This window comes from Tursiops truncatus, chromosome 2 (assembly GCF_011762595.2).
Source record: "Tursiops truncatus isolate mTurTru1 chromosome 2, mTurTru1.mat.Y, whole genome shotgun sequence".
Taxonomy (NCBI): domain Eukaryota; kingdom Metazoa; phylum Chordata; class Mammalia; order Artiodactyla; family Delphinidae; genus Tursiops; species Tursiops truncatus.
Window position 1 is genome coordinate 77,840,931 of NC_047035.1, and position 144,179 is coordinate 77,985,109.

A 144,179-nucleotide genomic window follows, 5' to 3' on the forward strand; every position below is an offset into this window, starting at 1 on the left:
TGAAAGTCTGCCTGCCGATGCAGGGGACACGGGTTCGTGCCCCGGTCCGGGAGGATCCCACATGCTGCATAGCGGCTGGGCCCGTGAGCCATGGCCGCTGAGCCTGCGCGTCCGGAGCCTGTGCTCCGCAACCGGAGAGGCCACAACAGTGAGAGGCCCGCGTACCGCAAAAAAAAGAAAAAAAAAAAAGATGTTGCCCACGGACCAGCATCACCAGCATCACCTATGTACTTATAAGAAATGCAAAATCTAAGGCCCTTCCTGGAACTACCGCATCAGAGCGTGCATGTTTAACAATACCCCCATGTGAATCCTATTACATTAATGATTGAGGACCACTGTCCTCTTTGTTCTCCACAATGCTTGTTCTAAATTTTTCTCAGAATACTTCAACTTATTCGTGATTTCCCCTATGGATGACGGCATCAGTCAGGGACCAACCAGGAAAACAGAAAACACTCTAAAGATTTCAAACAGAAATAATTCAATGTAGAAAATGGCTTAGACAGGTGATAGAAAGGCCAGGAAGCCAAACAGGAGTTGGTGAAATAACCCAGAAATGAACAATATGACAGAAGCCATGGCCTCCTTAGGCTGCAGGGACCAGTGGAAGAGGTGACATGACTGGGGCCCAGGGGCCAGGCTTACCTGGCAGGAGATGGAGCCTCAGAGAAGATGCAGCTACCGGGAGCAAAAATGAATTACCTTGTTTTCTCCCATTTTCTCACCTTCTACTCCGCCCTCAGGGACCTCACATTAAACCCAGCCAGAAGTCAGCTGACAAGGCAGCCTGTGAAACAGGGGAGGGCAGAAAAGGCATTGGATGGCGAACAGGCCTAACCCAGGCACAATGACCTCCCCTTCTCCTGCTTCACTTCTACTTCCTTCCTCTTGACCTCAAAGCATGTCTTTAGCCATTTTCCTTCCTTCTGTCCAATCTTGGAGAAAGAGATGTCCTTTGTCCTTCTTCTAAGAGGACTGGAACTGGTATAAAATGTAATTAAAATGCCTACAAAACACAGAATCCATAAAGGAGACCCTCCCAGCTCTATACGTCTCTAGGACGTGAGGGAACTCTCTCTTAAAATCAGGTGATAATGATGCTTCTGAAATGACACTACGGGTTGTGGAGAAATTGCCTGGTGAAGCCCTCTAGGAAACATGCCTCCTGCCGTAAAACAGGGGCCAATACCTTTCTTGATTTGTATAAGTAATAACAGACTCACATGCTAACTAAATATGGACAAGCTATTTCTATTAGACAAGTCACTGACATTTGGATTTAATATGCAGTTATTAAAATTAAAATCAAGAATGATCTTTCTTCCCTGAGTCCTTTCTCACTGCTGTCTCCCTCTTACAGACAACGAAATTGAGGCCAATGATATCAAAGCCTGAAACCATCACCTCTTTTACAGTGAGGAGGTATAAAGAGCACGAGAATAATCTCACCAGTGAACCGATTCCTGCCAGCCTTTCACTGATTTTTCTGACTCGGGAGGACTCGGCTGAAAGAAAATTGCCTGCCTCTTCAGAAGCATGCAGGAGAGCACGTCTGCATCTGCCGTTCCGAGCTTTGAAAGCAGCATGGAGCTGACTGACCTACTCAGAGCTCATGGATTGGATGCTTTGCTGCCTGAGGACCTGGCTGGTGTCAGTGTGAGTCCCCGGTGTGCCCCCCGCCAGAGCCCAGCCCTGTGCCTGGCACATGGTAGAAACAATGTTTGCTGAATAAAAATTCAGAGTCAGCAGACCTTAGTCCCCGAATACTGACTGTGCCATTTTCAGCTTTTCTTGGAAGCTGAGTCTCAGTCCCACCATCTGTAAAATGGGGATAATAATACCCCCCGCCATTTACTTCACCGTATTATTGTTAAGATCAGATAAGATCATATCTGTGAGTTTGTTCTAGTAAGCAGAGAGTTTTTAGAATGCTCTAAGTGAAAAAGAAATGCACATACTCACGCTTGCAGACACATTTATTAAGATGCGGCCAAGTGAAATGTGTCAGCCCCTCCTGGGTACAATCTTCTTTATTGGTGTGTAATAATGCCCAAGGGCTGGATTAACTACATAATCAAAATCAAATGCCAGCCTTTTACAGACTTGGCCAAAACAGTGCCACCCGAAACACCATTTTAAACTGTAAGAAATCGGAGGACATTTCATTCATTTGCTTTTTATTGTTATTGACACATACGTTTTAATTTTAACGCTCATTGCAGCTCCACATTTAAAGGAAAAAAGCTCTTATCCTAATTTAGCAGAAAGCAGAGCTATCAGTGTGAAGGACAATAGGATATCAAAATACAGCTGCTTTTCATCCATACTTGTCTAAATTAGAAACATGCTGCCATTCACAGGGGCTCTGACAACGAGTGCACATAAGCAACACCAAGGAGGTCTGACGGGTCAGGTCGTGTGGGTTTCCACTCAACATCTTCGCTTTACTCTGGGTCCTTATCCTCACCTGAAAAATGAGGGACTGACTTCTTTGCCACAACATTGTCCAGTCTCTGTCCTTGCAGATATGGATTGACACTCTGAAAAAAAATACACGGAGTCATATGTGGACATTGGATACAGACATCGCACAGAAGAAGTGAACAAGAATTGTTTCTGGCCTATTGGGTTAACAAGGTAACAGTGGTGCCTACTACCTACCAGATAATTACTCCGGTGCACTAATCAATACCTCAGTGGCCAGAGAAACATTGACTGACAGAGGTGTCTCTGTCTTTCACACAACTATTTCACACAGCTAAGTAACACATACAATTGGGTTCCATCCCCTGTTTTGGCATAAAGATTTGAAGTGAACCAGCTAAGAAACCCTCACTATTAACTTAGATACAAAGCCTCACATGAAACAGAATTATTATCCTATGGCCTTATTTTAGGGGAGAGAGAATGTGAACTGCATTAAATCATTTTACAAGAAGAATGTTCTAAAGACGATGACAGAGCAGGGCCAGATGGGAATCAGTATCTGCAGAGTGGTCACAGATCACCTGTTGCTGTGACTGATTCTTTCAAAGCAGTATTCTACTTAAAGAGGACGCATCAGGGGCTCTAGCAATCATTTTCACCTTCCCTCAGTCAAATTCAAAACACGAAGAAAAGAAGGAAGTTACACAGAGAGCTCCTTTAGTTTTGACTCAAGACTCCACCACCTGAAATCCTTTTCAGCTGTTGGTATTCTGAATCAGTCAAGGTTTTTCCATTCCTTCTCTAATCCGTATCTATGTTTTGAGGTTTGGATTTGAACTAGTAACTGGAGCTTTACAACACAGTATTTAGCAAGCAGAAAAAATTCAGAAGTTTTGGAAGATATTTGTTTATTGAAGTTGCCTGCCAATAACTGAACAAAAACATAAGAAAGAAGCTGTAGTTACAAATAATCAGCAATCCCATCACACCTCTAGTCCCCATGGATGCACGGAGGCATTTTGCAGGGGGTCTCTCTTGCCCACGGGACATTGTCTGCCATAACTCTCGAAGGGTGAGCAGACATTCTCCAAAAGACAAGGCCTGGAATCGGAGTTTAGTATTTAATGAATGTCCTTCCACATTCTGACAGGTAAAAGCATGAATGATGAAAGGTCCCACACATTGTGCAAAAATGCATCACCAACAAGCTGAGAATTACAAAGTATGCAATGTCCTCATATATCTGAAAAGTGATATGTCACCAAATAACAGTACTTTGCTGGGAAGCATCTTTAAAATATTTTAAATAACTAAAATACCTTTTTATATCAGGAATTGTCAACTGGAATGGCCTGGCCTATCCCAGGGAATCGTATCAGAATCTCTGGCTAGGTGGAGCATGTGTGAACTGAAAAAGTGTATTCAGGATTATAAATATTTTGATTGTTTTTTCGTAAAAATATATTTTACTAAAAATTCTAATATATTTTAAAAGGATATGAGATATTCATGTTATCAAATATGGGAATAAAGGGTTGATAAACTCTTTAAATAATAGTAGATCTCAAATATCAACAAGATACATCTTAAGAGTTAGTTTGCAAAGTCATTTAAAAGGTGAATTGACCTTTTACTCTTGAAGCAACTAGGAATTCAACCAGATTTGAGCAAGTATAGAAATTTGCATAAAACCACCTGAGGCTCTGTTGTAACTCTGGGGAGAATCCCTCCTGGCAAGGGACTGTCATGGCAGCAAGTCCTTTGGCCCAGACCCGGAACATGCCAAATGATAGAGGTCAGGGGAAAGTGAAGTAATGAGGAAGTAACAGGAGCAATCACTTGAGCTTTTTTTTTTTTTAATTTAAACTACAGTAGTATTTTTTAAAAAATATTTATATATTTATTTATTTATTTGGCTGCACTGGGTCTTCGTTGCAGCACACGGGGCTTGAACTTTCTTGATAAATATCTATGAGTATTGAATCTTACACGTAAGAGTAATAATAATGACAAGGCACTTAGATATTTACCTTCTCCCTTGGGTGAGAGACTGTCTAGGTTACACAGAGAACATTATTGCCACTTCACAACCGCAAAACCATTAGGATGGGATCCCTGCTTCTAGTGACCTCTGGAAACCACAGCAGATGCTGAGCTCAGTTGGAGAAAGCCTTGATTTTTCACAAAAGCCCATAATTTCTTTATATTGATTCGCACACTTGAGGGAGTCGTTTCAAGTCTTCAATCAAGGTGGGAACACCACCTGAGGCCTGATGACAGGGGAGGCAAGTTCTGTTTCTGCACCAGACCTGAAAGGCCCCTGGTTAACGGCATGAGCATGGACCTTTGTATCAATAGACGCCTGAGAGTAGGAAGAACTTGATACCTCTGGGTCAAAGTGATCGTTATTTTCATAAACTCTAAGCCTTTCCTATGTGGAGGAAGTTGAAGCCAAAGTAAAATCCTTTATAACATGTGTTCTAGCCAGAGTCCTGAGGTTTGGTAGTCACTGGTCTCATGGAAAAATGACCTAAGTCATGACCCACAGTCATTAACTGAGTCAGGGCAGAAGGAATAGTGAGCGAGGAAGGAGAGGCGATTAAAGCTTCATGCTAAGTTACTCATTTTGGTACGGTCATTGGTCTGATTTGGAAATATCCTTGCTGTGCCATGGGGAGACGCTCAAGCCATCTTACTGGTAAATTATGGGTATCCTGAGCTCTTGGAATAGAATTTCTTGATGTTCTCTCAAGACCGCATTATACCTTTCGGATCCTTCCTGCCATCATCTGCCACTAGAAACTGTAATCACCCAAGAAAAACCCCGAATAACACTGTTAACTCTCTGAAGATCTGCTTACAAGCAAAACTTTGCTTCTCAAATAGCCAGCTGGCCACGGGTCTTCTGTATTTTGTCAGGCAGCACAGGGGCTTGGAACTTTCTGTTTCAGGGACCTGAGGAATTAATGTTGAGTCCAGAAAATCCACCCCTCTTAAAGCATTCTCTGCCTGGATCCGGCAAAACTATTCAGAATGGCCACAGTTACCACTGTCCAGAGTCCCAAATTTTGCCAGGATCCAGGCACTTGCTATTCTACATAAACAGTCAGTAGCCTTGGGTATACAGTTTGGTTTGTATATTTGAACTAAAACGGTTACTCCCTGGTAGCACTTTGCTATGTAATAAGCAGGACTTTAACTTTTTCCTCCATCTGATCCAAAACAAATGGCAGGTGGTTTTGTCTAGTAAGGCACCAACCACCGACCACTTGTTCAGTCTCCACACCATAAAATGCATCGTAAACCCAAAGCAAATTGACATCAGCTTTACAAGAGGCATCACTGTAGTGGGTAAACGCACAGCACCTTGGGCAGCCCAGAGACGGTTAATAACTAAGCCTGCAGTAAATTCACCAGTCAGCGAACAAATATAATGGATCTGGTGAATTTTTACATCAATCTGGCTAGAGCAAGGGAAAAAAGTATGTAGAAGGAATGAGGTTTGTTCATCTCATTTTCTGCCCCTACATTCCTTCAAAATTACTGCCTGGAGCAGGCAGTTCAACACTTCCTGGCTCCTGTCTCGAGTTTTTATATAATTGATGCAGAGGTGTGAGCAGTTTCCCCCAGTGGCCTACAGACCCTTTGAGGAAAGGCATACCCTCCTGTACTCCCCGCGTCCCTATACCCATGGTAGGGATGCAATTGACATTTTGTGAGTGCAATGGAGCTAGTAGAATTGCCACAAAACTTAGCATGCCACTAAAAATCACATGCTAAAGCTTGGGGAAGACATCGCAGAAACCAAGGGCAGACTTTTTAGGCATGGCCCTTGTCACTTGGGACCACTGTTCAGCACGTGAAAGGATTCTGCTACTTTCCAACCACTGAGGCTAACGGCCTGTCAACTGCCCCCGCTCAGAAAGCTCCAGGCATCCCCACAGCCCGCCAGCCAGCCAGGCATTACCCTCCGCTTGCGTCTCTGTCCTCCTTTCATCTTCTCATAAAGGAGCTTCTTGTTCTAGAGTGGGGAGAAAAGAAAACACAAATGCAGAAGTATGGATCACATTTGGTCAATGTCTATTTTACACCTGGTGTGTCCCCCTGGATATTTGCATACACATAGTTTGGAAACGAAGCCAGATGAAAGGAATGTCGTGGCAGAAAGATAGACCACAGGAGAAAAGCCAGTGGTTGTACAGTTTTTAATAAAGTGCTCTGCAATGCCCCGAGGCACACCAGTGTCATCAACAGTCACATAAACAAGAAAATACGACATTCTAACACACAAGGGGCACTGGAGACCCATCTCCTCACTTTGAACAGGCTTTGTTTAAAACAAACAATTTTATCTTATTTTACTTTGGTATCTAACTCCCTTTTTATGAGCTGTACACATAAATCGTTCTCTAGAGTAGGGTCTGACTATTAGTAACATCCTCTGTGTAAGCAAACGAGACACCTGACTTCTGTGACCCTTCCTCTTGTGGCTTGAGTCAGTGCCCCCAGTCAAGGCAATCGGAAAACCATTCGGTCTATAACATTTTTAATAGAGTGAACCTTTTAAAAACTGCCAAAAAACTTCTTGGCAGAAGGAAAGTTGTGTTGGGGCTGGGCGGTGGGGACAGGCTCCGTTACCACAGTTTGTGTAAGTGTTGCCTCATATTACCAGATTTCAAACACGTAGTGGACTTACATGAGCTCTAGAATATCAGATGCATGCTGAATAGATTTCCATTCTGTTGGGATTACAAGAGACAGAACACTTAACCTGAGGGAGAACGGGAGAAGGGGAATTGGGGGCTTCCTTAGGTGGTTGTTTTATTTGATTTTTTAATCAGAAGGGAGATAATGTATAAAAGAGGTGATTCGTCTTACTCTAAATAAAATACCCTGACATTGATTGGAAAAAAAAAAAAAGGAGACGACAGAGTTCTGGTAAGGAACAAGTTTCTACAATCCTAGTATCTCCTGAGCTGTCTGGATATCAAATTTTTTTTCATGATAGATTTGCAAATGAAAATGACAAATGCCAAGAATGAGCTTCATAGTTTTCATGTTCATTAAAATCTACTCCACCCACAATTTACAATGTGCATCTCTTGCCCAACCTCAGCTATGCACGGAGGCCCTGCCAGGGCGTCAAGGAGCCTCCACAGCCCCAAAGGCCGGCCCTGGCCGCAGCCTCCATCTCATGCTCATTTGGAGAACTGATCAGTTTAATCTCAGAAGGGAGAAAAGACGGACTTGCAGATCATTTACTCGAGGAATGAGGATATTGCTGTGAAGCTCATTCCCATTGTCTGGACTTGCCTTTCTGTGGATGAAACAATTCCTGATGCAAGAGAATGTCCTGGGAGTTCGTGCTAAAGCTGGGGAAGCGGGTTGGGAGACAGGGGGCCAGGAAAGAGGCTTCTTCATGTGTAGCACCGGGATCAGCTGCCTGAGCGGGAGGGAGGGCACCGGGGCCCACGAGCTGGTACCATGGGGTGGGACAGACAATCAGCCATGGCAGAGGTCCACTGTGCCGCCAGCAGGGTTAAAGACAGCAGCATTTTAGTTACTCCCCTTTAGAAGGTCGTGGGACAGGTTATACTCATAAGAGCCTTCATTCAAAAAGAAATGCAAAGGTATGTCAAGTCTTCCTCTCAAAGATGGTCCCTGTGATTCCCTAAGAGCACAGGTTAGGATTAGCAGGATGCTTTCCAACCCCCGCCTGACAGTGGCCTTGGCATTCCCTATTAGCCCCACTATCATATGGATTTAAAGGCAGGGACTGGCAGGTGGGTGAAAGAAGTATACAAGAACGAATGAGAAGAAACCAGCCCCTCTCCTGACACCCATTCCCTATAGGTGGGGTGGGGAGGGGGGGAGCAGTGAGCCTGTTTTCCAGGTGAGTAGCAGGTTTGAGTTCATGGAGAGAGCTTTCGATGGTGTCATCAAGATTTTGGACAACTGCCCAGATCTTGGCTTCAAATTCCATTCCTAAATGGAACCAGAGAGGCTTCTTAGAGAAATGTCTGATTCTAGGGCTAGGGCAGGGAAAGTACAAGGATAAATGAAGTTGGGATATCTAATTGGGCCAGAAAGTACTCAAAAAAGTGATGAGACATAGTGAAAGGAACGGAAAGCCAGCCTGCAGAGACTCCCACAGGCTAAATCTAGGACAGTTTGCACAGCAAAATAAATAATAATAGGAAACAATGAATCTATACTGATAATAAATTTTAAAACAAATAAATAAATGGGGGAGCAGGGAAAAAATCTTGCTTAGAAGAGAATGCCAACCAAGAAATGCCGAAAGAATAGTAGAGTTTAAAAAAAATCACCATTTACAACTACCATAGTCATCATTGATTCTGGTGAGCATCATCAATGGATTCTAAAATTGTTAGTTGAAAGTTTAATGGGTACAGAATATTTATACAGTCTTGAAGTAAATCCCCATAGATCAATGATTAATTTCGAAGGGAAAGATACTGATTTTACACTGGAGAAACTTGACAGACACCACGTTGCCCAAGTCACCACCAATTCTGGGACAAACTGGCTTCATGGGCCTCCCGAGGGAAACACTAAGAACACATCAGAAAGGCATAACTCATGTCTAATGACACGGAAGCATGAGAGAAAGCCAAACTGAAGAGCAGGCGACTCTTCAGACACATTGAGGGCATGAAAGATAAAGAAAGGCAGAGGGTCCTGTGTTTCATTTCTCCCATGGCTCAGGTTCATGGCTCTGTCCAACTGCATCCGATTAAAGACCCGAGCTGCTGATGAAAAGATGTGGAAAGCACTTGGAAAGGAGGAACATTTGCTTTCGAGACAACTTTTGCCTAAGTGAGTAACACTCAGCAATGAATGTGTGGAGGGGGAGATGGCTGACATCTATGGTAGCCAGCCTTTGATATGGCCGCTCAATGCTGTGGATACACACGTCGTCTGAAAGACAACCAGTCCTAGATAGGACTCGACAGGACTGCTGTACAGGACACACTATGAATGATGAGCCAAGAAAAGATAAGGAATGTATCCAGTTTTTACAGAACTCTCAGAGTTGAATGGTCTGGTTCAAATCCCAGCTCTGCCAATCACCAGCTGTTTGGTATTGGGCAGGCTATTCAAACTCCCTAAGCCTGTATTTTCTCATCTATAAAATGAGCATGATAGGGAAGGGCAGACTGAATGAAATAATTCATGTAAAGTATTTAGCATAGTGTCTGCCTCACAGTATGGTGCTCAACAAATAGGACTATTTACTATCTTAGTATAAAATACAATGACTATTATCATCATCTTTGTATTTCCATCACCTAACACAGGGCCTGGAAGGCATATGATGTGCATTTAATAAATGTATCCTGATGTATTAACAAAGAGAGAGGAATGCAGGAAATTAGACAGACACTGATATTTATAATAATGTGAATCACTGCTCAAAACCCAGCTGAGCTCCAGCTAATATCAAAGACAGGGAAACATTACTAGCAAGTAAGGAATCAGGGTCTTGTGTGCAGGTCTCTTGTGAAAGATAATTCCTTTGTTAACTTAAAGGGTAGTGGAGCTTAAGACAAGCTTGAGACCATCATTCTTTATAAACACTAAGGAAAGCTTCGGGACCCCAGCTTGCAAAAGCAAGACATACTCAATTCACACTTCCATGCGAAGATCAAGCAAATCATGTTTGACTGCTGGGTGGTAATGAGAAAATAAATGAAGGAAACTTAAGTTTAAACAGACACATAATTACAGATGAGAAAGGTGTGTAAACATTGTTCCTGGTCATTGATCTATAATAGTCCTAACTTCTAGTCTTTAGCTCTGATGTAGACAAAGAATGGGAGTGACTGAGAGAAAACAAATCAGTATTTAGAGAAGGAAGCAAGAAAAGAATGAGCGATGGTGGCTGGCCTTGAACTGGAGTGCTGGGAGTGAGTGGAACGTGATGAGGGAAATCTGTAAAGGTTTTCAAGAAGAGATGAGGAAAGTTGGCAACAGAGAAGTTTCCATCTCTCCCACTTCCTCAGTTGGGCTCTCTGCCCTCACTCAGACTGTTCTCCATTTCCCCCTTGCATCTTTTCCCTCATTTCCGGCCTATCAGTCATGCGAGGTAGACACGTCACCCTAGAATTCAGTGCTGCCCTTTTTTAGTGTCTTTGACGTCCTCAATTGTTATCATACAATTGACCACGTGAGTCCTCAGTCCTGGGTCTTCCTCTACCCTTCTCTTCCATTTTCCCCCAGTAATTTAACCTGGTATATTCATGGTATAGCTGGATCAGGAAGCGGAACAGTGCTAAGTTGGGTTCATTTTATTTGCATGCAATTCATCACAAGATGGTAAGCTCATCGAAGACCACTACCATGTTGATGACTACTGTATATCAAGCACCTAGCACAGTGCCTGGAACAAAGCAGGCTCCATCCTGGCCCTTGCTTCAGTTTGGCAATACTTCTGCTCATCTCTTATGGATTGCTTCCCAGTGCTCTGCTGTGGTCTTCTACTTTTTCCTACCCTGTCTCTGCTTCCTTCTTTCTCTGCTACCTCCCCCTCTTCTTCCTTTCTTTTTTTATTTTTAATTCCCTCAGAGGAAAAGTTCATACCTTCCATTTCTTATAAACCTGATATAGCTCTTTTTTCCTCCTCATGCCATGTATATGCCATATACCAATTCTAGTCAGTTCCCTGGCCCCCTTTGAAATGTCGTGGATTCTCATTGTGTTGGTGAGATTCACTTAAATTCTCTATGTTCACAGCCTTCATAACTAGAATTACCTTTTCTACTTTTTTCCTGCCTTTAGTCTCTTCTCTATATACTTCATCATTCTCTATGCCACCCTAATAACTTTTATAGAAGAATTTCATGATTTCAGTCTCCTATTCAAGAACCTATAGATGATTGCCTATGTAATTCAACATATTTAAACACTGCTAGTAAGCTTCAGGATGGCTCTACAAATTCTCCCTAACAGAACTGCTTATGAAAAAGAAGAGAAATAGAATAATGCATAATGGAAAAAGCAAAATTAACTTAGAGTGTATTGTTGCTTTGTTGTTTTAAGACAGGAAACATGTGCATGTTGACAGGAGAGGGAATCAAACTGCTTGGATGATGGAAAAATGAAAGTGGTTATTAATGAGGAAGGACCTCTCTCTCTGAAATAATGTAAAAGAAAGTGAGAGAGTTTAGTCCTGAGATCACAGTATTCCTAGTAAAGTAGGCAGCAAGCCGGCTGCCAGTAATGAGCTGAGAAGAGACCTATAATTTCAGAGGGGCTTAGGCAATTAGTAGTATCTCCTCATTCCTCATTCACTCACTCCTTCCACAGACGTAATGACCACCTATGTATATGTGAACTAACACTTCTTAGTATTTTTCCACTTTGCTCACGTGGCTTCAGCATTTGATTACATCATCCAAGCCACAGGAAGATAGATCTCTCTCCACTCAATTGTGATCTTGTTCAATTCATTGTTCCAGCTTGTTAGGATCTTCTTGAATCCCAACTCTGTCATTCAGTGCTCTCCCTTCCAACTTCGTGTCTTTCTGAAGAATCTGATAAGTTCATGTTCTATAGTTTTTGTTACAAACATTTATAAAAATGTGGAGTGGGATAGCGCTAAGACACACAGGATACCATGTGAAATCGCTCTCCCTCTTGACACGGACTCTTTAAGAAACTCCCTTCTGATAATGTTCTCCTGCCTAGGTTGTATCCCTCCACTTCTTCAAACAGGAGATCATGAAAGAGCTGATCAAACACTTTGCTGAAGTCCAATTGCACCATGCTCACTTCATTTCCCTCATCAAGCTGGCAAGTAAATGAATAATGCTGGCAAGTAGAAGAATACAATTAGATTGACAAACCTTGTTTTTTAGCAAACCTACTCCAAATGGTCATGATTTCTCTTCTAAGTGCTTATAAACAATTTCCTTAACTGACAGTTACAGATTCTTGCCTGGTATTGACAGCAAGTTCACTGCTACACATTTTGGAATTTATCTTCTCTTTCCATAGAGCAGGATTACACATCTGTTTCTCAGCTTCTGGCATGGTCTTCCCTTATTTCTGCAGAGATCACCTCCCTCAGTCTAGAGATAAAACTTGCAAATTTTCTTAGTATCCTTTTTCTTTAAAACAAAAATATCATATACTTCCTATAAGAGCTGCAGGAAACACTGATGAGACTTTAGGACATGTTGTGACACAGGCTATGGAGTAGACCAGAGTAGAAGCCTCTGGGACTACAGCCGATGAGACTGGTTCAGGTCCCTGACTCTTTGGATGGATTGGTGTATTGAGCCCTAGACAGTGAGTGTGGTTTGGAATTAAAGTCCCTCTCGACCAGAGATTTCTGGAAAAAATCAGCTTCTAAGCAATTTTCCTTCTCTCTCCCCACTCATGTTGCTCATCTCTACCATCAGTACCTTCAGAGTACCAGAGTATAAGACCTATTAGCAATTAAGATTGGACTTACCCACTTGCCCAAGCCTGGATAGTCATGTTCTGGATCAAAAAGGTGCTGGTGTAACTGGAATTCTCGACTGAACTCTGCTGTGTCAGGGGTGTTTTCTAGACATCCATCATCTACTGCAAACAACAAAAGGTTTTTGAGGAACAGCCACGACATCTATTGTTATTCTAAGAGTTAATTTATTAAAAACAACTAGGCACCCAAAGGTCAGAATCTATTCACATCAGTCACTCTAAGTCACTTTCCTTCTGGGATTTGCTCATCCCAGACTCCCACGCCTCTCCTACCCATGGCAGAGACTGGTCGGCTGCTCCCCAAACCCACTTCCTATTCCCTGTTGGCACATGGCTAATTTCCCAGCCTTGCTATGCAATCAGGTGGAGTCATATGCCTGGGTTTGGGCCAATGGAATGTGGGCAGAAGTGATGTACTCCACCTCCAGGCCTGGCCCATAGAAACCTTCTATATGACCCCCTCTCCTCCTCTCCCCAACCCCCCGCCTTCTGTCGGTCTGCTTGCTACGTGTTGCCGACCAGGGTAACTGTAGATGTCAAGTGCAAAGATGAAAGATGGCAGTCTGCGTTGCTGAACCATCCACCCCTACCACACCCTCACCCACCTTTGGCAGGACTTCACACAAACGAGAAATAAACTTCTATTGTGTTAAGCCACTATTATTTTTTATCTGTCATAACGGCAAGTATTTCCTTCACTGGTATACTTCCATTCCACATGACTCACTCTGTTTTCTCTTGGGTGGGCTCTTTAGAAATGATTCTGGCTTCTTGGCAAAAGTCCATTATATAAGAACAATAATTTTTAGACAGTACTTGATGTTGTGTGTTGTAGTGGTAACAGGGTAAGCTTGGAGTCAGAAAGCTAGACCCAAGCTCAGGGTTCAAATCCTAACTCATGAGTGATAGATGGGTTTAGTTTCTTGGGAAAGTTAACTTAGTCTAAGTCCATTTATTCATCTATGAGATGGGAATAATCAAATCCTTACCTGATAGGGTAGCTATGAGGAAGAGAGATGATCATATATAGAGCATCTGGCACATAATAGGTTTCCTCCATGTTTTAGTTCCCTCCTCACCATCTTTCTTTAAATGACAGTTCATATTATCAATGCTCTTTGAAATAAAGCATGTCTTCCATTCAAACCCAAGAAAGGTTGTCTCTCTTGGCTGCTGCTTTTACCTAAGCCCTATCATTAATAGACACAATACTCTGAAAATAAGCCATTTTTTTTTCTGTCTCTAATGTGTTTTAGACAACAGCTTTAAAAAGGGGGGCTGGGGGGCTTCCCTGGTGGCGCAGTGGTTGAGAGTCCACCTGTCGATGCGGGGGACGCGGGTTCGTGCCCTGGTCCGGGAAGATCCCACATGCCGCGGAGCGGCTGGGCCCGTGAGCCATGGCCGCTGAGCCTGTGCGTCCAGAGCCTGTGCTCCGCAGCGGGAGAGGCCTCAACAGTGAGAGGCCCGCGTACCGCAAAAAAAAAAAAAAGGGGGGGGCGCTGGGGAGGGATGTGAATTTTGTGCAGGACTAGAATGAAAGAGACTTCCTTTCAAAGGGATAAGGAGGCATCAAAGTCAGTACTAAAGGGGGTCTAATACAATCAGTCAGGTAGTCTGGTCTCTTGAGACTGCTCTGACACCTTCCAGCAGCTTTAAGCATCCAGTCTCTCAGCCCTTAACAGCATGAAGCTCCTGAGGAAGGCAGTAGCATTTGGAACAAATCCCTAGTGTGGCTCTGACGTGGCTCCCCCCTTCTCACTGAACTATTTATCTAACTTCATCTAGAGCAATTAACATGGAGGAAAGGGATAGCAAAGCAAGAGAGGTCAGGCAGTCTGCATATGGCAGCGTGTGTTAGCTTAATGAAAAGACAGGGAAGGAAATGGCAGGTAATCTCAGACAAGAAAGGTCCTGGGAGCTGGGTCCTTTTATCCAACTCTATCAAATCGCCCTGACTGCTCCATCTCGGAGCTCCTAAGTGCTCCTAATTATTGCTTGATCACATAGATCTATATATTGCTTTTCTTTCAGGATAAGCTAGGACTACACTGAATTTTTTTTTAAGGCACTGACTATGTCTTCATTTTACAGATGAAGAAACTGAGGTCCAGGGAAGTAAACTGACATACTATGATTAAGACAAAAACTCAGACCTCTTGGCTCAACCTCTGGTTCTCTTTCCATTCTCCAACAACAGTTCTCAAAACTTTGGTATGCTCCAGAATCACATGAAAGGCAGGTTAGAATATGAATTTCTGGGTCCTATCCCCGGAGCTTTTGATCTAATATGTCTGGAGTAGGGCCTGAAAATCTGCATTTCCAGTAAGTTTCAGGTAATGCTGATATTGCTGGGACTATATATTAAGAACCACTGTATCATATGATATGGAATCAATTTAACCAAATCCCCATGGAGCCTGAACTGGCCTTTCTTCCTTCCCATCCAAAGTCCCACAAGCAAGTAAAAGGTGGCTGATTCAGATTTTCCTGTGGTCCTGGGTCAGCGTCCCTGCACTAGCTTGGCCACATCCAAATACTCTGGTTGTTCCATCCCAGGATGAAGCCTCTGTCCCGCATGGAAAACAGAGATCTCGCCCTAAATGAAAAGAGGAATATCTTTCAGAGAGAGCCTGTATTGTGTTTTAGAAAAGCTGAGGGGCCAATACTGACAGAATTTTCAGAGCAAGACATCATGACATGGTGGTTGCATGCACAGTCCTGAATCAGGTAGATCCGGGTTTGAGCCTTGGCTCAACTACTTGCTACATGGATAACCTTGGTGAAGTTACTTTCTAAGTTTCCTTATATGTAAAGTAGGGATAATAAATACTACCTAGTATTATTATTAGGTTGTGGGGGAAAGACCACTCTGTTGCTGGAAGCGAGTACAAGCCCAAGGAAAGAGATTCATTTCTTACTAGCGGCAAAGTTATTTATAATCAGGATGACATTTAATGAGTTCTTACTCTGTGCTGGGTGCTGTACCAAGTGTTTAACATGGATAATTTCATATAATTCCCCAATAACCCCCATTTTGCAGATAAGGAAACTGAGGTGCAAGTGGTTCACTAACTTGTTCGAGGTCACATATCTTGACCTTGGGTTTGAATTCCAGTAGTCGTCAGTCTAGAGCCACTACTCTGAACCACCAAGGTAAGCCGCTCAAAGCCCAGCATAAGTGTAGCACACTCACCATTCATTCTCTTTGGAATTGGGTGGTAGGAAAGTGGGAGCGATACATGAGGAGCAAGGAAAGTTTCAACCTTCTCCCTTAACCAACTTCTTGCCTTCCAGGGCCCCCCCTCTCTCATGCCGCCTCCCAGCCCCCAAAGAAATATTTCAGGATAGATGTTCACTGGTTACAACATAGTTGAGATATCGATTGTCAAGAGAAGGTAAGGAAAACAAATGAGCATGGATCATCCACATACTGAAAAATTCCAAAGACACTAAAAGTGGGCAGCGATTGTATCGTAGAAGAGGCAAAAAAAGAGAAAATCCCTCTCCCTTTTTATTAAAATTGGAGCCAGTGCAGAAAAGAGCATCAACTCCCAAAGAGGGAGAGAGACAGAAGATAAAGCCTTGGCTAGGGGAGTCCTCTGTGGGTGTATCGGAACACCAGAACTCACCAAGAGTTCTAGAATCAACTTCCCTTTCCAACCCACATACAGATACACAGGGGCTCATCGGAATAGAAATACTATTTCTCTGAACGTGTGCAGCCAATGTTAGAATTTTAAATTTCCTCCCAAAGGCTCTACCTTTCATGAGAACCCAAGGGCATGCCCACTACCTGTTTTTCCAACTGGACAGGGATTTGGAGGGTCTGGGTAGCCCTGATCTTCACTGAAGTCCTTGGGAATGTTGTCACCGGTCAACTCTGCCACAATGTTTGGGATGTTGCCAAAGGGACCCAAGTGCTGAAGACCTTCATGAGCTCCACCTGCCAGGGAATCAGAAGTAGTTCATGTCAGTGCAATGACATTCATTTCAACTAATATTTATCGGGCATACCATACAGACAAAGCACTGTGCCCTAGGCTGTGGAGAGAAAAAAGGAAATCCAACAGTTCCTACCCTCTAGGGGGTTAAAATTTTAGTTGTGGAAACAGACACATACTGCACATATATCATTTCCACACAGGGCACACTGTATATGTGCTATAATAGACAAGTTAAAATATAGCATTGGGAGCAGAGTAAAGGGAGTGTTTCATCTGGCTGATAGGACGGGGAGGGCTTCTTGAACGAGTTGGAGCTTGAGTGGCACTGACACAGATGGGCTGGGGTTTGGAAGCTGGGCATGGAGCTCAGGGAAGAGAAGAGGATGCGACTGGCATCCAGGTAAAAGAACAGGATGAATGACAACCAATGACCACAAAAAAGGGAGATGAAGGAAAAGGTCTTTGTCCTCCTGCCATTCTAGATCAACCACTTAAAACTGGGTGCATTTGCTTCAATTTTCTTCTCTGCACATCTTTTTATATCTAAGTGTTTATTGGTTTTCCACTTACTATTAAAGCATGTGGCTGCATGGTCTCTATGCCCTCGATTATAAATGAATATGTAGTCTTCTATCCAGTGGCTCTACTCTACCACAACATTTTAATCATTCCCACTTTGTGGGATGTTTAGTGTTTCCCAATTTACTCTTGGGCATTTAATTTTTTCTATATTTTGGATTCGTTTTCCTCAGGAGAGACTCCCAGAAGTCAAATTACTGGGTCAAAGGCTATAAATACTTTATGGCTCTTTATATTGCCAAACTGTTTTCCAAAAAGGAGGTATCAATTAATAAAATATCATCAACAAAATCTGAGAATACCATTTTTATAACATCTTAACCAGCATTGGGTTCTACAAAAATAAATTTTTATGTTGTCTTTGCTAATTTAAAATCTTTTAGAAAAATTACTGCTTTATTTTGAATGTCTTTGATTACTAGCTCAAATATTTTTCCATGTGTTTATTTACTAGCTTTAATTTCTTTTCTGTGAGTTGTCTGTTTATGCTCTTGGAATTTTAGTGTTTCTCTTATCAATTTGCATGAACATTTTACATAATAAAGATATCAGGCCTTTGGCCATTACATTTCCTGCAAACACTTCCCCATGTTGTCTGACTGAATTCTGGTTATTAAATTTGTAATATCGATAGTTTGCTAACATAAGTTTTTAATATTTATTCACTCAGACTTGTTGTTATCCTTTGTGACTTCTCCTCACCTTCTAAACTTACAAAACCATTGCCACTTCAAAAGTACTATCAACATTTAGATATTTCTTTCAGTTTTTCTATTTTTAAAATTAACTCTTTGGTACAGCCACTATGAAAACAGGGTGGAGGTTCCTCAAAAAATGAAAAATAGAACTATCATATGATCCAACAATTCCACTCCTGGGTATTTATCCAAAGAAACTGAAAACACTAATTCAAAAATATATATGCAGCTCAATATTCATTGCAGCTTTATTTACAACAGCCAAGATATGAAAGCAACCTAAGTGTCCATCAACAGATGAATGGATAAAGAAGATATATATATCTTTATGTATATATATATACATATATATACATAAAGAATATATCTATCTATCTATATCTATCTATCTATCTATTGAGAGAGTCAGTGGAATATTACTCAACCATAAAAAAGAACGAAATCTTGCCACTTATGACAACATGGATGGACCTGGGGGTATTAAGTTAAGTGAAATACTGTATGTTTTCACTTATATATGGCATCTAAAAAACAAAACAAATGAACAAATATAACAAAACAGAAACAGATTTGCAGATACAGAGAACAAACTAGTAGTTGCCAGAAAGGAATGGGGGTGGCAGGGGGTTGGGTGAAATAAATGAAGGGGATTAAGAGGCACAAGCTTGAGGTTATAAAATAAAAAAGTCACAGCGATGTAACAGGCAGCATAGGGAATATACTCAATGATATTATAATAAATTTGTACATTGCATAATCTATAAAAATATTGAACCACTGGGACTCCCCTGGAGGTCCAGTGGTAAAGAATCTCCCTTCCAATGCAGGGGATGCGGTTTCGATCCCTAGTCGGGGAACTAAGATCCCATATGCCTCAGGGCAACTAAGCCCATGTGCAAACAACAGAACCCATGTGTTCTGGAGCCCATGCCACAACTAGAGAGAAACTCAAGCAGACTGCATGCTGTAATGAAAAAGATCATACATGCCTCAACAAAATTTCCGTGTGCCGCAACTAAGACCCAACGCAGCCAAAAAAAAAAAAGGAAAATAAATAAATATTTTTAAAAAACATCGAATCACTACGCTGTGCACCTGGAACTAATATAATATTGCAAGTCAACTATACTTCAAAAAAAAGAAAAGAAAGAATTAACTCTGTAATCTATACGCTATGTGTTTTAGTGCATGTAAAATAATTAACCATTTTCCCATTTGTTAAGTGATTCTGTTCTTCCCCACATATTTCATTCCTTCAGCAAATATTTAGGTGCCCCATAGATGCCAAAACCTGCTCTGAATACCAAGGCACAGCAGTGAATAAGAGCAACTTATGTTGTGTAACTTGCTTTACTTAAATATAATGCATATCAACTTCCGGACTCTCCTCTTGTAGCCTTAATATCCTATAAGGTTCAGGAACCTTACTTTTCCAACCCTAGAGCAGCCATTTCAGGAATGAATTCCTATTTATTAACCATATTGTGACACAGCTTCCTTGATGCACAATCACCCTGTACATAGACCTATACACAAAGGGCCAAATCAAAAGGTTCTTGTTTGATGTGCATGAAATTAGAACAAAATCAGGCTAAGGTAACCATACTTCCACCTTCATGAGAAGAATGGTCTTGCCAATAGTTTATATTACCTAAGTCTAGCTGGGTGAGGCTCTATTTTCCCCTGGATGAGCTGAGCCAAGGTGTGCCCTCTGACACTTGCTTTATATTTTTCTCTTTTTTGGTTGAACTAGCTCCCCTTTGGATCAACACAGTTTTTCTTTGGAAATATTAATATATTCAGTAGGATCATGGCTAGCTCTTAGTGTCCTGGGAATCATATGGTCTCTTTGAAGTGACATTGCATCTTTTTGTCTTAATTTATTATGTTTGATTAACATTTATTCTTTTTTGTTTGTTTCTTCGTTTTTTTGACCTCACAGCGTGGCACGTGGGATCTTAGCTCCCCAACCAGGTATCAAACCTGCGTCCCCTGCAGTGGAAGTGCGGAGTCTTAACCACTGGATCATCGAGGAAGTCCAGATTAACATTTATTCTTAAAAGGATAATTGTATCTCCTTTAATTCCAAATTCCTCTATCTTCCAAATATAGACACTGTAAAGTAACTGGGTTGTTTTGTGAGCAAGCCTGCAAAATTTCTACATTTAAAGAAAAAGATATTATTTTTATAAATTTTCCTTGTGAGTATTTAAGATGTATTTTTATATAATCCATAAACATCTAAATACAGCCAAGGGCTTCCCTGGTGGCGCAGTAGTTAAGAATCTGCCTGCCAATGCAGGGTACATGGGTTCAAGCCCTGGTCTGGGAAGATCCCACATGCCACGGAGCAACTAAATCCATGCGCCACAACTACTGAGCCTGCGAGCCACAACTACTGAAGCTCACGCACCTAGAGCCTTGCTCTGCAAGAGAGAAGCCACCGCAATGAGAAGCCTGCGCACCGCAACAAAGAGTAGCCCTCACTAGCTGCAACTACAGAAAGCCTGCGCACAGCAACGAAGACCCAACACAGCCAAAAATAAATATATAAAGTAAATATGTTAAAAAATATATAGCCAATTATTCAACATTCTTAATCATATTCTTTTATATCCTTATTCATATTTTATCTCTTTATCATAATCTGATGGCTATGTGTTAAAATCTATTACTACCAATAAGTGTCTGTCAGTATCTTTTATTTCTCACCATTTTTACTTTAGCATTTTGATGCTATGCTAATTGGCATGTCCAAGAGTATAAATTCTTCATTTTAATTGTGTTATTAATTGGCAAAGTAAAAAATTAATGGACAAATCATATCTTTTTTTAAAACATCTTTATTGGAGTATAATTGGTATACAATGGTGTGTTAGTTTCTGCTTTATAACAAAGTGAATCAGCTCTACATATATCTCCATATCCCCTCCCTCTTGGGTCTCCCTCCCACCCTCCCTATCCTACCCCTCTAGGTGGTCACAAAGCACCGAGCTGATCTCCCTGTGCTATGTGGCTGCTTCCCACTAGCTATCTATTTTACATTTGGTAGTGTATATATGTCCCTGCCACTCTCTCACTTCATCCCAGCTTACCCTCCCCCCTCCCTGTGTCCTCGAGTCCATTCTCTGCATCCGTGTCTTTATTCCTGTCCTGCCCCTAGGTTCTTCATAACCATTTAATTATTTATATTTATATTCCATATATATGTGTTAGCATACGGTATTTGTTTTTCTCTTTCTGACTTACTTCACTCTGTATGACAGTCTCTAGGTCCATCCCCCTCACTACAAATAACTCAATTTCATTTCTTTTTATGGCTGAGTACAATTCCAATGTATATATTTGCCACATCTTCTTTATCCATTCATCTGTCGATGGACACTTAGGTTTCTTCCATGTCCTGGCTATTGTAAATAGAGCTACAATGAACATTGTGGTATATGACTCTTCTTGAATTATGGTTTTCTCAGGGTTTATGCCCAGTAGTGGGATTTATGGGTTGTATGGTAGTTCTATTTTTAGTTTCTTAAGGAACCTCCATACTGTTCTCCATAGTGGCTGTATTAATTTACATTCCCACCAACAGTGCAAGAGGGTTCCCTTTTCTCCACACCCTCTCCAGCATTTATTGTTTGTAGATTTTTTGATGACGGCCATTCTGACTGGTGTGAGGTGATACCTCATTGTAGTTTTGATTTGCATTTCTCTAATGACTAGTGATGTTGAGCATCCTTTCATGTGTTTGTTGGCAATCTGTATATCTTCTTTGGAGAAGTGTCTATTTAGGTCTTCTGCCCATTTCTGGATTGGGTTGTTTGCTTTTTTGTTGTTGAGCTGCATGAGCTGCTTGTAAATTTTAGAGATTAATCCTTTGTCAGTTGCTTCATTTGCAAATAATTTCTCCCATTCTGAGGGTTGTCTTTTGGTCTTGTTTATGGTTTCCTTTGCTGTGCAAAAGCTTTTAAGTTTCATTAGGTCCCATTTGTTTATTTTTGTTTTTATTTCCATTTCTCTAGGAGGTGGGTCAAAAAGGATCTTGCTGTGATTTATGTCATAGTGTTCTGCCTATGTTTTGCTCTAAGAATTTTATAGTGTGTGGCCTTACATTTAGGTCTTTAATCCATTTTGAGTTTATTTTTGTGTATGGTGTTAGGGAGTGTTCTAATTTCATTCTTTTACATGTAGCTGTCCAGTTTTCCCAGCACCACTTACTGAAGAGGCTGTCTTTTCTGCATTTATATTCTTGTCTCCTTTATCAAAACTAAGGTGACCATATGTGCGTGGGTTTACCTCTGGGCTTTCTATCCTGTTCCATTGATCTATATTTCTGTTTTTGTGCCAGTACCATACTGTCCTGATTACTGTAGCTTTGTAGTATAGTCTGAAGTCTGGGAGCCTGATTCCTCCAGCTCTGTGACAAATCATATCTTGATACATATTTCTTCTATTAGCTTTGCCACTCTCATTCTGTTGTTTTGTCTGGTGAATCTTTGATCATTCTTTTATTTTTAACCTTTCTTTATCTCTCTGATGACTTTTCCAATTCACACTGAGGTGCCTGCCTTCAGAGACATTCTAGAAATTCACATTTATTAACTCACATTAACCCAAGACCTGCAAAACGTTAGAGAGACAGATCAGTACACTTGGTATTGATATATTCGAAGTTCTGTACAATCTTGGCATTAGAGCCACCACTGTGCTTGCTATAGGGCATGCCTTCTGGTGTGTCAATACATGTCTCAACTTTTGAAAGCACCCTAGCCTTAAGTGCCAGGAAATATCCAACTTGGCTTCAGAAAGAGTGCATGTCTTAATGCTCCATTAGTAATTAATGAAAGAAGCAAACACAGTTTCCTTTATGGAAGACCTGCCAAGGCTCTGTTTACCTCTGTGTACCAGTGCCATTAGAATGAATGGTACTCTTGTTAGGAAGCAACAGATGTTTAGCACCAGGCAGATACATTATAACACAGGCTCTTTTAAAACTATATTTAATGACATCAAATCAAGAAATACTGAGGAACTATGGGAGATAGATGGAAGTAAAAAAAAAATGCTATCCTTTGCTCTCCAAGAGCTTGAATTTTATAGACAAGTAACCACATATAGAAAATAATTAGAAAAAGATATAATTGAGTATACAATCAAATGCTAGTTATCTGGTTCAGTATAATGTTTAGATTATGCTGATCTATTGCACCTGAAACCAAGTCAACCAAACTGTTAGGATGCCATGGATGCTATTTCGTCCATTTGTCTCATACTCAACCAAACATATTTTTAAATCATTATTCAGTCAGCTTAAAAAAATATGTACTGAGTACATACTACACATCAAGACGTGGACTAGAGGGTCAGTGATGAACCAGGTAAATATGGGCCCTGCTCTCACAGAGCTTACAGTCTGTAAGAGATACATAATGAAACACATATTTAATGATACAGATGAACTTATTTACAGAACAGAAATAGACTCACAGACATAGAAAACAAACTTATAGTTACCAAAGGGGAAAGGGTTAAAAGGGGGAGGGATAAATTAGGAGTTTGGGATTAACATATACACACTAATATATATAAAATAGGCTACTCTATAGCACAGGAAACTATACTCGATATTTCGTAATAACCTATAATGGAAAAGAATCTGAAAAAGAATGTAGCTGAAAGAATATATCTGAAAAGAATCTGAAAAAGAATATATATATATTATATATATATAGGTGCATAACTGAGTCACTTTGCTATACACTTGAAATTAACACAACATTGTAAATTAACTATAACTCAATAAAAAAAGAAGCGCAGATTTAAGATGCAGAGTTGTGATGCACTTATAGTGTAACTGGGATACAGTGAGATGTCACAGGTGTGTAGAGAAGAAACATCTAACCCAGATCTAAGATGTGGAGGATTGCCTGCAAGAAGAACGTGCCAATGATTATGTGCAGTGCTGTAGAAGACACAAACATAAAAGACACGATTCCTGCTCTCTACTTGGTTCTTCATTCTAGTTGGTTGTTTAACACCAACACAATAAGCCAGTGGTACGTGATAAGATACATTCCCTGATATAATTCATTATGGCATAGACTATAAATGATGTAGACATTCAGGAAATAGGGAACCTTCCAGGAAAACTTCCATGGAAGAGGTGACACTTAAGTTGAATCATGAAAGACAGGATCCATCCTTACAGGTGGCAACGAAAAAACCACACGCGAGGGCACAGAGGTAGGTGTGAGCATGGGATATTTGAGCACCAGCGATGAGCACTGCTGGGGAAGGGAGAAGCTGGATGGGAGAGGAGAAGGCCAATGCCAAGCCGAAAAGTATGAATTGATATAACAAATAGCAACCAAAGCTTTCTGGGCAGGAGAGTGATATAATAATTGGATGTTGTATAGAACATTAATTTATCAACAGTTTAAAGCTCCCTTTCCTACTTCGGGGTGCACATCAGTATCACTTGTGGAGTTTTTCAAAATTCCAATGCCCTCTACTCCAGATCCACTGCACCCTGAAGACCACTGTACATAGGTAAATTGGAAGGAAGTTAAGAAGACCTAATAAAAGGCTATTGCTAACAACTCAGGGGAGAAGCGATAAGGATTGGGGTTGGGGTGGCCACAGCATGAGTAGAAATAAGAGAAATTTCAAACAGTGCACAAGGGAGAGATGAGTCAAGAGTCCATGAGGTTTCCAAAGTCTAGAGCCCCCTTGATTTGGGAAAATAATGCCATTGGCAAAGACAGGATCTTTCATTACAGCTTTTAAATTATTTCAGGCAATTAATTATTTCTATCCTGTGATGATACTTTGTTTGTTTCCGTCACACCCACATGTTTCTAGAATAGACAGAAAATATTTAATTCTTGCCAAATAAGTTATAAGCCCTTTTGCTTATATAAACCTTGCTTTATACAATAAAACTGGGACCACCCAGCTGTTTATTTTCAAATTCTAGATATCAAATCATTGGTAGGTTTTCTCTGCATTGTTGTGGCAATAAAATGCCAGTCAGTTGTGATGTTCAGAGGCAAGGGAGAGCAGGGAAGGGGAAGAAGGGAAAGGGACCTGGGTTGGTCTGACCTAGGCCAAGGCCCTTAAATCTCCTTCTTGGCCTGCACTGGAGCCCTCCATAAAAATCTGCCAAGGCTGTTTCCACATCTTGGGGAATTTCTCCAACATCTCTCAGCTCTTTCCCGCACTCCCATCCCTGCTTTGTGATGGGATACTCCCTCCTCTGCGTGTCCTTTTAGTTTGGCAATTCTAATGGGTGGTTGATCTTGTTGGTTTCAGACAGCTATCTGATCAGCCTCAGCTCCATGCTTTGCCACCTGTAGCCTTGGCTGGTCTCAACATGGCAGCTCCCAGCAAGACTCCAGAGGACCACCAGCCGGGAGCCAGCACTACCAATAATCACTTATCCAGAAAAAGGCACTCACTCTTCTAGTTAATTAAAAACTCCATTCAGTTTCAAATCCATTTTCCTGCCTTAGTGATTCTGAAGATCAGTTGTCATTATCTAGTAAATGAAAATATGAAAACTGAATACTACTTACTGACCCCTAAAATTTTACCCGGCTCTGGACAGTCATGGGTTTTTTTTTGTTATAACAGTTGAATTTTTTAGCTGTTTAGTTATGCAGTAAATCTTCTGTATCGCACCTTATCTTGATGTCATCTAACTCTCCTAAATGAGTGCATAAAAAACAAAATCTGAATAAGAACCTGCTGTATAAAAAAATAAATAAAATTCAAAACAAAAACAATAAAATCTGAGCGAACTGGGGTTTCCAATTATAGTAACGTCTCACTTATCTCTTTACTGGAGAATGTGGTTTTCCACATAGTATCCAGATAACTGAAACATCCCCATTAACATGAATATTCATGTATTTAACCACTTTAAGGGAAAATTTTCACCATGAATTTTAGGTAAATACTCTACACAGCAGCTTTGAAATATGGCTTTACCTCTTCTTGATAACTTGGGCCTAGTATTGGGAATATCCGTGACTGTGTAGTTTTGTAGCAGTGTGTTCTCAGAGCATTAAAATACATACAGCAATACAACTGTATTAAGCGGTCCCAGCTGCTAGGGCTTTTAAAGTTCTTTGTCTCCTCCCTCTTTGTAAGCTATTAATCCCAGTCATCCCCAGTGCTTTTCATAATAAAGCTCAGTGCATAAATAAATAAACGGAGTGGGTCAAGGCCCTGTAAGTCCTGTCTTCAAATTTGCTTCACCACACACATATGCATCACACGAGGATCTCGTCAAAATGCAGAGTCTGATCAAAAGATGGGGTGGACCTGCCTCTGCATTTCTTACGAGCCCCCAGGTGATGCCGATGCTATTGCTCCATTAACCACACCTTCAGCCGCGAGGGCTCGAAAACCAGAGAGCCAGACTTATTCGAATTATATGCAAAATAAGAGTCAGCACTGAGAGAGACCTTGGAGTGACCACTTTGGTTCATGGAGTTTGTGACATTCAGCACGGCTGCTGAGAGGCTTTTTAAAAGTCACTTGAGGTTTCAGATAAGGGAGCTCTAGCTACAGCTGAAGTCCCTTTATTTAAGGTTGTATTTTAATTATAGAGGCACTCGCACACATTTCACAAGAAAAGGAGCCCACTGCACCCTTTCCCATTCTAATTAATTCTGTGGGCACTGGAAGTAAAGACCTGCTCATGAAGCACGAAGGTTATGTTCTCAGGGAATAAGCGACGTCCTCCGCGGAGCCCATTGCTTCGCGCCACGATGCAAGAGCCCGGGGCTGAGGGGGCTAGTTTTGGTAGAAGTCAAGGTTGGTCAGAAAAGAAAAAAATGAACAGGGGCTGCACCACTCCCCCGCCTTTTTGTAACGCTCTGATTTCAACACTTTCAAAGTACTTTCATCTCCTTATTAAAACCATTTTCGTGAGGTCAGTGGGACGAGAGTTACTACTCGTAACTGTGAGAAAGGGAGTCCTAGGAGATCGTTACTTGCCTAAAGCCGCTCAGCGAGTCAGTGCTTTTGGGAGCCTGGGATCCCAGCGCTGTTTCCAGGCACCAGGAGAGCCCTCCCAGGGCCTCCTGCCGTCCATCATCCACAGATCAGCTCGTGCTCCCGAGCAATAGTTGGTAGCACGGCCTATCCGCATGAAAGGGGCCTCTCTCGTATTTTCTAGCTCACTCCGAGGCTCCAGAGTGTCAGCGACCAGGGCGGGGGTCGACGGCCCCCCTCGAGCCAGGCACCAGCGGGGTGACTCTAAGACAGGGCTGCAGCCGCGGGCCTCCCCACCGTGGGTCCCGCGTGTCTGAGCGCCAGCCTCACGCCAGAAGGCTGAGAGTGGCCAGGCACAGCCCCTGCCCTGCAGACTCGGCTTCACAGTCCGGCAACACCCTGCCAAGCTCGCAGCCAGGAGTCTCACCCGCAGCCCCGCGCTGGGGCCGCTGGGGGGACCGTGCGACGGGGCAGCCTGGTGCCAGGGAGCCGGTCACCTTCCTCCTAAAGAAGGAGTTCCGTGAGGAGAGTTTGGCAGGCAGCGGGCACACTCGCCTGAATACCAGCCATTCGGCTGAAGGGAACGGATCCAGCAGTTTTCACTTATGTTACCACAAACAGCAGATGCTAAAAATACACTGCGGTCTGGGCCTTCATTCCAACCGCGTGTCTCCATACATCATTCATAAAGCGATGTCCAGCTTTCCTTTTGTTCACGGTCTGGGAGACTGAAGCAGCCAGAGAGGTGATCCCAACTAATGCTGCCCTCTTTTGGTTTGTCCCTTTGAAGGGGCAAAGGAGGGGGCAGCTGAGAAAGGGGAAAGAAAGCCGAAAGACAGCAAAGGCCCCCGGCGGGGGCTGAGGAGGAAAGAAAAGTGAAGCAGGCAGGGCCCCTCATATTGGTTTCCGAGGCCACAGGGCAGGTGTGGGTGCTGTGATCAGGCAGCCCCGGCTAGACATGAGGGGACAGAGGGGGCTTAAGGAGGAAGGGCTGGCTGGCCCCAAAAGCTTGCGGGTTTTTTCCCACAACCTATAAACACACTTTTACAAAAAGTGCCGTCACTTCTCAGCTTGGAGGACAACAAGCGGGCCTTGGGGATGTGGCGGGTTCAGTTTCAGACCACCACAATCAAGCAAATATCACAATAAAGCCAGTCCCACAAATGTGTGGGTTTCCCAGCGCATATAAAAGTTATGTTCCCACTATACTGTAGTCTGTTAGGTGTGCAATAGCATCATGCCTAAAACAAAATGCACATACCTTCATTAAAAAATACCGTCTTGGGTTTCCCTGGTGGCGCAGTGATTGAGAGTCCGCCTGCCGATGCAGGGGACACGGGTTCGTGCCCCGGTCCGGGAAGATCCCACATGCCGCGGAGCGGCTGGGCCCGTGAGCCGTGGCCGCTGAGCCTTTGCGTCCGGAGCCTGTGCTCCGCAACGGGAGAGGCCGCAACAGTGAGAGGCCCGCGTACCGCAAAAAACAAAACAAACAAACAAAAAAACGTCTAGCTAAAAAGTGCTAACCATCCTCCGAGCCTTCAGCAAGGCGTAGTAGTAACATCAAAGATCACTGATCACAGATCACCATAACAAATACAATAACAATGAAAAAGTTTGATTTATTGAGAGAATTACCAAAATGTGACACAGACACAAAGTGAGCAAATGCTGTTGGGAAAATGGCACCGATAGACTTGCTTATCACAGGGTTGCCACAGACCTTCAATTTGTCAAAAACGCAACATCTGTGCAGTGCAATAAAATGAGATATGACTGTAACCTGTCACCTCCCGTACAGCCATGGGTTTCTCCTTAGCGCAGCGTTCAGGCAAGTTTCAGGCAAGCACACGACTGTCTGCACTGGAGCAAAGACAGAAGCAAGGAGAAAGGGCTGGAAAGAGACAAACAACTTAGCCCTTATTAACGGGGGAAAAATACCTGAAAGAAATGGCCCACTTAATGGGTGAGATTTTTAAATTTTTGATGTCTGACATTTGTTTCTTCTTCCTTCAAGCCCAATAATTTAAGTGGGATAAAAGGAAGAAATGAAAACAATTAAGAGTAGTTTCTGCAGATTCACAGACATAGAGAACAGACTTGTGGTTGCCAAGGAGGAGGTGGGGTGGGGGAGGGAAGAACTGGGAGTTTGGGGTTAGCAGATGCAAACTATTATACATAGGATGGATAAACAACAAGGTCCTACTGTATAGCACAGGGAACTATATTCAATATCCAATGATAAACCATAATGGAAAAGAATAGGAAAAAGAATATATATGTATATGTATAACTGAATCACTTTGCTGTATAGAGGAAATTAACACAACATAGTAAATCAGCTATACTTCAATAAAATTTTCTTTTAAAAGTAGCTTTCTGTACATGTCCATTCTCAAAACTAACTGTGCATTAAGGCCTTTTTTGCTTTGATTCCTGGTGAGAAATGAGTCCTAAAATTCAAACATAGTTATGAAAAGCAACTAATTTTCATTTACTAAGACCCACAGACAAGAGAGCACCTTTTATATAAAGAACCTTTATAGCCTCCCTTTTTTTCGGGCCCTGGGTTCAAATCCACATGCTCTCGCACATCTGATGACATCCCAAACCCTTTTTCACTTGGGCATAATTTGCTAATTGCATAGCTAAGTGCCTGAAATGTAGTAAGAACTCAATAAATGTTAACTGCTTTCATTATCCAATCCATGTTTCCTAACAGCACAATTAACAGAGGCCAAATTCACTATCCTACTTATTTTTCATTCTGATGCCCACAGTTCTGTATTTGGGGCAGTGAGAAACAGGGGCTCAAAAACAGTTGAACTTTTTTACTTACAGCAGCGCCTCCTCATCCACTAAAAACTAAAAAATTAATGCTTGAACTCATTCTACTCATTTTTTTCAGGGCAAGCACCCCTCTGCCTCAACCAGGCAGCATAATCTCTTTCTCAAGGCTTTGCCATCTACTTACAGGGGACAAAACACATCCACATAAACACATATAAGTGCCAATTTCATGAAACAGACCATGAGCACAGTGGGGGAAAAGAAACATGTATCCTAGAATGAGAAAATGAGCATCTGATCACGTACAATTAGAGATGGATGTTATGTCCTCAACTCTCCTCCCTAGTAACAGAATGTAGTTTAGGCTGTTTAGAACGGTGAGGACTTATGTTGCAACATTCACATTCTCTAAACTCATGACAAGTGACCCCAAAGCACACAACATTTGGTAATTGAGAAAAACAAAGGAATGATTCTATCTATGCTGAACTGGCTTATTCATCGATTTGCCCCAGGGCAGGGGGCTGGTCCAGGCAGCTTGCTAAAGCTATCTTAACGCTCTGAGTGCGAGCCTGGTCCCTCAACAGGGACTTACCCACGTAGCCTGCATCACTGGCCAATGCACCCCATTTCAGCGGCATCATCCTATACATACCGGACAGATCTGAATTGAGTTGCGCCTGTTGGCAGGGAAGCAAAAATGAAACTCACTGTTGATATTTTGTCTTGAAAGGCATTTGTTTTCATGGCTTTTCTTTCTTCTTTTGCTTCCTCCCTCATCCTAGGATCTAAAAGACTCAGGCTCCTTTGGGACCAAAGGCAACATTATCAGCTTCTACTGGGAGGCACGCAAACAGTGAAGGCAGAAAGTCGGGGTTGAAGTGTACTGCGTTTGTAGCTTTCACATCTCCATATGGTCCCAATTTAGGATCACAAGCAGAGTTGTTTATTTTAGAAAAGCTTTTTAGTTCACTTTTAAGGTATTTTGCTTAGGCATTGCTTGCTTTTCAAAAGGAGAAAATGTGTATTTTTTTCCAAAGTGGTGTTTGTTTTGGCTGTTTACTCATTTGCAAAAGTTCAGATTCTATTCTGTGAATTTAACTCATTTTCCTGCAGCCACAAGCCCCGCCCCTGCCCAACACATACACCCCAAAACTCCAAATTAAAGCAAAATACATTAATTTGAAAATGAGGCATTTTTAGGGTAGCTGTGAATTTTGTGGGTTTTGAAAACATCATTTTAACAGGTAATTTACAGTAGCATTTTCAGTCCCTTCATGTAACTTCATTTGCTGCCTGAAATGAAGTCTCTATTTGGCAATTTGTATGGAGGCCAGGTATGTTTTTGTACTGAGGTTAAAACCCATTTAGGGTCCTTTAAAACCTGTGGGCTATGATTCTTGCTGAAATTATATGACTTAACTGGGAGGCAGTGGAGCTTAAGTTGAGGTATCAACTAATGTTGAAAAAATGGGACTACAGACAAAATTGTGGGGGGATTGGTAGTAGGTGAGGATATTGGTAAAAAAGTCAAACTATGAACTTGGACCCCCTAGCACCTGGTTCCATCCAGGAGTCCTGCTGTCTCCAACTATTCAAAGCCCCCAACCGCATCTTCCTTTCTGAAACTTTACTTACTGATGACATCCTCTGTCCAGAGCCTGGGCGTCATTCCTGACACAAATCCTGGGTGTCATTCCTCTACTAAGAAGTATGAATTAACCCGTGGTACTCTGCTCCTGTATAATATATTTACACCTTAGAGAATTCTTGGGATAATTATTTTAACTTAAAGTCATGACTCCACTAACAGGAGTTCCAGTCCCCCTGGTGTACCAGCTAAAGAGACAAGCAGGCTATGTCAGGTTCTCAGGTCAGGAGGAAGGACAATGGCAGTGACGATCCTGATAGGCAGGCAGAAATAAACGTAAGGAGGACATCAGAGGCCAAACCGGAGCCAAGTAAATGGCTGCAAGGTTCATGATTAGTGATTAAGCATCCAAGGAAATAGCTTCCAACACAAAGGAAAAAGAAGTAGGGCTGCAGAAGTGTAGAAAATAGGGAAAAAATGACTGCGTGAGCCGACAGGTGACGTCAACGACAAGCCATTTGGGATCGTGGAGGTGGTCCCCTGCTCCAGACTTAAAGCTCTTTGATAATTTCTTTCCCACCAGCTTGAGTGTTACAGGGGCAGCAGGTCACTAGGAACACAGAGCTGAGAAGGAGGCGTGAATAAAGGGTAGCAGAGGCCATGGCGGGTCCATTTTGGATGGGATGGAGATGGGAGGTGACAGGGCTTAGCAGTCATGTGCTTGGTGTCAAGAGCCTCCTTTGTGAGGTTCTGTACTGGCCAGAGGAGCAGCAACCTAGCCCAGAAGGTACATGCCCAGGAATGCAATCATTTCCTATGGCAGTACCCTTGTCTGTAGATTAAGACAAAGGGACTCAATTCCGGTCAGGGAAGGCCTCTGGGCCATGACAAAGAACGATCCCACCTGGTCTTACCAATTGGTATCTGCATTATCGATCCCCTGTTTCCCTTTCTCCATCCAAAGCTGCTATAAGTAACTAAGCATCTTATAAAGAGCTAGCATAAACATTTGTTTTGGACAAACAGTGATCTCCTTATAGGACATTCTTTTCTGAGTTTCTAGCAGTTATTACCTTTCTTCTTTCTTTCTTTTTTGTTTTTGAATTGCAGCCTCGGGAGGAGAGGGCAGGTGGTGTGTGTGTAGGAGGGTTGGTGGGCAGGGGTGGGCACCGGGACTAAATCCTCCGCAAACATTTGGTATAGTTTTTCTGGCCTGTAGTTTTCCCATCTCACACACATATTTCCAACTTCTTCCTTTTGTAGCCATGTAATCCCTGCCTGGCGACGTTATTAAGAATAAAACAACATCGTCACACACTGTGGATGGGAATGTACTAGGATACAGCTGCTTCAGGACACAATCTGGCAGCTCTTCAAACGGTTCAACAGAGCTATCATATGACCCAGCAATTCCAGGTCTAGGTATATACCCAAGAGAAATTAAAACATACACCCACCCAAAACTCGTACTCAATGTTCATAGCAACATTATCCATCATAGCCAAAAAGTGGAAATAAACTAAATGTCCATCAATTTTAAAAAGGAATAAGACAACGTCAAAACCAACAAAAAATGCTTAGCTACTTACTGAGTATAAAATAAGTGCCAAGCACCATACCTGGAGCTAGGGGCTCATGGCATGCTGGAGGAGACACAAAGTTGGTTGTCACAAAGCTGTGTGGAAAGTGGAAGCAGCTCCCACAAGGGAGGACAGAAGAAGGGTATACGCCATGCAACACTGAAGTGATAACTCACGCGTTTCTTCTGAACCTTAAAAATGGCAATCTTTCTTACCCACAAATGGTAATGGGAGTGAAGAAAGCAGAATTCAAATTCATTCATAAATCCAGACTTACATTTTAAAATAGCCTTAAAAAATAATTTAAAAGATTTTTAAATGGCTTCAGCCTCCCCACCCACCTTACCAACCAAAATTTTAACTAGAACTACTGATGAGAAACAATTAAATTTCATAGTCTCTCTTTACTTGCAATAGTAGATAGCAGCTCTGTCCTATAGAAATATAATGAAAGCTACATAGGTAATTTAAAATTGTCTAGTAGTCTCATTTCAAAAAAATAAAGAGGAACAGATGAAGTTAAATTTAATAACTAGAAAAATGTATTCCAAACGATGCAAATTGCTATATCAACATGTGATCAATATAAAAAATGACCTATATATTTTGCATTCTTTCTTTCTTTCTTTTTTCTTTTTTGGTACTGCCTTCAAAATCTGGGTTGTAGTTTAGAGTACATCGCAATTCCAACCAGCCATATGTCAAGTGTGTAGTAGTCACCCATGGCTGGGGTCTGTGTGCACAGCTCAAGTTCACAGAGGAGGTGAGGCATGCTAGGCAAAAGTGGAGGCTCTGCAGTCTGAATGCTTGAGTTTGAATCTTGGCTCCATCACACTACTGTATGACCTCATCTGTAAAATGAGAATACAAATAATGCCAATTTGAAGGGGTTGGTATGAGGATAAAATTAAAAAAAAAAAAAATATAAATCTATCAATCAAATAAATTTTAAAATAATAAAATAATTTAACAAATTTAATTTAAAAATAAAAAATAAAACAAATAATAAAATATAAAAACTAAAAAAATAAAATAAAATAGGCCTTGTGAGGTTTTTTGCATGGATCTTGGCAAATATTAAGTTGTTGTAATTTTACAATACATGTGCTGCATACTTAAAAACTTAATGTGATCCTGGACAAGTTACCTTACCCCTTGAAATATTCATTTTCCTTTTCTGTAAAACAGAGGTGATAACAATACTTCATTAAGAAGATTAACTTGTACAAACACAGCACTTAATAAATGTTCGTTTCTTTCCCCTTGGATTCAGGTGTCAACAAACAGAGAAATAGCCAAAGGGCCAGCACAGTTGGAACAGAGGTAAATGGGCCTGGGAATTGGCAAACTGATCGTCACAAGGTAACTGTGCGACAGGCAAGCATCTAGATGGTTCCAACCTACCTCGGGCAGTTTGAGAGTGCCCACGAGATGTGCTTCTTTTGTAGTCCCTGTACTAGAAGCCATCTAACAACAAGCAGGCTCACTGTTTCATAGGCTGATGGAGGATGGATTTGCATCTTATATGATACGTCGCTATGTATGCCCAATTCAATAGACAGCCATTCGATATTTTAAAGCTACAGCCATGACTTGGTTCTCTTGGTGTTAATAAGAAGAAAAACAAATGAACTATTTAGTTACTATATAATTCAAAATCTCTATTGGTAATGGCCTTGACTGCTTTCCTACTCCGAGGCTTGTTTTTTCATATTTAATGTCTTATACAAGATTTTGAGAAGGAAAACTTAAAAATTTTAATTAGAACCATATCCTAAATATCCTTCTGCTCCTCTGCATATTTGTTTATTTTTTCTTAGGATTGATTTGTTAAGAGTTTTGGAATTACCGGAGAAGAGCTTTTGAGGATGTTTGAAATCCATGATTCAAAACAGGGAAGGTCACAAGAGTGATGGGATTGGTTATGACACCAGAAGGATCCAGCCATTCCTCAAACCAGGGGCTCAGAACACTCCACCCTGCACTTCAAGGAGATGTTGTAAACCCTCCCAAGGTTTTAATGCCCCTTCGTGCTTTAACGTTCCAGAAGGCTCATTTCTGAATAATAATAAAACTGCCACGAAAAACAAAGTGAGCTTTGGATGATACCAAGGGCTCAGCCATTCCTCCCACCAATGGAAAGGGAAATTTCGATAAGACACGAACAGTACTTGATTTTACCTAATGGGACTCACAGCTCTGACTCCTTACTTCTCCAAGGAATTCAATAAAACTAAGTGTAACAATACAAAATGAAATAAAACAAACATCACAAAAACACCCTCCACTAAACTAGGTCCCCTCGTGACCCTAGATTTATCTCTGTAGCCATGTTACATCTTTCCGAGGGTGACAAAAACCACTCTTTTTTTTTTAAAATACAGGAGTTAATGCTGATATGATCAATTAAATAAAACAGAATTGGGCACAGACAGATGCCTTACTAAATGGAAATAAATATCCTGAAAATCTGCATAGAGGTTATTCAGGATACTCATGGTATTCCAACTACTTCAGTGGCATCAGGCACAGTTTTAGGGAAAAGGGGCCCTGATGAATAAATGTACTTTTAATTCATTTAAAGGCAGTGATTTGAGATTTAAGGGACTTTGGGGTGAGTTGGGGAGGGTTGCGCAACCACAGAAATGCCATTTAAACCATGAAAAGTTTTTCATCCAGAAATCCTAAGGGTTTTACTTATGTTGACGTCTATTCCCCACCTGAGAGAGGCAGAAGAATGATTATGAGAGGAAGAAGGGTCTCTGAGACCCAAATTGGAGGCACAGATAGAGGTTGGGTTTCCTTAGGCATCCCTGGCCCAGCCCACAGTTGTGAAGAAATTATTATGGATTTATTATTATGCTTTGGAGCCTCATCTCCTAAGTGAGACTGTAGCCCTCCTGACCTCTCTCTGTCCCCTTCAGTATTTTCTTTTTTTTTTTTTTGGCCGTACAGCTTGTGGGATCTCAGTTCCCTGACCAGGGTTTGAACCCAGGCCATAGCAGTGAAAGCCCAGAATCCTAACCACTAAGCCACCAGGGAACTCCCCCCTTCAGTATTCTTTAGGTACAGCAGCTATTCAAGACATATTCGTTGATGGAATGGCCTCCGTTCTGTGAGACTGGAGGTAACTAAACGGTTCTCAGCAGGTTATGTGTTATTTATACAAACAAAAAATTCTAGCAGAACACACATGACTAGTTGCTATAACTGCTCCTAGAGGTGGATTTACAGTGAAGTGAATGAAGCTGAAGATTCAGAACCTCACATTTTCATAGACTGCTTCCAAGGCCCTGGACCTAATTTTGTAATTTGCTGTTATTTGCCTTAAAGAAGTTTCCAAATTACATAAGCTTCAGGCCTCACAAAGCTTGGATCTGCTCTGAGCTGTTCTTAAAAGCCTTCCATGAATACCATCGTGGAGTTTTTATCTGCCATTATTTTAACTCCTACTTATCCAAAGCAAATATAAATCAATTAGCTCTGGAACCATGGACAAATTAGGCCTGGGTTTCCTCGCTTCCGAAAATGACAAGCAACTGCATAGGATTCCTCAAGTCTCAAAAGAGAGAGATGTGGAGAAGATACAGTGGGAAAAGAAAGCAGCAAAGGACCCCCAGCCCCAGTCCCGGCTGCACTGCTAACAGCTGGTATGTGACCTTCAGTGAGGAACTTCACCTCTCCAGACCACAATTTTCTCTACTGTGAAACGCGTCAGGTGGACAAGATGCTCTCTGAAGCCCCATCTCGTCCTGTGCTTCCAATACCCTAATTTATGCTGTAGGCCACACCTCTCACCTACTCTCACCAGATGCTCACAAGAGCCCCAGGGAGTATTCAGCGGGGTATTCTGGTGAGCTTCTGGCTTCTAATTCAGTGTTCTTTTTGCTACACCCCACTGCAGACATTTGCCAGCCGAACAGTAAATAAGGCTGATGTCACCGGCTTTGATGGCCTTCAAAAAATGCGCTGTTGTCATGCCGAGTCAAAGATGACGCTCTGACATGAACCAGGCTTGTAGCGTGTGGACGTGGTGATCACGAGCGTGCAGCTCCCTTCCCACGAGAGGCAGTGGATTTGAAGCTGCAGCTGGTACAGCTGGTCTGCAGGGAAACGTCATTTTTTTTTTCCTCATGCCTCCATTCCAAACCAGGTTTCCTTTTCTCCATTACTTGACTGTCCATTGCTGACAGCTGGACAATCATTGGAATCACCTGGGGCACCCCCAAAAAAAAAACAATCCTCAGCAGCCCCAACTCCCCAGAACTCCCAAATTTACATTCCTGGAGATACTGGGGGCCAGGGATCTTTAATTCTAAAAGCTTCCCAGCTGATTCTGATTACCCAGCGGGTGAGAATATCGCTGTTCTCGGTAGTTTTCTCTATCTTAACAGGCCTGGAAATGCCACAGCACTTGAAACCGTCTATCCCGCTACTCTGATGCCTCTTGTTACAAAATCAGCTGGGGCAGTGTTGGCTGGGACAAGTAACAGCAGCCAGAGGACACCCCTATCACAAAAGACCACGCATTGTACGATCCCGTTATATGAAGTGTCCAGAGTAGACAACTCCATAGAGTAGATTAGTGGTTGCCAGGGGTTGGGAAAGGGGAATAGGAAGTAAAGGGAGGGGACGAGGCGGGCAGAGATGGAAGGAGTGGTGATGGCTAAGGGGAATGGGGTTTCTTCTGGGGATGATAAAAATGGTCTAAAGTTGACTGTGGTGATGTGAATATGCTGAAAACCATTAAAATGTATGCCATAAATGGGTGAATTGTATGGTATGTGAATTATATCTCAATAAATACATAAGTAAATAACCAGCCCTGGGCTTCCCTGGTGGCGCAGTGGTGGAGAATCTGCCTGCTAATGCAGGGGACACGGGTTCGAGCCCTGGTCTGGGAAGATCCCACATGCCGCGGAGCAACTAGGCCCATGAGCCACAACTACTGAGCCTGCGCGCCTGCAGCCTGTGCTCCGCAACAAGAGAGGCCACGACAGTGAGAGCCCCGCACACCGCGATGAAGAGTGGCCCCCGCTTGCCACGACTAGAGAAAGCCCTTGCACAGAAACGAAGACCCAACACAGCCAAAAATAATAAAATAAATTAAAAGAAGGCTCAACATTTAAAATAAAATAAAATAAAATAACCAGCCCTAACCTTCCCTTCCTCCTCTGCACACACACACATAAACACACACCCACACACGTACCATGCCAACTTGTGATCACTGGCAGGTTAATCACAAACACCCAACAGGTGAATGTCCTCCGTGTTTGGCATTCAGCCTCCTTATCACCTCACTCACCTGTGACCACTTGTTATGACCCTCCTCCCACCCTCCCAAACCAGATCCCAAATTGTCCCAGGACAATGGCACCACCTGGTGGCCAACCCAGGAAATCTCTGACTAGGTATTTCTGCGCTACCTCCTCTCTCATTGTCTGAGGACCTCAGGCATAAGCCATTCTCTCGTTTTCTTCTGCCAACTTCAGGGTTCAGTTAATTCTCATTTAGGTAAACTCCAATTTATACACAAGCATTCCCTTCCATCTCTTCTCCCAATCCTTTCCCAGAGTCCAACCCTTCAACTGCTGCTAAAAAGCTTAAGGAACTTCAGTTATAAGCCTGCACTGTGAAGAAGGCAAAATCTGAAAGTGGTTAGTCACAATCCGATCTAATAAAGAACAACGCACCTTATTAACAAATATTTTGGAGAATATGAAAAGCAAACAGCTACATAATAGATGGAAAGATGGTCAGTTTTGCTGGTAATCAAATAAATACAAGCTGAAACAATGAGTGTCATTTTTGCCTGTCGAAAGATTTAAAAAGGTAATACTAATAGTTAACAAGGGAGACAAGATTCCCACAAACAGAGGAAGAGAGAGCAGCCCTATTACTCCAACATTTACAGAAATCAATCTAACAGTAGGTAGGAAATGGAGCCTAAAAATATGCATGGAGCTTGACCCAATTTTTCTTTTCATAGAAATATATACCCTAGAGAATTTATCAGGAGTCTACACAAAGATTCATATGCAAATATGATCACTGAAGCAATGTTTTTGATGGGGACAAACTAGAACAACTCTAAATGTCCTGTATTTGGGGAATACTTAACTGAACGTGGGATAAACATATAATAGAATATAATTCAGTTACTAAGAATAATTACAGTGATTTTTAAAAATGATAAACAAAAAGGCTCTTGATATCATATTAAGTATAAAAATCCAGATTAAAATATTTACAGTATGGGGGGGAGGGATAAATTAGGAGGTTAGAATTAATGCATACACACTATTACATATTAAATAGATAACCAACAAGTACCTGCTGTACAGCACAGGGAACTATACTCAGTATTTTGTAATAACCTATAAGGGAAAAGAATCTGGAAAAATATATATATGTATGTATAACTGAATCACTGTGCTGTACACCTGAAACTAACACGACATTGTAAATCAACTATACTTCAATAAAAAAAATTTACAGTATGATTTTTTTTAATTACATTTATGTGCATAGAAAAAGAGACTGGAAAGAAGCACAATAAATGTTGAAAGTAGGTATCTCTCCGTGGTAAGACTGTAAATAATTTATTGTCCAAATCATCCACAGTGGCCTTTATTACTTTTTAAAATTACTTTTATAATAAGAAAAATTACTATAAATATAAGTAGTCCATACCACCTAGAGAGTCTTTAAAGGTACCCCAAATTTCCTTCTGAAATGTGCTGCACCAGGAAAAATAAAGCCTGCAGAGAAGTGGTTCTCCACAGGGGGCGATGTTGACCCACAGATGACATTAGTTCTGGTTGTCACAAGTCAGGGAGTTCTGCCGGCATGTAGAGGGCAGGTGCCAGAGATGGAGCCCTCACAGCAGAGAAGTCTCTGGCCCAATGTCACGGGTGCTGAGAGTGAAAACCCTGCTCTCAAGTCAAACTCACACGATTTGAATCCAGACCTGTATCTGTATCCCCCTTAGCTGGTCAGTCCTGGTCAACTACTCACCAACTCTGTACATCAACTTGCCCTTGTGAGAGAGCAGCATCTGCATAGGATTCCTGAGGGCAAAAGTAACCATAGGATTTCTGAGGGCAAAAGTAAGCATATATATATATATGGTGTCTGGCACATAGTAGATGCAAAATAAACATTAGTTCTCTTCCCCTAGAACCACATTTAAAGGAAAAATACTATTACGTATTCAATTTTGTGTTTCCTTTTGTTAGGTATTATAAAAAGAGAGCTTCTTAACCTTTTAACTAACCTCAATTACCTTTTTCAAACGTATATTTGGAGTCAAGTCAGCTTTGATGTGCTCTCCCCAGATTCTAGAGCTTTAATATCAGGTTGATAGGATGAAAAAAAGTGAATTCTTGAATCTACCAAAAACTCATGGAGGCAAATGTTCTAAGTACTGGGGCTAATGTAGGTGAAAATCTGATCTTCTGTCCTGACACTGCCCACTGGGTCCACCCTGGGGTCTGGAGGGGGACACAGGGCACCAAAGGACACACAGGTGTTGTGTGTGCATCTCTGCTTAAATCGGAGGGAGGCTGACGGTCATCACGTGCTCTCCTCGGTGCTGTAAGTGGGGGTGAGGGATGAGATCTGACTCGTCTTGGACCACAGATGAAGGCTCTGAAGCAGGGTGGGGAGGCCTGGGTGGGTAGGCGGGCTGCAGAGAGAGTTGCGTGGGTACCAGGTACCGATCGCTTACTCTGCTCAAGGCCTGGATCTGGAGAGCTGGGAGGAGCTGACCACTCCCTGCCTGCAGGCACGTCTTGCACAGCCCAGACCTCCAGGCTCCACAACTCTGCCTGTAAAAAGAAGCCAGAGGCGCTGACCTGGCTCCAGAGTGCTGTATACAGACCCAGTTCAATGAGAACCAACTGCCAAAAATCCTCTTCACTGACCCCATGCGAAAACAAAGAATCCTTCTCATATTAGTAAAATGCATCATTTACCATCAGAAGAACTGCTCTTTTACCCATCCCTTCGGAAACATTTTCAGGCAATAGCACCTGCACTGTTGCCATATTTTTGCACACTCCAGCGACCAAGGGCTATTCAGAGTCTGGACAAACCCACAAGTGGTCCTTCCCGTCAAATGCTGAAGGATTAAAAAAAGAAGGCAGGCAAGCAAGAGACAGGAGAAGCGACCTGCTGGTTCAGTTCAGGAGACGGGTGTCTGCGGTAGTTTACAGCAAAGGGACTCCTCCCAGCAGGCCCATCCAATCTTGCTGCTCAGGTGGAGAACGTGAGTCACTCACATCTCGTCCAAACCGTGCCGGGCTTGTTGACACAGGCCTGCTGAGCTCTCGGACCAGGAAGGTCCCCTGGGCCTCTACAGGGCAAGCCACTCTACTGGACTGACCATCTCCCCAGCCACAATCTGTCTCATGCAGATAACCTCGGACAGGCCTCCGGGGGAGATGGCCAGTAGTGCCCCGAGCCTGTCACCTTGGTTGTTTCCAGCCCTGGGGGGAGTATCACCCTGCTTTGCTCAGGCCAAACACCATGCCAAAGTTCTCACTGCACGGTGTTGCCACACCCACTGGGCACCAGCATCCTCTGAAGTGCTGGGAGGGGTCAGCCTCTGGCCCCCTGAGAGCTTACGATCCAGTGTGTCCAACACGGAACAGGTGGAGCAGCTAGAGGAAAGAGCTGGTCCACAGACCATCCAGCCTGTGCTGAGCACGGCGGGAGGCACGCTCCCTCGATTCTCTCTCTGACGTCCACACGCGCTGAGTGACTGAAGCAACGCCCACCTCCGTCCCCCGAGATCCCAATGGTGTTGGTGCCTAATGCGCACGTATCTGACCAAGACACAAAGAAATACCCCACCCACCTCCCACCTAAAACCACCACCGCCGCCGTTGCCAGCCAGGCTCGGGGCAGCCTTTTTATCTGCAAGGGGACAGAGGAGGGTGCAGGACACTCTGCAGAGAAGGGGGACAGGCAGAGTCACACGCACCATGTACCCCTGTCCCCGGATGCTCTTAAGTAGAAAAACTCGGTGACAACCCTCAAAGTGACCAGCTTTCCTGTCACCTCCCCTCCACCCCTAACCACCCTGCACTCAACACATTCTGGATACAATGTCTATTTCCTCCCGCCTCCTCCTGCCTGAACCTGAGTCCCCATGATCCACAAGATCCTTCCTCAAGGAAGCCCGGCTCAACTTCAACTGACCTGCAGCGTTTTTGTGTTTTTTTTTTTTGCGGGGTTGGGGGGTGCGTAGGGCAACGCCTTACCTCCCCTCAGAGCTCCTGCGTGGTGACTGTGAGAGCCACATTCTGGACTCTCAGCTCCTATCCCAGCGTGTGGAAAGTGTGCATTTCTATTTTTATGTCCCTTTCCCTCACCTAGACTTCAAGCTCCTCAGACAAGGGCTGCTACAGTCACAGTTAAGAGAACACGGGCCCGGCCGCTCCCCTGCAGCTCCGCGGATACCAGTCTGTATCACACCCATTTAACTGACCCACTCCACTGGAGCGAGGGGGTGTATGAAAATACAGTTTATCATTCCTGATCTTGCGTGTGTTTTCTCATTCTCACCCCTCTGGAGCACCGATGGAAAACGCATCCGGGGATGGGGTGAGGGGAAAGGCAGTCCAGTCCTGTTCTGTCCCCGATCCTCAGGAAAACTACCCAATTCCTCGGGTCAGAGTTTAACTTTTACTAACAGGCTAAGAGAAGATAATGACTGACTCTTACTTCACAAAGATCCTATGTAAAAAAATTAGATGTGTGTTGGTTGGTTTGAAAATGTATCAAGGTTACAGCACCTGGCATGCGGTAGGCACCCAGTAATTACTTATGGAGTCAGTAAAAATGGAAATGTGTTAGATGATATTTTGATAGGATGCATGGTTCAGGGGAAGCATACTGATCATGGCCTGCTAGTCACGCCAGCACGTGGACAGTCTGCTCTCAAGCGACTGAGAACACGCTTTCCAACCCATCTGCACACCATTCTCACACCAGCATCTCCTACATGCACATGAGCATGCTTCGCTCTTGGCTCCGCAGCTGACTAAACAGTCAGTCTTCTTGACTTTTAAAAGATGTTTCTATAACCCATGTCATGGCCAAACACAGGACATATAGTTATAAGGATAAGAAATAGAACAGAGCATGGTTGGGTACGGAAAAATTGCTATTTACTGGTTTTCAGGAAGCATCTCTCTTCACTATAGTCACATGTTCCTAACTCTTAAGGTCAACACTAGTAGAGCACTTCATAGGACTGGGGGTGGGGGGATTGGGGGGGATGGGTACAGTACTGGTTTCTCCAAAGTCTTACATGCAGCTATGGCAGGCAGTTTCCCCAGGCCAAGCCTAGGAGGACACAGGGAACAGGGAACATAGGATATGACCGTAGACATGACCACCTTCCAGCCCTGAAGCCATTTATACCTAGAAATACATATGGTAGAATGAAGCAGGTAATGACCATGACAACAATGCTTCCCATATGAGTAATATCTCATATTGTCCCAAACACTTTTATATGTATCATTTAACCTGACTGCTATATCAACCCTGTGAGATGGCCTGGGTAGCTTACCTCCATCTTCAGACTGGGAAACTAAACTTCATAGAGTTTAAGGGACTTGCTTAGTGCCACAATGGCGGGTCTGAGCCAGGACTCAAACCCCTGGGCTTCGAGCCTCGGTGCTTTTCCTGCTACGCCACGTGATGATCACCTCCCCCACCATCCACACCACGTGCCCCTTCTGCCGCTCCAGTCCCATGGCACACCATGGGTAAAAGCCACACTTAGTTTTAATCGTGGTGCCAAGCTGTGGTCTGCTAAACCCTCCCAGCCGGCTTTCACAGCTTTCTTTATGAACCGTGGTGCCCAAGGTATTTGCACCAATTTGTTCCAAGAGGGCAGTCTGTCGGAAAATTTGCTTTCTGAAGCTTCACGTCCCTGAAACACCATCTGCCCCAACCCGCCTGTGGTTTACCACGACTCCCAGCATCATTACAGCTTCTCAGCTAAATATCACAGGATTAGCCAAGTCTACGGGGATGGAAGACAGCTGGTTGGAGAAATTCAGTCAAACCTAACACAGCTGGCTTGCCAGCTAGATCGAAAAGCTCAAGCTGTGTGATTGTGGGCAACTTGACACTTTTTTTTCACTGTTAGAAAGGTTATATCAAACGAGACAGGGTTTGGGAAAGTAGTTTTGCAAACCATAAAGTATTATATAAGATTTTGTTACCACTATTCCATTTCCCACATGTGTGTGATCTGCTTTGTCCATTATCTGTGGAAATCATGTCCTGTGGTGACTCAGAACGCTGCTGTTGCCGTGCCCTGTCTCCAGATGGCAAGTCTCAGGTGACAAGGTCCCAGCTTGAACCTGCTCTGGGCTTCAGATAGGACAGCTGTGTCTGGGAGGACACCAGCCAGAAGCTATTTGCATGAGGAACTGAGATGCCTCCTGGGGAGAAGCTCAAACCAAAGGAAGGAGGAGTCTGGCGGGCAGACCCTGAGGCAGGGATAAGTCCTGCCTTTGTGGTTAGTGGGCGGGGTGGGGGGGGGGGGGGAGGGATTGTTAACCCCTACGGTGCCTGATGCCTAGTTAGGTTTCTCTCCCTGTGCAACCTCTCCTGTGATCTACGGAGAGCAAGGTGGGGGGCTGGGTGTTGCTGGGAACAGTGAGAAATAAAATGGAAAGCTCTGTTTTCCTAAAACTCTCCAGGGTTTAGGGGCACACTGACGGGGTACACTGACGGGGCTCCCCATGCCCTCGCCACCCAACACTTTACGACAGGCTCCCTGAGGTTGTAACAGCTCAATGCTCTGTGTTCAGAATCATACGTGGATTTAGGGCACTTTGCAGGAGCTGAGGTCCTAAGTGAGTAGGTGGAAGAAGAGCCAGTGAATTTTGAATTTTAGGGTTAAAATGCTCGAAAAAGGGAGTTCCTGGCGGTCCCGTGCATCCACTGCAGAGGGCAGGGGTTCAATCTCTGGCTGGGGAACTAAGATCCCACAAGCCGCGTGGTACGGCCAAAGAAATAAAAAATAAAAATAAAATGCTTGAAATATAGTTACAGGCTGGATGATCTTGACTGATCTAACACTAGTTTCACCTGCTGGCATCTCAGAGGTCAATGTTGTTTCCAAAGAGCAAATACAGTGAGAGGTTCTTTCAAAAGATATTTTGTGAGTATCTATTATGTGCCTGGCCCTGTCTAGGCTCTGCAGATACAAAAAGCAGGGCAGACATTGTGTCTGCTCCTGCAGATCTTACAGTCTGGTGAAGAAGGCAAGCAGCAACCTCATCATAAATGCCAATTCACAGGCAGTCTATATAGAGCAGCAAATTCAAAGAAAGATCAATAATAAGCCCAGGAACAAGGATCATCCTTAAAGATAAACCTACTTCCCCAGTTTGGTCCAAGATCAAGCCTGTCCTCAACCACACCATTAATCAACTAGCGTAAGAAGGGTACGCCAGGGTCCAGCTCAGGCTCTGAAACACATTCAAATACTAGCTGCAACCCTGGACAAGTCACTTCTCTGACCTTCTGCTTCCACAACTGTAAAATGTGGCAAAGAATACCTGCTCTCCTTGCCTGAATCAAGGAAGCAAGTGTGAACTTGCTTGCAAGCATGAACTTCACAGCATCCCGACATACTTCTGCCTCTTCCCTTTTTTCCCAGCTGAGGAAAGACCTAAATCCAGGCCTCCATCTGAGCTCCCGGTTTCATCTCCCACCTCCCCAGGAAGGTTCACCCCTCAGTCATCTGCTCTTCATTCCACATCTTTAACTCTCTATTGGGTCTTGCCAATTAGCACTTCAACAGTGCAAATCTCTAAAACAACCACCTACACAAAAACCTTCCTCATCTCTACATCACCATCATCTCTACATCATCATCCTTCCACAACTGTTACTCAGTCTTCTCCCCACTACCCGACATTCTGGAACAGATGTTTACATCGTGTCTTCTCTCCTGTTTCCTGCACTGTGGTTTCTGGCCCCACTACTCCGCAGAACCCGTTCTGCCCAAAGACCCCCGGGAACTTCAGTGTTGCTACACACAGTATACACTTTACACCCAATGGTCCTTATTTCACACGACCTCTCTGCTGATTTTGACAAAGGTGACCACTGCCCCTTCCTGAAACACTCTTTCCTTGTTTACACCGCACCTTACTGGTCCTCCCTAATGCCCAATCTTTCTTGGTTTCCTTCACAGATCCTTCTACCTGGCCCTGTAGACTGAGTAGTCCGGGCCTTTTCTCAGGTGTCTGCTCTTCTTTTATTTATTTATTTATTTTTTGCGGTACGTGGGCCTCTCACTGTTGTGGCCTCTCCCGTTGCAGAGCACAGGCTCCGGACGCGCAGGCCCAGCGGCCACGGCTCACGGGCCCAGCCACTTCACGGCATGTGGGATCTTCCCGGACCGGGGCACAAACCTGCGTCCCCTGCATCGGCAGGCGGACTCTCAACCACTGTGCCACCAGGGAAGCCCCTGCTCTTCTTACTTGATACCCACCCAGGTAATCTCATCCATTTCTATGGCATGAGCTGCCACTAATATGGGGTGACTCCCAAACTCCTTCCTTTACCCAGACAGCTCTCCTGTGTCAGATACATCTGAGTGTGCTTTCTGCACACCTGCACCTGGATGTCCCAGGGCACCTTAAACACAACAAAATCATCATTTTCATCTCCTTATCCTCCCCGCTCCACCAGAAAAAAAACGCAGACCTCCTCCTATTCCTTTTCAATTTCTTATCACTATCCATGCAATTGCCTAAGACAAAACACTGGAAATCATCCAGGGAAATTTTAAGGATTTGAGTTCAGGGTGGTCTCAATGGAACCCCAAAGGACATGGGCTAAACTGGAGGCCCTGGTCCACTGAAAGACAACCCTTCAAGCCCATTGCTCTCATTGGCTCTCCCAGGATGAGGATAACCTAGAAAGAGATTTTAGTCAGGATACCTGGGTCAAGAGTCAGCCCCACCCCTTCCTCCAAATGCCCAGAGAGGCTAGCCTGAAACTTTGAGAGGCCCAGGTCGGTTGTTCAATGTTAACAACTCTTCCCTCCAACCTTCAAATGGGAAGCAACTATTGCCACCCTGTGGCCAAGTGGAGGCACTACGGCTCCTTTACGAGGCCAAAGGTTGGCCAAGTAGAGACTCCTTAGGAGATGAAGCCCAAAATTTAGTGTTATAAAAAGGAATTTTGATATTTTTAGGTTTGGCAATACTGGTTTAAATTTAATCGGGATCCATCAAGTGGCTTGGTATCTGGGGTTATCATGTGGTCTAGAATGGTGGGGAAAATGAACCAGTGGCATTGAGGAGACCCTCTTTTACCTGAGGCTCCTATTCTGAAGACTGAAGCACATTTTCCGGTTGGATTCATCAAAAGCTAACATTAGTGTCAGCTGGCAGAGCCACTTCTGATTCCCACGCATCTCTATCCCATAGCTAATGGCTCTCTGAATCAATCCCTTGGACAGCTGGTGGCTTTATTTGTTTCTGGGGATAATATAACAACAGTAGCCATTTAGCTATGTCATAGGGACCAATGAGCCACTTTGAGCTTGGAGGGAGGTGGGCACTGCTGAGATACAAGGTGCACTGAAACGCAGCTGAACTGTACTGCTCACTGGGGGAGTCATCCAAAATAATATCAGGGAAAGCCATTAAAGACTGGAAGCGTGTTCCTGATATCCACAGAGTGAGAGGAGGCAGGCCTACATTCAGTTACTAACGGAACCCACTGTGAGAGCGGGCTGAAGCCCCACTATGAGAAAACCAGGTTTCAGAACAGTCGCTGAGATCACACACAGCTAATAAATAGTATGGTTAAGATTCAACCCGTGACCACCTAGAGGGGTGGGGTAGGGAGGGTGGGAGGGAGACGCAAGAGGGAGGAGACATGGGGATATATGTATATGTATAGCTGATTCACTTTGTTATAAAGCAGAAACTAACACACCATTGTAAAGCAATTATACTCCAATAAAGATGTATTAAAAAAAAAAAAGACTCAACCCCGCTTTTCCTTACCATCAAAGCGTGTTTTCTTCTCTATAAAACAAGTTGGTGCCTGTTTGTCTTTACTTTATATTTTTGTTTTGCTTTGGGTTAAGAATTTACACATTTGATGACCATCCTTTAATAATATAGTCTCTCTCTTTTTTTTTTTTTGCGGTACACGGGCCTCTCACTGTTGTGGCCTCTCCCGTTGCGGAGCACAGGCTCTGAGGCCACGGCTCACGGGCCCAGCCGCTCCGCGGCATGCAGGATCCTCCCGGACCAGGGCACAAACCCGTGTCCCCTGCATTGGCAGGCGGACTCAACCACTGCGCCACCAGGGAAGCCCTATAGTCTCTCTTTTTCCCCACACAGAAGATGAGCACAAATCACAACTCTCCATTAATTACTTAATGGTTAGCAATTCTCATGCTAGAAGATGTTTCTCATACAAATTTTTAAACTCCATGGTTATTTTCTCTACACTATATGCAAAGCTATGTAAAATCAGTTAATTTGGGGGCAAAGTATGATTAATCCTCACAATGTTTATAACATCATCAAAAATCTTTACAATTGTAATTAAAGGAATACATTTATTTATGAAGTTTCAAAAAAAGAAAAAAATAGAATTTACACATTTGAAAGATGCTCCTTACCAAGTCATGTTTAACATACCTACGGAGAAGTGAAAAATAACCTCCAACCTCTTAGGATGTTTTGGGCAAATGTTTCCTCCCCAGGGACCACTTAGAGCAGGTCAACCAGAAGTCTGGCTTAACAACGAGTGACTTAACAACCAGGAGGCTGCGTACCAGGTTTCAGGAATCCTCTATTGCCTCAAGTCTAGTTGGCCCCCTGCTGGTTTCATTCCATAACTGCAAAAAGCCTTTCCCATTTCTCAATAGGCCCCTGTACAGAAGGTTCAAACCTTGCACCCTGGTGATCAGTCATAGTCAAAGTAAATAGACCTTTTGCCAAGCACATTATCACTGAGTTCCTGGCAAAAACCTCTTGGTAGATTTTTTGAAACACAGAACAGAAATGGAATATTTTCCTTGAACTGAAAGGAATAGAGTCTCAAAAGATCCAGAAGTCAAATAGAATTTATGTACTTATTGCTGCCAGATATACTTATTTTTTAAATATTTATTCAAATATACATTCATTCTTCAAATATTTACCAAGTGCCTACTATGCATCTGGGTATAAAGCAGTAAATAAAATAGCTATTGCCTCATGGAACTGCCGTTCCAGTGGGGAGACGGACAATAAATAAGCAAGGAAACAAACATTCATTATAAATTTTTAAAATGCTATAAAGTTTTAAAAAAACAAAAGGGCTCTGTGGCAGAGAAGGGGGGGCCACTCAGAGAAGCTGGGTAGGCCTCTCTGAGCGGATGACTTTGAAGCCGAGCCCTGCAGAGGAGGACAGGTATACGCAGAGTGGAAAGAACAGGTGAGAGCCTGGAGGAGGGAAGACACTGGTGTGGGTGTGGGGCTGCAGGGAGGTTGGGAGGGATGAAGGCAGAGTGCAGGTGAAACGGGCAAGGAAGTTGTTGGCCTTCACAAGCACAGCCTAAAAGGCATCTCAACATTAACCTGTGCAGGGCTTCCCTGGTGGTGCAGTGGTTAAGAATCCGCCTGCCAATGCAGGGAACACGGTTTCAATCCCTGGTCCAGGAAGATCCCACATGCCGCGAAGCAACTAAGCCCGTGCGCCACAACTACTGAGCCTGTTCTCTAAAGCCCGCAAGCCACAACTACTGAGCCCGTGTGCCACAACTAATGAAGCCCACGCGCCTAGAGCCCGTGCTCCACAACAAGAGAAGCCACCGCAATGAGAAGCCCGCGCACCGCAAGGAAGAGTAGCCCCCGCTTGCTTCAAGCCCGCGCACAGCAATGAAGACCCAACGCAGCCAAAAATAAGAAACAAAAAAAACAAAGAAAGTTCCTTTCCAGGATATCATGCCAATATCCTGGCGTCACCCCTGGCTCCTCTGTTTTTCAGTTCCTACCTCTAACCCACTGGCAAATCCTATTGGCTCCAACTTCAAATATATCCATCCTCCGACCATGCCTCGCCACTTCTCTAGCTGCCATGCTAGTACACCCCTCACCTGGATTATTACCTTAGTCTCCTAACTCATCTCCCCCATTGCAGTCCTCCCTCCCTACAGAGTATTTTCAAGACAGCAGTTGGAGTGGTCCTTTTCAAAGGAAGGCTGATCACATCACTGTCCAAAGTCTCCAGCGGCTTCAGATACACGCTCAAAGGAAAAGCCAAAGCCGCTGTAGGACTGTAAGACCCTATGACATGATCTGTCCCCACACACCACCTCCCACCTCCCCTTCCTGCCCTTACCCCAGTCTCATCTCTTCCTGCGCTCCTGAGTCCTGGGCTACAGCCATACTAGCCTCCTTGCTCTAACCTTATGGCTTTCGCATTTGCAGCCCTCTCCACCTAGAAGGACATGGATCACACAGCTGACTCTCTCAACTCTTATTTTTGCCTGTCTTCCCAGTGAGGAGTCCCCTGCCCCTATTTTGTTTCCTCCATCCCCCTCTTCTGCTTTATATTTTTATAGCACTTATGACCATTTGGCTTATTACATATTTTACTTATTACTTTATGTAATGACTCTATCTCCCCTGTCCTGCCAATCTTTCAGGTTCATGTTCATTTCTTCAGTACCTAAAACAGTGCCTAGCATTCAAAAAATGCTTGTTGACTTGACAAATGAGTGGTGAGAACAGTGGGCTACAATGGACTAGGAGAGGACAGGAGGTGAGGAAGTACATTAGCATGTGTGGAAAGGTTGCTGTGGAAGAAAAATGGTAGAGTAACTCGAAGGGATATGGGATCAAAGGAGGAAATTTTTTTTTAGTGGGATATATGACCCCAGTGACCTAATAGTAATTTACACTGATACTACATCCTATTTTAAAAGGAGAGTTTATTATGCTATGTTTGAGAGCTTATATACATCTTCAATAGTGAGATTAATCTAAGGATTATACAACTAATTAATCAGAGTAGACACAATAAGAGGAAATTGTCTTCCATGTGCCACTTATTAGACAATGAACAGCGCTGCATGCAAAGAATTGAAGAGTCCAGTAATTGTCACCTAAAATGACAATGATGATTCATTTAGAAATGATTTCATGGTAGAATAGTTGGAGTATGCTAAAACTTTACTTTTGTTTCTCTGAACTGGAATATTACCTGCTTGCAGGTGAATAAATTTAAATCCTACCCCCAAGCTAAATGGAAGCTTCAAGAAGTAATTCACTCAAGGTCACATTACTGATAAATGATGGAGCTGCCGGTTAAATCCAGATATCTTTGGGAACAGTTTATGTTAAATGTGCATTAAAATTCACACCAGAATATATGTATGTATGTGTGTGTGTGTGTGTGTGTGTGTGTGTGTGTATATATATATATATATATCGTATTCTTTCTATAAAAATTAGAAACAAAAACTTTCTAACTTGGTCCTTCATAACAAAATACTAAAATAAATGTTGAAGGGATATGGAAGATACCCCATGTATCTGTCAGACCCCTGGGAATTAGCATGAATGAATGTCAGCAGAGACAATGCAAATAAACGGATGAGTTGAAACAATCCTACACTCACATGAGAAAATATTAGACCACCCAATAAATTAAATGCCAAACTCCAGGACAGGGAAAAATCCCAGGCTTATTTTGTTTCCCTGTTAGCTTGCACCCAGCTGGCAGAATTCTAAGATGACCCCCAAGATTCCCACCTACCGGTGTACATGCCCTGCATAATCCTCCTTTGAGTGTGGGTAGGACCTGTGGGCTATCACTCCCTTGATAAATGACAAAAGTAATGAGATAGTCACTCCTATAATTATATTGTATTATGATTAGCAGACTAAAGGGATATTCTCCCTCCAGATTTGAGGAAGTAAGCTGCCATGTTGTGAGAGGGTCAGTGGCTTACAACCAACCTGAGAGTGGCCTCTGAGAGCTGAAAGGGACCCTGCTGACAGCCAGCAAGAGAAAGGGGACTTTGATCCCACAACAGCAAAAAACTGAATTCTGCCAACAACCTAGATGAGTTTGGAAGAGAACCCCAAGCTCCAGCCAAGACTGCATCTCCTGTCAACACTGTGATTTCAGCCTGATGAGACTGAGCAGGGGGCCCAGCTAACCCAAGCCTGACTCCTGACCAAAGGAAACTGTGAGCTGATCAATGGGTGTTGTGTTAAGCTGCTAAATGTGTGGTAATAGAAAACCAAAACACAAGCCGATATTCATCCCTTCCACAGACACTGAGGAGACCCAGCATGGTTATGACGTCACATTACCCCAAGGGTAATAATGAAAGCAGTTTTTAGTTCTGAATTGTTCTAATCCATGCTCTTTCACACCTCCAATGCCTTTTCACTTGACATTACCTGATGAATTCCTATTCAAACTACAAAACCCAGGTCAAATGTTGCTTCTTCAAAACAGCATTTCCTTACAGACACCCCCATCCCCTCCCAAGCAGAATAAATTACTGTGTTCTTTACTTCCATGGCAGCAGCTTGCCTGTCCATCTATCAAAACACTGGCCATGATACACTGTAATAACTTCTCCCGGCTCCCACCCCGCAAGACTGAGAAACTTTTAGGGCAGAGCTGCCTCAGTCTCCTGCACGGTGGCCGGCACAGAGCTGGTGCTGAACAGCTGGCTACTGAGTAAAGGAAAGGAGGCTGTGGATACACATAGGCTGTTGATGCCCAGGGAGTTGCTGTTTCTTTTCCACACAGATGATCAGGCCTCCAGTATTAATGGAAACCTAGAAAGCCGTCTCCATGACAACAGCTGGGTGACTAATCAAGCACTTTTACTGGTCAAAAGGGCAGATATTTACTGTCTTGAAAGAGCTGGTCTGAAATGGGTAGGTGTACTTGAAGCCAGAGTTGGTAGCAGACGCTGGAAAGGATTTAGATTCACCCCAGAAGGGGTGGTGCGAAGCTCTGTCTGATTTGTTCTGCCTCAAGCCCTGTGCTAGATTTGCATGCTTCTGATTCAAATCATCTGTGTTAATCCATTCCTGAAATCAAATGTCAGCCTAAATAGACAACAACTCCACAGAGTTAGTTTTACTCAATGGTTTAAAACTATGGGTAACAAGACAGAAATGAGAATCATATATCAACAATATCCATGGCATTCCCAGGACCCCCAAAGCAGATAGCTGTTTTAGGAAATTATAGACTCAGACAAAATTATACAAAATCATTGCACAGGAAATAGTATTTTCTGGGTGTGTGTTTTGACAAAACTCAGAGAAAGAACTCATGTTTTTCCTTAGGACCCACTCCTGTGGGCAAACACTTGAAGTGCTCTTTTGTGTTCAGACTAAATTGACCATGCTACTGCTTTAGGGCTCCACCTCGGTGGAGAAAGAGAGCATTCAGAATCAGAGGGATACAAAGCAAGGCATGGAAATAAGGCACCTGCTCTTAAGAGCTGCTCATCACCACCTCATAAGAGCGAGATTCCAATTCTCTCTATAAGTAAATCACTAAACAAAAAAAGTATCACTTTCTAATAAAAGTATTACAATCATATTGCCAGAAACTTAGAGGAATTCAGGTGGGAAATGGTCTTATCACCCTAAAACAGTTAAATTAACATCTGTTATATTAAAAAACTTTTTTTAAAGTTATTGACATAAACTCTTAACATCAGTACCTCTTTTGGCTCCCTTGGGCTTATCTGACATCATCCCTAAGAATCAAATCAGATCTTTTAGGTCCTATATTTTGAAGATCTTTTACAAATACTGGCTGGCAGTGGCTCAGAGGCAGCCAGCTGGGGACACAATTTCCCAAAGATCAGTTTGGGAGAAGACATGGGGTCTGGGTTCTAATCTTTTTTTAGTGATAATGCTAGATGCTCCTTCATTCACTTACTAAATATTAATGTACCAGATTTTGTGCTAGATGCTAGGGCTACAGCTGTGAATTAGATAAGGTCCCTGCCCTCACAGGACTTATATTCTCATGTGTATGTATGTATCTATATACTGTGTAGCATAAGAAGAAAGGGAAAACAGAAGGAGGAAGTAGAGTTTCTTCAATATGCATTAATTATTTTACTGCTAATGGAAACTGCAAACTGGCAGAACACAGTAAATACCTTCGATGCTCTGTGGGCCCACAAGGTTCATGGCCTGGTGAGCTGGATACTCTACCCGTGGCCTGGCAATGCCCAGCTGCTCCATCACACCATGGAGCAGCCTCTGGATATCTGTTTCTGAGACCCGGTCAGGGGTTCTCGGGCTATAAGCAGCTGTTGCAGTCCATCCAAATGTCAGCCAAAACACTAGGCCAGACAGCATGGTAGAAACCATCCTGGCAACCATTTTTAACCTGCAGAAAAAAGACCAAACATATATCGATTGGCCACAACTGGCAATTGTGATGATGTAATCATGTAATCACTCCAGGGAGTGATTCAAGGACCTCCCAGGAAGGGACTGCAATGAAAAATTCTTAAGGATTTGCTTAGGCCTTATGTGTCCACCCTAGCCAGGACATCAGCTGTGAGAAGGTATTAAAGAAACAGAACAGTCTGTCTGAGATAGCCAGTTCCCTCTGTCCTCACATTCTTGGGAAGACTAGACTATAATGGCACTTCTCACTCATTTTTTATTGTCCTTACAGCTCCCTGGAAGCTCTGCATTATGCCTACCCCACCACTCTCTCCCTCCCTTAAACCAACAAAAACAAACAACAAAAAATTTTGCCTCAATTTTGAGAAAGGGAGAGGGAGAGTGACATCTTGACTTTTCTAGTCCTGGTGAAGAAAAGGCTCAGGGGAAGGAGTTGGAAGACACAAATGGTAAAGAAGCATAGAAAGCTTAGGAGTGGTACAAGGGAACATCAATACACACAGCTCAGGCCTGCCCTCTAATCTGGGAAGGATTCTTGCTGCACCACATGCTAGCAGGGCGAACTTGGGCAAATGCCTCAACTTCCTTCTCTGCAAAAAGGGATGAGAAAAGCATCGTCTTATAGGGTTACTCTGAGGTTAAGTGTGAGGGCACATGTAAGAGGACTGAAAACAATGCCAGACACACAGCCCCCCAGATTGCTATTATTATGTTGGCAATATTGCCTTACTGTTCCAGAGGTTCGAATTTGGGGAATCGAAGGGTGATGAGAGAGAAAACAGAACAGGTGAAGGAGACTGGAGAAACCTAGTCTGGGGAGTCAACCTGTCCTGAATGTTGGCTTCCACGCAACCAGAAGCCTGCAGAACAAGAGAACAAATATTCACGCAAATTCCCTCTGCAGCTGCTGAACGTTAGGGTGGAGACTGCAGGCAGTGGCCATGCAAAACCTCTTTTGACCATCCTTCTATGGGAGCGCGCGCGCGGGGGGAGAAGGTGGTGGCGGCATGCATTTATTCCCTGAAACTGAAATATTCATTATCCCCAATATCTACTTCTGTAAAGGAAAGGCTTTTTAAAAAGCCACTCAGATGTAAAACCCTGTACTACAAAGAGCTGAGACAGCAAAGCCCGCAAAATCTGACGAAAAAGGCCAGAGGCAGACACCAGCCTCTCCGGCCATCTCCATCTTTCCCTCCTCCGCTCTGAATGCAGGATGTCTTTGTTTCATTTACACCCCCAGCCAACAGCGTTCTGACTTGATCTCCTTCCTCGGTACTCTTTCCCTTTTATTTAGAGCCGAACCTCCGGTTCCCACACCCATCCTTTGTCTGCCCCCAGCCTCCAGCTCAAGGATTTCAGCCTGACGCCCTCCCCCACTCCCGATCGTGAAGAGCCCGTTGGTCTGGGTGGGCGTCAGGAGGTCGAGCCGGCCTCAGCGCAGCACTCACCGAGCGGCAGCCGGAGGGGCCTGCTGCGGTTTGGGCCTCGGTGGGGGTCGGGCGCGAAGCGGGGAGATCTGGGTCTCTGGTGCGTCACCTCCCTCCTCGTCTTAGCCCCGCCCCGTCCCTCCTCCAGCAGGTGGAGGTCGCCTGGCCAGGACTCCCCAGAACTCAAACTCAGATGCTGGGGCCTTCCGTCCACGCATTCCACATACACATCTCACAGAGACCCTCTTCCTCTATCGACCCCTGTGTAAGTAATTAACCCTTCCTCAAGCAATTATCCAAACAGTGTGCCAGATCGCCTCGCCATTTCTGTCTTTCGTTCTCAATAGCACATCTTCCAGCTTTTTAGAAGTGTTTTAGCTTGAAGAGAAAAGCAGCACTGGGGCAATAGAAGAGACAAAAGTTGAAGAGGCCTTAAGAGCTTTTAATGATGGCACTGATTAGGTAAATCATGAGTGCTTTCAGAAGCCTCTTCATTGGGCAGGAAACCTATGGGGATATTTAATACAAGCTGATAGAAATTTCTGTTAAAGTGATAAACCAAAACCACGTGAAAACCGCTAGGAATATTAGTTCTGAGAGCTACTTCTAAACTTCCACACCAACTATCAAGTAAGATTCCTTTTGCCGGAAGAGAAACCATACTCCCTGCACATTGCGGAAATGTATCCAGGTAGATCCAGAATACCTTCTGTAAAAGATTTATAGGGCAACTTTGAACATTTGAATTTTGTTCAAACACAAGAATTGAAATGGAAAACCATACAATGAATATAAGTACTTAAATTTCTTTCGTCAAGACTGGGGATTTGAGGGACTTCCCTGGAGGTCCAGCGGTTAAGACTCCCCCTTCCAATGCAGAGGGTGCGGGGTTCAATCCGTGGTTGGGGAGCTAAGATCCCACAAGTCTCTGTGGCCAAAAAACCAAAACATAAAACAGAAGCAATATTGTAACAAATTCAACAAAAGACTTTAAAAATGGTCCACATCAAAGAAAAAATCTTAAAAAAAAAAAAAAAGACTGGGGATGAGTAAAGTACCTGGAGGTCCAAGAATAAGTACCTTGAGGAGGTTAGAATCCAGAACTCTGTACATACCCCAGCTCTGTTCCCCAGATCCGTTATCATCTACAGCAATTTTATGCAATGAAGAGGGGGCCTGCAAAATTCATCCATGGCCGTTTGGTTTGAAGCCAGCCTCCTTCCTGGCACCTTTTCTTCCACGGATGCTCTTCGGTTTCCAGCTTTTTGTTTCAGTGCATGCTAAATCAGCTGGACAAATATTGTCTATTGGTTCTAGGCTCAAAAGACCATGCTGGGGTTTAATATTTATTATTCACACATACTGAGGTTTTATTCAATTCTGAATTTTACATTAATGTTGTTTCACTGTTATCTTCATTTTGTGCTTGGAAAAATGGAGAAGCCGTTATTACAATTTACTGCCTTCATGCTGAATGGAAATTTGACTGAAATACACTAAATTGTTTATGCTTCATATGAAATTTGATTTTCTAAAAACATCTATTATATGTCCTGGGCTTGATGATTTTCAAAATCCTATATCAAGTTTTTAGTGATTTTAGAATATTGCCAAGCAGTCTATTAAGTTCTATGTATAACTGTATTGTTTGTTGCTCATAATAATCAAATTAATATTAATTTATTTACTTGTAAGAACAAAGTAAAAATAGTTTTTGGAGTTACTACACATCTCCATACACTTTAACTTTGTTAAGTATGTTTGTATATCATTTGATCAAATATCCCCATGAGATTGGTAACATTATCTCTATTTTTTATAAGAAAAAAATAAAAGCAGGAATATTAAATCAAGTCTAAAACTCAGCTTTCACGACTCTCCAATTACCTCATCTCCAAGGTTTGCACCTTCATAATCCTTTAATCTGTATTGCAGCTTTCAGCTAACAAAAAATGGGATGATATATATGGGTAGTTTTCTTTTTTAAATAAATATCTTTCATTATTGATTAATGATTAATCTCTCAGAAAATCCACTAATTCAGGTGATTTGTACAGTTAATTTCCTATGACTTCTTACTGAATTAGTCTTCCAATTCAACATTTCACCTACCCCCATGGATATAAAAGGACACTGATGTATTTTTAAAACTTTAAAAGCAAAGTTTAAAAAAACTGCTTTGAACCAGACAACAAACATCTCAGAATTTATAAATATTTTCTATATCCACTTACTCTTATACCATAAACATCTGAAATGCATACCCAGTCTACATTAAAAACCTGTTTTCATGTCAGATAAACATGATGTTTATATCTACAGATTTTTAGTCTTTATATAAGTAAATACTTACTAATTCTGAGAAAGGGTCGATTCCTAGGTAGTGAATATAGAAACAGGAAATAGCTTTGAAATAAAACAGATGTACTGCTATTAGGGAGAACTTGGTAAAGCAAACCTCTGATGACTTTAAATTCCTCACACAAATTCATGCCGCCTGGTTGCTCCAAATGGTGTGCAGTGTGGTTCTATTCTGCCCCAAGCTTGAATGTGGCACCCTAACAACTGACCTGCAAAACTGTCTTTAGTGGTTGAGTCTGCATGCATATTCCTTCCTCCAAAACTCAGAGAATACCCTCTACTGTTGATATTATTCTTTCCTTAAAGATTTGTTATTTCTAATAATTTAAAATACAAATTTAGATAGATTTGCTTGACAATTTGGGTCAAACTCTAAAAGGTTATTTTGAATTTCATTAGAGTCTCAGGCAAGTCATTTTCCAGAAAGTTATCTTTAATGTCTTTGCTAAATAAATAACATTTACACACACGACAAAACCATCACAGGCTCCTGTAGGAATCTAAAGTGTAAGAATCCAAGGTAAATGTACAGAGGTGCATCAACTATTTCAAAGTCTAAAATCAAGCATCTGTATATAAGCAATCACTTTGATTAAAATCTTCCAAGCTTAATTACTCCCTCTTAAAACATTTTAAATTCTATATTGGACAAAACAGATATAAATGTACTTGTGCAAATTAACTTTAAAAAACATAGTATGGCTTTAAAGTCACAGTTACTGCTGCAGCATCATACTATATGAGCACACTTGAGTCGTCACTCTGCATTAGCCATTATTCTTAGTTCAAGTGAACACACTGTCACATCTATTGACAATATATGTCTAATTACTCTGCACCCAAAAGGAATAAAGGATTAAGATGCTATTGAAACAAATTAATTTCTAGGGACTTTGATAAAGACAATAAACATTAACGGAATTTGGGAAATAAGATTTGCAGGGCTTATCTCTCTCTCTGTGTTAGACATTTCTTAGAGAAACCTCATCTGATTTAGGAGTAACAGGAAATAGGCACAACTCATTCCATTCTTCTATCGCATGTTAAAAAATAAAATTCATGCAATTTTCAAAAATTAATTTCTTATAAACCCAGTCAACAATTTCTTTAAAAAAGTAAAGTGTAACCTCTGCTTTGAGAGATGACAATAAAATTAGTAAGTTTAAATATTGCCATAATTAAGAAAAACAAAGTCATCATTTATACAAGCTTAAGAATTCAAGTTGCTTGTGCAATGAAATTAAAATTGATCACACACCAATCATTCTGAGCTACAAACTAACACGTAGATTACCTTGCAAGTCATATCGCCAATTGCTAATTTTATTTACATTAATGACAAGTAGTATAACATTTACCAATTACAAGTCTACAGGTCTACTTGTTGGTAGTAGTTGAGCTTTTCCAATAGGATTTTTTGGAGAACCTTTATACCAGACCCTCTCTTTATCTGATGGTCTTCTAAGGACCCTGTTATTTATGCCACGAGAAAAGCCCATATCATTATTTACAACAGATTTTACTATATCGTGATTTGTCAGATCATCCAAGGGAACCTTAATTTGGCCATTAGATATCACTTCCTGCTTACAAACTCTGGTGGACCCAAGAGAAGCATTTCCAGAGTTTGGGTGCCTCTTCATTTGTGAGAAAGATGTAGAAGTTACCTCCATGCTTGATTTTGAAATCGCATCAACATTCGACTGTTTGCATGATGTAGCCTTCTGTTCTTTAGGACTTGATCTGGTACATGGAATAGAGGAATCTTTTGATGTACATTCTACACGAGAGGGAAGAGCACTATCACAGCTCACTGATTTAACCAGAGGAGAAGCAGCATCACCAAGACTTGCTAGTTTATGTCTTGGAGGTTGTCCACCATACAACAACAAAGAATTAATTCTTCTGACAGACTGACGGACAGGCATACGCTGAAACTTAAGAGGTGACTTAACTTTTGTCCTATTTGGTTCATTTAAAGAAAGATTGTTAAACCACTGTATGTGGTCTGAAACCTTTCCATGCTCTGTCATTTGTAAATGTTCAGAAACCGTTTTATCACATGTTTCCACCAGTGACTGCTGTTTAACAATTCTCACAGGCCTAGGTTTTGACAGGTTTGCACTATTACACGTAATCTGCTCTGAGGAAGAGGCGCTAGCCACGTCCTCTCTAGAAGCTGCACATTTCAGTAAGTTCTCTTCGATCATATTTTCATTCTCCTTTAATTTAGTATTTAGTGTATCCCTTGGGGACTCTTGTTTCTTTATTTGTTCATCACTGGACAATTCCTGCTTGCTTAAATAATCTTTTGGTATATTCGAATGAATGTTGTCTTCTAGTTCTATCTTCATCTGAGTTGAGTAACATTTTATAGGGGCTTCTCTACCCAATTTTTGAGTTTGATGTAGTGAGAAGTCTCTTTCTGAAAAACTAATTTCATCTTTACTAGTGTGGTGTTCATTGGATTCTATCACAGTGAAATTATTAATTTCAAATAGATTTTTTTCTGTGCTACATTTGATAGAAGATGTTTCATTAAATTTTACTTTCCCTACATTAGTTAATGACGACTGCCTGTGATTTATCAATGCATGAAGATTACTTCCAGATTCAGAAAATGCTTTCTGAATTTTCACCACAGTCTCTGTGGTCAGGTTATTTTCATCCCCACTAAGAGAGCTGCCAGTTACGTTGTTATTATGCCTACTGTGTACATTAGAAGGGGTAAGCTCATATGACCTAACAGGTGACTTTTCAACCATCATATCGGTCTCCAAGGAAGAGTTTTCCACCTCAAGAACTGCATCTATTGGAGAAGCTTCATTTCCATCTATTTCTTGAAAACTTGAATTACTAGGTCCTGTCCAAGACATCCGGTAATTTCTTCCACCTAGTCGCTCTGGAGTTAATAAGTTTTCCTCAGACTTACTGATCTTTTTTGAACCTAAAATAAAGCAGTTCAGTGTTTTTAATCATTTATATCTGACCTAGTTTTGAAATGTTATTCAAATACATGACAAATTAAATACTAAGCATTTAATTCCGATAAACTAGATTTGTGTTAAAAGAGATAATTTTTACCTATAAATATGTCAAACATCTTTATATTTACATTTTTAAAGATCCTCCAATTATTCATAGACAAATACATTGCAATTCCAATATTTTCATTATTCAAACACGAATTTTCAATTTCTAGAATAGTAAATTACTTAATATATTTTATCATTAAAAACAACTAAAGGTTATATGTCAATTATATCTCACTAAAATGGGAAGAAAATTTTTTAAAAAACAACGAAAGTAGGCTTTTGGGATAAAACTCTAACAATATCATGTAAATATACCTTTTTTTGTTAATCTTTCATCAATATATGGGCTAAAAAGCAGACCTGTTTTTACAGATTCAATCCTATTTTTTAAACTTTGTTGATTTGCAAGTCGTCGACCAACATTTTCAGATCTATCGACACCAGAACACACATTCTGTACAGAACAAAATGAAAAAGTTTTGGTTAAGAAATAAACCTAGTTAATTCAAAATATTACTTTGTAGTTATCAAAATCCTCTACAGCTGATTTTAAAAGGTGTGTATATAATTGAGGAACAATTTTATAGCAAACACAATATACTTGCATGCATGCTGATGAAAATTATAAGCATTTGACTTGGCTATTAGTGGATATTTTATGATCTAAAATAAAAACAGCCTCACAAATTAACTTAAAAAACTTTTTGTGTGTGTGATGACTGTGCCAGTACCTGTTCACAAGAGTGAAAGAAAACAGAAAAACAGAACAAAATCTTACCTCATGGAATTTACATTCTTGATGGGCAGATTTAGATCAGAAGACAGACAATAAACTATAAAGTATAATATACAATATATAAGGTGAAAAGTGCTAAGGACAAAAGCAAAGCAGGGTAAGGAGGATACGGACTGGTGAAGGGTGGGGTATAATTTTAAACACAGTGAACAGAAGATGATTTGTGAGTAAAGAAAAATGAGAGCGACAGTCATGAAGGTATGAGGGGGAAGAACATTCCAGAACAGGAAAATGCCAGTGCAGCCTCTAAGGCTGAAGCAAGGTCTGGCACACTTGAGAAACTGCAGGAGGCAAAAGTGAATGAAGCCGAGAGAGCAAGGGAGGGTGGCAGGAGGAGAGCTCCAAGAGGGAGGCCAGGAACAGATCATGCGGGGCACTGCAGATCAGTGTAAGAACTTTGGCTTCTCTTTTTTTCCCCTCAGAGTGAAGCAAGGAGTCACTGAAGGGTTCTGAGCTGAGGAGTGACATGAGTGACATAATTTAACTCTGGTTTTTAGAGGATAATTTTGGCTCTAGTACTGCAGCAAGGTAGAAGCAGGTAGACCTACTAGTAGGAACTTGTAGTAATCCAAGTTCCAGATGACATAACTTAGAGAAGGTTAGAAATGTAGTACTGGTGAGAAATAGTCAGCCTGGATAGACTGAAAGCAGAAGTTAGACAGGATTCCCTAATGGTTTTGACGGTACATGTGCGAGAAAGTGAGGGGTCAAGAATGTCTGCATGCTGTTGATGGGAATGTAAATTGATACAGCCACTATGGAGAACAGTATGGTTGTTCCTTAAAAAACTAAAAATAGAACTACCATATGGTCCAGCAATCCCACTACTGGGCATATACCCAGAGAAAACTGTTATTCAAAAAAAGACAGGTACCACAATGTTCACTGCAGCACTATTTACAATAGCCAGGACATGGAAGCCACCTAAGTATCCATGGACAGGTGAATAGATAAAGAAGATGTGGTACATATATACCATGGAGTATTACTCAGCCATAAAAAGAAACGAAATTGAGTTATTTGTAGTGAGGTGGATGGACCTAGAGTCTGTCATACAGAGTGAAGTAAGAAAGAGAAAAACAAATACCATATGCTAACATATACATATGGAATCTAAAAAACAAGTGGTTCTGAAGAACCTAGGGGCAAGACAGGAATAAAGATGCAGATGTAGAGAACGGACTTGAGGACCGTTTCCTCTCCTTGGGGAGAGGAAAGTGTAAGCTGGGACGAAGTGAGAGAGCATGGACATATACATGGCATGGACATATACACACTACCAAATGTAAAATAGATAGCTAGTGGGAAGCAGCCGCATAGCACAGGGAGATCAGCTCAGTGCTTTGTGACCACCTAGAGGGGTCGGATAGGGAGGGTGGGAGGGAGACGCAAGAGGGAGGGGATATGGGGATACATGTATACGTATAGCTGATTCACTTGGTTATATAGCAGCAACTAACACAACAATGTAAAGCAATTATACTCCAATAAAGATGTTAAAAAAAAAAAAGAATGCCTGCATGGTTTTTGGCCTAAGTGATTAGAAGAATGAGTTGCCATAAGTGAGATGGTGAAGACTACAGGTAGAATAGAAGTGTGGGTGGAGGAGACGGGGAGGAGTGGAGAAATACCAACAGTGGAGAAGTGCATCTTGGGAGCTCTATTTGGGGCAGGTTACACTTGAGATGTCAACACCTCCCTACTTGGGATCAACACCCAAGTAGGGAGGTCAAGTAGGTAGGTCGGTTAAACAGTCAAGTTGTTCAGGAGAGCATTTGGGGCTAGAGATATAAACTTCAAGTCGTAAGTATATAAACTTGAAGTCGTAAGTATATAAGTCGTAAGTATATACATGATGTTTAGAGCTGATGATCACCCTGAGTGAGTGGAGTGAGAAAAGAAAAACCCAAGGGCAAAGTTTTGGGCACTCCAATGTAAAGGAATTAGAAAATTAACTGACAAAGAAGGAAGAAAATCATGAGACTATATGTCCTTGAAGCAAGGAAAGAAAGTATGCCAGAGAGGAGCAAGTCATCAGCCAGGTTACATGCTGCTGACATATCAAGGCTAACAAGGACTGGTCTGAGCAATGCTCAATTCATGAGTGATCTTATGAGAGCTGTTTCAGTGAGTGTTGGGGATGAAAGCTTCACTGGAATTGATTTCAGCAGAATAGAAAAGGAGGAACTGGAGATAACAACTCAAGTGTAAGGGCTGGTATAAAGAAGAGCAGAGAATGGGACAGTAGATGGAAGAGAGGCAGGGTTGAGAGAGTCTTTTAGCATCAAGTCTTCAGCTTTATCCTAATATAAACTTCAATGAAATGGTGAAAGACACTTACTCCATCTTTGCTGCTTTTCCCTAGATTAAATTTCAAACGAAGAGATCTTCGAACCTTTTCTTTACGGCTGATTTTAGGAGAGAAGCAGTCTGCTTTTCCTGATTCCACCCTAGAAAGAGTCAAATTAAAAACATCAGTTTATAGCATAAGAACTGGAATTCCTACGAAATAAAGTTTGAAAGTCCAGAGCAAATCACATTGTTAGTAATTGAATAGAGTAATAATTTTTTAGGTTTAAGATACCATATAGGAACACATTGTATTTGCATAAAAAATACAAGTATTTTATAAAATAAACTTTCCTGTTTATCACCAGAGTTTAGTCACTTATAAACCAGAATCATTAGGGTAGACTAGCTTTTTATATTAAAAGGAAATTTAAAAATTACACACATCAACATAAAATAGGATTTTAAGCAAGTAAAATGGATTCAAATTAGGAATCTTTCTCTAGAGGATATGCACTTGATTAATAAGACTATAAAGGCAAAGGGCATTTTTAAAAATTATGATTCTCAGTAGAAAGACACAAAATATTTTATTAACTGTATATACCAAATTTTTATCCAACCTGGATAAATTACCTGCAAACTTTTTTGCTTGCAAGCCTTTTACTTCGCCTTAGCACACCTGTACTGATCAAATGGTTTCCATTGACGGCGACAGGAGAGAGTGAACTCTGAGATGACCCTTCTGGGCTTGTATCAAAGTGAACTATAAAAATAACCACACGTGATAGACCACACATACTCATTTTCTTTTCAAAGTATAAAATATTAATAGCAATTAGATTTGAAGTCTTAATTTCCACCCCTAAACAACCACAAAATCACATAATTTCTGGTTAGAATCTTCAGGGGTCAAATAACCCAAGTCAACTGAAAAAAAAAATCTATTTCTTACTTTTTAATTACCAATTAAAGGTCAGATTAAACATTATTTTTATATTAGAGTTTTGCTTTAAACTCTTTTAATACTACAAGGGAGGGGTGGGCACTGTTGCAGATTGGAGAAGGAGCAAGCTTTCGAGACAGACTTGAGTTTGTCCACCACTTACTAAATGGCTTTAGGCTCTAAAACTGGACTTCTATGGTGAATATAAATATTACTGTAACGTATATAAGATGTCTAGCACAGTACCTGGTACATAAGATTAATTAATGCTCTTATCAAAAATAAACTACTGAAAAACAATTTAGTATCTGAGTATCCAGTATGCACCTGCTAGCCAACTTGCTGTCTACCTGACTCTGGAGTGCAATTTGTCCAAAAGTTTTGGCAAACAAACAAAAACTGATGATCTATAACATACACCTAACCACTTGGCTACTGCCATGTCCCATGATAACAACTGGAGGTTACAACAGCTCATTTTGATTAAGTTATTTAACACTATACCATGAAACCAACTATAATAAAAAATTAGGGAAAAGTATAATAGTTATGAGCAAAGGCTCCATATACATTTGATTTGTATTTGAATATTGCCCAGGATACACTCAACAAACATGAACCCTCTCAACTTATCATTGGTATCGATAAAGAATTCACAGGTCCCCAAACAGAAATATCCATGTTTTTTCAATTACAAAACCAGAAAATAATACAACCATTACAGTGACTTTTTGGGTGCATTCGGCTAAAAAGAAAGCTTGGAGGCAATATGATATATCCAATGTGACATAGGTAGCTTTATTCTAGGGCTGCAGTCTAGTTATCTTGAAAATATATCAGTGGTGACAAGGAGGCACAGTCAAAATAGATGGAATAACACACAGTTACAACACATATTAGAAAAAAATTAAAAATAAGTACACTATGGATTGTAGATTAATCTTGTTGCCTACATATATTAAAGAAAAGCATCATATCTGTTATAATCCAAACTTAGAAACCAACTCATTTTCAATTTTGCAGATGCAATTTACTGAATTGTGGCTGAGAAAGGGTCAAAGAAAAATGGTGAGTTAAAATAATAGAATTACTGATGCTGAACTTGTTAATTTTTTTATAAAAGAAGTTTCGCTAATGTTACAGTAACATAATGTTTAATCTATTTTTGGGGAACTTGGAGAGAAGGAATCTGCAGGTTCATTTCTTGGGGAAGATGATGTATTGCTAATAAACAAAGGCAGGTAGAACTATGATTCACATCTGTCACTTGGAAGTAGTCCTCCAAAGCAGAAAGCCTTTAAATACTAAAAACACACTAAGTTACTTTAAAGGAGTTTAAGTCTCCAGCCTGTGAATACAGATAGAACTACAGACATAGCTTCAGAGTTCTTATCATTACACTTTAATGAACCACAGAGAACCTGAAGAACCATAGAGAACAAGTTGCTATTCTGTTCACCTTTTTAATACAACAAACAAGGAAAATGTAAACCTTTCGGATAACAAAAGCAAAAGAGAGGCTTTTGGGAAGAAAACCTCATAACCCAGCTAACAAATTCAAATTGAAACTCTTAACATTGTCTGAAACCAAAGAAAATCTAAAAGAATCAGAGGCTACTCACATTTTGTCTAAATGTGACACAAATATGAGATGGAAGACCCTGGGCTTAGATTTTCAATTCATTTTGGGTTGACCACAGGTTAATACGAGCCAACTTGTATTCTACACATGCTAAAGGAGCAGACTCAATCCAAGATCACACTAACAAAAATTTGGTATTCAAATTAGCATGATTATATTTTTCTCTGAAGGCTCTGGTTGGCCACATTAGGAACTTGTATTTCATTTGGAATAAAATGGCTGGGCTGGTAAGGGATGTGGAAACCATGCCATAAGGATGGCTTTTTATAAAAGCCACTTGAGTATAAAACTTTAAAAATACTGCCCCCCAAATTAACCCACAATGGTACTTCAATGGTAACACCCCTACTCTGGATTCAGAGATGCTCAAACGCTGGTGACCTCAACTCAACAAAAGACAGCAATCCAGCCACAGCTACAGATCCAGAAGTAACTAAAGTAGAATTTAGGATGTTCAATCACGTAAAACCTGAGCACAAGTGCTATCCTATCCACAGTGACCCATAACTTTCAATAGGCATGGCAGTAAAACACACACACACACACACACACACACACACACAAATTATACTGAACCACTGTCTATTTTAAAAGTTAGGGGACTTTATAAAATTCAGAGATCTGATAAAACAGAGAATAAAACTCTGGCTCCTAAAGGGTCATATTAATATGAAATAGCACTTTGCCAGAATAGGCACTCATGTTAATGTTTATAACCCAATTATATAAATTCTATTTGTTACCTGATACTGGTGTAGAAGTGCTACTGAAGAGATTACCTGGCAACAACTCAAAGTTACAATTGTGCTTGATGGACTTCCTTTTCTTACTTGAGAAACCATGGGAATCTACCGGTAGTTTACGCTTAGCATTTGGTGTAAGAATCATTGGTGAAATGGATAGCTGGGCTGAAAAAAAGAAAACTTGTTTTTTCTCCCACAAAGTTGATAAAATACAAACACTTTATATAATTTCTTCTTATAAAGCTATTTCTTAGAACCAAAAATGGGGGGGATATGTTTACATTAACATTATCAAATATATATTATAAAACTAAATTAACACTATGCAATTACTTAAAATAAAAACAGTGAAGTTGCAAAGAGGCCAGACTCTTAGTAACTTCAACACCAAATAGACTAAAAGATGCATATAATTCACATTAAAGAGTATTAAATAGGCAAGAAAAATTATAATCAAGGTGTTGAAACAAAAACTGATCTAAATATTTTTGATTTTCATCATAACTGAGTATTAACCAGCTAATGTCTTCAATCTAGAAAACAAAACAAGTGATCAAATTTTCTATTACTGGGTTGAATAATTTCAGCCACAAGCAAACCAAAAAAAAAAAAAAATTGGAACAAATATTAATAAACTTCTGGTTCTAAAATAAAAATGAGATTTATTTTCACATGTTCAATATCATCCAACTTACAAATGGAAGAACATAATTCAGAAGATCAAAGATATAACAATAGACTAAAATAAATTCATACCTACAATTTTACGTTCATTATATCCAATGTAATTATATATTATGTATTACATATATATAGCCAATGTCATAATATTATAGTACAATATCTCCACTAAAAATTACATTTGGAATTGATTAAACAAAATAAGTTAGGTAATCATTATCGTAATTAATTTTTGTATAATATATATAAATGTCCACTTAAATAAATATATATAATACCTACCAGTTCTTTCCTGTTGAGGTGTAATAGAGGGTGTCCTGTTAGATTTAAGTTTATTTAATGCTCCACTAACAAAATCTGAAATGCAAGGCATATTTATAATCATATAATCAATTATAACAACATTTACCTAACTTTTATCAATAATTCATATTGCTATTTGTGGTCTTTTAGCATCTAAGTTTATATCAGCTTATATGTTTTAAAGTCACTTAAGGTCATGTAAAAGGAATTATTTCAAAATAGGGGAAAAATACTAAAGGATATATTTGTATTTCATTCCCCTCTTATACTCCCATATCTCTCAAAAAAAAAAAAAAAAAGATAAATAGGAAGACATTAAATACAGAATGAGAGACTTCCCTGGTGGTCCAGTGGTTAAGACTTTGCCTTCCAATGCAGGGGGTGTGGGTTCGATCCCAGGTCGGGGAGCTAAGATCCCACATGTCTCACAGTCAAAAAACTAAAAACATAACTTTAAAAATGGTCCACATCAAAAACAAAAACAAAAAACATACAAATAAATAAATACAGAATGAACTGTAAAACAAGTATCTATAATGTATAGAAAGAGTATGGAAGAGGAAATCATTACCTTTTGAGGAAGGAAAGAAATGGCATTAAGAGAGGAATCTTTGCAAGGGAAATAAAACCTGGACAGTGTTCTGAAGGATTTGTAGGTGTTGATTAGGGTGGAAGGTAGAATTCAGGCAAGGTGACTAGTATATGCAAAGGTATGTAAGAAAAAAGAGAATTTATGTATACTAGAAACCAGGAGTTTGATACTGCTAGAGCAAACAGTGAACAGTGGATACGGTAAGAGATAAGTCTTGTGTATTAGGCAGAACAGGGCTGTGTATCATTTTGAAGAACTTGAACTTCTCCAAAGGCAAAAAGGAACAAAGTCATCATTTCTGCACTTTAGGAAAATCACTAAATCTGCAGCAGTATGACAGATTTATTGGGGGGTAAGCCTCCTTGGATGGAGACAGGCAAACTAGCTAAAGTTTCTTCTAAGTATGCTATTCAGTCATTCAACAAATATCTATTTTGTACCTATTATGTGTCAGACACAATGAAGATACAACAGTGGCCAAAATATGAAACAGTGACCTTTACAAAACTTACTCTATTGGAGGAAACAAACATTAAATATACTAAGGAAATAAATACCTATTGACAAATGGGTAAATAGTGTGAAGTACAAATATAACAATGGATTTAGACTGTGGAGTTAGAGGAGGTATCCTTGAGGAACTGGTATTTAAGCTGAGACCTGAAGGAAGAGTGGGAATTAGCCAGGCAAGAGAAGAAGGTCTTAACTGAGGTAGCAGCTATGGAAATGGAGGCATTATTAAAGGTATTTAAGAGATCAAAGTGATAGTGGGATGTGCGAATGAGGAAAGAGCAGATAAGGACGTCTAGAATTCTGACTTTGATGACTGAGTAGACAATGGCGCCATCCAAAGAAACTCAACAGGCCAGGAAAGAATGGAATGACATACTCAATATATTTAAAGATAAAAACTGTCAGCTATATCATTCAGATATGAAGGAGAAATACAGGGTTTCCCAGATGAACAGAAGCTGACAGACTTCATCAGTGCTAGACCTGCCTTACAAGAAATGCTGGAAGGAACTCTTCTACCAGAAAACAAAAAGGCAAAAGTAAACAAAATTTTGAGTAAGATGATAAACAGAATCAGAAAATTGCAACTCTATATCAAAATAAGCTGTCAAACAATTCTATAATAAAGGTTAAAGGGAAAAAAGCAGTAAAACTATAGCTACTTCAATTTGGTAGAGAACACAAAACATAAAGAGACAATTTCAGGCAACAGAAAGGTAAAAGGAAAAGGATGAAACTCATATAGGCAAATGAAGGTAGTAAGATGCTATTGGCAGAAAAAGGACTTTTATCTGTAAGACAATTTACACAAACCTCATAGTAATCAGAAAATATAAATCTAGAGGGACTTCCCTGGTGGTGCAGTGGTTAAGAATCTGCCTGCCAATGAAGGGTACATGGGTTCGAGCCCTGGTCTGGGAAGATCCCACATGCTGCAGAGTAACTAAGCCTGTGCACCACAACTACTGAGGCTGCGCTCTAGAGCCCACATGCCACACTACTGAAGCCTGCATGCCTAGAGCCTGTGCTCTGCAACAAGAGAAGCCACCGCAATGAGAAGCCCGCGCACCACAACGAAGAGTAGCCCCTGCTTGCTACAACTAGAGAAAGCCCTTGTGCAACAATGAAGACCCAACGCAGCCAAAAATCAACAAACAAAATAAATAAATTTATTTAAAATATGTATATATATATATATATATATATATATATATAAAAATCTAGAGCAGAGACACAGAACATAAAAGAGAAAACTGAGAAAAACATCATAGAAAACCATCGAACCAAAATGGCAGACAGAAACACAAAGAAAAAGAAACAATGGAGATACAGAACAGTCAGAAAACAAAAGATAAAATGGCAGTACTAAGTCTTCATCTATCAATAATCATCCTAAATGTAAATGGACTGAATTCACCAATCGAAAGACAGAGTGGCTGGATGGATTAAAAAACAAGACCCAACTATATGCTGCCTCCAGGAGACTTACTTCAGATCTAAAGACAAACATAGGCTCAAAGCAAAGGGATGGAAGATGATACTCCAAGCAAATGGCAGCCAAAAGAAAATGGGTATAGCCATACTCATATTAGACAAAAATGACTTCAAGCTAAAAAAGTTAACAAGAGACAAAGGTGGACATTATATAATGATAAAGGGGACAATTCACCAAGAAGAAACAACAGTTAATATATATGCACCTAATATATGAGTGCCCAAATATATAAAGCAAGTATTAACAGACCTAAAGGGAGAAACTGACAACACGATAACAGTACGGACTTTTAACACCCCACTTACATCAATGGATAGTTCATCCAGAAAGAAAGTCAACAAGGAAGTAGCAGTTTTAAATGAAACATCAGACCAGATGAACTCAATAGATTTATACAGAACATTCCATCCAAATACAGCAGCACACATTCTTCTCAAGAGCACATGGAACATTCTCATGGATTGAGCATAACTTGCAACACAAGTCTCAATAAGTTTAAGAAGACCGATATCATATCAAGCATCTTTTCCGATCATAATGGTATGAAACTAGAAATCAACTACAAGAAGAAAGCTTGAAAAATCAGAAATACGTGAAGACTAAACAACATGCTACTGAACTACTGAGTCAATCAAGAAATCAAAGGCGAAAAACAAAACAAAACAGGTGAATCCTACCAAACATTCAAAACAGATTTAATACCTATCCTTCTCGAATGCTTCCGAAAGACTGAAGAGGAGGGAGCACGTGCTAACTCATTTTATGAGGCCAAATTTCCCTGACACCAAAACCAGGCAAGACAATGCAAAAAAAGAAAATTATAGGCCAGTATCTCTGATGAACATAGATGCAAAAATCCCCAACAAAATATTGACAAACTGAATACAACACTACATTAAAAGGATCAAATACCCGCAAATCAATCAACATGATACACTGCATTAATAAAATGAAAGATAAAAATCATATGATCATCTCAATAGATGTAAAAAGCATTTGACAAGATTCAACACCCATCTGTGACAAAAACTTTCAATAAAATGGGTATAAAAGGGAAGTACCTCAACATAATAAAGGCCATATATGATAAACCCACAGTCAACCTTATACTCAATAGCAAAAAGGTGAACGCTTTCCCTCTAATATCAGGAAGAAGATAAGGATGCCCACTCTCACCCCTCTTATTCAATACAGTATGGAAAGTCCTAACCAGAGCAAACAGAAAAGGAAAAAATAAATAAATAAAAGATATCCAAATTGAAAGGAAGAAGTAAAACTGTCACTATTTGCAGAGGACATAGTTTATATATATATATATATATATATATATATATATATATATATATATATATATATATATAAAACCCTGAAGACTCCACTAAAAACCTATTTGAAATAATAAGAAAACAATCCCATTTTACAATCACAACAAAAGGAATAAAGTACCTAGGAGCAAATTTAACCAAGGAAGTAAAAGACCTGTACATTGAAAATGCTAAGGCACTGTTGAAAGAAACTGAAGAAGACACAAAGAAATGGAAAGATACTCTGTGTTCATACATTAGTAGAATTAACACTATTAAAATGTCCATAGTACCTAAAGCAACCTAAAGACTCAATGCAATCCCTGTCAAAATCCCAATGACATTTTTCATGTCAACAGAATTAAAAATCCTAAACTTTATATGGAAACACAAAAATTCCTGAAAAGCCAAAGCAATCCTGAGAAAAAAGAACAAAGCTGAAGGTATCACACTCCCAGATTTCAAATTATATTACAAAGCTATATAGTATTCAAAACAGCCTGGCATTGGCAGAAAAACAGACACATATCAATGGAACAAAATTCAAAGCCCAGAAATAAATCCATACATATATGGACAATTAATTTATGACAAAGATGGCCAACAGGCACATGAAAAGATGTCCAACATTACTAATTATTAGGGAAATGCAAATCCAAACCACAATGAGATACCATCTTACACCTGTTAGAATGGCTATTATCAAAAAGGCAAGAAATAACAAGTGTTGGAGAGGGTGTGGAGAAAATGGAACCCCCATACACTGTTGGTGGGAATGTAAATTGGTGCAGCCACTGTGGAAAACATTATGGAGATTCCTCGAAAATTTAAGACTAGAACCACCTTATGATCCAACCATTCCATATGAGGATATTTATTCAAAGAGTATGAAAACACTAATTTGAGAAGACACACGCATCCCTATGTTCACCGCAGAATTATTTTCAATAGCCACGATAAGGAAACAACCTAAGTGTCCATCATTGGATGAATGGATAAAGAAGATGTGGCACATATATACAATGGAATATTACTCAGCCATAAAAAGAAACGAAATTGAGCTGTTTGTAATGAGGTGGATAGACCTAGAGTCTGTCATACAGAGTGAAGTAAGTCAGAAAGAGAAAGACAAATACCGTATGCTAACACATATATATGGAATTTAAGAAAAAAAAAATGTCATGAAGAACCTAGGGGTAAGACAGGAATAAAGACACAAACCTACTAGAGAATGGACTTGAGGATATGGGGAGGGGGAAGGGTAAGCTGTGACAAAGCGAAGGAGAGGCATGGACATATGTACACTACCAAATGTAAGGTAGATAGCTAGTGGGAAGCAGCCGCATAGCACAGGGAGATCAGCTCAGTGCTTTGTGACCGCCTGGAGGGGTGGGATAGGGAGGGTGGGAGGGAGGGAGACGCAAGAGGGAAGAGATATGGGGATATATGTATATGTATAACCGATTCACTTTGTTATACAGCAGAAACTAACACACTATTGTAAAGCAATTATACTCCAATAAAGATGTAAAAATAAATAAATAAATAAAATAGGGCAGGGGGAGGAAACAACCTAAGTGTCCATCAATGGATGAATAGATAAAGAAGATGTGGTATATATATACACAATGAATACTACTCAGCCATAAAAAAGGACAAAATCTTGCCATTTGTGACAATATGGGTGGACCTTGAGGGTATAATGCTAAGTGAAATAAGTCAGACAAAGACAAACACCGCATGCTTCCACTCATATGTGGAATAAAAATCCCAAACAAACTAAAACAACCAAAATAAATGAACAAACCAAATAAACCAAAATAAACACACAGATACAGAGAACTGAGTTATGGTTACCAGAGGGAAAGAGAGGTGTGGGAAGGGCGAAATGGGTAAAGGGGGTCAACTGTATGGTGATGGATAGAAATGAAACTTTTGGTGGTGAGCACACCATAGTGTATAGGTAAGTCGAAATTTAATGTCCACATGAAACTTACAATAATGTTATAGACGAATGTCAGATCAATAAAAATACATAAACAGTAAATTTTTAAAAGGGAGGGGGGAAGCTTGCTGGATAAGACATTTAGGCTGGGTTTTGACAAGTGGATATTATTTGAACAGTAGAGGTAGATGGAAGTAAAACATTATATCAAAAAGTATAAGCAAAAGAACAAAGTGTCTAAAAATAATGAATAAAGAAAGCAGTTTGACTAAAGTATAGACTGCATAAAGGAGAGATAGGATACAGTAGAAAGGCATGGTAAAGCAATCCTATGAAAGATCTTTAATGTCAGGCTACAGATATCAGTATTAATGAAAGTTTCTGAAGGGTATGCATGTGAGATACATGATTAGAATTATATATTAAGAATATCGCCTTGACAGCAATAAGCAGGGCAGATTCAAGGAGGAGGCACAAAGACCAAGAAGGAAATTCTTACAGTAAACATGCAGTAAACACTGCAGATAGAATCTTACAGAACCTGAAAACTCTGTGAATACAGACGGTAAAGTAATAGTTGGGCACCTATGGCTTAAAGCTGTGACTAGAGAATGGTGGTACCATTAATAGAAAAAAGAATTCGAGAAGAACCAGTTTAAAGAAGGTGAAGATGATCATTTCAAAATGCTGAGCTCAAGCACCAAGGAAAAGCAGAAGTGTGATGTCTGCCTAGTAGAGACTTTTACTAAAGTGGTTTGACATTTGTGAGATAACAGTGGTAGAGATTTAAGTGCTCATCTATTTAGATGCAATAAGTGAAACTTACAGGAGTGAATGAAATCACAAAGGGAAAAGGGTAATAAGATGATCTGTATCCAAGAATACCTGAATTTGGGGTAGGAAGTTTTGTGGGTTGAATTGTGTGCTCCAAAAAGATATGTTTAAGTCCTAACTCCCAGTACTTGTGAATGTGACCTCATTTAGAATTAGGGTCTATGCAGATGAACTCAAGTTAAGATGAGGTCATTAGTACACCCACTGGTGCCATGACAGTTCAGAGGCCGATCATAAGAGGCCAAAAAAGTGGGTGGTACTCCAACTCCTGGAAATCCCCACCCCTCCTCCAAGATAGTTAGAATACTCCTCCCACTTGTTAGCCTATGAAATTACCAGCCCATAAAAACTAAGACCCTCACACCTCAGGGCCGCTCGCCCTTCAAGACAGTCTACCTATTGCCTTCTGAGATGGCCCACACTCTGTCTGTGGAGTGTGTATCTCTAAAATAAACCTGCTTTCACTCAAAAAAAAGAAAAAAATAAAGATGAGGTCATTAGGGTAGGCCCTAATTCAATGTGATTGGTGTCACAGAGAAACACCTAGGGAGTTCGCCATATGACAACACAGGCAGAGATTGAAGTGATGCAGCTGCAAATCAAAGAATGGCAAGAATCGATAGCCACCACCAGAAGCCCGAAGAGGCATGAAAAGATTCTCCCTTAAAGGTTTCAGAGGGAACATGGCCCAGACAACACCTTGATTTCAGACTTCTAGCTTCCAGAACTGTGAGACAATAAATTTTGGTTGTTTTAAGCCACCCAGTTTGTGGTAATTTGTGGTACTTTGTGGTACTTTGTTACAGTACTGTACTGTACAGTACAGTACTTTGTTACAGAACAAAGAAGGCATAAGGGAAATCTACAAAGGAGGCAAAAAAAAACCAAGGAGGAGGCAAAATCATATCAGCCAAAAGATTCAAAAAGGCATCGAACAGTTAACAGAAATTGGTTCTGATACGCAAAAGATAAGAAATTTCCTAAGGCAACTGGAGGAATAGTCTGTCTTCCCAATCAAGAAGATTAAGAAGTCTCATGATTGATTCCACCAAGAGGAAACTTTGGTTCTTTTTGATTCTTCCTTGGTAATGTTTCCTTCATTATTTAGTTCATACTGCTAATTTATATTATTGTTTCAAGTCATGATCTCACACATGGACTACTGCCACACATTTTTGACTATTCTCCCTACCTCCAAGTCTCAATTCTCCAAACCAGATGATTTTCTAAAATAGTGTAATCATGTTATGCCTCTCTCCAAACCTTCAATGGTTCTCCAATACCCAGTTTAATGTTCTAATTCTTTAGTGTGAGTTCAAGCTTATCATAATACCATCCTAATCCCTAGGTTGAGCCACTCAAGTCATGCAGACATAGATTACTTCTACCTTACAGACACAGACATAGATTACTTCTAGTTTACACAAATCTTTCTTCATAGCATCCTCGAATAGGATACAAATATTCTGACCCTCCACCCAGTTCTCCTAGATTCTACCCATTCTTCAAGAAGGTTCAGCTTAACTTTCTTTTTATAGTGTCCCTGGTCATTACAACCAGGGAACTTTTCTCCCTGGAATGCAGTTTATATTTGTGTTAAACATCTAGCACATAAATATTAGATTATATTGTCATTTTTATTTTTCACATGCATATGTCATGCCTCTCCAACTATGCTGTAAGCACCAAAAAGGCATACACCATAGCTTATGCTTTTTTATGTTCAAACACATTTCAGGCAAAAGCAAATTGCTGTACATCCACAAACAGGACTGCCATGACCGCTTACCTCCTACACTTTGTCTTCGCTTTCTCTTACAGTCACCAGGAGTTTCATAATCACCTTCTTCAAAGCCTTCTAGTGATGGAGTAGCACAGAGTTCATCAATACCCAACATAGCTGGTATCTTTTCTAGGATAAAATCTGGAACATGTCCTAAACGAAAATGTTCACAATTAAGATGGTTCCTCTACTCCCCCTCAAAACATTGCAATAGTATATAGCCACTTTCTAACAGTTGTCTTCATAGTTCACTTAGAAAAAGCTGGGATCTCCCTCATTTAAACAAATCCCATTATTTAATAATGCAACTACATCTTACCAATATCTGATGCATAATCAATAAGAGTTTGTACTACTGCAGCCTGTAATCGTAGCTTTTTTTCTGTGTTAGCAGACATCTTCTCATGCCCTTCACTTGTCTGAAGAAGATTTGGTGCAAATATCACAGCAAGATTGCTGCTATCCATCTTATTCTCACTGCACCTTAAAGGAAAAAAGGTTTTATGAGATGGAGCTAAAGATAAAAATACAGAGTTAAAATAACATATTGGGCACATTTTGCAGACCTCTTATTTTATCAGTTAAACACAAATCAAGACACAGTTATCCTTCATCTCCCCATCTACATGACTGGCTTGAAATAAGACAGAACCAGAAATACACAGCCTCTCTGTGCTTAAATATATGTCATAAAAACATTGCTACCCATAGAGTTCACGCTTTGTTTTTCCACACAAATTGAACACATTTCTTTGATTTTTCAAACCCACACACAGAAAATTCAAAGTACTGAAGGCAGCCAAGTATGTCTAAAACCAGCAGTCTCAATGACAGCAGGGAGAAGGGAAAAATTTGAAAAGCAAATCGCAAATATTTTAGAAACACAATAATCTGAAGCCATTCAATGGACTAAGAAGCCTATAAACACCAATAAGCCATTAAGGCATCCACCATGACAACCCTAAGACAGCAAGGAAATATTATATTTGGTATATTGTTTTTTTAAATGATACAGGGTATACCTCTTATAGTAAGGAAAAATATAATATTTTTAAGAAAAATTTCCATGCCAAATGAAATTTAATTTCTTATCATAAGGGTAAATCTAGCTAGTTGAGAAATTAAACTACCATCTCCCAAAACTTTTAATTACTACTCACCTAAGAGAAACTTTCCTGAGAAAGTTAAAGAAGTATCTTAATATATCAATTGTGTGGTCAGCCATAAGACAGGAAAGCAACAATGTAGCTTTATTCTTCTCCTCTGTTCTTAATTGTTGAGCTTTGAAAAGTGCTTCATGCAAATCAGCTGGGAGAATGGGCTCTGGCAATTCCCTAAAAAACTGCTTAAGAAGCCCTGCAATATCACAAGCAGGTGCAGAAGACAGGCATCTTTCACCATGATCCAGTTTATTCTGAAATAAATACAACAATCTTGAGCGTTCGGGGGCTTAAGGGTTTAATGCAAATAAAGTATCCTTTCTTATACTCTAAAGAGCTTTCTTTAATAAATTTCTCTTAACTCTTGTTTTAGTATTTATCACTTCTCTTTAGAAGGCTAAAAACAAAATTTAAAAAAATTTTCATTTCATATAGTACATTATAGGAACAAGGACCATGAATCTGAAAGTACTCTGTAAACTTTTAAAGCATTATAAAATATAAATAGCTTGATTATGACAATCATTTCACAACATATACATATATCAAAACATCAGGTTGTACACCTTAAATGTATTTGTCAATTATACCTCAATTTTTAAAAAAAGCATTATATAAATGATATACATTTTGGAAAAAAGAAAAAGGTTCTTCTGCCATGAAAAAAAGCTTTCTGCAAACTCAATTTCTGTCCATAATTCATGTAATAGTTCTAAATATTTCAATCCTAAAAACCAAATTAAAAAGTGGTACAAATGAAAAATTATAGTTCAAGAATATGCTTACCTTTAGTGCTTTTAGACGAATAACAGATCCTGATTTCCTAAAAAGCCCTTCTGTATGAATATGCTCTTCTAAAGATGTGCAAGCATCAACAAGAAAACTGAAAGAGAGAACTCTTTTTAGGTGGTAAGACACACATCTCTCTAAATCCGATTCTCCTGCCAGAGACTACACCCCTTTCAGCTCTGATGCTACAAATCCCTTTAATCTCTGTGATAGAAGGTTACTTTTAGTTTTCCTTCTTGCTTCCTAAACTCTTCTCTAAAGCCCATCTTTTTACCCATGACAACTTCAGTGAGCCTGCTCAATCCCCGATCCTTGGCAATCTTAATCCATTTCTCTGCTTCAGCTCAGAGCACAAGATTTGTCTTTTTTTTACTGCCTTCACTTCTTCATATCCCAGTCTTTGCTCAACCCTCTGCAATCAGACTCATCCCCATTACTCCATCAAGATCACTAATGGCCTCTGCCTTGCCAAATCCATGGTCAATTCACTGTCTTTATCTTGCTTGTCCTACCAGCAGTTGATACACTCGACCACTCTGTGACGGCCCTGAAAATACTCTTCTTCACTACACTTTTGGAATTTCTGCTGTCTCCCTGACTGCTCTTTCTCAAACTTTTTCTGGCTCCTCTTTTTCTGCCAGACTTCTCCATCCTAGGATCAACCAGGGCTCTAAGGCCTTCTCCATTTCTTTACCTATTCTCTCTCCACAGGTGATCTTGCACAGCACACATAGCTTAAAAAACCTACCATCAACTACATTTGCCCAAAAATAAGGCAAGGCTTTTTTTTTTTCTCACCAACATTACCTGTCAGAAAGTCAGATATATCCATCCCAGTCCTTACAATCCTTCACACATTTAGAGGTGTGGGCTCAATTTCTTTATACTGAATAATTTTTAACAATCAATATTGGCTTTAGATGCTTAGGTAACAGCTGGTAACAAAAAATTTGAATGGATGTCAGCTGCAAGTAAATGAAAGCATTGTACTGGTGCATAGTGGCTGAATGTTCCAGAGTAACTGACAGAAAAACTTTCTTTTTAAAAAAGCAGACAAAGAAACGACAACAAAGATTTAGTCATTATTACTAGAGATATGACTGCAATTCTAAACGCTGAAAATCATCATTAAAAAAAACCTTTCATAGGCCATTTAAAAAGCAAAATAGTAAGTGGTTACCTCATGAAGATTGTGAATCTGTATCTATAGGGTGAGTGAGGGAAAATTGTTCTAAGGCAGCAAGGTGTTCAACAAATACTTTTGGACAATGCACCAATTAAAAACCTAAGTTATTAGACTAGAGTAGCCAGAATGAACCTTACTTTGGATAGAGGGGAAATGAATTAGTAAGAGCTAAGGTAGTATCTTTCTACTACGCATTTTTAAACTATTTTCTTAAGCCGTAAACTTCCCTAGCAACTTCTGATGCAGTTAGTCCAAAAGGTTATTTACAAATAGTGACACAGAAAAGCTCGTGTTAAATAATTTATATTCACAAATACTCCGATAGTTAAATATTCTTTTGTCCAACATTTCTAAGATAAAAAATATTAAAATTATAAATGAATTGGTAGTTTAGTATATTACTGAGTATCATCAAAACAGCAATGAAAACATCGGTACAGAACGGAAAACTCTGCCTTAGAACAAAAATAATTTGCTTTCTAACATTTATTCATTACTAAACCTTAAAATTCAATCCTGAAAATGAGTACAAATTAAAAAGTTAAAATACGCAAAAGTTTAAAAAACAACTTTTAACATTAGTTGAGAAATAAAATCATTTGCTAGTTCCAACTAATTTTGTGCGCCATTCAACTATTTATTGTTAAACATTCCAATACCAGTTTGAAATATTTACTCTTCATTTCAAAGTTTGCTCACCTTGGAATATGTCCATATTCTGGAACAACAGACTGGGGCAATGCATTAAAAGGTACTCCAAATATTTTACCCTAAAATGACAAAGTCAGTTACTCTAACACAAATATTAGGCTCAATATAAGTTTTCTTAAACATTAGGCAAATTAAAAACCTCACAAAATAAAACAAGATAGCAGAAATAAACTATTGGTCGAGACACAGAAAACAATTACATCAAGTATATTTGTTAAAAAATAACTACTTTATACTAGATATTATGCTAGATGCTGGGAGTACAAAAATGGTCAAGATAGAGTCATCGCCCTTAAGCAACGCAGCAAATTCCCTCAGTTTCCAATCCCACAACAGAAAATCAATCCATTTAGTGTTCAGTAAGGAAATTCTTAAACAGAATTTGGCCCAATATGCTAACATTTCTGGAAAATACTACAAGCTCCTTTAGTAACTATATAAATACTGACCTTAAACTTTCTGTTGGTCACCTTATAAATACTAACTTGAACAAAAGGCCAAATTGGCCTTTAACAGTAATTCCTGTCACTCAGTACTTCCTAAAATTATATCAGGGTGGTTCCTTTTATACCTGATTATCTTTTCCACACTCTATGGGAGAGTACTAATCAAACTGTTCTGAGGTATCCAAGGAAGGGATTCTGCAAACAATTTAAATTTCACGTCGTACTTTCAAAACCAATTTTAAAAAGTCAGAGTGGAATGTATTACTCGCATTCAAATTTTAATACATTTGAAGATCCCAAGAGCACATTTGTACGTTGGTTAACTTGAGTGTTTGTGCACACCTCTGAATAAAGAATCTGCCACTATCTTTGGGCATATATTCAAACTTCTTAAAAACAAGTCACTGATTAAGAAGGTTGTAGCTTTGCCTTGGACTTAAACGTAAATTAAAGGGATTTCCCTGGTGGCACAATGGTTAAGAATCCGCCTGCCAATGCAGAGGACACAGGTTCGAGCCCTGGTCCGGGAAGATCCCACAAGTGGAGCAACTAAGCCTGTGCGCCACAGCTACTGAGCCTGTGTTCTAGAACCCGCGAGCCACAACTACTGAGCCCGTGTGCCACAATTACTGAAGCCCGAGCGCCTAGAGCCTGTGCTCTGCAACAAGAGAAGCCACCGCAATGAGAAGCCTGCGCACCGCAGCGAAGAGTAGCCCCTTCTTGCCGCAACTAGAGAAAACACGTGCCCAGCAACAAAGACCCAATGCAGCCAAAAATAAATTAATTAAAAAAAATTCAAGCCTGTATATGTCTGCTTATATGAAATTAGATTAAGTGGGCATATCTAATCACTCATATGTGATTTAGTTCAGATCATATGTGATTTAATTTAGTTTAGCTACATCTGCTCTCCATGAATGCTCTTGAAGCACTTGTGTTGTAAGAGTACCTTATTTAACCTGTTATTTATAATAAGAAATCATTCAGGGAATTCTCTGGTGGTCCACTGGTTAGGACTCCACGCTTTCACTGCTGTGAGCCTGGGTTCCACCCCTGGTCGGGGAACTAAGATCCCGCAAACCACAGTGCAGCCAAAATCATTCAGTATTCTTAATGATTTGACAAAATCTTACTAGTCCCTTTTCAAGTAGCTGGCTCAATTTAACTGACGAATATAGAAAAGACTGTGTAGCATAGTGCTTAAGTGAGCAGGCTCCTAGAGGCAGGACTGCCAAGTTTTAAATCCTGGCTCTTCCACTTATTAGCTGAGTGACCTGGATTAAATGGTCATTCTCTGTGCCTCAGTATCCTTATATAGGTCCTAAGTCATAGAGTTGCAGAGAGAATTAAATGAATTAAAAGATGTAAAACATCAGTGTCTGACAAAGCAAACATTCGAAGAATATTTGTTGCTGTTACAATTATTTCAAGGTGAGCTATTAAAAAAAAAAAGTTAGGGGGACTTCCCTGGTGGTCCAGTAGTTAAGACTCCGTGCTTTCATGGCAGGGGGCACAGGTTCCATCCCAGGTTGGGGAACTAAGATCCCGCATGCTGCATGGTGCAGCCAAAAAAAAAATTAAATTAAAAAAAAAACTTAGTATGGGCAACCCCTTATTTGGGTAAATCAGAATTTTCTTGATACTGTGCAACCAAACAAAATGCAAAACTAAATCAGATGCTGAAGCTGATTGTAAGTTTACAAATGTCTTACATAACCAGAATTCAGCGTTTTTTTTTTCAAGTCTCATTACGCTCAATAACTGGCTTCACAAGTAAGTGCTATAATTTAATCTCATAAAATAAAACTAATAACATGCTTTTAAAATTTTATGTATTAGAACATCACTTACAATATCATCTTTAAAAAGATGTCTAGCAAGTTTCTTAAAGAGCTCAAAACTATCATTAGATAACAAACGCCAAAGAGCCAAAGAAATCTAGTATTCAAATAATTACCTAACATGTTAGATCTCGTTCGTGTTAACACAATGATCTTCTGTATTTCTCTATTAGAATATTTTTATTAGGGTTTCTAGCATGATTACCAATTAGGATGAGGACCTCTGATTATCATAACAACTAGTGGCATGTGACAGGCATTGTGTGCTAGTCTCATCTACAGATCTTATAATTTTTTTAAATCCCCTAAACAACTCAACGAGAGATACCATTCCCATTTTATAGAGTAGGAAACTAAAGCTTAGGACAAGCAGCCCAAGATCACACCCCAGGAATCAAACTCAGGTCTATCTGACTCTAAAGGCCAAGTGTCAGTTTTTCTTGAGGGGTAAGAAAAAAATCTGCATACAAATTCTTTCATATACGTACAAAACCTACTATATTTGAGATCTTGGAAAGCCAGTTTTATAATCAGAAGAAACCACTTAGTTTTTAAATATAAACAAATATGTTGCCAATAAGTTGCAAACAACAAAAATAATTTCTCCAGAATTTATAAGCTGTTAAGAGGAATATACATTATTTGTCAGTTTTCTTCTCCAAGTACTTATTTTCTTTCAGAAACTATAAACTATTAAGAGTTATGAAAATTAATTTTTAGTTTTCATCTGTATTTAGAAAGCACCATATAATTAGGCAAGTAAATCTAAAACAAAATGCTTTATATTCAACTTATTTTTCACAATGAAATTCTTGACGATTCTGTAGAGATATTAAAATCTCATTCGAAATCCCCTAACCTCAACCACCCAAAAATCAACAGCTTCTGAATCATTCCACTGTGGTTTCTCAATTTACTCATTAATAAAAAAAAAACCTTTATGTCTCAAAAATATGATATAGCCAAGCAGCAAGCATGTTCTTTTCAAATAGGTGAATATAAAGTTATTATCTAAAGCCTATTTCTAATACTGTCACACCTCATCTACTGATTCATTTAAAAAAGATACTGGTAGCTCTTGTTCCTCTCCAAATATTACTCAAACAGTGGTGGTGGGGTAGTGTTTGTCTCCCTTCCCACGTGCAACTTGTTCAAAATACAATAACTTAGCAGGACATTTCTATTTGTCACAATTGGGACACGCTACGCGCATCTAGTGCATAGAAGCCAGAGATGCTGCTAAACATCCTATAATGCACAGAACAGCTAACCCCAATACCCCCCAAAGAATTATCTAGTTCAAAATGTCAGTGTTGCTGAAGTTGACACACTTAAACATTTTCTCTTTTGGATCCATATAGAATGAACATTTTAACATGACCCGGTAATAAGTGATGGTAGGGAATACGCCCCCCTCCTTTTTTAACCTAAATCTCTTTCCCCATAACTTACCACGATTTCCGTGGCTGCTGTCTCCTGTCTCCTGCGATCGCACTGCCCGCGGCCACCCTTGACCTTAACGCCATAAACAGCCCGAAGCTGCTGTACAACGGCCAACCGCACCAGCCTCTGATCCCACATCCCGGACACGTCGCCCACTCTCCGAGGTGGGATCTGAGTCCTGACCCTCTTTCGCCACCAAGTCTTCCAATTTCCGAACACTCTCAGTTTTGCGCTCAGCTCCGCTGCCTTCCGGCCACGTCTGGCACTCTTCCGGCCCCGGACCCCAGCCACTTCCACGGCTTTTTCCTTGCTCCACCGACCGTCTTCTCTTAGCCCTTTGACCTAGCCACACCTCACGTTTCCTTCACTTACACCGGCATTCTTTCTAGTCACTTAATCCTTTCGGCTACTTACACAGACCTCCCTTCTTTCTTCCATATCCTTTCGGTTCCTTGTACCACGCCCGTTACCAGCTTCTATTTCAGGCCACCTTCCTCCAAACCTCCCTTTGCCCTCGTCTCTCTCCGAACTGTAAAGACAACCCTTCTCCTCGCCCCTCCTGCCCCACCCCCCGCAGACTCAGCTGGGCGTTAGTCCCTGCGGCCCCGAGTCCCCCACCCTAGCCCAGTCGCCGGACCAGCCGGCTGTTCAGGGGCCTCTTCCAGTCCCGGTCCCCGCCCGGGCTGGTGGCCGCCGTCACCGTTTCACAGGCTGCTCCCTCCCTCCTCCATCAACCTGCCTGCCGCCCCCGGCCAGCACATCCGGGTGCGCTCACTGAAAGTCAAGTGTCCCTCCTCATGCCTCCGCCCCACCGCCTCGACAGACAACCGGAGCCACCTCGGCCGGCCCACCTTCTGTTCCAGTCAAGCCTCAAACGGCAGCGCCAAAAAACGTTCCACACTCTGATTGGCCCGCTCCTCTTTTCAAAATCAGGACCCCGGAAGGTGGCCAGAAACTGCCTGTCTAGTGAGTTAAGGGCAAAGGGGCGGGACCACGAAGGGTGTGGCGGGCAAAACTAAGAAACACGAAAAGACGAGTTACACTTGCTCCTTCTTAGCCATATTTTGGAGGAAAATACTTTTTATCGTGTATTTTAAAACACCCGGCCTGCGCCTGAGACAATATATTCGGGGATATGTAATAGACACCTACTTCTTATTTTTTCAGAACTTGGCCGAGGCTGAAGGCCCTTTTACAGAGAAACCTGTTCTACGGAACCGGAGGGGAGACAATTTGGGTCAGAATTCACAAACGCTGATCTTAGTAACCCTCAGCTGGGGCGTTTGGTGGGAACTTCGGCTATGGGAACTGGTCCATACTTGGCGTGGGGGCTGATGGTGACGCCCAAATCTTAGCTCTTAGGTAGTTAAATACAACAAAGAAAACCCGTCATGAGAGAGTATAGAGTGCGGGAGGCATGCGAAGTCCGCGGAAGGCGGCAGCTGCAGAAGCTTCATTTGGTGGAATATGGATTTAGGACACCAGGGAGGAGCCTGGCTCCGGGCCCACACAATGCAGAAACCTTGCTTATCTTGTTGACAGACAAGATTACACATACTAGGCCCTAGTTCCCGGGCTGCTTTTCCATTCTCAAACATCAGCAATCCCATCAGGGTGTTTTCTGTTTTTGGGGGATGTAATTTGTTTAGGGCTGGAGACTTGGACTCAAATACTGCAGACAATACAGCATACATTTACTACCACCCTTGCCTCACTCCCATGTAAACTTGGTAAGAGTATCAACAGAACTTTATCTGCATTATCCACTTGTGTGCCTATTACCTAACTGTGCCAGGGGCTAAATGCATATTTGCGGACGTGAACGGATTTAAGTGGGAAACAGTTTTCTTAGAACCATTTTGCTCCTTTTGGAGTTCAGGTCTTTAGGTGTGCTACCCTTCCCAATCTACAGAGGATTCTCTGAAGAAGTGGGAACAAAATGGAAGTTAAACATTTTGCTTTATCTTAACAGTTATTTGTTGAGCCCCTATCATGCAGTTTGGTATAGGATGATGAGCAAAACCAGACACAATTTTGGCCCTCGAAGGGAGCGGGGAAGAATATCAACCAAGTAACTTACGAATGGGGGCATAATTATTAACTGAGAGGCGTGCACTAGGAAAGGAATATTATTCCATGACAGGGTACAATGAAAGATCCTTGATGGGGGAGGGGCAGTGTACCAATTGACTGATCTGAAGAATCAGCAGAAATTAACTTAGTAAAACGTGAAGGTGGGATGGTGGACTGGGACCAGCATTTAGGAGACAAAAGGCACTGCAGAAAAAGCCATCAGTTTTAACAGGAGCCAGTACATCAGAGGCTATGCTGAACCCATTTCTCCTCTTTTCCTTCAGACATAACTATAAATAATTATTTATGTTATCTTTAGCCTCCTCCCGTCCCCAAACTTCACATTGTTTTGGGCTTTAGGACCCCCTATGTCTCTTAATATTAATTTTTCTAACTATGTATTAATGCTTTTTTAAAGCTGAGCTCTTTGATTTTGTGTTTTGTCCTTTAAGATGAAAATATTAGTTCTTAATGATATTAACATAATTACTTAAATTTGCTTTATCCATGTATATAAATATATACACACATATACATATATATATAAAAAACAGAATAGGAATAGCAATATTGCTAACGTAAGGCTGCTGAATGAAGTTTAAATTTGTGTTTGTTTTTTTCCCCTTCACATTATATCCCATTGGAAACGTACAGACAAAATATTGTGTTTTAAATGAACTGGACGTACATCTTCTCTTTGGTTATTATGGATGTACCGTAGTTTAATCAACCAGACCTATATTGATGGATACGTGGGCTGTTTCCAGTCTTTGCTATCACAAAAAGTTACTTGCTAATGGATCTTTAGCATAGATTGGGACGAATGGGATTACTAGGTTAGAAAGTAAAAGAATGTTATTTTCTTTATTATTCCCAAATTCACCTTCATAGAAGTGGTGTGATTTTGTATTCATACCAGTAATATATGAGTTCCTATTTCCCCACATCCTCTCCCATAGAATGGATTGTCAAACTCCCAGATTTTTGCTAATACGATAGGTGAGAAATGGTATCTCAGTATAGTTTTGCATTTATCTTTTTATGAATGATATGGAGCATCTTTCTGAATGGTGCATGAATAAAATGAATACATATAATGAAATGCAAGGATGAATCCGTTAAGGAATATGGAAGGTATACAGCTATGATGTGGAAAAAGCAAGGCACGGAAGACCGTGTGCAGTATGTACGTAAGAAGGGGTAGAAATACATACACAAATGTAAACTTGCTTACATTTTTAAAAATAAACAATGGAGGGGACTTCCCCAGCAGTCCAGTGATTAAGACTCCACGCTTCCACTGCAGGGGCCACAGGTTTGATTCCCTGGTCAGGGAACTAAGATCCCACATGATCCCACATGCTGCATGGTGCAGCCAAAAAAAAAAAAAGATTAAAAAAATGGAAACATAAATCAAAATCTAATAAAAATGGGAACCAATAGGGGAAGAGCAAGGGGAGGGAGAGAGCAGGAATGGAAGCTAGCTTTCTGAATATATCTTGTTTTATAGTTTGACCTTGGAGTCATGTAAATGGTTAACATGTTTAAAATACAAAATAAAGTTTAAAAGCAACCACTGAGTGGAAAACAAACTGAAATAAGTGAATCAATCTTTTCATCTGTTTCTTTTTATCTGAATTTTATTTCTTTTTATTTGACTTGTCAATCCATTACCTATTTTCCATCAAGATGGCCTTCTTTTAAAAAAAAAAATTTAGAAACTTTTTATATATTAGCCCTATGTGATATGGGTTGCACTTTTAAAAACTAACCTTTATTGGACTTTCTGCTTTGCTTGTTTGTTTAAATTATAGTTAAGATAATCAACCTCGTCCCTGAGACTCTGAATGATAGGAATGTTTTCTCTACTCCCAAGTTACAAAATAATTTATTCTTTTTTTAAAAATGCCAGGTTTGTTTGTTTCTTTCTTTTAAAATATTTAGATCTCTAATCCATTTGGAATTTATCCAGTGTAGAATAAAGAATGGATCAAATTTTATCATTTTCCATATGGCTACCCAGTCCTAGACATTTTAATTTTATCTCATTTCAGCAACCCCTGACACCTGCCTCTGAAAGTAGCAGAACACTACTACTGAATGCCCATAGAGTACCTTGACTGGGTAAGGGGAAATTGCTTTCACTTGAACATTAGATTATGCTTTTATTATTTTATTTTCATTTTTATTTTTGGCGGTGCTGCGTGGCTTACAGGATCTTAGTTCCCCTACAAGGTATCGAACCTGGGCCCCCAGCAGTGGCAGGATGGAGGCCTAACTACTGGACCACCAGGGAATTACCGAGACTTTGCTTTTAGTTAGTGCCACTAGATGGCACACATCTTTTTCTTTAGATATTTCACTTAGCTCTCTTTACCGTGACATAAATCACGTATCTGCCAAAGGGCTTCCCTAGATTTTCTTCTTGCACCCCTGCTTGGGAAAAGGTGACTCAGGTAGCTTTTCAAGTCAGATACAGAGCGTTTCTCTGTAAATCTAAAGTGATTGTCCTTGAAATCACTGCCTCCAAGGCCTGGCACATTGCACAGACACAATTTCAAAAACCAAAACATTTGGGGAAATGTCTAAAATTCAGACTTGACTAAAATAGAAAGTAATACAATGATTTTCTCAGGTCACTGGAGCTCTCACCAGAATAATGGACACAGCGATGCTTCACCTAGATCCCCCTCCAGGGCTGAGGTGCTTGCTTTCCCTGCTCGCAGGAAGTTTGGCTACAGATGGCTCACAGCCAAGTCCCCTGTGAGAAGTGAGAACTGCTCTCACAGAAGGGAGCTGCCCCACCCCACATGATGCCTCCTGGGGGCGGTCTGCAGTGTGCTTACCGTGTCTGGTTTATATGGGGGTCCATAAGCTTGGCCCCTTGCCTCAATTCAGGGCAACTGAAGGGCCTCCCGGCTCCAGAGCTTCCTGTGGGATGGGCTGAGGCCTATGGGGCAATTGTATCACAGCTCAGCCTTCCCATCTGTCCAATCCTACTATCTTCACTCCTTTACTCTTGTTATTCCAAGAGTTTGACCCAGCAAGACTCCTGCTCACGAATCTCCACCTCAGTGTCTGTTATTCAGGCAGCCCAACTTAAGATACAGGGTTGATGGTTTTCCCTAACCAGTGCTCTCAACCAGAGTCTTGCTACCAAAATGTGGTCCATGGACCAGCAGCATTGTTGTCAACACGGAGAAGTTAGAAAAGGAGTAACTCAGGTCTCACTCAGACCTACTGAATCAGAATCTGCCTTTTGATAAGGTTCCCAGATGATTTGTCTGTATACTAAAGTTTAAGAACCTGTGGACCAGGTTCAAAGGACAATGGTCTAAGTTCAAAAATGTTTCTTACTCTGGGTTGTTAGGTGGGAAAACCAAACAAAATGTTTTGTTGTATTTTATATTACACAAATTAAACAAATAAAAGTGGGGGGCACCCAGAGAGTAAATGTCATCACCTGACTAGTCAATTTTAGGTCTTTTAGTCTCAGGTCACAGGGTTTTCTCTTGCCTTTAAGGTTGCCTTGTATGGTGTTCCAATATCCAAAAGAATAGTCCAGGACTTGTGCCAACTCTGAAACGACTGACAAAAAATGTCAAACAGAGAATAATAGCCTTCTGAGACTTGTGAGTGGAAGAGACACATACAAATTTCTGTTCTGTTCTAGAGCAAGAAATTCAAGCTGCTTTTTTGGGGGGGAATGGGGAGCATGGGGGAAGGTAGGAAAAATGAGATGGAAAAAGATAATGATAGATAAGCCAAAATGATTAAATAAAAACTGTAAGTACAGAAAAGCTTAAGAATTTTTCTGTCTTTGACAAAACTACGAAATGGACAGTTTAATAGTGCCGCCAACCACAGTACAGGCTTGATTAGATAAGTTATTGTGCACCAATTACATAGATATACTTATTGATTTGGAGGGTATCCAGGATATAATTTGAGAAAAGGAAGTCACAAAGTTGTGTGTATAATATGACTGCTGTGCTTTATATGTGTATATGCAAAGAAAAATGGAAAGATATTAACAGCAGTTATGTCTGAGTGGTAACTTTGCAAGTGACTTTTTTTTTGCATTCTTCTTTGTGCTTTTCTGCTATTATCATTTGAATATTTCATAATGGGTTTATTGTTAGGGGTTGAATTGTGTCCCCCCAAAAGATGTGTTGATTTCTTAACCCCCAGTATCTCAAAATGTGACCTTATTAGCGGATGTACTTAGTTGAGGTCATACCAAAGTAGGGTGGCCCCTTAATCCAATATAACTAATATCCTTATAAGAAGAGGAGAGACACAGCCATGTGAGGTGAGAACGCATTTGATGATGGAGAGAGAGACTAAAGTGCTGCATCTGCACACCAAGAAACACCAAAGATTGGTGGCCACCACCAGAAGCTGGGAGGAGGCGAAGAAGGGTTCTCCCCTATGAGTTGCAGAGGGAGCACTGCCCTACCAACCTTGACTTCTAGTTTCCAGAATTGTGAGAAAATAAACTGTTGTTTGAAGGCACCCAGCTTGTGGTACCTCGTTAAGGTAGCCCTAAGTGACTAATACACATGTTACTTGATAATCATTAAAAAGTAAAGTCACTGCCATTTTGAAAATTTAATGGAGCTATAATTGACGTGAAGGAAGATGACACTTGTCAGCCAGCACAAAGGTGACTTCTCTCACAAAACCTTCCCTGACAGTTCAGAGGGCAACACTAGAGTCCTTGTCGGGAGCAGCTATTTGCACGCCTTACATTTCCTCCTCCAGGTCTAAGTCCCACAAGTGGGCAGGGGCCAGGTTCATGTTCACTTCCCATGAAGTGTAGCCCTGAATTCTGAATAAAGATCTCAATGAATCCTTTTTGAATTATTGAATGAGGAATTCCTATTAGCAAGAAAAGCTTTCCCTCCTACTCTTACAGAGTAGGATAAACAAACAAACAAAAGCAACAAAACACCTAAAGGATGAAAATTGAAAGACTCTAGATTTGGGAAGAGAGGAAGGCAGGGGAACCAACATGTCTATGGGCACAGACTCCAGATTCCTAGTTGTGTGGAATGTTAAAAAGATCTCCTGTCAAATAAGCGTGGGAATTTAAACCAGTTTCCTTACCATAGGGTCTCTAGAGGCCTTTAATACACCATTGTGCACTGGGACTTTCCAATAAGAGGAGGGAGTTGGACTGCACTTCCTAGTATTTCACTGTTAAATTATTCTTTTTCTCATTATTTCAAAGCACTTGGTGGTTAGTGTTTGAGGAGTGAGCTTTGGTGCCCTGTGCACCGTGTTCATGTAAACCCACTGAGACACCCTTCAGCAATGCTCTTCTCATTATTGGTGGGCTTTCCTATCTCTATACCCACACTGGGTCTGCAAGCTTTAGTCAAATGTTTATGTGGTCTCTCAGATCTAAGAAGTTTGGACATAGTTGTAGATCATATACGTTTCCCATTAAAGGAAGGAGAAAATAGAGTGGGTATGAGGAAAGTAACAGTTTGAAATCATCAAAAGCCTTTCAAACACAGATGTTCCATCAATCTAAATATCCCTGGCAATTCTTTTTTTTTTTTTTTGCGATACGCGGGCCTCTCATTGTTGTGGCCTCTCCCGTTGTGGAGCACAGGCTCCGGATGCGCAGGCTCAGTGGCCATGGCTCATGGGCCCAGCCGCTCCGCGGCATGTGGGATCTTCCCGGACCATGTCCCCTGCATTGGCAGGTGGATTCCTAACCACTGTACCACCAGGGAAGCCAGTGCCTTTGGTTTTTAAACAAAAATGAAAGACACGTTTTTCATTTTCACCAAGAACTTTATTGAACAACGTATTCATCCTTTTGTTCCACTACCTTCTGCCATTTTTCAGGCAACTTCATAATTCTATCTTCCCCAAACTTTTTATCTTTTTGAGCAAAGAACTGTTCCAGGTGCCTTTTACAGTCTTCCAGGGAATTGAAATTTTTTCCATTAAGAGAAGTTTTTCCATTAAAGACTGAAATAAATGGAAATCCGAAGGTGCAATGTCTGGTGAGCACGGCAGATGAATCAGAACTTCCCAGCCAAGCTGTTAACAGTTTTTGCCTGGTCATCAAAGAAACATGCGGTCTTGCGTTTTCCTGAAGGAAGGTGATGCGTTTTCTGTTGACTAATTCTGGATGCTTTTCATTGATCGCTGATTTCAGTTGGTCTAATTGGGAGCACTACTTGTTGGAATTAATCGTTTGGTTTTCCGGAAGGGGCTCATAATAGAGAACTCCCTTCTAATCCCACCATATACACAACATCACCTTCTTTGGATGAAGACTGGCCTTTGGTGTGGTTGGTGGTGTTTCATTTCGCTTGCCCCACGATCTCTTCCATTCTATACCGTTGTACAGTATCCACTTTTCATCGCCCATCACAATTTGTTTTAAAAACGGAGCATTTTCGTTATGTTTAAGTAGAGAATCGCATGTGGAAATACGGTCAAGAAGGTTTTTTCCACTTAACTTATGTGGAACCCAAACGTCAAAGCGATTTACATAACCAAGCTGGTGCAAATGATTTTCAATGCTTGATCTGGATATTTTGAATATGTCAGCTATCTCCCGCGTGGTATAACACTGATTGTTCTCAATGAATGTCTCAATTTGATCGCTATGAACTTCAACTGGTCTACGCGACTGTGGAGCATCATCCAGAGAGAAATCTCCAGCATGAAATTCAAACTGAAAGAACTGCATTGTAGAAAATCTTTTCATGATTTTCAACGTTATTTTCTCTTACAGTTTTAAAAACACAATGTTTCTATCAACTTTTTAAAAATTAAGCACTATATTAGAACTCACCAGCAGAGGGGAGTAAAGGAACACAAAACACCTTTCAGTTTTAGGCTAATTTTTGTGCATAAACTGGGCAGAAATGTCCTCAAATCCATGCTTTTCTTTTATTAGCCAGTGGATCCACATGAACACATTAAATTTTACGAACAGCCCAGTCTTTGACAAACATACAAACAGATCTGTAGGCCACAAAGGCATTGACTTTTGATCAAAAGTTATGGTTGATGAGAAGAATGAGCTACCTTAGTGCATTTTTATGGCCAAGTTTGCCAAGCGTGAAGTTTTATTTTCCAAGTTTCTTAGAACGATGGTGAAATCAATTTTACTGTATTAAAATCAGTTTATTTCCTTAATTTTGCATGCCTAGTTTTGAATACTCATTTAGAATGAAATTCCAGTGAAATGCACTTTTCAAGGCAGCTCTGTGTTACTGTGGGTGGAAATCTGACTCTCACAGACTGTATCTCAGACATATACAGTCTTTATTCAGATGAAGAGGGGATGTGGGAACACAATCTGATGCCTGTTCAAAATGTATCAGAAGCACATACGCAGACACACCTTTAAGAAGCCAGTTATTTACCTCTAGGTGGATGGTAGTTAATGTTCCAAAATCTCTTTCTCTGGATCTTGAAGGAAGGTGACTATAGATTAGAAGGTTTGAACCCTTTCCTAGAGGGAAGAGATCTCAGGGATCATTGTCAGCAACCCGACATATACATTGAGCGATTCCCGTGCTAGGCATTAGAGACACAGCAACATTGAAGAGGCCATTACCTTGAGAGGGAACATCTAGTTGAGGAGGCAGACCAGAGTATATTTTGCAGTGAGATATCCCTTGAAGGAAAGAGAAGACCAATCACCAATAGGTTAGAATTGCAAAAGCAAACCAAGGTATTATTCACCAAGTTTTCCCCTCACATTCATTCAGTCCATAGTTTTCATAGAGTGTTGTTAACAGATAAATTGAGGCGTATTAAAAAAAAAACTTAAAGAGTTTATCTGAGCAAAAATATATTTGAATCAGACAGTGCCAAACCAGAAGTGGTTAGGAGTGCTCCACTAACAGGAGCTCAGGGAAAGACTTTTATAGAGAAAGGGCGGAGCAAAGCAAGGAAATTATTGATCAGGTATATAGTTGAAGCCTAGTTGGCTGTCTGTGATTAGCTGTCCTTAGGCTTCAATTTTGTAACCTGGAGGCATTTATAGCTAAGACTGCAGTTTGCTTATGTGGGCCACAACAGCAGTAGAGTCACCTTGGCCTCATGGTCTCCTTGTTCAATTAATTTAACAGTGGTAACCAGAGTTTTGTGCTCTTACCAGAGAGTTCCAATCTGGTAGGTGAGAGAAGGAAAGTGATAGCTTTAGATTTCATCTCAAGAAGTGTCCACTCATCAGTTTCATCTTCATTGGTTATTTTTTTATACAGGATCTAGAAGTAATACCATCCTCTTTCCTTTAATGAGTATACGGTACACATTGTTATTTACCTGTTTAGCAGCTTTGAAGTTCTTCTATTCATATTGATATTTTCCAGTCCCAGAACATCAAGTATTGATAGAGGTCTCGATAGAAGACTTGATATCTAATGATCCATCATAGTTCCAGCATGTGTTGTCAGTTGATAAGATAGGCTTGATTTGTTAGTGGCCTTAGTGAGGGCCTAAGTCAGCACACCAGACAATCAAAGAGTTCTGGGACTGTTGGGGAGGTCCTGATAAGAAGACGGAATGATAGCAGGCTTCAAAGATAAGGTAAGAATAAAGAGCATTAAAGGGGGAATAAAACACTCAGTCCAGGGAGGAGAGTGCTTGGTAAGTAAGAAAGCAGTTATATATCAGGTGAGTTATAAAAAATGATGAGTTTGAGAGGGTTCAAGTAGTAGAGATCACTTAGTCTTCTGGAGTTTAAGAGACGCCCTACCTGGAAAAGAGAGAGGAGACTGTCCTGGATCTAACACATAAACCTGAGAGCAACTCCAGTAGATGGCGGTTCCTCAAGTAGATAAGGATAATAACTATTTCACAGGTTTGGGAGATAAATGAGATTATGTGCCCAAGGTTCCCAGCCTACGAGTGGGACCTAATCAATATTAGCTCCCTTTCCATTCTCCCAGTCATCATAATTCATCTTAGAAATACAATTCTCCTCAAAAAATGACAGTGGGTAAGCATTAAATGTTATCTCAGTATTACACAAAATACATTATCAAGAATTTTAATAATAAATATAAGCATAAATAAGAAATATTGTATTCCTCTACCACCTTCTTGTGCTCTATGCTCAAGAAAATAGTACCTTGAAGCTCATAAAAAATGTTCATACTTAAATCCTATCTATAATTCTTTATGGCAGATCTTTTCTATTTTTCCCTAGCAGCAAACATGATGCAACTGTACAATGGATGGGAGTGTTTCTAAATGAAGTCACTAACAACTCTTAAGGATTTCCCTGATTTCTGTTCTGGGATGGACATAGGCACTATTTTTGCATCGTGGGCTAAATGAATGCTGAAATTCCAGTTAAGGAAGCAAATACCCTTTGTGTTTTATGGCAAATACTCCCTTTCAATACAGACCACCAAATTTATGGGGGAGGGGGAGACAGCAAAATGAAGTAGGGAGTTACGTTCACACTTAAAGTCAGGTTATTTTCTGTGTCAGGCCATTGTGGTAGATAATATTAGATAGTGACATGGTTGCTTAGCTACCTTGACATCAATGAACTTGGGATCCCTTTTTGCTGGGAATTCCTGAAGAGTAAGCCTAGGAGAGTCCTTCTATTGTTTTTGGATCACTCAAACCAAAGGTGATTTTTACAAAAGATTGAACTATAGTTCAAATGACTAAGAGAGGAGTAGAAATTATAATGGAGAAAGGTATTGATCCATTTTCCATCTTTGCTGAGAATTAAGAGACTTGCTGTAAAGAATAAGGAATGATCTCACTTACATATAGAGGTGTGTACCCCAGAACATCTTTTTTCATTTTCTTGTAAAGAAGGGACCCTTCTTTTGTCCAATGCTAATGTCTTCTCTTGCACTTTTGAGCCCATCCAACTTTTAACTTTAGCATCTTGTTCCATCAGTTTTCCCCCTTCTCTTCCATTGCCAATTTTTCTTTCTCCACTGGTTCCTTTCTCCCAGCCTAAAAACATATTCATCTCAGAAAAACAACAAAAAAAGTGAAAAATAAAAACTTTCTTTCAGTTCTCCAGGTATGCCTCCTACCCTCTCCTCTTCTTTTTACAAAAACCTTGAAAGAGTATTCTACATGGCTTATGGCTTTCAGTCCTCACCTCCCTCAGGTCACTGTAATCTGAGTTCTATGGCTATTAATCCACTGAAAACGCTCTTGCCAAGGTGACAATAACCTGGTTGCCAAATTCACTGGACAATTTTCAGTCATTATGTCACTTCTCTGGCCAACCAGAGAATCCTTTTCTTCTGGCTCTTCTAAAGTCCTCCCATGTCTCTCACCCTGTGAAGACTGGGCTCCCCGGAGTTTTGTACTCAACCTTCTCCTGTTCTGCGTGGTCTGCCTGAATAATGGCATCCCTTCCCATGGCTTTACTAATTTATCAGTGGTGACTTCCAAATGTATGCTATTCTGGCTCAGACCTCATTCTGGGACTCCAGGCTCATTTTTCCAATTACCCCTTTAAACATCTCTCTATCTGTATCCTACAGGTGTTTCTTACCTCTCTATCTCCTTGTCATCCTCCTAGAGTCCCACCCCAACAAACACCAAACAACCTGCTTGGCCTTCTTCCTATATTCTTATCTCAGTTAATGCCATCACCATCCACCCAAATCAGAAATATGAGCCATCCTAGACTCCTCACCTTCCATTATGTACCATATCAAGAGACTCATCAGAGCCCGTATAGTCAGCCAATAAGTATCTTTTGAATCTGGTCCAACATTAACATCTCTACTTAATTTAACCTGCATAGGACAATTGAAGTTTCTAAATTGTCTTCCTTATCTTCAGTCTTATCCTCCCCACTGGTCCTCCAACTCCATTACATTTTGCATCCATGTCACTTCCCTGCTCGTGGAAGTGACATCCTCTTCTAGAGCATGACACACAAGACTCTTCACATCTGGCTCTTGCCTACATTTTAGCATCAACTCTGCCATTTCCTTTGTCACACTCCTTTGTGCCTTTGTCACATTCCACAACATATCCTATGCTCTTACCATATCCAGAGAAACAACTGGTGGTTTCCTAAACTTGAATATTCTTCCATTGCTTTGTACTTCTGCAAATGCAAACTCCCTAAGCCTTTCCTTTCTCGTTCTCTGTCTAATGCTTCAAGAATCAGCTCAACCATCATTTCCTTGGGGTTCTCTTCCAAGTAGTTAAGTACTCACTCCTTAGTAATGTCTTGAAACATTGTACCTGAGTGTATTTTGACACTTACCACATTGCTTATGTGATATAAATATAACATGTTGTATCACATGTAAATACATGATTATCTACAGGTCTGTCCCTGATGAGACTGTCAGCTCTCTGATGGCATGCAAGATGTCTTTTTAAAAAGTCTTTGTAGCCCCTATCCCTAGCATAAAGTAGGCACTAAATAAAGGCTGAGTGAACAATTGTAAACCAAGGTATTTCAATAGTGAAGATTACAGGACACTGAATAGGCTCTAATAGAAGTTATGGAACCTGTTAGTCAAAAGTCAGTAAGACTCATACCCATTAGGATGGCTACTATCAGAAAAACAGGAAAAAATGAGTGTTGATGAGGATGTGGAGAAGCTGGAACCCTTGTGCACTGTTGGGTAGTACTGTAAAAAGGTTCAATCACTACGGAAAACAGTATGGTGGTTCCTCAAAAAATTAAAAATACAACTACAGTAAGATCCAGCATTCTCTCTTCTAGGTATGTATCCAAAAGAATTGATATCAGGATCTCAAAGAGATATCTGCATGCCTATGTTCATAGAAGCGCTATTTATAACAGCCAAGAGTAGAAGCATTCAAATGTCCATGATGAATGAATGGATAAACAAAATGTGATATATACATTCAATGGAATATTATTCAGCCTTAAAAAAGGAAGGAGGGCTTCCCTGGTGGCGCAGTGGTTGAGAGTCCGCCTGCCGATACAGGGGACACAGGTTCGTGCCCCAGTCTGGGAAGATCCAACATGCCACGGAGCGGCTGGGCCCGTGAGCCATGGCCGCTGAGCCTGAGCGTCCGGAGCCTGTGCTCCACAACGGGAGAGCCACAACAGTGAGAGGCCCGCGTACCGCAAAAAAAAAAAAAGAAAAGGAAAGAAATCCTGTCAGATGCTGTGACATTTGAGAACATTATGCTAAATGAAATAAGCCGGCCACAAAAAAGACAAATATTGTATTATTCCACTTATATATCTAAAGTAGTCAAATTCTTAGAAATAGAAAGTAGAATGGTAGTTACCAGGGCCTGAGGAAAAGGGGAAAGGGGGATTGTTGTTTAATGGGTATAGAATTTCAATTCTACAAGATGAAAAAGTTCTTCAGATCCTTTGCACAACAATGGGAATATACTTAACCCAACTAAACTGTACACTTAAAAATGGTTAACATGGTAAATTTTATGTTTTGTGGTTTTTGCCACAATAAAACAAATCAATAAAAACACAATAGACAGTGCATCTGACATGAAATAGATGCTGCCTGGAGGCCAAGTGTTTGACAGGAAGACCAAACATTCATTGACTTCTGTTTTTATAGGTCACATCAGGCTGACTGTCTTTATCTCATCTATCCTGAATGCACTTTTTTTTGGCAAAAAAGGCAATACTAAAAAAAATAATATTTTAATATAATAATAAAATATGACAATGTGCATTGCTAATACGAATTATAATATGATATGAATAACCCAAAAACTCCAATTCCCTTTTCAGGAAAGGTCCTCTGTCTTACACTATCTCTATTATGCTTATGTTTTAAGCACCATCTAATAATATAATTCAATACTCACAGACCTAGAAGTAGTCCTCTTAGAGCTTATGATTCAAAGAATATGATCCCAATGCAGACAATTATCTAGAAAACTTAGAGAGTTGTCCAAAGAGAGCACATGAAAATATACACACGTGCATGTGAGCATGCATGCACGTGCGTGCACACACACACACACCACTTGCTGGCTGTAGCTCATGAAGCGTTCATGAGTCAGGTTTTTGAATAATTAAGTAATGTTGAGAAACTAATTAAAGAATTCCATAAAAGGCAGATGTTGCGAAAATGTTTCCAAAGAAGAAAGTAGAGCTGGAACTTCAAAATGTCTCCACCAATCTTCATTGACTTAAACAGGTTGACATAAAGTCTCTAAGTAGCAATCACCAGTCAACCAAAAGGTGGACCTCAGTTTGAGCTGATTCTTTAGTCTTTAACAATCCATTAGCAGCAGGAAACATCTCAAACTTTCCCATTAGGGTTTCAGAAATTTCCTTTTTGTGAACATACACATTTTAATCTCTCCCATGGAAAACATAAACACCAGGGGTGAAATGGAATTTAGGATTCTGAAATGGTCCTCTACTCTAATATGGCTCATTTTCCATCATTGAACCTCTGGGGTTACTTTAATAAAAAAGCCTGTTAGCCACTGAAATTGGGTAGCTGATTCAAACTGGTTAAACTGACAAGGAGAAGATCTGTGAAAATTGCCACGTGTCTAGGGTGCAGTAGAAAATCCCTGACATAATACTACTTTCCTCTACATCTACTGACTGGAGACTCAGCAAAACCCCCAGGCCTGGCTTCTCACCCCTTCCAAATCTGCACGAAGTGCATCTCTGCTAGTCTGAGCCCTGCCATTTCTGAGTTGCCTGGGAGCTATAGGAAAACATCATTAACTCAATCTGTGTTAACCTGAAATGCTGAAAATAAAAATAGTGTCTAGGAGGCCACTTCCCTAGATTCCTATTATTTCATATAAAGGTTTTATTTTTCCTTAAGCTACTGTTGCTTGCTATCTTCCTCGTTATAGCTACTCTTTTATTTTTCCAGCTTTATTGAGATATAATTGACATATAACATTGTGTAAATTTAAGATGTACAAGGGGACGATTTGATACAAGTATATATTATGAAATGATTACCACACTAAGGTTAATTAACACATCCATAATTGCAATTGTGTGTGCGTGTGTGCACTGAGAACATTTATGATCTACTTTCTTTGCAGCTACTCTTTTAAAATTTCATTTGCATCCAGTTCTGCCTGTAAGTAAATTTACTTGGGAGAAGGGGAAGTATCCTTCCTCTCTCTGTGCAGAGGCAGGAAGTGGAGGGGGATGCCGGTCCACTACACTGTGGGATCTCCTCTACAGGCTCACATATATTTATGCAGACGGAGCAAGTAAAATTCAATTCCTTTAAAAAGCAGGTTTAATGGGAGAAATCACAAAGCTAAAATCCTTTAGAAACTCTTTGAAAGAACATGGAGGAAGAGAGGTCAGGTGTGATACAACCCCAGGCACTTGGACCCAGGGATGGTGGACGTTTTCTAGGCTGATGCTGTCTGTGTGTTTGCGTGTGGTACAGAGACCTGTAACAATGTACTAAATCTTGCTTTTTATTTGTTAGCGTGCTCATTTGTTGTGTGGTATGCGCTTGCCACACTGCCGCGGACGCCTGGCTCCTTTTCTCCTTCAGCAAATCATCCAGGGAAACTGTTGCTTGATTTTCTGATCCCAGCTCGAAGAGGTTTCTTGTAGAGATGCACGTTACCCCAACTTACCTATAAAGATGACTATATCACTTCTCATATAAGTCAGGACACATTTCAAAGTTCAAATGGGCACTAAAAAGAATGAAAAGACAGTAACTGATCTACAATAGGTGAAAACATATGGTCAGTAGTTTACCACTAGGCGCCTGGGTAGTGGCAGTAATCCAGATCCAGAATCAGCCCAATTCAGTCTCTAAGAGGGCTTATGGGTGATACTGTCTTCCTCCAAACACCCTAAAACAAGGGTGAAACTGTAGGATCATTGGGTCATTTTATTTCTGCTTCACCCTGTAGCCTCAAAAAGAAGTCTCTTATTTTATTTGTTTAAATGCTTATTAATAATTATTAATATATGTATTAATTTGCTAGGGCTGTATTGGGGTGCACCCCACAGGCCTTCAAGCCTTCCAATTGCCCAGCTGCAAGACCAAAGAAAGAGCCCAGAGACAGCAATAGGAGACATCAATGGTTTGTTGAATAGGGAATCTTACAAGTCTGAAGCAAAAGGTCCTGGAGCAACACCCCACTGTGAACAGCAGACAGCAGGCAGGACAGTCAGCAATCTTTACTACTCAGGGGGAATTAATGTCAGGTAGGCTCATCAGTTACCAGGGAAACCAGTGGCTGGGGCAGGGAGCAAGCACGTAGGCAGTTACTGATTAAGCTGCATAATTAAGTGGACTGGATAGTCATGTGAGTGAAGGGACTAGTGGAGCAGGGGATGCACAGAGAGCAAGAGAACAGCCATCTTGAATGGCCTGACCATACAGGCTGCCATAACAAAATACCACAGACTGGGTGGCTTAAAACACAGAAATTAATTTCCTCATATTTCTGGAAGCTAGAAGTCCAAAATCAAGATGTTGGCAGGATGTTTCTTCTGAGGCCTGTTTTTTGCAGACGGCTACCTTCTCTCTGTGTCCTCACACGGTCATTCCATGTGCATCCCTAGTGTCTCTCTGTGTGTCCTAATCTCCTCTTCTCATAAGGACATCAATCAGATTGGATTAGGGCTGACCCTAAAGTCCTCAACTTAATCACTCTTTAAAGACCCTATCTCCAAACACAGTCATTCTGAGGTACGGGGGGCAGCGGGGTAAGGGCTTCAACATATGAATCTAGGAGGGGGGGGACACAATTCAGTCCATAATACTGTCTCTTCTCAATCTAGCTCTCCAACACGTGAGGACACAGCAGTAAGGCATTCATTTACAAACCAGGAAGAGGACGCACCAGTCCCCAAATCTGCTGGCACCTTGGTCTTGGACTTCTCAGCCTCCAGACTGTGAGAAATAAATGTTGGTTGTTTAGGTCCCCCAAGTCTACAGTATTTCTGTTATAGTAGTCCAAACAGCTAAGATACAATCTGATCATTTTGCAAACTGCAAATACGTGGATTTACCGAGAAATATGGATGAGGTGCCAAGGTGTTGTGACAGGCCTCCAGTGACAGTGGTGACACTACCAAAACCGAGCCAGGTGCTGCAATACGATAAAATGTGAACTGCGGGACTAAAATCATCTCAAAATACTACAGTCAAGTTTCTTGGATGTCAGGTGCCTACTGAAATCAGAAAGTCTGTTTTCGTTATAACCCAGAATGAGGGAGCCCCATGCAAGCATTCCAGGCTGATGATGCCTTGATACTAGTCAGTGTAACAGCATTTATTATCCTCAGGGGGTGGCAGCAGGGGAGCTCCTGGTGACATTTCATTCTTTCTATGAGAGAGATTGTAAACATGGTCTCCTCTGACACAGAAAAGTGATTCTATGGGGATCAGAAATTTGAAAAGAAATCATTCAAAAAGTATTATTTAGCTTTCATTGTTGGCATTTATGGGCTACAAATAATTACATCTAGGGATAAAACCATGAAGTCATGAGAACTGGAAGAACTTTGATAGATTCCAAATGTGTTTTCCTGTCTTCAAGAAGGACTATACCAAACCACGACTGATGAAGGATGGGGGAACGGCTGATAATGAGACCTTTTGGCCTAAATGGCCAAATGTGACTGATTAGTGGGTTTGATGTATGTTTTCTAACATCACCAAGCAATTCTCCAATTCTCAGTGGACACTGACTGGGTGTCCTGAAAATTTAACTCAACTCTGACACTACGTACCTGGAGATTGTCAGATCCCACAGGCTGAGGTCTCAGTCCTACAAGACTGTCCCACTTCAGATGGCATTCACAAGGGCAAGCTGTTACCTGTGCTTCTGACCTACCGGCTATAAACTGGTGGTTCCTGTGATTCCCTCCTCAGATTCAAGTATTTTACTAGAGCAGCTTACAGAAGTCAAACATTTACTTACTTTTATCAGTTTATTATAAAGGATATGATAGAAGATAAAGATGAACAGCCAAATGAAGAGGTACATAGGGTAAAGCTCAGAAGGACCCTGAGCACAGGAGTTTCTGTCCCCATGAAATTGCGGTCCATCACCCTACCAGCACGTGGATACATTCACCAATGTGGAGGCCCATCAACTGTTGTGGTTCAAGAGCTTTTATAGGGCTTAATCTGCAGCCACCTGCTCCTAATTCCCAGAGGTCAGCGGGTGGGGCTAAAAATTCCAGTCCTCTAATCGCCTAGGCTTTCTGGTGACCAGTCCCTTCCTGAGGCTCCCTATGGGTCTCTAAGTCACCTCATTAGCATAAAATCAGGTGGGCTCAAAAGGGGCTCCTATCACTCAGGAAATCCCGAGGGTTTTGGCACCTTTGTGCCAGGGACTGGGGACAAAGACCAAATATATTTCTTACTGTACCACAGTGGGGAAAGGATGGCACATAGTTTTTCAGTCAATTGTGTTTTAAGACACAACAAAGCAAAGCAAAAAAAATCTTTTATTCAAATAGGTAAGCAAAGGCATTTGTAGTTTGTGTCATGGGCTGAAAAGAATGTCCAAAATAAAAGCTTGGTTGGAGAAGTGGATATGAAAGGTACAGACATGAGGTATGCACAAAAGGAATCATCTGAAAATCTCCATTTTAAGGAGGGATCTGGATGTGCCTTTTAGCTGAAGAGAAGCAGATTCAGAGTTGGCAAGCTGGAAACAAAGCCTAAAGTGTCTGCCAAATAGGCGGTAACAGGCACACTGGTGGAATGGACCAAAGTTTGAATCCAGTGGGTCTAAACAAATTGGCTTAGATTAGCTCCAGAGGACCAGGGAACCCAAGGAGATGGCCAGGGAACAGACAGGCCAAGCCTCAGTACAGAAGGGTAAGCTCCATGCTGCCAGTTTAACAGTTATCTGATCAATGATCAGACTAGCTGCTTTCTCCTCATGTGTCATGTTTTGCCCAGGTATGGGTAGACAAGGCATCTGTGAGCTGGTCTGCAGCCTCTCATCGATGACAGCCTCATCTCCCAGCCTGCAGTCTCTGCTTCAGCAGGATCTAGCTTCTTTTTCCTCAGGGCCTCTCTACTGCTGAAGTGCTGTTTATTCTGATTTAAATGTCCTCACCCTTCTTATCCACCTGGAACACTCATCCCTCAAGACTCAGCTCAGGAGTTACCTTCTGAGTGAAGCCTTCACACACACATGCACACACACATGTCACACCTACCACACACATGAACACTTACACATACCACACACTCATGCACCAATCACACACTCAAACACACACCCACGTACACACACCTCACACAGCCCCACCACCATCGCAAAGCTAGACACCCTTTCCTCAGTGCTAGCAGTGCAAGTTGACATACCCCTATTGTTACACGTATCAGACATTTTAAACAATAATTTCCTTATAATTATATTTAAAAACAATTAGAGCATTTCAAGTGTTATGAATTCCAAAGTGGTTTGCAACCACTGCTTAATCCTACCCCAACCCCCCACCCCGACTACCCTAGAACTGTAATAGCTTTAGGACCCTAAGCCGATGTCAGTTCAAAATCTGTTATAGATGGGTAGAAGGAAGCCACAAAGTACTGACAGCTCATGATTTAATCAGAAAAATTTGCTTTCAAATTCCCTTGGTTCAAGTAAAAAGAGAAAGATCTCAAGCACATGAAAAAAGCATATCATTTTCTTCTTAGAGAAGGAAAATGCCATGATTTCACTTTCCTGTTAGAGAAGAGGTGCTTGGCTTCTGATTTACTTCTCTTCACCTTAGCTCTTTACCCCTGAAGCTTTGTTATTTTCAACATGACACCAAGTATCTCCTTAGCAACTATCTCAAATAGGATCAGATATAACTCTTGTCTGATGAAGATTACTTCTTTCTTTAAAAAAGAAGAAAAGCATTCCTTTTATAGTTTAAAACCCAAGCCCTAATAGAACATGCTTTTTAAAAAGCAAACAAAAGTAAAATGTAGATTTATAACAGAAGACCCTGCGAGCAGAGGTCTAATTATACCATACAAGATATAATTAGCCTAGGGATGAAGTCAGCTATGAAATAGCCGTGAAAGGGCCAAAAAGCAGACCGCGAGGAGGAGTAGACAACGAAAGAAAAACAAGAAGCCTTGGTAATTGGTCCATGAATCATCTAAAAAGCTGAGCCTTTCCACATTAATGTGGAATTTTAGTGTTTCTACTGGAAGGAAAATGAAGATATTACATCCTCTAATTCCATTTAGCGTCGCCCTGAATACAAGCTCTTTCTAAGGGCTGATGTTACACACCTTAAAGGGCAGAACAAGGTTTATACAGTTGTGGGTTTGGAGAAGGGCTGGGTGTTCCATCTTCCAATTCATTACCACACATTATCTATGGCTTTTGGGTAATTGAGCAAATAATGCCCTTGACAACAATTCTCCCTCTTTAACTCCAAAGCAAGGTAATTAATTAGGGCCAGAAGGGGATTGTTAACGGTCCTTAATGAACCACAGTTGAGGGAATTACTTAGAAGAGCACTCTTAGAGACTATAAAAGTACATGAACAAGAGTAGCTTGGGTGTCTAATGTTCTCTGTCCTTCCCATCACTGTTCAGTCATGGAAGGACATAATAAATGTGAAACAACTGGGGAATTTCCACAACATAGCCCTGTGTGATTGTGCTTGTACAATTTTGAGTGGCTATTTATTTTCAAACCCCATGATAATTTCTGAATAAACTTTTCTAGGACACACACGTCATGTGTAGCACACACCAAAATATAATGACACAGACAATTAACTGATTAACCCGTACTGATTCACTGCTGTGTGATATGATTTGAGCATCACAAACACATATTAAAAAGGATGTGAGGGGAGGACCTTCAAGATGGCGGAGGAGTAAAACGTGGAGATGACCTTCCTCCCCACAAATACATCAGAAATAGATATACATGTGGAACAACTCCTACAGAGCACCTACTGAACGCTGGCAGAAGACCTCAGACCTCCCAAAAGGCAAGAAACTCCCCCACGTACCTGCAGGGTAGGGCAAATGAAAAAAGGAAAAACAGAGACAAAGAATAGGGACGGGACCTGCACCAGTGGGAGGGAGCTGTGAAGGAGAAAAGGTTTCCACACACTAGGATGCCCCTTCTCGGGCGGAGACTGCGGGTGGCAGAGCGGGGAAGCTTCAGAGCCGCGGAGGAGAGCACAGCCACAGGGGTGCGGAGGGCAAAGCGGAGAGATTCCCGCACAGAGGATTGGTGCCGGCCAGCACTCACCAGCCCGAGATGCTTCTCTGCTCACCCGCCGGGGCGGGCGGGGTTGGGAGTTGAGGCTCAGGCTTCGGTCAGAGCGCTGGGAGAGGACTGGGGTTAGCGGCGTGAACACAGCCTGAAGGGGTTAGTGTGCCACGGCTAGCAGGGATGGAGTCCGGGAAAAAGTCTGGACCTGCCGAAGAGACAAGAGACTTTTTCCTCCCTCTTTGTTTCCTGACGCGCGAGGAGAGGGGATTACGAACGCTGCTTAAAGGAGCTCCAGAGACGGGCGCGAGCCGCGGCTAACAGCGCGGACCCCAGAGACGGGCAGGAGACGCTAAGGCTGCTGCTGCCGCCACCAAGAAGCCTGTGTGCGAACACAGGTCACTATCCACATCCCCCTTCTGGGTAGCCTGTGCAGCCCGCCACTGCCAGGGTCCCAGGGTCCCAGGATCCAGGGTCGACTCCCCCGGAAGAACGCACGGTGCGCCTCAGGCTGGTGCAGCGTCACGCCCGCCTCTGCTGACTCAGGCCCGCCCCGCACTCCGTGCCCCTCCCTCCGCCCCGCCTGAGTGAGCCAGAGCCCCCGAATCAGCGGCTCCTTTAACCCCGTCCTGTCTGAGCGAAGAACAGACGCCCTCCGGAGACCTACACGCAGAGGCGGGGCCAAATCCAAAGCTAAGCCCCTGGGAGCTGTGAGAACAAAGAAGTGAAAGGGAAATCTCTCCCAGCAGCCTCAGGAGCAGCGGATTAAAGCTCCACAATCAACTTGATGTACCCTGCATCTGTGGAATACATGAATAGACAACGAATCAGCCCAAAATTGAGGCAGTAGACTTTGGGAGCAACTGTAGACTTGGGGTTTGCTGTATGTGACTGACCAGTTTCTGATTTTTATGTTTATCTCTGTATAGTTTTTAATTCTTTTTTTTTGTGGTACGCGGGCCTCTCACTGCTGTGGCCTCTCCCGTTGCGGAGCACAGGCTCCGGACACGCAGGCTCAGCAGCCATAGCTCACGGGCCCAGCTGCTCCGCGGCATGTGGGATCTTTCTGGACCGGGGCACGAACCCATGTTCTCTGCATCGGGAGGCGAACTCTCAACCACTGTGCCACCAGGGAAGCCCCCTATCTGTTTACTTTTTAGCGCTTATCATTGGCAGACTTATTTATTGGTTCGGTTGCTCTCTTCTTTTTTTATTACTTTATATATATATATATATATATATATATATGTGTGTGTGTGTATGTATATTACTTTTTATATTTTAATAATTAAAAAATTTATTTTAATAACTTTATTTTATTTATTTTTCTTTCTTTCTTTTCTTTCCTCCCTTTTCTTCTGAGCCATGTGGCTGAGAGGGTCTTGGTGCTCCGGCCAGGTGTCAGGCCTGAGCCTCTGAGGTGGGAGAGCTGAGTTCAGGACATTGGACCACCAGAGATCACCCGGCCCCACGTAATATCAATCGGTGAGACCTCTTCCAGAGATCTCCATCTCAGCACTAAGACCCAGCTCCACTCAACGACCAGCAAGCTACAGTGCTGGACACCATATGCCAAACAACTAGCAAGACAGGAACACAACCCCACCCATTAACAGATTGGCTGCCTAAAATCACAGTAAGTTCACAGACACCCCCAAACACACCACTGGACGCGGTTCTGCCCACCAGAAAGACAAGATCCAGCCTCATCCATCAGAACACAGGCACCAGTCCCCTCCACCAGGAAGCCTACACAACCCACTGAACCAACCTTAGCCACTGGGGGCAGACACCAAAAACAACGGGAACTATGAATGTGCAGCTTGTGAAAAGGAGACCCCAAACACAGTAAGATAAGCAAAATGAGAAGACAGAAAAACACACAGCAGATGAAGGAGCAAGATAAAACCCCACCAGACCAAACAAATGAAGAGGAAATAGGCAGCCTACCTGAAAAAGAATTCAGAGTAATTATAGTAACGATGATCCAAAATCTTGGAAATAGAATGGACAAAATGCAAGAAACATTTAACAAGGACCTAGAAGAACTAAAGATGAAACAAACAACGATGAACAACACAATAAATGAAATTAAAAATTCTTTAGAAGGAATCAATAGCAGAATAACTGAGGCAGAAGAACAGAAGTGACCTGGAAGATAAAACAGTAGAAATAACTACCACAGAGCAGAATAAAGAAAAAAGAATGAAAGAATTGAGGACAGTCTCAGAGACCTCTGGGACAACATTAAACACACCAACCTTCGAATTATAGGGGTCCCAGAAGAAGAAGAGAAAAAGAAAGGGACTGAGAAAATATTTGAAGAGATTATAGTTGAAAACTTCCCTAATATGGGAAAAGAAATAGTCAATCAAGTCCAGGAAGCACAGAGAGTCCCATACAGGATAAATCTAAGGAGAAACATACCAAGACACATTAATCGAACTATCAAAAATTAAATTCAAAGATAAAATGTTGAAAGCAGCAAGGGAAAAGCAACAAATAACACAAGGGAATCCCCATAAGATTAACAGCTGATCTTTCAGCAGAAACTGTCCAGGCCAGAAGGGAGTGGCAGGACATATTTAAAGTGATGAAAGGGAAAAACCTGCAACCAAGATACTCTACCCAGCAGGGATCTCATTCAGATTGGATGGAGAAATTAAAACCTGTACAGAGAAACAAAAGCTAAGTGAATTCAGCACCACCAAACCAGCTTTACAATAAATGCTAAAGGAACTTCTCTAGGCAGGAAACACAAGAGAAGGAAAAGACCTGCAATAACAAACCTAAAACAATTAAGATAATGGTAATAGGAACATACATATCGATAATTGCCTTAAATGTAAATGGATTAAATGCTCCAACCAAAAGACATAGGCTGGCTGAATGGATACAAAAACAAGACCCGTATATATGCTATCTACAAGAGACCCACTTCAGATCTAGGGACACATACAGACTGAAAGTTAGGGGATGGAAAAAGATATTCCAAGCAAATGGAAAACAAAAGAAAGCTGGAGTAGTAATTCTCATATCAGACAAAATAGACTTTAAAACAAAGACTATTACAAGAGACAAAGAAGGAAACTACATAAGGATCAAGGGATCAATCCAAGAAGAAGATATAACAATTGTAAATATTTATGCACCCAACATAGGAGCACTTCAATACATAAGGCAAATGCTAACAGACAGAAAAGAGGAAATCTACAGTAACACAATAGTGGGGGACTTTAACACCCCACTTTCACCAATGGACAGATCATCCAAAATGAAAATAAATAAGGAAATACAAGCTTTTTATTTATTTATTTATATATTTTTAAGATCGCTATTGGAGTATAATTGCTTTACAATGATGTGTTAGTTTCTGCTTTATAACAAAGTGAATCAGCTATACATATACATATATCCCCGTATCTCCTCCCTCTTGCGTCTCCCACCAACCCTCCCTATCCCACCCCTCTAGGTGGTCACAAAGCACCGAGCTGATCTCCCTGTGCTACGCACTGCTTCGACTAGCTATCTATTTTATATTTGGTAGTGTATATAGGTCCATGCCACTCTCTCACTTTGTCCCAGCTTACCCTTCCCCCTCCCCGTGTCCTCAAGTCCATTCTCTACCTCTGCGTCTTAATTTCTGTCCTGCCCCTAGGTTCTTCAGAAACGTTTTTTTTTTTTTAGATTCCATATATATGTGTTAGCATACAGTATTTGTTTTTCTCTTTCTGACTTACTTCACTCTATATGACAGACTCTAGGTCCATCCACCTCACTACAAATAACTCAATTTTGTTTCTTTTTATGGCTGAGTAATATTCCATTCTATATATGTGCCACATCTTTTTTTCTTTTTTTTTGCTTTTTTAGATTCCACATATAAGTGAGATCATAGGGATAATACAATATTTGTCTTTCTCTGTATGACTTATTTCACTTAGCATAATGCCCTCAAGGTCCATCCATGTTCTTGCAAATGGGAGGATTTCCTTCTTTCTCATGGCTCAGTAATATTCCATTGTATATGTGTCATTCACATATATACATATATATATAACTCATATGTCATTCGTGTGTGTGTATACACACACACACACACACACACACACATATATACATACACACCATGATTCTGTATCCATTAATTTGTTGACAGACACTTAGGTTCTTTCCATATCTTGGCTATTGTCAGTAATTCTGCAGTGAACATGAGGGTGCAGATATCTCTTTGAGATAGTGATTTTGTTTCCTTCAGATATATACCCAGAAGTAGAATTGCTGGATCATTTGGTAGTTCTACTTTTAATTTTTTGAGGAAACTCCATACTGTTTTCCACAGTAACTATACAAATTTACTTTCCAACCAACTGTCCACAAGGGTTCCCTTTTCTCCACATCCTTACCAACACTTGTTATCTCGTCTTTTTTTCTTTTAAATTTTTAAATTGAATTTTATTTATTTCTTTATACAGCAGGTTCTTATTAGTCATCAGTTATATACACATCAGTGTATACATGTCAATCCTAATCTCCCAATTCATCACACCACCACCACCACCCCTCCGTCACTTACCCCGCTTGGTGTCCATATGTTTGTTCTCTACATCTGCGTCTCTATTTCTGCCCTGCAAACCGGTTTATCTGTATCATTTTTCTAGGTTCCACATATATGCGTTAATATATGGTGTTTGTTTTTCTCTTTCTGACTTACTTCACTCTGTAAGACAGTCTCTAGGTCCATCCACGTCACTACGAATGCCCCAATTTTGTTTCTTTTTATGGCTGAGAAATATTCCATTGTATATATGTGCCACATCTTTAGCCGTTCATCTGTCGATGGACACTTAGGTTGCTTCCATGTCCTGACTATTGTAAATAGAGCTGCAAAGAACACTGTGGTACATGACCCTTTCTGAAATACGGTTTTCTCAGGGTATATGCCCAGTAGTGGGATTGCTGGGTCATATGGTAGTTCCATTTTTAGTTTTATAAGGCACCTCCATACTGTTCTCCATAGTGGCTGTATCAATTTACATTCCCACCAACAGTGCAAGAGGATTCCCTCTTCTCCAGCACCCTCTCTAGCATTTATTGTTTGTAGATGTTTTGATGATGGCCATTCTGACTGGTGTGAGGTGATACCTCATTGTAGTTCTGATCTGCATTTCTCTAATGATTAGTGATGTTGAGCATCCTTTCATGTGTTTGTTGGCAATCTGTATATCTTATTTGGAGAAATGTCTATTTAGGTCTTCTGCCCATTTTTGGATTGGGTTGTTTGATTTTTTTTGATATTGAGCTGCATGAGATGCTTGTAAATTTTGGAGATTAATCCTTTGTCAGTTGCTTCATTTGCAAATATTTTCTCCCATTCTGAGGGTTGCCTTTTGGTCTTGTTTATGGTTCCCTTTGCTGTGCAAAAGCTTTTAAGTTTCATTAGGTCTCATTTGTTTATTTTTGTTTTTATCTCCATTTCTCTAGGACGTGGGTCAAAAAGGATCTTGCTGTGATTTATGTCATAGAGTGTTCTGCCTATGTTTTCCTCTAAGAATTTTATAGTGTGTGGCCTTACATTTAGGTATTTAATCCTTTTTGAGTTTATTTTTGTGTATGGTGGTAGGCAGTGTTCTAACTTCATTCTTTTACACGTAGCTGTCTAGTTTTCCCAGCACCACTTATTGAAGAGGCTGTATTTTCTCAATTGTATATTCTGGCCTCGTTTATCAAAGATAAGGTGACCATATGTGCATGGTTTATCTCTGTGCTTTCTATCCTGTTCCATTGATCTATATTTCTGTTTTTGTGCTGGTACCATACTGTCTTGACTACTGTAGCTTTGTAGTAGAATCTGAAGTCTGGGAGCCTGATTCCTCCAGCTCCATTTTTCTTTCTCAAGATTGCTTTGGCGATTCAGGGTCTTTTGTGTTTCCATACAAATTGTGAAATTTTTTGTTCTAGTTCTGTGAAAAATGCCATTGGTAGTTTGATAGGGATTGCACTGAATCTGTAGATTGCTTTGGGTAGTATAGTCATTTGCACAATGTTGATTCTTCCAATCCAAGAATATGGTGTATCTCTCCATCTCTTTGTATCATCTTTAATTTCTTTCACCAGTGTCTTAGAGTTTTCTGCATACAGGTCATTTGTCTCATTAGGTAGGTTTATTCCTAGGTATTTTATTCTTTTTGTTGCAATGGTAAATGGGAGTGCTTCCTTCATTTCTCTTTCACATTTTTCATCATTAGTGTATAGGAATGCAAGAGATTTCTGTGCATTAATTCTGTATCTTGCTACTTTACCAAATTCACTGGTTTGCTCCAGTAGTTTCCTGGTAGCATCTTTAGGATTCTGTATGTATAGTATCATGTCATCTGCAAAGAGTGAAGACTTTACTTCTTTTCCGATCTGGATTCCTTTTATTTCTTTTGCTTCTCTGATTTCTATGGCTAAAAATCCCAAAATTATGTTGAATAACCGTGGTGAGAGTGGACAACCTTGTGTTGTTCCTGATCTTAGAGGAAATGGTTTCAGTTTTTCACCACTGAGAACGATGTTGGCTGTGGGTTTGTCATATATGGACTTTATTATCTTGAGGTAAGTTCCCTCTATGCCTACTTTCTGGAGGGTTTTTTTTCATAAATGGGTGTTGAATTTTGTCAAAAGCTTTTTCTGCATCTATTGAGATGATCATTTGGTTTTTATCCTTCAGTTTGTTAATATGGTATATCACATTGATTGACCTGTGTATACTGAAGAATCCTTGCATTCCCTGGATAAACCTCACTTGATCATGGTTTATGATCCTTTTAATGTGTTATTGGATTCTGTTTGCTACTATTTTGTTGAGGATTTTTGCATCTATGTTCATCAGTGATATTGGCTTGTAGTTTTCTTTCTTTGTGACGTCTTTTTCTGGTTTTGGTATCAGGGTAATGGCGGCCTCGTAGAATGAGTTTGGGAGTGTTCCTCCCTCTGCTATATTTTGGAAGAGTTTAAGAAGGATAGTTGTTAGCTCTTCTCTAAATGTTTGATAGAATTCGCCTGTGAAGCCATCTGGTCCTGGGCTTTTGTTTGTTGGAAGATTTTTAATCACAGTCTCAATTTCAGTGCTGGAAACACAAGCTTTAAATAACACATTAAACAAGATGGACTTAATTGATATTTACAGGACATTCCATCCAAAAACAACAGAATACACTTTCTTCTCAAGTGCTCATGGAACATTCTCCAGGATAGATCACACCTTGGGTCACAAATCAAGCCTTGGTACATTTAAGAACACTGAAATCGTATCAAGTATCTTTTCTGAACACAACACTATGAGACTAGGTATCAGTCACAGGAAAAAAACTAAAAAATACAAACACATGGAGGCTAAACAATAAATAACAAACTGATAAATAACCAAGGGATCACTGAAGAACTGAAAGAGGAAATCAAAAGATATCTAGAACCAAATGACAATTAAAACACAATGACCTAAAACCTATGGAATACCCCAAATGCAGTTCTAAGAGGGAAGTTTATAGCAATACAATCTTACCTCAAGAAACAAGAAAAAGCTCAAATAAACAAGCTAACCTTACACCTAAAGCAATTAGAGAAAGAAGAAAAAAAAAACCCGAAGTTAGCAGAAGGAAAGGAATCATAAAGATCAGATCAGAAATAAATGAAAAAGAAATGAAGGAAATGATAGCAAAGATCAATAAAACTAAAAGCTGGTTCTTTGAGAAGATAAACAAAATTGATAAACCATTAGCCAGACTCATCAAGAAAAAAAGGGAGAAGACTCAAATCAACAGAATTAGAAATGAAAAAGGAGAAGTAACAACTGACACTGTAGAAATACAAAGGATCATGAGAGATTATTACAAGCAACTATATGCCAATAAAATGGACAACCTGGAAGAAATGGACAAATTCTTAGAAAAGCAAAACCTTCTGAGACTGAACCAGGAAGAAATAGAAAATATAAACAGACCAATCACAAGCACTGAAATTGAAACTGTGATTAAAAGTCTTCCAAGCAGGGCTTCCTTGGTGGTGCAGCAGTTAAGAATCTGCCTGCCAGTGCAGCGGACATGGGTTTGAGCCCTGATCCGGGAAGATCCCACTTGCCACGAAACAACTAAGCCCATGTACCACAACTACTGAGCCTGTGCTCTAGAGCTTGTGAGCCACAACTCCTGAGCCTGCATGCTGCAACTGTTGAAGCCTGCACACCTAGAGTCCATGCTCTGCAACAAGAGAAGCCACCCTCAATGAGAAGCCTATGTACCGCAATGAAGAGTAGCCCCCACTCGCTGCAACTAGAGAAAGTCTGTGTACAGCAACGAAGACCCAATGCAGCCAAAAATAAATAAGTAAATAAATAAATTTATTTTTAAGAAAATCTTCCTACAAATAAAAGCCCAGGGCCAGATAGCTTCACAGGCAAATTCTATCAAACATTTAGAGAAGAGCTAACACCTATGCTTCTCAAACTCTTCCAAAATATAGCAGAGGGAGGAACATTCTCAAACTCATTCTATGAGGCCACCATCACCCTGATACCAAAACCAGAAAAAGATGTCACAAAGAAAGAAAACTACAAGCCAATATCACTGATGAAAATAGATGCAAAAATCTTCAACAAAATAGTAGCAAACAGAATCCAACAACACATTAAAAGGATCATACACCATGATCAAGTGAGGTTTATCCAGGGAATGCAAGGATTCTTCAATATACACAAATCAATCAATGTGATAAACCATATTAACAAACCGAAGAATAAAACCATATGATCATCTCAATAGATGCAGAAAAAGCTTTTGACAAAATTCAACACCCATTTATGATAAAAACCCTCCAGAAAGTAGGCACAGAGGGAACTTACCTCAAGATAATAAAGTCCATATATGACAAACCCACAGCCAACATCATTCTCAATGGTGAAAAACTGAAACCATTTCCTTTAAGATCAGGAAGACAAGGTTGTCCACTCTCACCACTATTATTCAACATAATGTTGGAAGTTTTAGCCACAGAAATCAGAGAAGAAAAAGAAGTAAAAGGAATCCAAATCGGAAAAGAAGAGGTAAAACTGTTACTCTAAGATCAGGAACAAGACAAGGTTGTTCACTCTCACCACTATTATTCAACATAGTGTTGGAAGTTTTAGCCACAGAAATCAGAGAAGAAAAAGAAATAAAAGGAAGCCAAATCGGAAAAGAAGAAGTAAAACTGTCACTGTTTGCAGATGACATGATACTATACATACAGAATCCTAAAGATGCTACAAGAAAACTACTGGAGTTAATCAATGAATTTGGTAGAGTAGCAGGATACAAAATTAATGCACAGAAATCTCTTGCATTCCTATACACTAATGATGAATAATTAAGGAAACACTCCCATTTACCACTGCAACAAAAAGAATAAAATACCTAGGAATAAACCTACCTAAGGTGACAAAAGACCTGTATACAGAAAACTATACGACACTGATGAAAGAAATTAAAGATGATACAAAGAGATGGAGAGATATGCCATGTTATTGGATTGGAAGAATCAACATTGTGCAAATGACTATATTACCCAAAGCAATCTACAGATTCAGTGCAATCCCTATCAAACTACCAATGGCATTTTTCACAGAAGTAGATCAAAAACCTTCACAATTTGTATGGAAACACAAAAGATCCCGAATAGCCAAAGCAATCTTGAGAAAGAAAAATGGAGCTGGAGGAATCAGGCTTCCTGAATTCAGACTATAGTACAAAGCTACAGTAATCAAGACAGCATGGTACTGGCAGAAAAACCAAAATACAGATCAATGGAACAGGATAGAAAGCAGAGATAAACCCACACACATATGGTCACCTTATCTTTGATAAAGGAGGGAAGAATATACAATGGAGAAAAGACAGCCTCTTCAAGAAGTGGTGCTGGGGAAACTGGACAGCTACACGTAAAAGAATGAAATTACAACACTCCTTAAAGCATACACTAAAACTCAAAAAGGATTAAATACCTAAATGTAAGGCCACACACTATAAAATTCTTAGAGGAAAACATAGGCAGAACACTCTATGACATAAATCACAGCAAGATCCTTTTTGACCCACGTCCTAGAGAAATGAAAATAAACACAAAAATAAACAAATGGGACCTAATGAAACTTAAAAGCTTTTGCACAGCAAAGGAAACCATAAACAAGACCAAAAGACAACCCTCAGAATGGGAGAAAATATTTGCAAATGAAGCAACTGACAAAGGATTAATCTCCAAAATCTACAAGCATCTCATGCAGCTCAATATCAAAAAAACAAACAACCCAATCCAAAAATGGGCAGAAGACCTAAATAGACATTTCTCCAAAGAAGATATACAGATTGCCAGCAAACACATGAAAGGGTGCTCAACGTCACTAATCATTAGAGAAATGCAAATCAGAACTACAATGAGGTATCACCTCACACCAGTCAGAATGGCCATCATCAAAAAATCTACAAACAATAAATGTGGGTGTGGAGAAGGAACCCTCTTGCACTGTTGGTGGGAATGTAAATTGATACAGCCACTATGGAGAACAGTATGGAGGTGCCTTATAAAACTAAAAATAGAACTACCATACAACCCAGCAATCCCACTACTGGGCATATACCCTGAGAAAACCATAATTCAAAAACAGTCAGGTACACAATGTTCATTGCAGCACTATTTACAATAGCTAGGACATGGAAGCAACGTAAGTGTCCATCAGGAGACTAATGGATAAAGATGTGGCACATATATACAATGGAATATTACTCAGCCATAAAAAGAAACGAAATTGAGGTATTTGTAGTGAGGTGGATGGACCTAGAGTCTGTCATACAGAGTGAAGTAAGTCAGAAAGAGAAAAACAAATACCGTATGCTAACACATATATATGGAATCTAAAAAAAAAAAGTTTCTGAAGAACGTAGGGGCAGGACAGGAATAAAGACGCAGATGGAGAGAATGGACTTGAGGACACGGGGAGGGGGAAGGGTAAGCTGGGACGAAGTGAGAGTGGCATGGACATATATACACTACCAAATGTAAAATAGATAGTTAGTGGGAAGCAGCCGCATAGCACGGAGATAAGCTGGGTGCTTTATGACCACCTAGACGGGTGGGATAGGGAGGGTGGGAGGGAGACGCAAGAGGGAGGGGATATGGGGATATATGTATATGTATAGTGGTTCACTTTGTTATACAGCAGAAACTAACACAACAATGTAAAGCAATATACTCCAATAAAGATGTTAAAAAAAGAAAAGATTAAAAAGGATGTGAGGCACTCTTTGCCCTAAGTAAGTCATCTCAATGGGGTCATATGACAGACACAAGACATAAAGGGAGACCATTGAGAATTGATGGTATATAATTAAGTGCTACACTTAATTAGTTTACAGACCACAAGTGCTACAGGAGTTTAGAGAAGTGAGACAGCTGTGTGAGCTGGGTGAGCAGGGCAGGGTTAGAAGAGGTGGAATGTAAGCTGCCCTGAGGGAATCAGAAGAGCAGAGAGGAGCAGGGATAACACGAATAAAGGCAGGGAGTCTGGCCTGTTAAGAGAATAGAGTCCTGCCTTAGGAAAAGAATTTCCTGCCACAGTCCACAGCATTCTCCTTCTTTCTTCTTCTTCCTCTTCTTTTCCTTTCCCCCTCCTCTTTCTGAAGTTTAAAGAGACAATTTGAGATTACCAAGTCTTGCTACACACCTCCCAAAACACACGGACACACACATATACACACAGAAAGACACACACGCACAGGCTCACACAGGTCTTTAGTGACAACCGGGAACTAGACTCAGACAAGAAATCAGACTGCATCATGTTGAGTCTGATGTGCAATGCTTTCCTCACTAGGGCATAAGGCTAGCTAGATAGTGTGGGGACAGATTATAAAAGGCATGAATATCAGCCAGAGGAGTTCAGGCAGATGATGCTGTAGACGAGTGGCCTCTGTAGGGAAGTACATACTGAAGAGGTGCTGGGAGTAACTATTTAATAATGTCTAAGACTTATTAACAGATTACTGTGTGTCAGGTTCTCCTAAGGCTCTCACATGAATATTCTTATCTAAGGCTCACAACAACTCTCTGGAGCGGTAATAAAGTTTATTCTCAGTTACAGTTGAAGAGATGGGTTTAGAGAAATTAGCTATCTTGCCCAAGGTGAGTAACAGTAGGACCAGAAGTTCTAAAACCTGAGTTCCTAACGATCATTCTTTATTGCGTCTCATATAAGTCTAGCTTGTGGTTTTTATAACTTTTTGCTTAAATACCCTGAAAACAATGGCTCTCAGCTGGGGGTGTTTTGCCAACCACCCCCCCCCCAACACATTTGGCAATATCTAGAAACACTTCTGGTTGTCACAATGTGGGGAAAATAGTACTGGCATTAGTGGAAAGAGGCCAGGGCTGCTGCTAATAAGGTAGCTACCATATAGGGTAGCCCTTCACAGCAAAGACCTATACAGCCACAAATGCCAATGGTGCTAAAGTTGAGAAGCCCTGCCCTAAAAGAATTTTGAAAAATATGACCCTTTTACACATAGGCTGACATGTAAATATTTCATCATAAGTTTAAACAGTGGCAAAGGATTGTAATGGCTGGTATATTATTAAGTCTGATATTTAAAAATAAATATTTAACAATACAAGTTATATCATTGTTTTAAAGATATCCAATGATATTTAAGCACCATATCAAATTGATATCTAACATCATCTTTTTTAAAAGATACATAAAAAAGGGTATTTCCATTCCACTTCCTCTGTGGAATATTATTGCAACATAATATAGTTTATGCTTGTAAGACTGATGACACAACCATTTTCTCTACAACAAAATAAATAAATTGAGATTTAAAAAATTATTTCCTGTGAACCTGAGACTCTAAGTCTGCTACTCCCCAACTATTTACCCAGGTGTGCCAGGGGCTCTTCAGTGAATCCGCAGGGGAACTGTGGGGTACTTTAAATTTGCAAGGAAACACGGTGTCAACAGTTTAGAAGTAGTTTATAGCTTCTCCGTTAGATTGAACTACATTCCTTTGATGAGGTTATATTTTTGCAAAGCTGGTTTTTCGGCAGTTGCTGTGATTCGAAAGCATGTCAGCACGAAAGATGGCGTGGGACAGGAAACGAGGGTGTGGTGCCCAATCTGATCCCCAGGTTTGAGAAGCTGTGCAGAGTACAACAGGTGCACACATCTCATTAAGAATGAAATTAAAAAATATTAATTTTTCTTCCACTTTACGTGTTTTATTGTTGCCAATGGCTACTATGTTGTTAGGATATAAATACTTATTACGTTGTTGGGATCTAAGCAGTTAATAAATGGAACCGATAGGTAATTCTTTTAGTCTGGGGACACTGGAAATATTGCTGGCTCATTAAGGGTGCCGTGAAACAAGAAAGTTTGAGAACCTTTGGTCTAAGTTTTAAAAACAGTCTTCTGGGTTGAGATATTATCAAAATGACTATTGGTATGTAATATATCAAAACAATATAATTATATTATAACCTTTGATGATTATTAAAGATAAAAGTAGATTCCACATATAAGCGATATCATATGATATTTGTCTTTCTCTGTCTGGCTTACTTAAAAAAAAAGATTCGATGAGTTTATTTCCAAAACAGAAAGAGACTCACAGACATAGAAAACAAACTTACGGTTACCAAATGGGGAAGGGAGTGGGGAATAAATTAGGAGATTGGGATTAACATATACACAGTACTATATATAAAATAGATAACAAGGACCTACTGTACAGCACAGGGAACTCTACTCAATACACTGTAATAACTTATATGGGGAAAGAATCTGAAAAAGAATATATGTGTGTGTGTGTGTGTGTGTGTATAACTGAATCACTGTGCTGTACACCTGAAACATGATATTGTAAATCAAATATACCTCAATAAAAAAACATAAAAGTAAAAAATTTTGGAAATACATCTCTAGTGGGTGTCACCCCCAGCCCCCCAATTAGTCATATATCTGTGGGTAAACAGTATTATATATCCATGGATGAATATTACAAATGAAGGTACAATTATATTCCTAGTTCCATTTTAACAGATGTAAGCACTAAATAATCTTGTTCACATACACATCTGAAGAGTTTTTTTTATAGCAATGTCATTCAGTTCTCAGACTCCTGAATCATATGCTAAAGTCAAGTGGTACTCTAGCATCAACAATTATTTTTAGTGATCCATCATCTCTATTAGGTAGTGTTTCAGTTTTGTTGAAACACTGATTTTCTAAAGAATATGTTAGCCAATCATTAGAGTTATTCACTTTCTCAGCTCCAGAACTGAGGCCCTAGATGTTTACAACCTGGGACAATGAACCGTATCAATATTTGGGAAGGTTGAGAGGTGTGCTCTTCTGTTAATTGGAAGAAGGGCTACTATGGAGGGGAGATGGGAGGGAGAGCCTGCCTGTCCATGCTGGTAAGTTCTGAAGAAGATCCATTTTAGGAAAGAACACATGGAAGGTGGGGACATGGAAATCAGTCCCCTTAAAACTGACTGCACCCACATTACCCTGGAAAGCCTCTGCATATGCCTAGGGGCACTCATTCCCAGGTGTGAAGACCACTGCTGACCTTGGGGAAGAGAAGTTTTACTCCAAGACATGGATACCATGATGTACTCAGACATACCCATATGGACGGTGGCGCTAATATGCAAAGCATTTTTGGATCACTTCCTTCTTTCCTTTTCCTTTCTTGAGGGGCAGCTGAACGTGGCCTCTGAAGTCAGATTCCAGGGTTTAAGTCCTGATTTTCCTACTTGTCAGTTTTCTTTGCACAGGTTACATAATTTTGTGTTTCAGCTTGCTAATGTGTAAAATGTGGATTATAATAGCATTTAGCCCATAGAATGGATGAGAGAGTTAAATTAATTCAGGAAATAAAGCTCTCAAGAATAGGGCCTGGCATATGATAAGTACTCCATGTCAACTGTTGCAGAGGTTCAACTGTACCCCTTTGGGGGAGTCCTGCCCTCCATCCTGGAAGGCCTAGCAGGGCCAGGGTGGGGTCTGAGGGAAAGGGAGCCTTTGTGGTCAGTTCTTAAGGGGAAGACTCTAGTTTCTATACCTGAAGCCCATAAAGTACAGAGATCAAGAAAACAGACTTACTATAGACTCAGAGGAAAGGAGTCAAGGAACAAGCCACTTGAATTTCCTCTGTTCTAGACAAAAGGAGCCTTCATGAGTTTGCAGGAATTTGGAGCCAAACTGCCGATCTATAACAAACAGTGGGCATTAGCTTATGTTGAATGTGTTTCAAATAGAAGTGGGGAGTCAACACTGGACTCAATTAAGCTGACAAGACTGGAACTAAAATGGCAGAAACTAAGAAAGAATCTAAGTTCTAAAAAAACCCTAAATGTTTCTTCTCTTTTGTTCTCCAGCATTAAGCACATCCGTACATCATCCTGCATTTCCTTATCTGCTCAACAAAGCAAACTGTCTGGTTTTGTCTCTTTTTCCTTAGAATAGTTTGCTAGGTATTGTCTAGTTAATACTCAGCATTTAGGTAAAGTCTGCATTTCTCTGATCTGCTGGAGCTGGGCACTGGGGAGGACAGAAGAGATAACCTTGATACCAGAAGATGAGTTAGGCTGAAAAATCCATAAAATAATGTCATAAGATGCTGAGGGTTCCCAAGGAGAAGGCTTTGTGAAGACAGACATCTCCAAATTGGTGGCAAAGATTGTATTGCTAGGCTGACTCTTTCATTTTCATTTGCTATTTCCCCTGCTGCTCTACTTGGTAAATAGGCAGTTAGGGTAATGAAAAAGCGTTGAAACTGGGAAGGAATTAGGAATATTTGCAATCAGAGAAGGGCTTTGGTGATTTATATAAACCTGAGTCAAAATAGTCGCCTTTGAGCAAGGAGGGAGACATTCATGCTTTGTTTCCATACCAACAGGAATCAGTAAGATTAAGATTTGGAAGCTGAACATGTTTTTGTCTTCCTTAAGTTACCCCAGGACCCTAAGAAGCCATGCTGACCAGCTGTAGGAAACAGAAAAAAATCCCCAAATCAGTACTTGGAGAGTCAATGGGGGTGAAGTGATAAGTGTGGTAGATAATGAGATAGTAGTCAAGAATTTGGAAATATTGGTTCTGATCCTCTTCATCGTGGCTAAAAGATAACTCTGTGAGAGTGGCATCAACTACTGCAAGTCCTGATGGCAGAGGGACTTGAGGGGATCTGGTGCATCAAATGTATGTAGGGTAGCTTGGAGGCATCATAACTAGAGAAAGGCTAGCTGTGGAAATGAGCACCTGGAGGAGACCCATGAGTGTGAATATGATGGTTTTAAATCCACTGGGTGGTGAGGCAGTCCAATGAAGTTGCCTCTAAATTTAAAGCAAAATACAATGGTGGCTAGGAGGTTTGGTGCTCATTCTCTAGACAAAGGGTAGGCTGTCAATACACTCCAGCCAGAGAACACCAGGAAAACACTTGCAGTTGAACAAGTTGGGCTTATTACTCATTGCAGTGAGAGGCAACACACACCACAGAGAGCCTTAGGGCATCTCAGTAAGAGGGTATAGAAAGAACCAGTTATGAGATTTGGGTTTTTGTTGGGTTACTCAGGGGACGGTCTAAGCTCGTAAAAGATTTGCTCTAGCTTGGATGCTGTCAGTGGGGGCAATTCTTTAATTGGGTATCTCAGTAAGTCTTATCTACAGAGAAGGAAGACTAGAATAAGTATAAAGTTGTAATTGGTAAAGAGGTAACGGTTGCTCATTTTGGCTGAGAGAAAGGTATTTGGTATTTTGTAGTTGGCATGGTGACCTTGTTTTTGTCTGTGCTTAGGCAAAACTATGACACGGCCTTGTTTATCATGATCTCAGAGTGACCTTGTCTGAAGCTGGAGTTCTGTGAGATTTTCAGATCTAAGAGGAGAGCCACACGGCTCAGCTGTGAGTACCAGCCACCTCTGAACGTCACGGGCTATCCCCTCTCGCGCCCCTGTCCCCACTCATTTTAGACCGGATCCAGCCACTATTCTGGATTAGGTTGGGAGCTTAGGGAACCAGGAAGGGGCTATTTGAAGAGTCAGGTTAGAAACTGTAGAACGCAGACCTAGGCAGGCACCAGATAAGTTCCAGATGTAGCAGAGATAGGCAGCTCACACAGGTGACAGCCAGAAGGGCTAGTGAGTATGCCTGAGCCACGGCAGTTACGCATCAGGGGCCACTGCATATGGGGCTCCAGCAGAGGCCGTGTTTCCTAGGTCTTCCATCCATGGCTATCCTGGCTTCCTGAGGTGTGCCCTGTTCTCACAGCAGAACACTTTGGACATTAAAAAGCATGAAACATGCATTTGACTTCTGATCCTTTGGTGTGCAGAATCCTTCTTATCCCTTCAAGACAGCCAAGTCCATCTTGACTTATGGAAGACTAGAACTGGAAAGCATTATACAGGTGTTCTTTCTATCACAATACTGCCTGTCAATTGTTTGACTGTAGTAGATTTACAAAGATCTTTATTTGGTTAAGTGAAAAACGTCTGTCCTGTAATTTTAACAAATGGTCCTTGTTTTGCCTGTTGGAACCACATAGTCTACTCTGTCTCTCATGTGACAGCCTTCCAAACATTAGAGGATGGCTATCACACCCCACTCCACCCTGCCTTGTAGTGTCTCCTCATGAGTCCTAGGGAGCACTGGGATTGCTTCCCAGGGCTGAGTCAGGCCTTATGTAGAGGCACCAAGCTCCTCCTGGGGCAGTTTGTCTGTCAAACTCCCCACTTTGAGGCAGGGATGGAGGCCCTATTAATTTCATTCATGACACAACAAGACATTTCAAAATTACTTTTTAAAAAATCCACTTCTGCTCTGGGGTTTCTCTAAACCTGACTGAAAAATCAAATGCTTCCCTGCTGCCTCCATTCACCCTTAGGCTTCAATCCATTCATTTCAGCAGATGTCAGGATGGACGTGCAGGCTTGGGGTCAGCCTCTGTGTACTCTGAGGCAGCCCCAGCTTCCTGAGCTGCAGAGCTGCTGCACCCTTGGTCTTCGTGCTCAGGTCCAGCATTGGGCTCCCTCTGGAAGTGCCCAACGTGCTGTGCTTCAAGAAAAGGGTGTGAGGCTGGGGTATGCATGTGAACTCAGCCCCCCAGGATAGTAGCACTTAAGTGGGGACTGTTCACTGCAGATCTAGCTGGTACTGACTCCTAGAAGCCTACATACAACAGGCTCTGCACTGGGCCAGGTAATTCCCCAAAGCCAGTTGTCCCAGGTCTCAGGGACTATTTTTTTGAAGTTTTCTTATGATAAGAATCATTTAATGAGTGTTTTCTAGTGGTTGGCATTGTGCTAAACATTTCTTTAACCCACACAATGGACCTATGATGCAGGTTCTATTATGATACCCATGTGGAAGCTCATTGAGGTCAGGTGATTTATCCAGTAAGGAGCAGAACCTGAGAGGCCACCATACTGTGGCAGGAAGGCTCATAGTCAGTTCTATAGGCTAGTTATGCTTTTGTGTCAGAGACAACAGAGTAAAGGGTGTGGGCACTGTGAGGGCGCTCACTCAAAGGACAGGATGTGACGGTGATGGACTGTGATTCTTGAAATGGAGATTCTGGAGGGGTGTAATTATTGGCATAAGATCTATAGTATTTGAAAAGCCTCCAAGCTTATGAAGACCTTCATATCCTTTCAGGATGATCTCTTGAAACATGAACCTTGGAGGCCAGGTACACGTGACCAAAGAAGTCATCGATGACATTTCTAATTCCTTTCTTAATTTACAGGATAGAATCATTGCAGGTGAGCATTTTTGCTTTAGCTTGGGAAAGGGAGTAGAAAGAGAAGGAAAGAGTGAATGAAAAAAAACAATAGGGAGTATCCTGGACTGATCTGTAGGCTTCAGCAGTGAAAGAGGAAAATTAAAATCATTCTCCCTATCACAAAAAGAAAACCCCAATATCACGAGCACTTTGGTTACAGAGTACACTAAGCATAGCCTCCAGCTCCGTTTGACAATGTAACACTATGTAATGCAGACTATTTTAAAAAATCACCTCTTAGCTGCTAATTTAGAAGTGGTGTAAAATAATGGAAAACTATGAGCTTGGAAACCAGAATGTCCTAGTTCAAATCCCAGCTCTGCCTCTTTTTAGCTTCATGACATTGTACATGTGATTGAATTCCTATGAGCCTTGTTTTCCTCACCTATAAAATGAGTATAACAGTATCTTCCTCATAGGGTTGTTGTAAAGATTAAATGGAATGATGTATCTAAAACAACTAGCACAGTGCTGCTGGCCCATCATCAAACCTTTGCAGAGATGGTGGGAGAATGAAATGAGGTAGTGTATTTAAAGGGCTTAGCATTGCAGCTAGTCCATACTAGACTCAGTAATACTGTATCATAAGATAATGGTTAGTGTCACCATGCCATATGAGGAAGGTAACCTGGGTTAATGGTAAAAACACAACACCAGAAATCAACATTCCAATGATTTTTAGCTATGTGATTTTGGACCAATCACTTCACTTTTCTGTACCTCAGTCCCAACAGTGGTTCCTGCCCTGTTTATTTTACAGTTATTATGAACTCACAGGAAAAAATATGGGGGAATCTTTTAAAAAATATAAAGTGGGTCACAAATGCAAGAGATTAATATGAAATGATGAGTTAGTATACAGTCTGAAGCATGTAGTCAAAATATTTCAGGGTTTCACCTTCGAATGTGTAAGCTTGAAAATGATATGTTATTTTTTCTCCATAATACTTCCTCTCTGTCTCCACAGTTAGACTAGAACCACTTACAGTCTTCAGAGGTGATATGACCAGGTCAGACAGAAGAGGTATTTATTATTTCCATGTAGGACATTTCAAAATCTGACCTGCCCAGTCTTCCCTCCCCGCCCAGGTCAATGTTTGTTTTTCTCTGTTATGGATACTACCATTCTCCAAGGCTCCTGGAGGCCTTGGGATTTTTTTGATTCTACCTCCAAATCCTGATCCTATCAGGAATATGCACTCTTTCTTCAATGCTTCAATGTGTTTTCCAGATTTGACTTTTTTCTCTTCATTCTATACCCAATACTCTTTTCCAGACCCTTGGTTACCCACACCCAAACTACTACACTATTCCCCAAGGGGCGAGATCTTGAATTTTTCTTGTCCTGGGCCATGATGCCGACCAATCCCATAATTAACCCCCTTTGAATATCATCTGACATGTGATTCACCCACACAGCAACTCTCAGTGGCAGTGCATCAGAAATCCCCTAGCCAGATATTTGAAGTTCTTCATGGCTGGGTCCACTTTACTCTCCATCCTCATCTCTCTCTACTCTATTGCACAGCCACCTGGTTAGAGTGATGCCGGCCTCTGAACTGTCCCTTGTGCACTGCCTGTTCACTTCTCCTCAGTGCCTTTGTTCCTGAGGGTCCCCCACCTTGGAATACTCCTCCTTTCTTCTCTACTGAGGAACCTATATGCTGCATTTCTTTTGAGGCCCAGAGTAAGAATCAGTTTCTCCAAGCAGTCTTCTCCAATTTATCTTGCCCAATACTTTTCATTTCTTTATATTTTGCATCCTTAGCATTTAGCCAAGCACTGCTAGCATGCATGACATATGGAGCCTTGTAATTTTTCTCTAGTGTGCCAGGAACACAACACACAGTTAACAGACACTTGTTGACTTGGCTTCATGCCTTGTCTTCTCCATTCAACTGTAATTTCCTTTAGAGTGACGCTTGTGTCTTATAGTGCTTCTGACACCCCATAGAATCTAGTGCAGGGCTCTGCTAGTAGTGGAAACTTCATTAACATTGAAAATGAATGCATAAAGGACAAGGGAAATAGCTGGACCCTGAGGTCCTAGAGCCTCCTCCACCCCCTGGCTTCCGGGGGCTTATAAGACCCATCTGCCTCACCTTTTTAGCTTCCGCCATGATGGGAAGCTGGAGACAGATGGAAATTGGTAAGAACCAAAGGTTCACTCGTCTAAAAGGAGCTAGCTGTGGAGCAGGTACGTAGTTCTCAGCAGGGTACCAGGGCAGCACCACACCCTCAGTTCTTGCCAGCAGCTGAGACTGTTTAAGGAGCCTCAGGATACAGGCTCCTGCCTTGATGAGGGAAACACAAAGGATCTCATTCCTGGGGTTGGAACAGACCAGGGGGGAACATAAGGCTTCTTTATCCCCAGCTGCTTCCTGGCCCTCCACTTCTCTCCACACTGAAGTCACTGAGCAGGTTAAGCGAAGGTGATAAAATCTGTGCAACCTCAAGTTGATCAAATCCCATTGACTGTATTTCAGTTCCAGCCCGAGCACCGTCATAGCCCAAACTCTCCAAGTCTATCATTTGTAATATAGCAACAAGCCCTGACTGACTCTCCAAATACCCAGATACCAATCTCTCTCCACTCTTGTTCACTGTCCACATTGCCACCAACGTTATCTTTCTGGAAAAAGAAGAACCCACACACAGTCATTTGGCTGTTACTACCTCTGCTGACTCTCACTGCCTATAGGAGTAAGTTCAAATTAATGAGGTGGTCATGCAAGTCTTCAAAAATTCGGTTTCATCTCTCTTCAACCTCCTCTAGCATTACTTTGCTCCACACATTCTAGGAACTAACAAGCAGAGTTTCTGAATATTCTCAGATTAGGCCGTACCCTTTGCCAAGGACATCTGTCAGTTTTATTTATTTTCTGGCTACTCAGTTTATGAACCCCTTTCCTATCTGGGGAGAATCTCAAGGCGTGAGTTTGGGTGGGAGTCCAAGGGTATTCTCACTGGGGAGCACTGACAGTATGGGTGTATCCTCTGGTTTGGTCACTTGAGTGTTCTGGCCCAGGACTTTGAAAGATGCAAAGGCCATTGATAATCCATTCTGCTGGTGGCAGTGGCAGCAGCATTCTGTGTGCAAGGACAGTGGTGGGGTCCTCGTCCAGTGACTGGGGTCCTGACAGGCTGCTCCTAGGTTAAGATCCAGCCCTTTAGCAACAATCCCTTGATTCCTGCCAGTTTTCCAGCCCTAGTTCCTGCCTTTCTGTTGACTCTGAGCTATCAGCCATGCATCTCATGAATTCCTTTTCAAATTAAGTTGGCCAGAATCAGTGGAAGCTGATTATAACGAAGAATTCTCAGTTGTTCACTTCTCATGATTACATACCTTTGTATAAGCTTTCCTCCCCACACACAAGAAAGGGGGCTACCTCCCTCTCTTCTCCAGGACGCAACTCCCACTGATCCTTCAAGACACATTTCAATGGTATTTCCTCTCTGTGGCCTTTTCCTATTTCCTGGGGTTTAGTCACTCCCTGCAGTGGGATCCAATAGCACTTTCTGCACTATATTAAATGCTGCTACAATGGGCACTGCAGTGTAACTGTCCCCTGACCTGCCTGTCTCTCCCATTTCACTATCAGTTACTTGAGGACAGTGGCTGTGTCTTATTCTTGGAATCAAACACAGTGCTTGACACATAACAGGCCGGTAAAAGGCATTTATCATTTGGGGAACTGCTCACCATTTTGCTCCCTTTCTATATTTGAGGGAATTATCCACTTTATGAGTCTCGATGCTATTAAAGTAACCAGATTGGGCCCAAGATGGAGTCACTCATGCTAAGCCCCACATCAGCAAGCCCAGATTTAATTACGATTCTATGCTTAACTCTTCCAGAAAAGGCAGTCCCAGGTCAGCCAATCGGCTTTTGCTTAGTTACCTGACCTGGCTCTAAGACTTCCCTTTGTTCCATATAAGGAAACAAACCCTGCTTTAACCAATCAGCAAATGCCCAGCATATCTCCTTTGTTCCTGCTCACTTTGGCCTATAAAATTCTCTTGCCTTATTCAGGTCTTCAGAGCTCCTTTCTCTCTGCTAGATTGGATGCTGCCTGATTCAGGAATTACTGAATAGAGCCAGTAAGATCTTTAAAATTTACTCAGTGGGATTTTGTTTCTTAACAGTTTAAGACAGAGTACACCTCCCACTAAGAAGTGAAAACCTTGGCAGTTTTATATCCCCAGCTCTGTAGATAGGGCACAGGCATGGGGCCTGGGGTTGACCAATCAAATGAATGCTCCCCAGGGTGCCTTTGACACAAAGCGGAAGAGACAGCCAAGAATTCACTGGAAAATTTTGCAGAACAGCAAACAGAATGGAATGGAAATTTTCCTTTCTTTGATATGTCCTTCCTCCATCTCTGTGCCCCCAGTTTCCCTGCCCATTCTACTAGATTAAAGGAAGCCCTTGGCTTCATACTCTAGAGGAGATATAATAAAGACATTTACATGAATTTGTTAATATCTGGTGGCAGCAAAATATTACCTTTCTAAGAAATATTTGCTTTTGAAAAGGGGCAATTCTATAGCTTAAGTGAACAACTCCATAATGGTGGCATTTTGCATATACAATCCAAGTCAGTAGGGAGGTATTTTATAGCAGAGGAACCACAGTGGCATTCCTATACTACAGAATGGGGGTGATCACCCAGCTGTCTATTTGTAAGACTGATTCTGCACGTATGTAGTGCTTATTTGCATGGTACGGTGTTGGGAATTTTCTATGTGTGTTTAAAGGACAGATCTGTGCAGAACTGGCTTGGCAGGGGTGGGCAGGTAAAAATTAGAGGCTACCAACAAATTGAACTGCATCCTTGAAGAAACCCATGCTTCTGTAAATCAAATGTCTCCTGCTCTAATGCATACATACTTTTGATAAGTGCTGATTGATGGAGGCAAAAGGCAAGAAGACCACAAGAGCACAGTTCTTTGGGTTGCTGACTCAGCTGTCCATTCCCCAGTTTGCAGGCAGCTGAAGAGAATACATTCTGTTTGGGTTCTAGGCAAGGAGAGAGGGTAAAACAAAAGCCAATATTTGTAGAGTTTATAAGCCATCCTCACATGTGTTATCTCATGTAATCCTTATATCAGTCCTGAGATGTGGACGCTAAGCCCCATTTTGCAGATGCGAAAGCTGAGGCTCCCAGAGTTAGCTGACTTCTCAGCGAAGGGGAGGGCCATCTAGAGGGAGTCATGCTCCGTGCACATGCACATACATGCTCCGACTGAGCTGAGTGAATTTACCAAACAGGTAAGGAGACAAGGGAAAGACTTCAAATCAGACCTGACATGGAATCAAAAGAGCCCTCCAGCATGGTGCATGGCCAGACACAGCAGCACATTTTTACCTTGTCGTGCGTGTTTTATGCTGCTTTGAATCTTCCTGAAGCTAGCTGACTAAAGGAGATCCATTTGAAAGTTCCACCAATATTCATTAGCCCACCTCACAGTTCAGTTTCATTTTTTGCAGCGGGAGTAGGATCAATGCAGTGCATTTCATTTCTTCTTGCCTACAGTTCTGACACGAAGGTTAGCCTTAATCTGCCGACTCATTCTGATGAGACTGCTTTGGAAGTCACCCCAAAGTCACTATGGCTAAATGGGATGTGGCTGTTAAGATAAAAACGCATTTCAGTTAATAGCTCGGCTGCACTGAAGCTAAGCCAGTGCCAGCCCTAATTCCTAAAGGAAAACAAATCCACAATAATCCATCTTCTAATTTTGCACAGACTGGCACAACACCAAGTCATATCAGCTGTGAGTCCTCCTTCCTTCACACCGAGGCCCAGACCAACCGCTCACAGGCATTCACTGAATTTGAGGTCAGCGAGTCAACAGTTTCCTTGCTTTATCTGAAATGAGAACATTCCCTCTGATGAGAGAAATAAGCTCATTCTTTTTCAATGAAAAATCAACCTGACTTGAGCTGTAACCAAAGCAAGCTGTTTTGCAGGTGTCAGGCAAGGCTTTGCTGGGTTAAATTTGGCTTTATCTTATTTTCTTTCAAGTATCCTTGACCTTCATTTTCTTCCAGGCTTTGAGGAAAGGCCTTGGCTATTTACTCATTCCCAGGGAGCTGGAAATGACTGAGGAGAGGGCCCATGACTTTCTAGAAATATTCACATGTGCATATTTGCATGGCCCACACAGCCTAAAGCACTTACTATCTGGCCCTTTACAGAAAATGTTTGCTGCCGTCTCTAGGTAGACGCTGAGCAGCAAGCAAACAGTTCCCAAGAAGAAAGCAGTTCACAAGGGGAACGATATACCCTTTCAACAACAAATGTGTCTGAGTGAGCAAAGCTTTTACTTCAGTTAGCTTCTCCCTTGCTAGCATTAAACATAGGTTCCACTCTATGACATAAATCACGGCAAGATCCTTTTTGACCCACCTCCTAGAGAAATGGAAATAAAAACAAAAATAAACAAATGGGACCTAATGAAACTTAAAGCTTTTGCACAGCAAGGGAAACCATAAGCAAGACGAAAAGACAACCCTTAGAATGGGAGAAAATATTTGCAAATGAAGCAACTGACAAAGGATTAATCTCCAAGATTTACAAGCAGCTCAATATCAAAACAACAAACAACCCAATCCAAAAATGGGCAGAAGACCTGAACAGACATTTCTCCAAATAAGATATACAGATTGCCAACAAACACATGAAAGAATGCTCAACGTCACTAGTCATTAGAGAAATGCAAGTCAAAACTACAATGAGGTATCACCTCACACCAGTCAGAATGGCCATCATCAAAAAATCTACAAACAAATGCTGGAGAGGGTGTGGAGAAAAGGGAACCCTCTTGCACTGTTGGTGGGAATGTAAGTTGATACAGCCACTATGGAGAACAGTATGGAGGTTCCTTAAAAAACTAAAAATAGAACTACCATACAACCCAGCAATCCCACTACTGGGCATATACCCTGAGAAAACCATAATTCAAAAAGAGTCATGTACCACAATGTTCATTGCAGCTCTATTTACAATAGCTAGGACATGGAAGCCACCTAAGTGTCCATCAACAGATGAATGGATAAAGAAGATGTGGCACATATATACAATGAAATATTACTCAGCCATAAAAAGGAACGAAATTGAGTTATTTGTAGTGAGGTGGATGGACCTAGAGTCATACATAGTGAAGTAAGTCAGAAAGAGAAAGACAAATACCATATGCTAACACATATATATGGAATCAAAAAAAAAAAGAAAGGTTATGAAGAACCTAGGGGCAGGACAGGAATAAAGATGCAGACGTAGAGAATGGACTTGAGGACACGGGGAGGCAGAAGGGTAAGCTGGGACAAAGTGAGAGAGTGGCATGGACATATATACACTACCAAATGTAAAATAGATAGCTAGTGGGAAGCAGCCGCATAGCACAGGGAGATCAGCTCAGTGCTTTGTGACCACCTAGAGGGATGGGATAGGGAGGGTGGGAGGGAGATGCAAGAGGGAGGAGATATGGGGACATATGTATATGTATAACTGATTCACTTTGTTATAAAGCAGAAACTAACATACCATTGTAAAACAATTATACTCCAATAAAGATGTTTAAGAAAAAAATAAAACTAAAATGCAACAGAAAAGACAAAACAATAACATAGGTTCCTCCCAGGGATAGGAGGCCATAGAAGACTTCCCAGGGCAGTGTACCTTGGGGTATCTTCCCTCCAAAATACTTGCTAAGACAGGGTGCAGATGATCTCACCCATGGCTGGGCAAATGTGCAGTGGCTTTTGGGTGGCTTCCAAAAAGTGATACTGCTCTGGTGCCCAGCTGCCACCACAATTTTGACTTAAGGGCTGCATAAATAATTTTAGCTGCTTGTGTCTAAATCTCCCAGAAAAAAAAACTCCTTCAAGTTATCTTTTGGATAAAGGTGGCTTTTGTTTTTAATGTATTCATTTATTAACTCATTTGTTCCATAAACATTTGTAGAGCACCTACTATATACTAGGTACCAGGCATACAAAGAAGACTGAAATACAACCACACTCCCTGTTTTTCAGGGGCTCATGGTCTTGTGGAGAAACAGATAATGGTTGAAACAGTTTAAACATAGGATATAGTTTTGTGGGTTTTTTTTTCGGTACGCGGGCCTCTCACTGCTGTGGCCTCTCCCGTTGCGGAGCACAGGCTCCAGACGTGCAGGCTCAGCGGCCATGGCTCACGGGCCCAGCTGCTCTGCGGCATGTGGGATCCTCCTGGACCGGGGCACGAACCCGTGTCCCCTGCATCAGCAGGCAGACTCTCAACCACTGCACCACCAGGGAAGCCCAGGATATAGTTTTATAATAAAGGTACAAGTAAGATGCCTGTGGGAGCTCAGAGAACATTAGAATTTGGGATGGAAATGGTGAAACTAATGTTTCACTACGTACTAAGTAAATCTATTGGCAAGTCACTCGATTACACAGAGAATTTTGAAGAAAAGTTAAGACTGACACCACATAATGGCCTCTCCATAATACTTGTGGATTTCTGAAAGTTCCGAGCTCTTTCTCCCTGAACTAGTTTGCTAGGGCTGCCACAACAAAGTACCACAGACAGGGTAGCTTAAACAGAAATCTATTTCTCACAGTTCTGGAGGCTAGTAATCCAAGACCAAGGTGTCAGCAGGGTTGGGTCAGCATCTTTTGAGAACTCTCTCCTTGCCTTGTACATGACTGTCTTCTCCCTTCTACCTGTGTGCTAGTAATTCTACTTCTTGATCCTAGGGAAGGAGAGTTGAAGGTAAAAACTGTTTTTTTCTTTTCCTTTAAATAGAAAATCTGTAAGACACTAAAGCACAAAGCCTTTGGTATCCTGGTAACAAAATGTTACATAAAAAAGAGGTGAGGGGGTGGGACTTCCCTGGCGGTTCAGTGGTTAAGATTCCATTCTTCCACTGCAAGGGACGTGGGTTCGATCCCTGGTCAGGAAACTAAGATCCCACGTGCCAGGGGGTGTGCCCCCCCAAAAAAAGAGAGATGGGGGCCATTCCCAATGCTTTGAACTCAAGAGCACAGGGCACCAGGAGCAGTGTCCAGCAAAGTGGTAACTGTGACAGGAGGACCAGTTGCTATAGGGCTACCAGGAGGGGCCGGGAAAGAAGTGGTGAACAGCTCATGGTATCTGACTAGATGCCTTCACGAGCATCTGTGAGACTAGAACACTCTGAAATATTTGGTTAGAAGGACTTTGCAGGGGGCTGAGATCATGCAGTGAAATAGGTTACAGTAGATTTTAGATACAAGGATTATGGGTGTTAGTTTTGAAATTATACCAATAGGAAGTAAAGTTCACAATCTGTATTCTTCCTGTTTGTAATCTTATTTTCAGATTTACTTATTTTTGTCTATTTCTAAACTTCTTTCTTCCTTCTCTTTATCATTGAACAAGTATTCAGCAAGTATACCTAGGAAGGAAGAAAATATGGCTATTCGCCTTCTGGTGAAGGCAGGGGAAATTGGGTCAAATCTGCCTTAACATCCTAAGTTGGCTCAGTCAGTCTCCAGGCTCAGACCTAGTCCAAATCTAAGGTTTCAACCAGCCTTGGTTTCAAAAGAAATCTTTTAGTCCTGCATTTCTCAAAATTGACCAATGTGTGAATCTTTCTTAAAGGAAAAAATAAGTGCACACAGAATCCCAGCATGAACTAACATGTTTAATGTTACCTAAATACAAACATGCATATATTTATGGCTCTTATGTAAATACAAAACCCAAATTTGTACATTAAATACAAACAAAATACAAGACTAATGAAAATTAAATTTAAAATACCAATTAAATATGATAACTAATGATTTGCAGAAGCAAAACATGATTTTGGGTTTAATGCTAGAAAGAAGTAGCCTCTGGTACAATTCTAAATTTAGTCATTTTTATATTTCAAAATAAAAGCATTAAAGCAGTGAATGCTGGTTTTCATAAGTAGCTATTATAAAATGGTATTAGTAGTAATAATCAAAATATTTTTATAGAATTGAATAAAAGAATGCTTTATTGTCTATTTGTCACTCTGCTCACTGTCAATCACCTGTTGTCTCAAGGTGGTATATTCACGACTGGTATCCGTGTGGCATATCCATTCACAAAGCAAATATTGTGGGACTGCTATGCTGTGAAAATGTGATGACTCCATTGTCCCATCTTTCTGTAGTCAACTACCAAAGTTTTAGGGCAGCACTCGGCAACATCACCGACCCTTTGCAGGGTTAGAACATAAACACAATTTCAGGTACCTATAGCAAGTGGCATCTTAATTTTAAGGTAATTATTCAGATGATCAGAATTGTGCTAACACACTGTTTAGAATGACATGACAGCATAATATTAAAAATATTCATTAAAACTCTTGGACTCTTGAGGATACAACTATGGTCCTGTGCCCCATTTTGATAAAACACTTTTCGTTTATCACAGTCCATCAAGAGAAAGAGGCCTATTTCCCTAAACATCTGGTGTCCTTCAAGGAGGGCACTGGGCAGGGCCAGAAGGTGGCAACCCTTGGAAAATGAGAAGTAGGCTGCGTACTAACAAGTGTTCATTTCTTGTGATGATGAAATCAGCTCTCTCTTATTGGCTTCTACTTCTCCCCTGTTCTGAGAAGTCTTTGACCCTGGCTTAGATGTTTAAAGTCAGCCGTCTGAAGCACCTTTTGTTTGCTGAGGGGAAAACCATGAGTTTAGTTTGAATATGGCAGCGGAAAAGTTCTGTCCTCTTGTTATTCCATCAGAATTCACATCTGTTAACCTCTGGGGCATCACACCAAAACCATCTGCTCAAGCGGTATTTTCTAGGGCGATTGGGAGTGAGGGCGAAAGGGACAGAGAAAGGGTGAATTTGGAAAACCGTCCTTTGGCCTTTCAGGATGCTAAGAGGCATCTGGGTTCCACTGGTGCATGAGATCCAAAGAAGAAATATTCCTGTCTTCTTTAGACTCAAGTAAAGGTGAAAGTCAAGTTTGGGGGCACCAGAGGAGCGCTACATAATTCTCTTTAACTTATAATTTTTTGAAAAAGATTAAGAAAACCCTTGAGAACTTATAGGTATATAAAATTTGGGTCAGGCATAGATCAGCCACCAAAAGTGAAATATCACAGGTGATCAAGCCACATGAGTGAAAATCTCAAATAGCCCTTGATTCAAATAGTCAACCTGACGCTTAGGGGGAAAAAAAGCATTTCTACATTGGCAGAAACATCACTATCCCCCCCTCCTGCAACTGAGTTCTCTCTTTGTGAGTGCATGACTAGTACAGTAAATAACCTTTCTATTTATTTAGATCATGGTGCTCAACCCTGGTGGCCCATTACGGTGATATGGGAAAATTCTGAAACATACTGCAATTAGGTCCTAATTCTGGATATTTGGATTAAATTGGTCAAGGATGCAGTCCAGACACTGACATAGTTTGAAAGTTCCCCCAGGTGATACTAATGTGCAGAAATGTTGAGGACCACTGACTTGGAGACAAGCCTGATACTTTTCTGCAGTTACTGTAACCTAATTTCAGAAGCTAATTATTCAAAGGAATCCATAAGGTCAGGAGAAGAGGTATTAGAATGAAGAATCAAAAAGTGTGATTCAATGAAGAAAAGGAATAATATCAACACCAGCCTGGGTTTCTCAACCTCAGTAATCTTAACATTTGGGGTCAGATAATTGTTGTGGGTGCTGCCCTGTGTGTACTGTAAGAAATTTAACAGCATCCTTGGTTTCTACGCCAGTAGCAGTGCCGCCTCCCTACACTCCCCCCACCAAATTCTGACAACCAAAAATGTCTCCAGCCATTGCCAAATGTCTCCTGGTGCGTAAACGCCCTCCCCGATCCCATTTGAGAACCAATGATTTAGACAATTAGAGTGCGGGTTTTCTCTCTTCTTTTATCTAATGATCAACTGTCCTAGAGTTAACATGTCTAATAAATTCTTAAAACCCATCTGGAACTAGCAGAAAAGTTACCAGCTTTGCTGAAAGGCCTGGAAGGCTCTGTTTAATAGTAGAAGTAGCCATCTTCATGGATGTTTTGGAATTAAGGTAGCGTCCAAAATGGAAGGATTTCTTTTTTTTTGGCTGTAAGCGGGCCTCTCACTGTTGTGGCCTCTCCCATTGCGGAGCACAGGCTCCGGACGCGCAGGCCCAGCGGCCACGGCTCACGGGCCCAGCCGCTCCGCGGCATGTGGGATCTTCCTGGACCTTCCCGGACCGGGGCACGAACCCGTGTCCCCTGCATCGGCAGGCAGACTCTCAACCACTGCGCCACCAGGGAAGCCCAGGATTTCTTTTTTTTAATGAGGACTCATGGATCTTACTATAAATTTGTCTTTGGGAGGGAAATAAGATCTTACATACAAAATTAGTTTTAAAAAAATATAAACCATGATAAAACCGTACCATAGTCAAGCCAATTGAGTTTTTGAAACAAATATTTCAGAGACACCAGAAAGTAATTTTGATGCAATTTGTCTTAAATTTGCTTCTTAAAGGATCCTTAGATTTATCAAACAGAATAAGCAATCTGTGAACTAATATAAGGAGGAAAGCCCTAATGGAAGACTGACAGTGAAATCATTCACATAGTACCATGACAAATCCCAGGGGGATTGTTAATTCCCTGGGGGATTGTTAATTTCCTGGTTTCAGAATGAATTAGTTGACACCAGATATTAGGGACATTACAACAGTTACCATGGCAACAGCACTTGATTTGAGAAACAGAAGGCTTAAAAATGAATTTGAAGCTGACGTTGTTAGGGTAGTTAGGGCTAAACTTACAGTTTCCAAGGTTCTGTGGATTTGTACTTGCCAGTGTTTTTTGGTCATTTACTATGTGCCAAGCCCTGTGCTAAATTCTTTACTTGCACTATCTCATTTAACTTTTACAACAGCCCCCAAAAGTATTTAGTCTTATTATCCCTATTTTCCTTATTATCCTTATTATGCTATCCCTATTTGAGGAACTGGTAGCTGAGCTTGGAGTGTTAACTTTCTCAAGGCCACAATGCTGGAAGTAGCATTACACGTCCATCTCAGAGTTCCCAAACTTTTTCAGTTCTCTGTGCCCTAGTGTTTCATTAATTTTTTTCCAGTGCACAAAGGCCAAAAGAAATAACTAACAGTTCCATTTATTTATAAATATTTCTGTCCTGACAACTTAGTAGTCATTTCAAAAAACAATACATATAAATTGGGAGAAAAAAATACCATGTTTTATTTAATTCTTAACCACACTCACTTACTAATGGGATGCGTGTACATGTTTGGCATGCATAGCTTCCCAAACTTGGTGTCAAACTGGATACCACCACCCTCATTTTCTCTTCCATGTTGAGTTTTATGTGTTACTTCTTTTTTAGCATAATAACTTCCAAAAACCTAGCTTAGCAAAGACATGGCATCATTGAAAGGAGTGTTTCATCCTAATGTTGAAGCTGTGGACTACTTTGAGTTAGCTGTTTGTGCCAGGTCTGACAGATGTCAAGCATGGATGTGTTTTTCTTGAAAATTTATAAGGTATACACAGTTTGGGGACTGCAGGTCTATTTTCCTCCACTAGGCTGTGAGCCCTTTGACAGTCAGCCAAATTGTCTTCTTTATCCCTATACACTCCCCCTTAGCATATGCCCTGGCACATAGCAGGGCATTAGTGGGTGAAAGGAGAGGCCTGAATTGCTCCTGGTTCTCAGACCCACCTCTTGTTCTCTACAGAGAAGATCTGAACTCTTCTGCGCCTCCTGGGGTGATTTTCTTCCCAAAGCTTGTTGATTCCAGATCCCCTTTTCTAAGAATGAGCTCAAACTGGTCTCCCAGGGCTGGGGAACCCACAGCCCCATCGCCAAGACCTGTTCAGTCTAGCAAAGGCAAAGTCAACCAAACCTGTCCACACAAAGTCAAACTCCCTGACCCCAGTGATCTATGCAGCTGTCCCCAAAAGCAGCAGCTCTGACAGTCAAATGTGTTTGCCTCCAAGGCTCTGACGCAGCTCTTTTTGGGGAATGAGAACAGGGAGGGATGTGGAGAGGAGTTTGCAATTAGGACAAAGAGTGAAACAGATAGCTAGTGGGAAGCAGCTGCATAGCACAGAGAGATCAGCTCATGCTTTGTGACCACCTAGAGAGGTGGGATAGGGAGGGTGGGAGGGAGATGCAAGAGGGAGAGGATATGGGGATATATGTATGTATATAGCTGATTCACTTTGTTATACAGCAGAAACTAACACAACAATGGAAAGCAATTATACTCCAATAAAGACGTCAAAAAAAAAAAAAAAAAAAGAGTGACCTTAACAGGAGTGAATGCTCTTGCATTGGTTTCCACAGTCCTGATACATCAGTAGATTTATTTGAATGGAGATACATACTTTCCATCCATCAGATTCCTACAGTCCCATTCAAGGCATGTGGCTGAAAGCAACTACCTTTTACTCTCCTTTACAATAGTGTTCTTCATTTCATCTCCTAGCAGCCCAGAGTTCTCAATTCATTCTCGCTATTGGTCCATCTTCTGGCCTTAGACTTCCTTTACATCATTAATGCATAAATTAATGAAAAACCTATGATATTTTTTGCCCAGTGATCCCACTCCTGGGTTCTTATACAGATATACTCACATATTTGAGAATAACACAAATATTAATATGTTCATTACAGCTATGTTAATTATAACAAAGGATTAGAAATAACTTAAGTATCCTTTAATAGGGGACTCTTAAAATAAATTATAACAGTTCATACACAGAACATTATGTAGTCATTTAAAGCAGGGGGTCAACAATCTTATTCTGCAAAGGGGATATAGAAAATGTTAGGTTTTGCAGATCATACATTCTCTGTTGCAGTTTCTCAGCCCTGCCATTGTAGTGCAACAGCAGCCACTGACAATGTGTGAATGAATGGAGGTGATTTTGTTCCAATAAAATTATATTTACAAAAACAGACAGAGCCCAGATTTGACCTGTGGGCTGTAGTTTAAAGAAAATTTAAAGAAATGAGGGAAGTCTCTCTATATACTACTCTGGAAAAAATTCTAAGATATGTTGTTAAGTAAAGTAAACCAAAGAGGAAAAACATAACTGATGCATGTAAATACAGAGAATACCCTGGAAGGCTGTATAAGAACCTGTAAATATGGTTGCATCTGGGGACAGAAAGCAGACTAGGATGAAGGAGAGATAGGCTTTTCATTGAATATCGTTTTGTCCCTACTGGAGTTCGTGTTCTGTGCATGCTTTACTTATACATAAGAAATAAACTATGAAAAAGTGCATTCGTAGGAGCAGAATCCCACTTTGCGATATCAAGGCTGACCCTCTGTACATCCCTTGCACAGTCAGCCTTCCTATCCCTGACGTTCCCATATAACTGAGGCACATTTGCTTCCCCATATAAATTGCAAAGTCTTTTGAAGGACTGTTTTTATATTTGCAAACTTTCCTGCTTCCTGCCACAACATACAATTGATCACAAGGTTTTACACAAAGCAGGCCTTCTTCATATGCTTATGACATGAAAACTGTAAAATATATATCCACTTACAAAAGCAGGAGTGGGAGAGTACCCTTCCTGCACCACCCCTGCCCCCATTTAGTTACTTTTATATAGGTAGAATCAACTTAAAGCAAACTTCAAGGACTATATATGGAAATACGTCACACCATGGTAGGTACTCATTACATGTTGAATATTCACCTAAATGAAAGGACCACCGTGGCAGCTGCCACTCCGCGTTCACCACACCACTTCTTCCTGGGTGCAAGTGAAGGCATTCCCCAGCCTCCCTCTTCTCCAGTGTTGGAGTCCTCCTGAGAACCACAGTGTGTCTACAAACTCAAGGGCCTCCCCGCTTTCTGGACACCTACACACTAGGCATGAGTCAGGGCAAGAACGGGAGACACCACCTCCTTCCTAAAAGAGGAGGGTTATGTTCAGTCACGGAGGGCCCATGGGGGAAGATGGGTAGTCCCCACACTGTGCAAGTAGCACTCTGTGGGTTATTGAATCCAGGTGGCCACCCAGCCCTTTTCCTCTGATGCCTTTCTAACTGTGTCCACATAACCCTGTCTCCAGCTGTTCTCCACTGCCTGAGCTCCAGCCCATCAAAGCCACCTGTCACACAACCACCAAGCATTCCCTGTCCTCACTCCAACCTTCTTGAGAACCTTGGGTTGGGCAACTCACTTTCACTGGGCCTTGGTTTGCTCATCAGTTAAATGAGTAGCAACTAGAGAGAGTAAAATGTCATGAATTAATTTAATCATATGTTAAATAGAACTTTATGGGTGACCTAAGAATCTGTCTGACATCATTTTTCTGGGAAATGTGCTTTGAGTTCCAAAGGAATTCCAACAAAGAAATTTTTGGAATATGTATAATCCCTTATACCTTAGAAATATCCTATAACAATTGTGTAGTTTAGAAAGGAGGATTTTCGAAGAGTGGGGTTGAAGACAGGGGATGGACGTGGGAGCTGGGAAAAAACAGTGATTCAGCTCAGAAGGTGTATTTTGAATAGGAGAGGTTGGAAGATGGAACCATATGAGGGGCTGGGTCCTGAGCATTCTGCTGCCTTTCTGCACAATTACTTTGACGACCTAGGTTGAATTCAAAGTGACAGCTGACACGATGCTGTGGCCCCGAAGGTTGTGAACCTGAAGTAGCCCAGATGCTGCTGTAGCGTCAACATTAGGTGATACAGGAAACCGAGATGTGCAGGGAGAGGGCATAAGAAGGGAATGCTCCCAGAGCCTGAAGTCAGCAAGCTCCCACTCCCCACATTCCCTCAGCTTAAGGCCTCTAATTTCTCCTCTTTCCTGCTATTGGTTAACTGAATGGTTGCTCCACTTGGCTGATGACCAGAAGCATCTGCGGACCCAGGAGCTGTGTTTAAATGTGCCCTGAGTGTTTCAGTGGTTACTCAGTTTTTGCAATCCCTGGTTGAAATGACTGAGCCGATCGGGGAGTTCTGGAAGTGCAGCTGTTACAGGCAGATGTGAGTGCTATAGTGTGAAGGCAGAAGGGACTGGCTGGGTCATCAATAAAGAGTAGGGGATGACTTCACCTGCTGCTGCACTGACCAACTCTAGGTCAATCTGACATTGCCTAAAATCTATTAATTAATCAATCTATTAAGTAAATAAATTGAACCAGGCTCCATGCTAAACAATGCGGATGTTAGACTGAAGACGACCCAGCCATCTTTTCAAAGAACTCACTGTCTAGCTTACACCTCTCCATTGTTAGGTTCAACTCTACTCCTTCCCAGTGAATCCGACTTTCCTCTCTTCATAACTTCTGAGCTTTTGTCCAAACTGTTCATAGAACAACCTCTCTCTTCCTGCTGACTCCCTTCACTAGAACTCATTTCAAAGCCCACATCCCTGTCCCCAGGAGGTTTACTCATCCTCCAGCCCTCTGACACATCCCTCACCTGTCCCTCCTCTTCAGGGTACACTCTCATCGTCCTTGTTATTATTATTCAGCATTTACAGTTGTGCTAGTCATAGCGTTGAGATAGGAAGAAAAGATATGTTTTAGTTATACAGCCCTCCCTCTCCCATTCTTGACTTTCTAAGAAGGTTGAGTGTTAAGAAATAGACTGTTCAGCATAGAGGGCTACATTGTGCTGTTTGGGCCCCTTCCAGTAGGTAAGAAGGAAGCAGTGGGGGCTGAATTCCACCTCTGCTCTTGGGGCAAGGCCACAAGCTCTGGTCTAACTGCCATGTCCGGTGGAGGCACCTTTCTACAATTTGTGTGTCTGAAGAGGATGCTTTTTCTAATCACACAGTTCAGTTACCACTAGGTGCTAGGGTAGAATTGTGCCCACTTTTCTTCATGGCTTCTTCCACTTCAACAAAACAAATCCAAAACATTTAATGAAAACAGGGTGAATTTCCATTTTTTACTAAAAGTTATGATTTTCTTATGTAAGAATAAAAGCCTCTTTCATCAGAAAAAAATGAATTCCTTTTATATTTATCATGTATAATATATGGGGACTAAAATAGAATCAGCAATCCCACCAGACCAAGAAGTGGAGAATTTTCCTACTTAGAGAGATGGAAAGTGCTGAAAGGCTATGAAGAGTTAAGCCAGTACCTTCTGTGCTTAGTTTGATAAGATGCCTATTAAAGTTCTCTCTACTTCAGCAGGGCAAACACCTTATAGAATCCTCTTATGAACCAGGGATACAACCCCACCTTCTAATTTGAGGGCTGAGGGCTCCACTGAAGCTGCTGATTTAGCCTATCACTGAGCCAGTGAGTTCCATGGGGAGGTA

The 144,179-nt window shown here is 41.0% G+C and overlaps 2 protein-coding genes across 6 annotated transcripts; both read right to left on the bottom strand.

Moving 5' to 3' along the window:
• Positions 1-1,967: 1,967 nt before the first annotated feature.
• Positions 1,968-58,628, bottom strand: SCG5 (secretogranin V). Of its 3 annotated transcripts, none has more exons than XM_073800709.1 (6): positions 56,007-58,628; positions 54,300-54,532; positions 16,715-16,864; positions 12,911-13,020; positions 6,398-6,451; positions 1,968-2,543 (listed from the first exon to the last, which is right to left on the bottom strand). In XM_073800709.1, exons 2-6 carry the CDS (start codon positions 54,523-54,525, stop codon positions 2,448-2,450), a joined length of 636 nt encoding a protein of 211 aa, XP_073656810.1. In that variant the 5' UTR covers positions 54,526-54,532; positions 56,007-58,628; the 3' UTR covers positions 1,968-2,447. The 3 variants fall into 3 exon arrangements, with proteins under 3 accessions (XP_073656810.1, XP_073656809.1, XP_019790794.1); XM_073800708.1 differs by having other exon boundaries at positions 12,911-13,023; XM_019935235.3 differs by lacking the exon at positions 56,007-58,628 and having other exon boundaries at positions 12,911-13,023; positions 54,300-55,974.
• A 130-nt stretch (positions 58,629-58,758) lies between these two features.
• ARHGAP11A (Rho GTPase activating protein 11A) lies at positions 58,759-85,663 on the bottom strand. Of its 3 annotated transcripts, none has more exons than XM_019935239.3 (12): positions 84,833-85,663; positions 81,082-81,152; positions 79,194-79,290; positions 78,408-78,661; positions 77,567-77,724; positions 77,254-77,400; positions 68,761-68,835; positions 67,798-67,962; positions 65,103-65,232; positions 64,519-64,627; positions 61,697-61,835; positions 58,759-61,293 (listed from the first exon to the last, which is right to left on the bottom strand). In XM_019935239.3, the coding sequence occupies exons 1-12, from the start codon at positions 84,959-84,961 to the stop codon at positions 59,708-59,710; spliced, it is 3,060 nt and encodes a 1,019-aa protein (XP_019790798.1). In that variant the 5' UTR covers positions 84,962-85,663; the 3' UTR covers positions 58,759-59,707. The 3 variants fall into 3 exon arrangements, with proteins under 3 accessions (XP_019790798.1, XP_019790799.1, XP_019790797.1); XM_019935240.3 differs by having other exon boundaries at positions 67,834-67,962; positions 77,567-77,730; XM_019935238.3 differs by having other exon boundaries at positions 77,567-77,730; positions 84,833-85,662.
• Between the last annotated feature and the right edge of the window lie 58,516 nt (positions 85,664-144,179).

Excerpts from the sequence above, each read along its gene's own strand:
- SCG5 (XM_073800708.1), bottom strand. The coding sequence starts at position 54,525 with ATGGTTGCCAGGATGGTTTCTACCATGCTGTCTGGCCTAGTGTTTTGG. Across the intron at positions 6,452-12,910 it reads ATCCAGGCTTGGGCAAGTGG|AACAAGAAGCTCCTTTATGA; the intron begins GTAAGTCCAATC and ends TCCCCACTCTAG. Across the intron at positions 2,544-6,397 it reads GACAGAGACGCAAGCGGAGG|AGTGTCAATCCATATCTGCA; the intron begins GTAATGCCTGGC and ends ATTTTTTTTCAG.
- ARHGAP11A (XM_019935238.3), bottom strand. The coding sequence starts at position 84,961 with ATGTGGGATCAGAGGCTGGTGCGGTTGGCCGTTGTACAGCAGCTTCGG. Across the intron at positions 77,731-78,407 it reads CTCAGGAAAGTTTCTCTTAG|GTGCAGTGAGAATAAGATGG; the intron begins GTGAGTAGTAAT and ends TTTTCCTTTAAG. Across the intron at positions 68,836-77,253 it reads GCGAAGACAAAGTGTAGGAG|ATTTTGTTAGTGGAGCATTA; the intron begins GTAAGCGGTCAT and ends CTTGCATTTCAG.